Source organism: Musca domestica, unplaced genomic scaffold, assembly GCF_030504385.1.
Source record: "Musca domestica strain aabys unplaced genomic scaffold, Musca_domestica.polishedcontigs.V.1.1 75, whole genome shotgun sequence".
NCBI lineage: Eukaryota > Metazoa > Arthropoda > Insecta > Diptera > Muscidae > Musca > Musca domestica.
In genome coordinates this window covers 3025322-3146592 of record NW_026712393.1, presented here as the reverse complement: position 1 = coordinate 3146592, position 121271 = coordinate 3025322, and the positions used below count along the sequence as shown (strand labels likewise).

The following is a 121271-nucleotide window of genomic DNA, read 5'->3' as shown; positions in this document are numbered from 1 at the left end:
TCGAATGAAACATATATATGGGATCCATAGCTATATCTGTGTCGATTTTCACCAAATTTGCAGTACTTGTTTCTAGAATGAATTCAGTCGGAATTGCCAAAATTCAGTTCATTTGGGCTGATATTAGCCATTTGGTGCACAATAACCCTGATATCGGATAAAGATATACATGGGAGCTAAGTCCGAATCTGAACCGATCTTGACAAAATTTTAGACACTTATTTCTGAACCGTATCTTATATCTGATATCTAGTGTCTTTCTTGTGGAGTGCATATTACGAATGTGAGGGACTTAAACACCAAATCGGTTGTAACATATATATGGAAGCTATAGCTGTATCTGAACCGATTTTCTCCAAATTTTATGTACTTGCTTCTAGCTAAATTTGGTCGGATGAACCAAACTTCAATTGATTTGGGCTGATATTAGTCATTTGCTGCACAATTAATCCGAAATCGGTTGAAGGTATATGAGGGAGCTACAATTTCAATAGGGTTCGTCCTTGGGCCAAAAAAATATTGTTTGAAAAATGTTATCTCAATCCGATAATAAATGCGACCTGCATCGACTCAGAAATGAATGAAAATCCTGAAGAGTAACTATGGGTCTACCTCGCTTCCTTCTCCATATTGCAAAAAAAGGGTGTAAAAATGTCATTGCCAAACTTTAGTACCTTGGTACTTTTATTGCCCTTTCCGAAAAAGGACCATATTTTCATATAGACCACATAATAATTCAAATATTTTGCAAAATTTTCCTAAGGAATTGGCTGTAATTTGGATTTCTCAAAATGTCAAAATTGAGGCAAATTTTAATATTTATACATATCTCCCACATGAAGCTAGGTATACCCAAAATATAAATAGCGATTCTCGCAATGATTTTTTCCAGGTTTTGAAATCTCTAATACTTTTTTTAGTAAAACCACTTTTTTAATCGGTAGCACCGTGCAGTTAAAAAATATTTTCCAAAAAAACACACACGATGAGTTTTGAATACCAGTTTATTTTTTATTTTTTTTTTTTTTTTTTTTGAAATTTATTGTATTTTAGACACACACACACTTAGAAAATAGAAAAAATATATCAAAAGAATTCCCCATAACAAATTTCAGGCATGCAATCGAACGTAGCATGTCAAAGCAACCAAAATATTTCCAAAAAAAAAAATTCTTATCTCCAAACAGATGTTTTCAATTAAAACAACAACAACAACAACAAAAACAACCATAGAATTTCTATTCATTTTCAATTTGACACATACTTTTCACATTGTTCACTTTGTTGCTTTTGCAATTTGCTATTTTTTGTTGTTGGGGGTGGCGTGGCGGCTGGCGATGTCACGCTTGTTGCTGTTGTCACTGGCGATGATGGCGATCTTTTATGCAAAATAGGTGGGGTCTTCTCAGCGACCTCTGTCCCGTTTTCATTTATTTTTAATAATTTCCTGATATTGTCATCACCCACGACGGAGACACAGTTATCCGTACAATCGACACTGCCCTTATCCTTTAGAGCCCACAGGGCATTCAAAATTTGCACCGCAATCAAAACCGTAAAGGTAAAACCGACGGTGACCAAATCGAAATAAGTCACATTCACCAAACCGTAAAGCATTTTATTGTCGTTGCGTTTCTTTGACGTTATCTTTGAAAATGGATTATTATTTTTTTATTCTTTTATTTCAATTTTTTTTTATAAAAATTCTATTCAATATTAATTTTATCAAATCATATTATCATTTCTATTGTCGCTGGCATTTAAAATAATTTTATGATATTTTGCCATTAACAACAATTTTTATTATATTCTCTCTATTTTTTGCAATTTGAATATTTGATTATCAACAGAATTTTTGTTATCTTTTTTTCTATTAATTTTTTAACACCCGCGCCATATTATATCTGTCAACCGGAATCGCGCTCAATATCAACTGAACTAAACCCCAAACGATCAAGCATTTGATTTAGCAAAGCTTTTTCTGTCCCGGCAAAGCACACACAAACCAAACATTGCTGTGTTGTTTGTTTTGAAAATGATGAGAAATGGGGGAGAGAGAGAGAGAGAGAGAGAGAGAGAGAGCAAGAGAAACAAACAATATGGGAGAAAGGGTTGCCAAGAAATCTATAGACATTTTGGTAACTTTTTATAAATAAATATGAATTTAGAGAACTATTTAAAGACAAGCGGTTCTATGGTATAAAAAAACATGGACCTATTTTGAAAAGGAGGAAAAAAAGCCCCAAAAGGGACTAAATGCATTAGTTTGCATAAATGTATTTAGTGAGCATATAAAGCTATATCTTGGGACATTTGGAATTGAGGTTACAGTTGGATTGAAGCAGTGAAATAAGCTTGGAAAATTGACCTATTTGGAAAAAAGATCCAAAAAGCCACGAAACGCTTTGTCTTTGTATTTAGTGATCAGATAAAGCTATACATTCGGAAATTTGAAATTCGAGTTACAGATGGATGGAGGCAGTGTGATACGTCCGAATTTTTTGGAAATTCGTACTAAAATGGTACAAAAATGCTGTGGTAAGTTTTGTTTAGCGAACGAAACAGATTTCGATTTTTTTTTTAAATTAGATAGCAAGAGAAGCATAAAATATGAGAGAGGAGTGTTAAGAGATCCATAGATATTTTTGGGTAATTTTTTATAAATATATATAAAATTTCAGAACTTACAGGGTGAGATAAAATAAAACACCATAATTTTTGAATTTTTTTAAATTTTATTGAATGAAAGCAAAAAATGTCGGAAATAGCATCAAATTTTAGAATAAGTTTAGATTTGTTCGAATTGGTCACCTTTGGCACAAATTATAGCCTTCAAACGTCCATTGAAACCGTCACACGCTGCCCGAATGTTGCTCTGCGGTATTTTGTCCCATTCCCGGCGAAGCTCTTGATTGAGGTGATCGACACTTTCGTATTTTTAAGTGTCAACCTTTCTTTCCAAAATACTCCAGACACAATAGTCCAACGGATTGGTATCCGGAGATTTTGGTGGCCATTGTGTGCTGGAAATGAAGCGAGGAACCTTGTTTTGTACCAAATCTTGGGTGGCGCGTGCTGGATGCGATGGTGCTGAGTCCTGTTGGAATGACCAAGGTCTGAGGCCAAAATGTTTGTGTGCCCAAGGCTTTAATATGCCCTCCAGAATATTTTCGCGATAATATTCGGCATTTATTCTGATGCCACGGTCGATTAATACGAGCGGAAAAGGACCATCGGCTGTAATGGCGGTCCACACCATCACCATGGCCGGGGCTTCAGTTTTGGTGGCCAACCGAAGGTGCACATTTTCAGCCGACCTCTTGGCAAATAAACACGATCATTCTGTCTCTTTACAAACTGCTGGACAACGAAGACTAGGTATTCTATGTTGGATAGAAGAAAAGGTTTTCTATGTGAGATAGAAGAGGAGGTCTTTAATTCCAATGGACCTCAACTGGAATATTAAAACAAAAACAAGTAAAAAGGCTGTAAGTTCGACCAGGCTGAACTTTGAATACCCTCCACCATTTGGAACGAATTTGGTAATTTTCAAAAAAATAAAATTCGTTAAAAATTCTGTTAAAATCGTAAAAATACTGAATGTAGCCGTTATATTAGGGTCTATACGACGACGTGGACCTTCATCGTCAAAATATCAAATTAGGGAGGTACTATTATATGGAGGCTATACGATGACGTGGACAATTTTCTGTCATAGGCTGTAGTATCCATTACGAACATGAAATAACAAATTTGAAACAATTCCGGTAAATAATGTCGCTAAAATCATCAAAATACCGAATATCGGAAGGTACCTCTATATATGGGCTATACGGAGACGTGGACTTGTACAGACAATTTTCTGTCTTAGGCTGTAGTATCCATTTCGAACTTCAAATAGCAAATTTGAAACATTTCCGGTGAATAATGTCGCTGAAATCACCAAAATACCGAAAAAAGGGAGGTACCTCTATATATGGGCTATACGAAGACGTGGACCTACATGGCCAATTTTCAATACCAAAAGTTCTGCAGACATAATATACATTGGAGTAAAATTTTATCAACCTATTTCAATTCGTTCGGAAGCTAGAGTGATTTCCACAGACGGGCGGACATCGCTAAATCGATATAGAATTTTATGCTGACCAAGAATATATAGACTTACAAACAGAATGTCAAACCGAATATACCCTCCATACTATGGTGGAGGGTATAAAAAATTAAAAAAAAAATCGGAACTTCCACGCCTTATTTTACTTGCTCTCGATCTAGATTCCTTCAATATCTTGCAGAAAACTTTCAATGGCACCCACTGTGTCATTAAAAGCTTTGGCAATTACACTTGACACACACTGAGACTTTGTATCGCAATGATATCACTGATAAAAATCTATTATCAACTATTTCTGTGGTTGATATCATTGAATGGGAATAGCAACTACAACATTTATATAAATGAATGAATGAGGGCGATATCCTGGTCGACTATTAAATACTAGTTTCTCAACATGCCGACATTTGACAACTCTTCTAACACTTTTCAACGCCAATGATAGCAAATCAATTAACACGTCGTTAGAGTGGTGGGGAAGGGGGGCTGCGGTTCGTTTATTCATTCATTAAAATTCATTTCACATTCAAACACCCATTGAAATGATTTTGAAATAAAAAAAACAAAACAAAATCCCAAGCACCCACAAAATTCCCAATGGCTGATTGCTTTAATTACAAATCAAATAAGAAATGAATAAAAAATAAATAAACACATTTTCAAAATCATATAAAATTTCAAATATATTGAAAAAAATGCAAGCAGCCAGCCAGGCAGACTGATATCGTTTGGGGATCAGAGCGAGCAGCGGCTTTCGCGCCAAGCTAAAAATTCACATAAAATAATGATGATGATAATGATGCTCCAAGTCTGGTGGCGATCAATTCTGAGTGCCCCATTGCTATTCGCACTTGTAGATTTTAATTGAGGCACTCTCAACCTCCTCCCCTCCATGAAACTGACCTCTCCTCAATATTTTGTGTGTTTCATTTGCACATGGCCAGTCGAACGCATATCTATAGCGTTGTCATCCAACAGACAACCCGACAGACATGCAAACAGCCATTTATATATTTATTTACGTACATTGCATTGCTTGTAATTTCGTATTTGTTAAACAATTTTTATAAAGAAATAAACATTTTCATTTATTTTTATAATTTTGCCATGCGGTCTCAAAAAGAAATGATGTCACATTGTCGCCAATCTGTTGAGACATTGACCGAGAGCATGAATGAGCAAATGGATGGATGGATAAATGGAGGGGAGTGCATGCTTTGGTATTCAAATAGAAAACATTGCAGAAAAGAAAAATCATTTTACCGTTTTCTTTTGTTTTTTATTTTTTTTTTAACAATTTTTCACCTTGAATAATTTTGAATTTTTCTACGTAATCCCGATGTGTTGCAGATCTTTGAATACCATTGCTGATCTAATTTGATAAATTTTTTATTGGCTGTGTTGAAATGATTGCAAATTAATTATACACCTTGTTAAACATTTACAGCAATTCCGTTATGGTTCCAATAAATTAATTAAAATTTTTATCAGGAGATAGCTGATCGCTGGCCAATGACTCACTTATTTTCAACACCGGAGCAATAACAATTGAATTGGGCGCAATAAGGCGCTCTGTTTCAGAAACTTTAAGAAACGACTAATTTATCATTTTTTTTCGATTTCATATAGGGAAAATCGGTTATTGTAGTAAAAACTTTTACCTTCTTGCAGTTCTGGAACAGACCAATAGTTGTCTGGGCCGCAGCATGGGGGATCCATGTCGAAATCCTATAACCTTTGAACGAATGCAAATATTTTCATAACTTTTGTTTTGTTGGTAACACAATTAGCTTTCCGCTGAATTAAATTTGGTTCAATAGTTGCAGAGGAATTTGAGGTCAAAGTTCATTTTTTTATACCCTCTACCATAGTATGAAGGGTATATTAGGTTTGTCATTCCGTTTGTAACATTAGACCCCGCAAAGTATATATATTCTTGATCAGGATAAAATTCTATGTCGATTTTCGTCGATTTATGCCGATCGTCCGTCCGCCTTTGGAAATCACTCTAGTCTCCCAACGAAGGGACGTAGGTTGACACAATTTTATTCAGATATGTGTTAGGCTTGCAGGACTTTTGGTATTGATAATAGCCTATACATATCCACGTTTTGGTATAGCATACCTAAAACTGTGACTTCAGAAAATCTGTATTTTTATGATTTTAGCGACATTATTCACCGGAATTTTTTCAAATTTGGAATTTAAAGATCCTAATGGGTACCACAGCCTATGGTCGAATATTGCATATGTAGGTCCAGGTTTTCGTATAGGTCCCACATAAGGGTGCCTGCCTTTATTCGGCATTGTGATGATTGTAGAATTATTTATAGTTTCGTATTTGAAGTTCCCAATAGGTACTACAGTATGTTACTGAAAATTGCGTTTACAGGTCCACATTTTCGTATAGGTCCCATCTAAAGGTACCTCCAGATATTTGGTATTCTGACGATTGTAGCGACATTATTCACCGGAATTGCTTTTAGTTTCGCACTTGAAGTTTCTAATTAAAACCACAGTCTATGACCGAAAATTGCTCAGGCAGGTCCAGGTCTTTCGTATAGGTCCCATATAACGGATCCTCCACATATTCTGTATTTTAACGATTTTAGCAACATTATTTTCCAAAATAATTTCAAATTTCGTATTTGAAGTTCTTAATGGGTACCACAGCGTATGATCGAAAATTTCATATACCTACGTCTTTGTGTAGCTCTTTTATCAAGGTACCTCCATATATTCGGTATTTTATGATCTTGGCGACATTATTCACCAGAATTGTTTTAAATTTCGTATCTGAAGTTCATAATGGGTACCACACCCTTAACTAAAATTTGAGTTTACCGGTCCACATATTCGTATAAGTCCCATATAAGGGTACCTCCAGATATTTGGTATTCTGATGATTTTAGCGACATTGTTTACCGGAATTGCTTCTAGTATCGCACTTGAAGCTTCTAATAAAAACCACAGTCTATGACCGAAAATTGCATATGCAGGTCCAGGTCTTTCGTATAGGTCCCACATATGGGTACCTCCCTATATTCGGCATTGTGACGATTTTAGCGATATTATTCATCAAAATGGTATCAAATCTCGTATTTGAAGTTCATAATGGGCACCATAGCCTACGACCGAAAATTCCATACGTAGATGGCGGTCTTTGTGTTGGCTCTACATAAAGGTACCTTCCTATATTCGGTATTTCAACGACTTTACCCACAAAATTCACCAGAATTATATATAATCTCGTATTTGAATTTCATAATGGATACTTCAATCCAAGACAGAAAATTGTCTATGCAGGTCCACGACTTCGTATAACCCACATATAACGGTAACTCCCTATATTAGTTATTTTAATGATTTTAGCGGCATTATTCACCAGAATTGTATCAAATTTCATATATGAAGTTCCTAATGGGTACTACCATTTGTGACATAAAATTCCCTGTGCAGGTCCACATCTTCGTATAGGTCATTAAAATACCCTGTATTTGGTATTTTAATGATTACTAGGACATTATTCACTGGAATTGTTTCAAATTTGGATTTTGGAGTTCCTAATGGATACTTCATTCTGTGACAGAAAAATTGTCTTTTGTAGGCCTAGGTCTTCGTAGAGGTCCCATATAAAGGTACCTCCCTATATTCGGTGTTTTTTATAATTTTAGAGGCATTTTTCATCAGAATTCTATCAAATTTCGTATTTGATATTCCTTATAATCACAACAGGCTATGGCGTCAGGTCCACGTCTACGTATAGCTCCCATACAACGGTTTCATTTAAGCAGTATTTTTCGACTTTTTTTTTTTTGTAAATTTCCTTCCATATTATGGAGGGCAATAATAGCCTAGATTAATGAAAATAAAAAGGAAGACAAGCTCTCACAGTTTATTCTCGAAACTATACAAAAACATTAGGTTCGACCGTGCTGAACTTTTAATACTATTTAATAATATAAAAGTACCTGAAATTAAACGTGTTCCACTTAAAACTATGCCAGTAAGACCATTTGGATAATGCTGTTAAGGTTTTCAAAAAACCGCAAAGTGGGTGAGGCCATTATATGAGGGCCATACCAAAACGGGAACCTCTATAGACCATTTTATACTTCTAGGACTGTAATCTACCAAATCTTCTAAATACCAAATTTGAAACAATTCCGTGGGTAAATGTGACTAGGATTTTAAAAACTGCAAATACCATTTTTCAGACAAATCCGTTGAAAAATGTGGCAAAATTCATTAAAATATTGAATATTAGGAGGTACCGTTATATCTATAGAGGCTATACAAAACCGTGGACCTAAACATACAATGTTTCGCCACCGGAGCTAGAACCTATTACAAACTAAAAATGTGAATTTTTGAACAAATCCGTAACAAAAAGTAATTAAAACCATCACAATACCGAATATCGAGTGGTACCGTTATATGGAGCTAAACGAAAATGTGGACCTACATGTACAATGTTCCACCACCGGAAGTGAAACCGATTACGAACTACAAATACCATTTTCAGACAAATCATCTCATTAAAATACTGAATATCGAAAGGTACTCTTATATGGGGGTGTACGAAAACATAGATCTAGATATTCAATTTTCTGCAACCGGAGCTAGAACCCATTACGAACTACAAATGCCAATTTTTGGACAAATCGTTGGAAAAATGTTACAAAGATCGTTAAAATACCATATATCGGGAGGTACCGTTATATGGGGGCTATCCCAAAACGTGGACCGATATATCTCATAGTCAATACCAACCATCCTACACAACAATACAAACTACTGTGCCAAATTTCAAAACTCTACGTCAAATATTGTGGGCTGTATTGTGATTTCGATTGGACGAACATTGTTAAAGCGACTTAGAATTTTATGCTGATCATGAATATATTTTTTTAAGGGGTCTGGACGAATATTTAAAGATTTTACAAACGGATTGATAAATTTAATATACCTTCCTTTCCAAGGTGGTGGGTATATAAATAAGCAATATTTTAAATCAAATCCAACAATAGTTCGGCTATTTGCTTCAACTCTAATGACCTCATAAAGGATTGCTCTTAGCAAAGGAAGAATGAACGTTATAATATGTCCACAAAAAATCAATCAATAAGGTAAAATAAATGATCCCTATCGTAAATTTTGATTAACCCTACACCCATGCCTTTTTCTTCTGTGCGTTCAAAGCCCTCTTCATTCATCAGCTTTATAAAACTAACTAAGGTCGTTCACCCTCAAGCTAATATTAGATGCAATATATAATTGAATATAATCGTTTGTGGTTGTTTGGCGTTATCGGAATAATAAATCTTATTAACCCATGCGTTATTTGCTTTCGATTTTACGCATGACTGGAAGTGGTGTCGTCGCTGCGATTGGACTAGTAAATTCCTTTTTAGGCGTTTCAGAGTAGTTCTAGAGATTTTTCCGCAAAAGGATCTCTTTATATAAATTAGAAGACAGAATTTATCAAATACTTTGTTATGGTATTACCTTATGCGGTACTGTGGTGGTTATCCAGCTAATTCAATTGCTGATGGTCGGTGCTCACCCTGACACCAACAGTCCAGGGGACCTAACAAGAAAAAACAAGTAAAAAAGCTCCACATGAATACCCTCCGCCATTTTGAAAGAATTTGGAAATTTTCAAAAAAATAAAATACGTTAAAAATTCTGTTAAAATACCAATTGTAGCCGTCATATTAGAGTCTAAATGACGACGTGGACCTGCATGGACAACTTTTGTCATAAGCTATTAAAATATTCAAATGCGAAACTTGAAAAAAAAAAAACAAGTAAAAAAGCTGTTAGTTCGGCCGGGCCGAACTTTGAATACCCTTCACCTCTTGGTACAAATTTGACAATTTTCAAAAAATAAAATCCGTTAAAAATTCCTTTCAAATCTTAAAAATACCGAATGTAGCCGTGTATTAGGGTGTATACGACGACGTGGACCTGCATAGGTAACTTTTGTCACAAGCTATTACAATATTCAATAGCGAAACTTGAAAAAAAAATCTGTTTATAATGTAGCTAAAATCATAAAAATACCGAATATAGGGAGGTACCATGGAGGTTATGTAACGTAGACCTGCACAGACAATTTTCTGACTTAGGCTGTAGTAACCATTACGAACTTCAAATACCAAATTTGAAGCAATTCCGGTGAAAAATGTCGCTAAATTCATCAAAATACCGAGCATCGGGAGGACGTGGAGCTGCACACAAAATTTTCTGTCATAGGCTGTAGTATCCATTACGAACATCAAATACCAAATTTGAAACAATTCCAGTGAATAATGTTGCTAAAATAATCAAAATACCGAATATTGGGGGGTACCGCCATATGGGGGCTATACGAAGACGTGGACCTGCACAGATAATCGTCTGTCATAGGCTGTAGTATCCATTACAAACTTCAAATACGAAATTTGAAACAATTTCGGGAAATAATGTCGCTAAAATTATCAAAATACCGAATATCGGTGGGTACCGTTATATGGGGGCTATAGGAAGACGTGGACCTACACATATGCTGTAGTATCCATTCGAACTTCAAATACTAAATTTTAAATAATTCTGGTGAAAAATATCGCTAAATTCATTACAATACCGAATATCAAGAGGACGTGGACCTGCACAGACAATTTTCTGTTATAGGCTGTAGTATCCATTACGAACATCAAATACCAAATTTAAAACACTTCCAGTGAATAATGTCGCTAAAATCATCAAAATATCGAATATCGGGAGGTACCGTTACATGAGGGCTATACCAAAAGGTGGACGTACATGACCCATTTTCAATACCAAAAGCCCTGCAGACATAATATACATTTGAGTAAAATTTTATCAACCTAATTCTTTTCGTTCAGAAGCTAGAGGGATTTCCACAGACGGACGGACATCGCTAAATCGACATAGCATTTTATGCTGATCAAGAATATATAGACTTTGTGGAGTCTAAAATGTATATTTCGAGGTGTTACAAACGGAATGACAAACTTAATATACCCTCCATACCATGCTGGAGGGTATAATAAATTAGAATGCATTCCCCCCAGATGTATTATAACTTCGTCTGCATATCAGACTAATTCAAATCCCTCATGTTTTTAAGTCCTAAATAGTCTATTGACATAGACAAATGAAAATATAGACAACGAAATGCTCTCACCGTTTATCTTCGAAAAAAAATCGAATCAGCAGATCCCGTCTATATCGTTTCAGGGGTTTGAGTGAGAATATTGAAGTCACTCAATTCTAAAACGTTAAAAAATAGCAAAAACTGTAGGATATTTGTCAGTTAAAAATTGTTCCACAGTAAAAGAAATGCGAAAAGTACGTGATGACATCGAAAAATTCGGGATTAATCAAGTGAAGTTCTTAAAAAACGATAAAATGTGTTTTCGAAGTCGAGTGGGCTAAATGCGTAAATCCGCATATTGACTCTGCAAAACATGATGAGAGCCACCGGAATAAAAAGTCAAAACTAAGTTTTCTTCATTTGGCTATGTGTTATGCCACGATAACGTGACAATGCCATCAACACCATCTCGTGGGAATGGAATAAACTAAATACGCTTCATGGTCTCAATTTTAATGTCGCCATCTATTGGTAGCTTTTTTATCAACAACAACAGTTTTTATCGCCAACCGTAACAGTATCTGTTAGACTAACATGTTCCTTAATAACAACCAAAGTTAGTGCTGTTAGCACTACAGTATTGGTCAAATTTGAGCAACATTTTCAAAATAAACCAGTAAGGAAATGTCAAAAGTCGGGTGGGGCCGACTAAATGAGACCCTAAACCACTATGTGTATTTAGTAAAGCTCCCGTAACAAAAAAAATTATATTGGAAATTTATATAAAGTAGACCATACCAACTCTGAACCAAATAACATTGGTACATAGTGCACGACACGACTTCGATAAGAATTCTATTAAAACATATTTATTGGAGGAAAAGATCTACCGGACCGAGTTTCAGCAAATAGTAAAATTCAGTTGAATATGAAAAAATCTAATCAATTTGGGCTAACATTACATACAGGATGAGATGAAAAACTGCAACCAACTCATTATATTGTTTACAAGCGTTCAAAAGCATTTTGATGGGAATTTTACAGAAAAGAAGTAATTCGTAATGGAATTCAAGCGTGATAGTGTAATTTATTTATATTTGGCTGGAAAACCACAAGCGGCTATCGTTAGAGCACTCCAGCATTTAAATGTGAATAAATATTTTGTGTCTCGTGCCATCGCTCGTTACTGTGATACTGGTTGCGTAGCCCGACCTCAAGGAAGTGGACGGAAGAAAACAGAACATCAGCAGACATTGTTCGAAAAGTAAAGAAGCGACTTGATCGACACCCCCGTCGCAGTGGCCGAAAAATGGCTCGTGAGCTGAATATGTTGCAATATTCCATTCGGCAAATATTGAAGAATAAGCTCGGGGTAAAGCCATTGAAATTCCAAAAATGAAAGAACTTAAAAGAGCTAAAGACTTGCTTCGCTTCGCCGAAAGTGGTGAACTGCCGAATTTGGGTTTCTCCGATGGGGAAAACATTTGTTGTCCAGCAGTTTGCAAACAAACAAAAAGATCGTGTTTACTTGCCAAAGAGGTCAGCTAAAAATGTACACCTTCGGTTGGCCACCAGAACTCAAGCGCCGGTCATGGTGATGGTGTGGGCCGCCATAACAGGCGATGGTCGCTCTCCGCTCGTATTAATCGACCATGGCATCAGAATAAATGCCGAATATTATCGCGAAAATATTCTGGAGGGTGTATTAAAGCCTTGGACACACAAACATTTTGGCCGCAGACCTTGGACATTCCAACAGGACTCAGCGCCATCGCACTCAACACGCGCCACCCAAGAATGGCTACAACTGTTTGTTGTTCCTCGCTTCATTTCCAGCGCACAATGACCACCAAAATCTCCGGATACCAATCCTTTGGACTATCTCTGTCTGGAGTATTTTGGAAAGCAAAGTTGGCACTAAAAAATACCAAAGTGTCGATCACCTCAAGCAACCGCTTCGCCGGGAATGGGCCAAAATACCGCAGAGCAACATTCGAGCAGCGTGTGACGGTTTCATTGGCCGTTTGAAGGCCAAAGGTGACCAATTCGAACCAATCTAAACTTATTCTAAAATTTGATGCTATTTCCGACATTGTTTTCAGTAAATAAAATTTAAAAAAAAAAATATGAAAAAATTAATGCGTTTAACTTTGTTGCAATTTTTTTAACTCACCCTGTATATATTGGAACTCGATTTACTCCGAATTTGATGTACTTGCTGCTAGACTGAATTCGGTCGGATGTGCCAAAGTTCAGGTCATTTGGGCTTATATTCGCCATTTGGTGCACAATTAACCCGAAATCGGTTGAATATATATATGGGAGATATATATAAATTTGAACCGATTCTCACCAATTTTAATAGGGTTCGCCCTTGGACCAAACAGTTATTGTTTGGAAAATTTCATCTAAATCGGATAATAAATGCGACCTGCATTTTGTTCACAAAAATACATGGCCGGCCGACGGACGAACGAACAGACGCACTGACATTCATACATCGACTCAGAAAGTGATTCTGTGAATACCCATAAAAGACTCTATCTCGGCTCCTTCTCCATGTTAAAAACAAACGCACAAAGACATAATATCCTTACCACTTTTGTAGTGCAGGGCGAGCAAAATTCCCTTAAAATCCCGTTCACGATAAGGGGAAACTTTTCTCGAAGTTACCACATTCCCCGTGAACAAATTGAGGATTGTGATTAGGGAACTCATTCCGAGAGGGTGTTTATTTTCGCGATAAGGGTGATATAAGATAAGATAAGACCGACCAAATGTGATAATTGATTTATCGATAATATTTGAGGCGAAAAAGGGTCCGGCGCGCTCATCCTTTTTAGAACTTTATACAAAAACTTCCATATTTTACAATTTGTTAAGGAGGGACGGTATTAAGGTGGGAATACATAAAGCGCTTCTTTGGCTGGCTTAAGTCATCGGTTGGCTTCTTCGTAGAGGAACAAAGGAGTTTTAAGATTAGTTCAATTTTGATTTTTAGTTAAATTTTGGCCCTAGGTTCCTTTGTTAATTTCCGAAGAAGCCAGCCCATGACTTAAATCAGCCAAATAAGCGCTTTATGTATTCCCACCTTTAGTTGGTCAAACCCAAAGAAAAAAAAACACATTTCCAAGAAAGTTCATTTATTTCAGATCACTAATAAAGTTCTGTCCCATAAGTGATAATGAGTAAGTGTATCTAATACAAAGTTTACAGTTTACCGGATTTATTAAGTCCGATGTACTTATATTGCCAATTACATGGCATGAATGCCAAATACATCCCCGCAAAGGATTTTAATCCAGCAGAAACCCTCTAATGTAAACCTTCTGTAACATTTAAGTATTACTAATACCACTATCAGTGCTAAAGCGATTTGAATCGCGGAATAATGATAGATTAGCAGCACGTCTTTGCCGCCTATGCACCACCTCTGGATTGTGTAATTCCTGTAGGCGGACCTTCTCCTCCACCGCATAGGCATTGATGGTGTCACGTATTAAATCCTGCCATTGTCTCACCAAAGCTGGGTCGCCAACAAATTCACACTCTTGTTGCTTCAGGCGATCATAGTACAAAGTAAAGGATTTATTTTGCATGGTCATGCCCAAATGTTCACGGGGATAACGACCACGAAATACCAACTGTTTGCGCTTAACTTCCGTATAGATAATGCATTTTTCATAGATGAAAAGTTTCGAACGATAGTTACGCTTCAGTGTGAAATCGTGACAGCTGAACTCGGCCACATCGCGAAATTTACCCTGATAGAAAATGTTGAACTGTGAAACGAGAAAAAAGTTTGAGATGCTAAATCTGGTAAGGTATTGCAATGTAAAAAATCAAACCTCATGTGTTTCACTAATACAATCCACATCGTTGATAACCTCCGATTTGTTGATGGCATTCAGGAGAATCTGTAAACGTCTATCCAAACGGCAACACGAATCGATGAGGGGTTTCATGGGATATTTATCGAATAGTTTCTGAAAAATAAAAAAGGAAATGAAACAAATTGCAGGGAATAACTTGTTAGGGACAGTCCAGAGAGTGGCGCCCAAGCAGCCTTCTAAATGTCCACTTTTTGCCTTTTTTTTATATTTAACATGGAAATGCTATATTTTTTGTTGCGCTACTTACCTTTATAAATTCCTTGAGCATCAGCGAGTACCTTGGAACACGTTGTATTGGTTGTAGCAGGAAACTATTGATACCCAAATTATCCTCACATTTCGCTTGCATTGTCTGTGGCAGAGGGAAATTATTTAAATATCTTGTCTAATACAAGTTTTTTTCTTGTCATTTCATACCTTGAAGAACTTCTTATTTTCATTACACAATTCCAGAGATCTCTGATTGTTCATGGCATACAGGACGTAGGCATAAAAATAGTCTTCCTGAAATTTTGAGAAAAGAAGTTAGAATTAAAGGAAATACTTTTGACGCATAGGTAACAGTTTGTTTTGGCCGTATTTTTTGGTTCTGGTAGTTTCAAAGGAATATCCTTCAAAACAGGCTTGTTGATCTACAATCTCTCTCGCTCTCTCTTATATCTCTGTGCTTCTCTCTATAGATCAAGAAGGTCTTACTTGCCTGGATGGAGATTTTGTTTTTCACCGGATGGTGATTAGGATGACCGAGTTTACAACATCTAGCAAGAATTGAATATTTTATTATGCCACCGCGCCGGTAAGACCTTCGCCCTCTTATGTGGATGGTCAATGGGTGTCATAAGAAGGCACCCTGTTGCAGTTCTAAGGACAGCGTTCTGCCAGCACTGAATGCTATTCCATTTCGTAGCACATATGTTGGTGGACCACACCTGAGCTGCATGGTATATCACATACCAGCTTATTGGGTTGTAAGTGGTCAACAAGGTTTCTTTATCAGCTCCCCAAGTACTGCCGGCCAGAGACTTGAGAACCTTATTTCTATTTCAAATTTGACGTGGATGACTTAAGGAGGCTATCGAATGTGACCCCTAAGACCTTGGGGTATTTAGTGGTCGGAAAGTGTGGCCATCGATTTCGTGGCGGATATTTTCAAAATCCCCGCAACGGAAAAGACGTTAAAATGAACTAAGTAAAGATTCAACCTTTCGCAGATGCCACCAAGGACAGTTCCGGACGCGTACCTTATTAACTAAAAGCTGTCTGGTGGGCGTGAAATGCCAGAAAGGTTAAACAGTTCCGGAGATATCACCCCACCTTGGGAAACCACCTGTTTCCCTTCGACTTCTTAATTCTGAATTGATAAATCAAGTGACACCATAAGTGTTCTGTCTGAGTCCTCTTCTGGCACTTGTGGAAACGTCGTGCAAAGCTGTTATTATGCTATACAATTTCCGGAGTTCGTATAGATGATCAGCTACTGGAAAACACTCTCTTATGCTGGGGAGAAGTAATGCCTTTAACACCTTTGCTACTGCCGATAAACGTTATATCGATCAGCACGAATCACTTTTGTTGGCATCCTTCCCTGGTTTCTGTAGCGGACCACCCTGTCCATTTTCCAGGCATTGATAAGTATTAGCGGCTAACGACAAGTTTAGTAAGGTACTCAACTTATGGCTTATCCAGTTGCATCACCATCACCATGGAGATTCCGTCCGAACCAAGAGCTTTGGATGCGCTTTACTATTCTGATGACATGTGCAACATCTTCCAACGTAAATTGTGATGGTACCTCCTCCGCTGGGAGAGATCCTAAATGGCTCAGAATCCTTCTCTTAGCCCTGCAAATCTCTGGGTGTTCTATGAATTGCCGGTTGAAATATATCGTACATCTCTTCGGATTTGTTACTTCCACTCCGTAAAATGAGACAGATGTTCGATCATCCTTTTTTCTAGGTTCAAAAGCAACTTAACCATTGTCCGCAATTTACTCGATCCGGTACTGATATTGCAGATTATCTACACACATTTTCCGCTTATGTTCGCAAATTAACCTGTTTACCTCCAGAGTAGTTTCCTAACTCCAGAATTATTAGGGTTTGTACGACGAAGCTCATCTCACTCATTTGCTATTCCCGCTGCTGTCTTATTTCAGGTATTCGACCAACGGATATAATACCTATTTGCTACCTGGACATGGTATTGGTAGTTCCAGAAGCGGTAATTGGTATATTCTCTGAATTCTTGCCAATTGGCTTTTCCATAGTTAAGGAAAGTGCGGCATTCGGAGTCTCTGAAGTGGGGTGGTCTGTTGATGGCGACGATTATGGGGAGGCGGTCTGAACCTAATGGAATGATGGATTACCAGGTTACGCCATATGTCAAACTGGTTTAGTGGGCCTTTATCGCCAAAATGCAGATAAATCGGCAAAAATGAAGGGCTAAGTACATAACAAGCTTGAAGTCATGGCTAGGCATATTAATGTCAAATTATAATGGAAAACGACGGCAGGATTTTGGTGCGGCTCTGTAATCCTTTTATGAAATGTCACAAAATATGCCCAGCCATGACTTCAAGCTCTTTATGTATTTCCAGCCTGACAGCTCTGCTTGTCGTTATTGTCGCTGTCCGAAGCCAATTTCTCTCTGTTCTAAGTTTAACAATGCCTATCAAAAGATCATATTCGAAAGATTTTATACTTTCTCTTTGCTTTGCTATCAACCTCAACCGAAAGTCCCGAGTAAGGTAGTTACGCAAACTCTTTAGCCTAACCTCCTGGCCATCCTATCCCAAAAAATTAGGTGACTTGCCACCTTAAGAAATTATAATTCTCCCCACGCCCAAAATAGACGACATTATATCCAACTTACCTCAATATAACGTTGAAACTGATCAAATAATTGTTTGATATTGTTGCGATTTCTCAACAGCATTGGCAGGAAAATATCTCTATGGAATTCGGCAATCTGTTCAATATTTCCAAAGAGGACATATTTTTTACCCTTCATTCCTCTGGGAAGATCACGTTGTTCGAATACATTGCCATAGTTTTTCAAACCTTTCCAGATACTTTCGACATAGGACTCCTCGGTTTTGATTAATTCCTCTAATATGGGTTGTATGTGTTCCATACCCTTCGCACAGAATTCCGCAGATGGTAATACCTCAATGGGCCTGAAGATTTCAGAAAATCGGAAATAAAAGTTTTCCATGGAAAAAAGAAGGAATGATTTGCTTACCCTAGCTCAGGTTTAAGGGAATGGTATTTGTCGGCAGGCGGATCCATAGTTTGATATGTACCATTTTTAATGATAACCAGGGACTTTGTTTTGCTGAAATTGGAAAATGTCATTAAATTAATGCATTAATGGTTGTGACAATCGAGCATAGAATTAAACACAGAAATTCAACTCCAGCATTCCAAAAATATAGAATGGCTGTTGTTGAACTGGGATAATTTTTAAAGACATAAAACGTCTTTTTTCAGTGGGTATTTGCAATGCACTAAATATTTATTCCTTAAAAACTACTCACGATAATATGACTTAACCCAACTTAACATTAAGTGTAAAAGGGAGAGATATGTACCTTTTATTGCAAAAACAGATTCACTTATCAATGAACGTTCTTGGTAGGGGAAAAATTTTAAAAAATTAAATTGATTAACGAAAAATATGTTAAGTAAAGCACCCTTCTTTCCCTGTGGTATTTTTAAAAGATCCTAACTTCGTTGTCTAGCCAACTTCAATTTCCAGGCAGAATTCTATTCATATGTCATCTTCTTTCTGTATCCGATGATGTGAGATTTCTCTGGCAGCGCCATCTTACAGACCTTGAACAGGTTATCGTTCCAGTGCTCATAATTTTACTGCCACTCGAGCCTTCCTTTTTCTAGCTGCAACATTTCCACTAAGTATCATCGTCTTCCTGAAAACTTATTTTTATTTGATCATATCATGGCTCCAGCACCGAAGATAATCATCCTTTTTGGTCTTCATCTCCTTGGCATGCAGTTCATCCCTGAGTTATGTCGTTTTCAGTTTCGCCATTAAGATAACGATTTGCTTATTTAGTTACTTGGATTCTTTAGTGGTTGGAAATTTCGGCAATATTCGAGCCTATATACTCCAGCTTGCATTTTTCTAGCTGCACCACTTCCACTAGCCATCAGGATCTGCCTGACAACTTGTGCTTCCTTCATCCTATCATAACTCAAGGCTCGTATATGACAATCCTTTTTCGTCATTATCTCTTTGGCATATAGTTCATCCCTGATTTCTGTTCTTTTCCATTTCCCCATAAGTATGACATTTGGCTTCTTTTGCCACTTGGATTCTAGAATGGTTGACAATAGTTATTTTAAGCTTTCAGGACTTGATTCTGTTTCTTCCTCGAGTGCTTCAACTTTAGTAATTGGGTCTTCTACTCCAACTCTTTCGTATTGTTTATCCTTGATTTCTTCCCATTTCTGTCATGAGTATAACATTTTGCTTATTTTCCCACATGAATTCTTGAGTGGTCAAGTCTTCTTGCACCTCAAGTACTTCCACTTCAGTAATGTGGCCTTCTACTCCAACTCTTTCGTTTTTGTTGATATTTTCTTCTACATTCGAAGTGAACTCAACGCGTTCTGTTTGACATTAACTTTTTTGTGTCACTCCAGCCTGCCTTTTTCAAGCCGCTCCACATCCACTAGGCATCTTCATCTTCCTAAAAACTTGTGCCCCCAGTATCATAGATGGCTAACCTTTCGTCTTCATCTCTTTATCGTATAATGCATGATTTATGTCCTTTCCGATTCGCCATTTATATGACATTTTGATTCTTTTGCCACACGGATTCTTAAGTGGTTAAGAATTGTTCAGAACATGATTCTGTTTCTTCCTCAAGTACTTCAACTTCTGTAATGGTGTCTTCTACTGCAACTCTTTCGTCTTTGCGATATTTTCCTTTTTCCCCATCACTTTCTGTTTCAGCTGCACGTCGTGCTCTCTTTGAGCTAGACAAATACTCATTATGTTGTCATACTACTGCCTTTAATGTTTTCCCATGCGTTCCGCCTCCTGGTTCACCGATAGGGTATTCTTGACATTTTTTATTAGATTCGTGACATGTTTAAAGGTATCTTCCTTTCCATTTTTTTCCTTTATATCGCCATCCATTTTTCTTATGTCCGCTATCGGTGCTTCGCGCTCCATCCGCTTGTTGTCCAATTCGGATGTTATGTCGACAACTTGTTTCTTCAAGTCAAGGACTTCGTTTTTGTTCTCTACATTTAGAGAAAGACCTTAAAGGTGTATGTACATAAAGTGCGTTTTGTACTTGTTAAAGTCATCGGCTGGCTTCTTCGTAAAATAAAAAAATATCCGTTGACTTATTTCAACTTCTGGCCCATAATTTAATCTTGCTCGCTCTAAGCTCCTCTGTTCTTTCGCAAAAAAGCAACCCAATGTCAGTCACAAAAGCGTTTTGTGTATTCTCACCGTAACATTTTTCGAGTATCACCTCGCCGTTGCATTCTGCTGCCTTCCTCTGATAACAGTCTGGACTTGTTTGGAAGCATCCCTAATCGTATTTGTACATCCCTTGCCGCGTCCAAAACTTTTTCTGTTGTGAACTTAAATACTTCGTCTATAGCTTCTTTCGTCTTTAATATACCCATTGTTTCCATAATAATTTCCATTTTCATAATTTTTGATGCAGTCTCATTCTGACGTTTACAAACTTCCTTTCCTCGAGGACAATGCCAGCCGTAAGCAGCAGTGCAATTCACTTTAATTTTAAAGGCAAATTCTTCAGCATTTAAAACTAAGTTTTAACTCACTTCGTTTACGGTCACCGATCCGATCCGACTCGAAGGGCCTGAGATCCATTTCAAAGGCTTAAATCTTATGGAGAGGGCATAAACACGCATAGTTATCTCATATGTGCAAGCAAACGTGATGCACTTGCTTATAAGTTTGCAGTTTAGGTTACGTTTCGTAATCTAACTCACATTTTCTTATCTTATTTAATGTGGACTGCATTTAAAATATCCCTGTAAAGTCTCTCTCTTCTACACTGGGTAGCCGCGGTATTTTCTTTTATTATAAAAGCATGTTACTTATCCATGCCCTGATGTTTTTGCATCTTATTTTTTGGTCGCAAATGTTCTTCAGAAAAAACTCACCTTGAATCATCATCAATGTCTTGCTTCCTTTCAACATATTTCGCTCCTATACTTTGATCATCTCTGCTTTGTTGTCTGTTGAAAAATAAAAAGAAAACTTGTCACTTCTACGGACTTCTAAAAAATGTGTTTCCACAACCTGGTAATATGCCTGCGCTTGGGTCTTTTACCGACTTCAGATAACAACTCATCCGTTACAGTTTTCGTTTGCAACTCGCTGATGGAATCCCTTTTGCTAACTACCATAGGAACTTCCTTGCGGGAAGAAATTTTATTTGTAAACATTACAGGACTTGCGAAATCATTCTGCTGAAAATCATCGTCATCTTCTCCATAAGGCTGAGATTGGTCTTCGAAGGAAACTCTTTGCTTGCTATTAAAAAGAACACCGACATTTTTGAAGATTGTATTTAAGAGAATATTTTGTACTAGCCCTACCTTGCAAAATCCTTTCTCCTGGCTTCCAATTCAGTTGTATTCTCTTTATCTGCTCTCATCTGATCTCTGCTGGGTTGGCAACTGAAAACAAAATTATTATTAAAGTAAAATTATTTGAATTATTATAATTTCAATATTTTACCTTGCAATGGTTTTGGGCCTTTTCCTTCGCCTAATTTCCTTCCTCCGTTCCAAATGTTCGGGGAGATCCTTCTCCTTCTTTGTAATTTTTAGTTCTGTTGGTAGCGTTTTAATAATTTGCTCTGCTTGCTGTTCTGTGGCTTTACTTGAAGTTGTATCGATCACTGAAACTGTATCGACTGGACTGGAAAATAAAATATTTTTAAGACATTGCTAAATTAAAATTTCTGTACCTACAGTCTACAGTAAACATCGCTAACAATTCCCTTTTTCAATATTTTCCCTATTCTCTTACCTCGTTATTAGATCTACTTCCTTTCTTTCAGATTCTTCCTCCTTTGGTAAATTGTCGAGTTTCTTCTCAGCACTCTGCAGTTCTTTATTTGTTTGCAAGTTGTCAGTTTTTTTCTCTTCACTTTCCGACTCATCATCTAAGCCCATAAATTTAATGAAAGCCGGCGTCAGGAATCTTTTGTTACGAACTTCCTCAGGTACCTTTGGTACAGATATGGGGAATAGGAAACTTTTTTGAGTTGCATTTCCGTCGTTCTTCCCATAAATTGAATTTTGCAATCCATTATTCAAATCCAATTGATCACCAGTACTGAAAAAGCGAAAATTTAAGCAATTAATTGAAATGCAGCATTCTAATAATCAAATGTAAAGGTCCGTCGAGCTGAAATATTAAGTTTTTAAATATTCATTTTTTTCGCATTGAAACCAACCTTAATTACACCATTTTGAACTTAGATCATATAAGAATTTAAAAGTCGAACAAAATATATCCCATAATCCATAATCGAGATCGTTATATTTTTTCATCAATAAAAACTCTCCAATAAATTACGCTGTTACCCTAAATAACTTTAAACATAACGGATCAATTTTTCATAAATTAATGGTTTAGTATAGGATTCTCAAAACTTTCATGAAAGAGAAGCTATAAATGCGAGTGTATCACACATATGCAGATGAAATATTCGTCGCTGCGGCCGGAACACATATTTGGAACTACTCTCCTACATTCAAGCGAAAAAATACTTATATGGCAGCTCCAGACAAGGCCTTGCAATTGGAGGGCAACAAATTCGCAATTCAGAGCAGATAAAATATCTAAATATTGCATACCAACTTTGAATTTGTTAGGTAAAGTCATGGTTATTTATTAGATCTACCATCGTGCTATAAATGCTACTGGTGGACTGACATGGCTTTTAAAGAAAAGATTACTTATCTACAAACAGATAGTAAGGTTGGTAATTCCATATGCCTTCCCTATTTAATTTGGGATCTATTTCTACCAAGTAGAAAGTCCCCGCTAATTCTTAGGTCCTGTATCTCGCAATTAGAGAGGCAACAAATTCAAATTTCAGAGCAGATAAAATATTTGGGTGTTACATTGCATAGCAACTTTGAATTTGTTAGGTAAGGTCAAGGGCATTTATTGAGTCTACCATCGTGGACTGACTGTCAAGGTAAGATTTCTTATCTACAAACAGATAATAAGTTTACTTGTTCCATATGCCTTCCCTATATGATTAGGGATCTCTTCCCACCAATTACCAAGACTCCGTTAACAGGCTGATTATTTGTTCCATATGCCTCCCCTATATGATTTGGGATCTCTTCCCACCAAATAGAGAAGCTCCGCTGATACACTAGTTCTCAGATCCTATTTAGACGTAATGCGAAACCAGGGATGAGATGAAACCTGTCGTTTACCTGACAATACCTAATAGTATAAGAATTCATCGACTTTGGTCAAATAAATAAATTTCTTAATGCAAGCGCTCTAAATTTCCCCAAACAGAGCTGCATCCGTAAGTAAGTGAGAAAAAGCCTGGTGCACGGCACAGACGTGTGAAGGCAAAATCGGCCCAATTATAGGCCACCGAGTAGATAACTAAAGATGAATGATAAAGGTATTCTCTACAGAGAGAAGCTTCTCTCCTATCGTCAAAGGTTTGGGATGCTCGAGTTAGAACCTGTCTATAAGGTGTCGCAATAACCGGTGTATGATCCATCTGTATATATTGTAAATAGTAGCTTATTCATAAATTAAATAGTTATAAGTAAAATTAACATTAGAAACTAAGTAGATTGAACAACAGATTTAAATGGCTTTAAAATATTTAATAATAAAACGATGGGGGCTGCAGTTTTTATCACCTTTTTATGAAATCATTATAACTATAAATATAGGTATAGTGTGAACTCAGTAAAGTTTAAACGTAAGATAACATAAAAGGTTTTTTTGACTTACTAAAGTCATCGCCTGGCTTCTTCGTAATAGAATAAAAAGCTTTTGGTTAACAAGTATAAATTATGGGTAGAAATTGAACCAAGACAAACTAAAAATCCTTTATTCTTTTACCAAGAATTCAGTCGATGACTTAAGCCAGTAAAAATAGGCTTTTATGAACTTGTACCTTGAGCTTTATTCAATAAAGCATTGTAAGAGAGCTTAAACATTTCCTGAATGCCCCCAAAAAGGTAACATATAAAAAATTAATTTCACATACGACTCTGACATAGAGGGTTCGAATATATATTCACCTTTTGTATTTTGGATCCGATGCATTCGTCAGTATCACATTTTCTGGCTCTTGGTTTATAACTTGTTCTTTCTTCGGTGTTGTTGGGGTCAATGGTTTATTATATTGATCAGCATCCGACAAATTGTCAACTTCCTGACTGGTAGAATTTCTAACTTCGCCATTACTAGTAGAAAATTCAAACAGTGGTGGATGTGTGTAATTATTTCCAATCAAAGGCAATGCAATTGGATCCGACGAAATTGTTGGCAATTGGTTTTGATTCTTAAAACCATCTTTAATTTCGGCGGAACTGCAAATTTTGAAACAAGAAAAAGAAGAATATGATTAATATCGTATGATAAAAACTTTAATATATTTTCTGTATTTTAAAATTTGTTTTCCTTTTTGTATTTCCCTGAGCTCCAGCTGGTGCATAGGCATATATTGACATGCTTCGTCCAAACTTTAATAGTGCCGTGTCAAAAAAAGGCCATATAAGAGGCTCCGCTGACAGGCTGATCCTTAGGTCCTGTATGAGCCAAATTTCGCAATTCGAGGGCAACCAAATCCGCAATTCAGAGCCGATTAAATATTTGGGCTTTATATTACATAGCAACTTTGAATTTGTTAGACATATTGACTATATTCATAGGAAAGTCAAGGGTTTTTTTGGGCCTACCAGCGTGCTATAAGTGATACTTATGGGCTGACTGTTAAGGAAAGATTATTTATCTACAAACAGATAATAAGGTTACTAATTCCATATGCCTTCCCTATATTTTTTGAGATTTCTTCCCACCAAATGTCTTTCCTATATAGTTTCGGATATCTTCCCTCCAAATGGAGGTGCTCTTAGGCCCTGTTTTGTGCTAACCCGAAGGATGGCACTTACCTGTGAACTGGATAGTGTATGAATCTATTTATTCGGGATCAAATGTATGAGCTGGTACCCCTATATTTACAGTTTTTTGTCCTAACGTCGTGTTTTTTGAATAACTATGGCAGTTGATATTTTATTAGTATCAAACTCATTGAAAGCCTCTGTGATTGATTGGATTTCCGGCTGGAGATCCGCTCTTTAGTCCGATAGACGAAGGAATATTTTTAATTTAGATCTTTTATAAACGGATTTTCTTTTCCGTGTTATTCCCAAACTTTCAACCTTCCGTGAAGCAGTAAAGGTGAGAATACATAAAACGCTTTTTTGACTGGCTTAAGTTATCGGCTGGCCTCTTCGGAAAAGAACAAAGGAGCATAGGACCAAAATCGAACAGATACAACCCAAGACTCCTTTTTTTCCTCTAGGAAGAAGTCGGCCGATGACTTAAGTCAACCAAAAAAAAGCGTTATATGTATTCTCACCTTTGCTTCGAAATGGCATACTCCGGACCACTTACTTGGAAATCCCACAGTAGCCAGGCTTATATTTCATATAGTAACTCTAAGGAGAAATTGTTTGTGGCTCACTATGGGAAAATGGTCAAGGATGCAACTTTATGGTGTTCATTTTTGGAAAGAGCATCGAAAATACTTGTAGACCCTAAGGCCTCTAGTCATTTGCTCTACCAGATAATATTATTTTACATAATTTTTTAATGCACCAGCTATCCTGTGGAAAACTTGGGAGTGAACTAGCTACAAGAGGGTTCGATTGGTATTTTTCCCCCATACTCATTTCAGGCAATCGATTTGCAGAACTGTTTCGGTCTTTCATCAGGGTTTCCCTCGACTTCAACCTGATCAAGCATAGTCCACCATCTTTCGGGATACAGCATCTACGGGATCAGTACTTCGGACAATGCAACTAAATTTTTTTTTCTAGTATTCTGTTCTCCCCTACAGTCAAAACTTGTAGATGAATTTTGAAGCGACTTTTTCTAAAACAAATCTTTTACCACGAAACTATTTTTTTAATTTAACTCACCCCAGATATTTAATTGAATCTATTTCTCTTATTAGCTTCCTGGTGAAATCCCTTTCATTTCCGTAGTAATTTGGAGAACTAGGTATTTGGGTTTCTCTACGAAAAAAAAAAAATAATAAGAAATTTATAACCTATCGTCTTATATAAAATTAAGGACACTTACTTGGCCTGCTCTTCCGTTTTCATACTATTGACCCCAATATTGGGTTCAACACAATCACTCTGATAAGTATCGTTCAATTTATTGGACAAATATTTTTCTGCACTATCATTAGATTCCTCAGCTGTATCTGGTTTTATTGTGGTTTCTTCCGCCCCAGATTCTTGTTGTTTTTCCTCTGATTCAGATTCCTGTTTTTTTTCTTCTCGGGTCTTAATTTCCTCGCGATTTTCAAAATTTCCATTTGTCTGAGAATTTTGATCCATTGTGGTATACATTTTACTAAATCATGGAAATAATAGGTCTTTAATTAAAAACAGATCTCATACCTCCCTTAATCTAATGGAGGGTTACTCTGGGTCAACTTACTTCAGAAATCCTATTGATTTGGTTTTTGTTGTCAAGTTTTCCACTTCAGTATTAAGTTCCACAGTATTATCCAATGTGTATGAAGAGTCAACAACTTCAGCGTCAGTCCTGCCATTACCAATGTCCTCAGTTTTGGGTTCTCCAACAGAAGTCTCTTTGTTTTCCAATTCATAAGAAGAACCTTGATTTTCGAAAACATTAACATTTTTCTTCGATTTTCCTTGATACGTATTCAAACATAGCGTTGAATTCCAATTGTGCCTGCCAATCTTCACCCCATTCTCCGGCTCTCTCCCCTCCTCCGAATTAAGATAAAATGTCGAAGTTGATTTCTCAGATGACTTCGTTGGACCAATTTCCCATTTTGAAATAAATTTTCGCAGATTTGTTCCCCTTTCAATTCCTTTGCCTCTGGCTGCCGTAAAACTTATCCAAACATCCGATTTTAATTTCTTTTCAAAGAGAATAAGTTTTTCCTTAACACCCAAGAGAGAGGGTTCCGGTGTTTTAGGTGTCACACAACCCCCTTGAGAAGTTTGATCAAGCATGGGAGAGCTGGTTGATAGATTTTTGTCGTCCATAGATAGAGGTTTTAATGGCATTTCTGATTTCTCTTCCATAAATGGATCTTTGGATATATCCATTGTGGAGGAGGACACATCTCGTGTTTCCTTGGAGCCAATGTTGTTGATATAAAATTCCGATTTTGAATGATTATCGTTTAAGACACTCCAACGACGTTGTTCATATTTGGCAAAGGTACGATTGCGTTGGAAATTTTTACGACTGTTAATGTCGTCCATCGCGAGCGCAAGCTATTGGTGTCTCGGGTTCTGAAAATGAAAAAAAAATCATTTAAGATATTATGGAGAAAAACGTAGGCTCCTCATATTTTTATGGGAACACAATTTTGATATGAATGTTTGTCAATATTCATGTTAGAATTGGAAAGGTAATCTTGCACCGAAAACATCGAGTTTCTCTCGTAGTACATGTGTCACCCATCGATATAGTGAGTCGCTTACTAAAGTAGTTCAAAAATTATTGCAGGATTCAATGCCACCAACTAATTTATATTAAAACTCGGATTTTGAAAATGATTTTCAGGATTCAATGCCACCAACTAAGATCAAAAAATCGGATTTTCTCGGATAATAAAGCTACGCAAAAAAATAAATCATACGCAAAAATCCCCAAAACTTGTTATTTAAGCCGTTCAACGGTGCAAACTGTAATAAAAAGTTATAATTAAAGCGGTAGGCCAAACAAAATGTTAGCAGTATTCTCAAGAAAGATCCAAAAATAAAGCCTACCAAAATTGCGAAACATGTGGAGAAATGTTCAGAAAGATAGTACATCCGAGAACTTTAAGAAATGTGCTACATAAAAATGGATTTAGAAGAAGAATAGCACGTAAGAAACCGCTAACTTCGGAAAAACCCCAAAAACTTCGCCTCGAGTTTGCCGAATTACATATAGTCAAAGAAATTGATTATTGGATTCGCATTCTATTTACCGACGAAAATAACTTCAACATTTTCGGAAGTGATGGTCAATGAAAAGTTTGGAGAAAATCCAACACAGCACTAGATCCCAAAAGTATGATACCTACAGTTAAACACGGTGGTGGTAGTGTAATGGGTTTTATAGAAAACACTATAGACCGATATTTATATACGAGAATACTATAAAATATTTAATCCATCTTTCGATAATTTGCGTCTCGGAACTCAATGGATCTTCCAGCAAGACAATGATCCGAAACATACAACTCACGTAGTCCGAAACTGGGTTCTTTATTATGCTCCAAGACAACTTAATTTATCTCGCCAGTCGCCGGACCTCAATTCCATGTTTGAGATATTTTAGAAAAAAAAAAAAAAAAAAAAAAACAGGTGAGAAAGCTGAATGTTCGGCCGGTTCGAACTTTGCATACCCTCCACCATTTGGAACGAATTTAGCAATTAACAAGTAAAAAAGCAGTAAGTTCGGCCGGGCCGAACTTTGAATACCCTCCACCATTTGGAACGAATTAGAAAATTTTCAAAAAAAATAAAATCCATTAAAAATTCTTTTAAAATCTTTAAAATATCTAATATAGGAAGGTGCCGATATATGGGGGAATATACGATATTGTGGACCTATAAAGACAAATCTATGTCTGCGTGTAAAGTACTCACAAGGAACTCCTTGTGTGGATTTCGGATAATTCCATTGGAAAAAGTGGCTAAAATCATCAAAATACCGAATATAGGGGAGTACCGTTATATGGGGGATATACGATATTGTGGACCTATATAGACAATTCCGTTTCAGGGGTAAAGTGCTCACAAAGAACTCCGTGTGTGGATTTTCAGAAAATACGATTGGTAAAAGTGGATAAAATCATCAAAATACCGAATATCGCGGGGTATCGTTATATGGGAGCTATACGTTATGGTTAACCTATATAGAGAATTCTCTGTCGAGGGGAAAATGCTCACAAAGAACCCCTTGTGACCATTCCGTTGAAAAATATGGCTAAAAACATCAAAATACCGAATATCGGGGGTACCGTTATATGAGGGCTATACGATATCGTGGACCTACATAGATAATTCTCTGCCGAGGTATAAAGTACCCACAAGGAACTCCTTGTGTGGATTTTCAGACAATTCCGATGACAAATGTGGATAAAATCATAAAAATACCGAATATCGGGGGATACAGTTATATGGAGGATATACGATATCGTGGACCTATATAGACAATTCTTTTTGAGGGGGTAATATGTCCACAAGAGACTCCTTTTGTGGAATTTCAGACAATTCCATTGAAAAATGTGGCTAAAATCATCAAAATACCGAATATCGTAGGGTAACGTTATATGGGGGCTATACGATATTGTGGACCTATATAGATAATTCTCTGCCGAGGTATAAAGTACCCACAAGGAACTACTTGTGTGGATTTTCAGACAATTCCATTGAAAAATGTGGCTAAAATCATCAAAATACCGAATATCGGGGGTACCGTTACATGGGGGCTATACGATATAGCCCATCTTCGAACTTGACTTGCCTGCAGACAAAAGAGTGATCTGTGCAAAATTTTAGCTTCCTATCTTAATTCGTTTAGACTGTAGCATGATTACAACAGACGGACAGGCGGACGGACAGGGCTAAATCGTCTTAGAATTTTACGCTGATCAAGAATATATATACTTTGTTGGGTCTAAAATGATTATTTCGATGAGTTACAAACGGAATGACGCACTTAATATACCCTCCATACTTTTTTTGGTGGAGGGTATAAAGAAAGCAAAATCCATTAAAAGTTCTGTTAAAATCTTAAAAAACCGAATGTAGCCGTTATATTAGCGTCTATATGACGACGGGGACCTGCATATGCATCTTTTGTCATAAGCCATTACAATATTCAAATGTGAAAATTGAAAAAAAAAAAAAACAAGTAAAAAAGCTGTAAGCTCGGGCCGAACTTTAAATACCCTCCACCTTTTGGAACGAATTCGTTAAAAATTTTTAAATTAAAATCTTAAAAGTACCGCATAGACCCTATATACGACGACATGGACCTTCATAGGTAACTTATGTCATAAGCCATCACAATATTCAAATGCGAAACTTAAAAAAAATCGGTGAATAAAGTAGTTAAAACCATCAAAATACCGAATATAGGGAGGTACCGTTATATGGGGGCTATACGAAGACCTGGACCTGCATAGACAATTTTCTGTCATAGGCTCTAGTATTCATTACGAACTTCAAATACCAAATTTGAAACAATTGCGGTAAATAATGTCGATAAAATCGTCAAAATACTGAATATCGGGAGGTACCGTTATATGGGAGCTATACCAAAAAATGGATCTACATGGCCCAGTTTCAGTACCAAAAGTCCTGCAGACATTATGTATTTGAGTAAAAGTTTATCAATCTACTTCAACTCGTTCGGAAGCTAGAGTTATTTCCACAGACGAACGGACGGACGGACATCGCTAAATCGTCATAGAATTTTATGCTGGTCAAGAATATATGTACTTTGTGGGGTCTAAAATGAATATTTCGAGGTGTTACAATATAATATAATATATCCTCCATACTATGGTGGAGAGTATAATAATCGGATGCTTATTTCGCATTTTATGAGCGTTTTGTTATTCAAAATGTTAACCATTGTGGGGGAGGTACAAGAAGGAGTGACCTGATCTTGTCCATTCTCGCACCCAATCTCAGATTATTGTTCTCCTCCTATGCGATAAATTATTTTCTATGAAAATGTTGACATTTTGTGGGGGAGATACCAGAAAGAGTGGACCGATATTGCCCATCTTCGAACTCGATCGAAGTTTGACAAAAATAATACGTTGTACCAAGTTTGGACTAAATCGGATACCCCCTTCGAGAGTTATCGTGCGCATCAGCCTGCCACACAGACGGACGGACGGACATCGCCAGATCGACTCCAAATGTCCTGAAACGGATTTGGTCCAAAAAGACCTAAAGTCTTGAACCATTATTTCAACTAGTCACGTTTTGACCTATCAAATGATATATACCCACTCTAACCATATGGCTGAGGGTAAAAAAACGCTAATACTGAATAATGGGATAAAATTCATGTTCTATATATATAGCTTGATTTGAAGAACTTCGAACGTTTCAGCCCCGACCGTTTTGATTGTTATTTCAAACGCAAAAAAACACTAACATTTTTGGGATAGACATCCCCCATCGATACAAGACATTATTTTATTGATGAAAATTAAACAAAAAAACCACCTTAATTAACGATGACAGTACAATAACTACAACAATAACGATAGATAAAGGCACGTCAATTGTTCAAAAAACAAAAAAAAAAAAAACGAAATATAAATATGTAATCGTTTCAATAATCTATTCGTTATATATCTACTTCTTATCGTCTTTTTACTGTTGTGTTGATATTTAGATTTCGAAAATTGTTTTCTTCGCACTGTATTCTTGCCGTCAGGAAAAATTACGAAATAGAATGTTTAAGTCTCCTTGGATTCCGTAGGAGTTGAAAATGGGAAAGAGTAATTTTTGGCCGTAAAGTAGTTCCAGGTTGGAAGTGAGGAGAAAGTAAGGGTTAAGAAATAATTTCATGGCCACAATGGACATGGTTTTCCAATCTGCCTTTAGAGACTACAAATCGCCTTCAATGGTCTGTCGTCATCATGCTTTCTAACTTGATATTTTTTTCCAAAATCAGGAGGGAAGACATTTTCCATCGAATTCAATTGAAATACATTTATCAAAAACTAATTTGTTTACAAAAGGCAGACAACTACACAAAACATATTGCAAAGTTCCGGCAAACTCCACGCACACCCAAGTGAAGAATAAATAATTAAGCTGGTTTCTACACTTTTATAATTTTTTTTATATACAACCGTTTATCTCACTTATCTTTGGGCGGGGGGTCTATCTACCCCTTCCCCTTTCTTCCACACATGACACATTTTATTAATGTCCCAATTTGGCAGTTATTCAAATACAAATATTCTTGGAAAACAATTAACTTTTTTTTTTCAATGTTAAATATAAATACTATTATTTCATAATCACTTTTATTGACACATATCGTGCTTTTAATAACTACAAGAGATTATTATTATTTTCTTCTTCTTTTTGTTAACGAAATATAGATTTATAAACCAATCGGACGTACATAAATTAAATTTTTGCAGCGATTTTTTTTTTATTTTGGCGACGTTTGTTCGCCAACGTCGCAACACAGCTGTAAATATTGGAGCAAACACAAAAAAAAATCGACTGAACGCGAACTTCTTTATCGATCGAATTCTTCAATGCAACTAATCAAAAGGTAAAAAGAATTCCATTGAGTTTAGTCGCCCTTTCCGCCCGCTGAAACACCTAAATTTTCGCCAATATTCCATATCAATTTATTTATTTCGTTATCTTGGTCAATGTTATTGGCTATTTTGATGTTGATTGTATATGGCAAGCGGCAAGTACCCTACATGTGGTCATGTTTTTATATCCTCCATCATTGTATGTGCAGGTGCACTTCTTCGCATAGCCCCCATATGACGGTACTCATCTATATTCGGAATTTTGATGATTTTAGCGAATTTATTCACCGGAATTATTTCAAATTTGGTGTATAAAGTTCGTAATTCGGATACTACAACCTAAGACAGAAAATTGTCTGTGCAGATCAACTTCTTCGAATAACCCTTATATAACGGTAGCTCCCGAGATTCGGTATTTTAGTGTTTTTAGCGACATTATTCACCGGAATTATTTCAAATTTGGCGTTTGAAGCTCGTAATGGGTACTACAGCCTAGGACAGAAAATTCTTTGTGCAGGTTCATGTCTTCGTGTAGTGGCCATATAATATTAGCTCTATATATTCGGTATTTTGATGATTTTAGCTAAATTGTTCACCGATTTTTTTTTAAATTTCGAATTTGAATATTGTAATGGCTTTTGGCAAAAGTTGCCTACGCAAGTCCACGTCAACGTATAGACCCTAATATAAAGGCTATATTCGGTATTTTTAATATTTTAATAGGTTTTTTTTTTTTTTTTTTTTTTTTTTTTTTTTTTTTTTTGTAGATTGCCAAATTTGTTCCAAACGGTCCCGAAAATTTTCAAAAAGAAAACTCCTGACAAAAAAAAAGAATAATCCGATTATTTTCCCAAATTGCAAATCCTAATATTTCCATCACTCCATCAAGTGACTCCCCCACAGAGGATCAACTTTTTATAACTCTTATAAATGTGATGTACGAGTCCGATTGTCTTTACATTAACACATCACAATATTTTTACTAACACAAGGTCTGGTGTGAAGATGGAATATGTCTGTCCAATACTTCTGGTACCTCCCCCTAAAAAGGTCAACATTTTGAAACATGTAAAACGCGAATTTAACATCCGATTCCATTCAGACGTGGCACATCTCAATAGTTCTATGAACACTAGATCTGATTATACAGATCCGGTTCTCTTCATATTTTACACATCTACAGGGTGATTTAAAAAAAAATGCAACAAAGTCAAACGCCACAATTTTTAATATTTTTTTAAATGTTATTGAATGAAAGCAAAAAATGTCGGAAATAGCATCAAATTTTAGAATAAATTTAGATTTGTTCGAATTGATCACCTTTGGCACGAATTATAGCCTTCAAAAGGCCAATGAAACCGTCTCACACTGCCCAAATTTTGTTCTGCGGTATTTTTGGCCCATTCCCGGAGAAGCGCTTGCTCGAGGTGATCGACACTTTGGTATTTTTTAATACTCCAGACACAAAAGTTCAACGGATTGGTATCCGGAGATTTTGGTGACCATTGTGCGCAGGAAATGAAGCGAGGAACCTCATTTTGTAACCAGTCTTGGGTGGCGCGTGCTGAGTGCGATGCTGAGTCCTGTCGGAATGTCCAAGGTCTGCGTCTGAAATGTTTGCGTGCCCAGGGCGTTAATACATCCTCCAGAATATTTTCGCAATAACATTCGGCATTTATTCTGATGCCACATCGATTAATACGAGCGGAGAGCAACCATCAGCTGTTATGGCGGCCCACACTATCACCATGACCGGCGCTTGAGTTCTGATAGCCAACCGAAGGTGCACATTTTCAGCTGACCTCTTTGGAAAGTAAACACGATCATTTTGGTAGTTTACCACTTTCGACCAAGCGAAGAAACTTTTAGCACTTTTGAGTCTATTTTCTTTCTGTTGCGGTGAAAGTTCTTGCACTTTTTAGAAATTCAATGGCTTTATCCCGAGCTCATTTTTCAATATTTGCCGAATGGAATATTGCGATATGTGCAGCTCACGAGCCATTTTTCGGCCACTGCGACGCGGGTTTCGATTACGTCGCTTCTTTTCTTTTCGAACCATTTCTGCTGATATTACTGTTTTCTTCCGTCCACTTCCTTGATGTAGGGCTATGCTACCAGTATCACGGTAACGAGCAATGGTACGAGACATAAAAGATTTATTCAGATTTAAATGCTGGAGTACTCTAACGATAGCCACTTGTGGTTTTCCACCTAAATATAAAGAAATCACACTATCACGCTTGAATCCCATCACGAATAATTTTTTTCTGGAAAGTTCTCACAAGTGCTTTTGTACGCTTGTAAACAATATAAAGAGCTGCCACTGGAATAATTTTTAACAGGAGTTAGGTGAGTACGTTTTGCTGGGCATTTGACAGATTTGCAATGCATTATGTGGCTGGAACACAGCAGATCATCTTCGGAAGGCCCAGGAATCGGTCACGAAGCCTGCCAAAGAAGCAGCGACAAACAAGAGTACTTGGATTCTTCTCTAATCTGGTTCTGCTTTTTACTCCAAGTTCAAAAATGATGCTAAGCTGAAGATTGGTCCACAGCGACACAGGAGTTAGGTGAGTACGTTTCGCTGGGCATTTGACAGACTTGCAATGCATTATGTGGCTGGGCAGGTGTTCTGCGCACTGCTGTCAATTCGAACCGAAATGAGAATTTAGGCTGCTGTACCATCCACATATTTGGTGCAACCGATATGTGGATGGTGCAGCAGCCTAAGTTCTCGTTTGGGCCAGATTAGAGAAGAATCCAAGTACTCTTGTTTGTCGCTGCTTCTTTCGCAGGCTTCGTGACCGATTCCTGGACCTTCCGAAGATGATCTGCTGTGTTCGTTCTAATATCATCTCTAATCCGGCTCTGCTTCTAACTCCAAGTACAAAAAGGAAACGACATGTATTGCTTGGGTCCATAGGGTCACGGGAGTTAGATAAGTGGGTTAGCCAGGGCATTTGAAGAGGTGCCAGTTCGACGCACTGCTGTCAATTCCAGCCGAATACGAATTCAGGCTGCTGCATCATTCAGATCTCAGTTGTTTAACTGCAATGGGAGGATGATGATCTCCGAGTATGGTATTCACTCTGTATTCTGCTATAACTTTGTAAGGTACTTGCATTCTGCTGATGGCATAGTCTTCCTCTTTTAGGTCTCGCGCTGTTGTGATCTTCAAAAGATCGCGATCTTCTCCGTCGCCGGTTTATAGATCAGTGAGAGAAAATAGTTTTTTAGCTATCTCCAGGCAATTTTTTAATCAGTACGGGATTCCTTACAGAACCCTCGGTCTTTGTAAGCGATTTCTGAGAGTTCCGAACATAAGCTGCTATGTTCGTTCTGATATTTTCCCTAATCTAGCTCTGCTTCTAACTCCAAGTTCAAAAAGAAAGTGGCCTGTATTGATTGGGTCCACAGCGACAAAGGAGTTAGGTGAGTACGTTTGGCAGGTGGCTTTAAATGTTCCTCTGGAATGCTCTTATATAAATATCGGTTCATAGTGGTTTCTGTAAAAACTAAATCCCCCATCATACTGCCACCATCGTTTTTAACTAGGTAGGTATCATATTTTGGAATCTAGTATTGTGTTGGATTTTCTACCAATTTTTGATCAACCATCACCATCAATTGGAGCCCAATTGAGAATTGAGGCTGCTGCACCATCTAGATCTCAGTTGTGCTAAAACTACTCTGGTTTGTCGCGGCAACGCTCGTTCTTAAAGTGCAATGGGAGGGGGATAATTTCCGACTATAGTATTCAATTTGTGTTCTGCTATAACTGCTGTGACCGCGTCAGAGTGAATGCTATTCAGCCCTGCTTGATATGCCTGTTGATCTAGAGGCTCTCTCTTTTATCTCTGTACCTCTCTCACTCCTTCTCTACATCATGAAGGTCTTTGTTGGTAGACACCAAGGTATTCCTAAGGTGAGAATACATAAAACGTTTTTTTGACTGGCTTAAGTCATCGCCTGGCTTCTTTGGAAAAGAACAAAGGAGCGTAGGACTAAAATCGAACCAAGTCAACCTAAAACTCCTTTTTCTCTACGAAAAAGCCATCAGATGAATAAAGCCAGTCAAGAAAGTGTTTTATGTATTCTCTACTTTAGATTTTCCTTCTTCTTGAGTGGCTGTTAGCTGTTCGCTCTATAGAAGACCTAATTCTCTATCCACCCCGTTTACCAAGCTTTGATTTCTGGGTATCTTTCAGTCAGATGAACTTGATGGTAATGCCTGTGCTCCAAAGAAGTGAGTGTTTGTTGTAGGGATACGTAAGTCGACTTTTGATTAATTCATTTTTAGTGTCGAAAAGAGAAAGTGTTGATTTTCAGAGCATTTGTCAGTTTGTTTCTTGAAGTTGAACTTCTCCCAAAATTATATTACCCTACAAGGCCTACAGGTATTTTTTAACTTTCCCATGAAGTTTTAAAAAATATCGCATTTTTGTTTCTGTAATTATCTGATTCTACATCCATCACAGATGTATTTTCTTTATTATATTTCATTAAATATTACATCGTTGTTTTAATTATTCTTTAAAAAAATGGAATATTTGGCATTTGGTTGATTCCCAACTTCATTTGTGACGTTCGTACATAAGTTAAATAACAAAAAAAATTACTACATAGACAAACATGGCTAACTAGAGCTTAAAAACTAGAATACTCAAAAAAAATGAATATAAAATAACAATAACAATCAATGGCTATTAAAATTATTCACATAATAAAAAAAAAAAAACAAAATACTAATCCGTCATTTAGTACTCAGCAATGTCTTTGATTGAGCGGCGTTTTGTTTCTGCAGGAATAACAGAACATTAAATACAATTAATTTCCTTCCCACCAAAGCTATTTGCGGCAGAAATCTTCTCAAATATTTTGGGGAACAAAAAAACTTCCCCCTTACGTCGTTGCATACCATGTGGCACGACTTGACGAACTCTCATCAGTTTCCGGTTTTGGTAATATCCACATATTACCAATACCACTGTCCGTACTAAAACGATTCGAATCACGAAACAGCGATAAATTTGCCGGTTTGGGATGCATATGATCTTCACCGTGTTCCAGAGCACGCATCTCCTTGAATTTCTTACGTTCCTCCTCCGCATAGGAGCTAACCATTTCACGTATCAAATCCAACCACTGTTCAACGAGGGCAGCATCAGCCATAAAATCACATTCCTGTTTCTTACGATGTTCATAGTAGAGGGTAAATTGTTTGGTCTTTGCCGTAATGCCTATGTGTTCACACGGATAACGGCCATGGAATATCAATTGTTTACCCTTGATTTCGGTATAGATAATACATTTGTCGAAAATGAACACCTTGCCACGATAGGTGCGTTTCAGTGTGTGATCGGCAATATTGAATTCACTAACTTTACGGAATTTACCCTGATAGAAGGTGTTGAACTGGCAAAAAGAAAAAAAAATATTATTTAGGAATATTGAAGAAACAAAATGTTTCAAATCTTACCTCATGCGTCTCACTTAAACAGACAATATCGTTAATGACCTCCGATTCATTTGTGGTAGTTAGCAGAGTTCTTAATCTTTTCTCCAAACGGCAACAGGATTCAATAACTGGCTTCATAATATAGTCACGATTTTTAAACAGGGTCTAAAATAAAAAAAAAAATGAGATGAGATTAGAAAAAAGTTAGCGACATGACATTATCAGAAAACAAATAAGGGACCAAAGAACGGCCTGAAGTTAAAAAATCAGCTGAAAGTTTTTTTTATAGAAAATCATCTGAAAGACTTCTAATAAAAGGGCAGCTTAAAGTGGAAGCAGATAAAGAGCTTTTTTGACTGGCATAAAAATAACAAATGATCCTAGGGCCAAAATCGAACTAAGTCAACCTACAACTTATTGGTTTCTCTACGAAGAAGCCAGCCCATGACTTAAGCAAGTGACTGCTATGTATTCTCACCTTAAAAGTGCTCTTATAAGAGTGCAACTGCCCGAAAGCATTATGAAATACAATTCTGTGGAAATAAATTTATTTGCGGAACAAGTTCTAACCAATAGTATCAAATGAAGTTGGTCTTATGTTTGGAGAAAAGCCTATTCTTTGAAATAATTCTTAAGGTGAAAATACATAAAAAGCTTTTTGACTGACTCAAGTCATCGGCTGGCTTCTTCGTAGAGGAACAAAGGAGTTTTAGGTTGACTTAGTTCGATTTTGGCCCTAGGATCCTTTGTTCTTTTTATGCCAGTCAAAAAAGCTCATTATCTGCTTCCACTTCAAGCTGCACTTTTATTAGAAGTCTTTCAGATTATTTTCTATGAAGGTAACAAGTGTCAAGTGCGCGAAACCCAAACCCACTCACTTGTATCAAGTCCAGAATATTGAGGTGCGTCAGAGTGGTGCTATAGCCTTCTTAGAACTTTAGAAGATCTCGCGCTTAACTCTATGCAACCCTTGGGTTCCCATAACTTATACTTCGAGTTTTAACCTCCGAGGTGTTCCTAACCCAATGACCTGTAACGAGATTAATTCCACTAGTCTTCCACGCAAAATCACTTATCCAAATCGCCATTGAATCCAGCAAAAAAGACGCCCAACTGGAAATACTTATCTAGATTTTCTTGGAGGTTATATATTCGGGAGTGCTTAACCAGGTCTCCCCTAACACGCTCCATGACTAATAGCTCGTGTTTTGACCTCCCAGGTGTTCCTAACCCAATGACCTGTAATCCCACTAATCTTCCACACAAAATCACTTATCCAAGTCTCCATTGAATTCAGCAAAAAAGACGCCAAACTGGAAATACTTATCTAGATTTTCTTGGAGGTTATATATTCGGGAGTACTTAACCAGGTCTCCCCTAACACGCTCCATGACACGCTCCATAGCTCGTGTTTTGACCTCCGAGGTGTTCCTAACCCATGATCTGGGGCGAGATTAATCCCACTAGCCTTCCACGCAGAATCACTTATCCAAGTCTCCAGCAAATAAGATGCCCAACTGGAAGTACTTATCTAGATTTTCTTCGAGGTTATATATTCGGGAGAACTTAACCTGGTCTCCCCTAACACGCGCCACAACTAATACCTCGTGTTTTGACATCCGAGGTGTTCCTAACCCAATGGCCTATGACGAGATTAATCCCACTAGTCTTCCACGCAAAATCACTTATACAAGTCTCTATTGAATCCAGTAAAAAAGACGCCCAACTGGAAATACTTATCTAGATTTTCTTGGAGGTTATACATTCGGGAGTACTTAACCAGGTCTCCCCTAACACGCTCCATGACTAATAGCTCGTGTTTTGACCTCCGAGGTGTTCCTAACTCATGACCTGGGACGAGATTAATCCCACTAGCCTTCCACGCAGAATCACTTATGCAAGTCTCCTTTGAATCCAGCAAAGAAGACAACCAACTGGAAGTACTTATCTTGATTTTCTTGGAGGTTATATATTCGGGAGTACTTAACCAGGTCTCCCCTAACACGCTCCATGACTAATAGCTCGTGTGTTGACCTCCCAGGTGTTCCTAACCCAATGACCTGGGACGAGATTAATCCCACTAGCCTTCCACGCAGAATCACTTATCCAAGTCTCCAGCAAATAAGACGCCCAACTGGAAGTACTTATCTAGATCTTCTTAGAGGTTATATATTCGGGAGTACTTAACCAAGTCCCACTTAACACGTCCTATAACTAATACCTCGTGTTTTGACCTCCGAGGTGTTCCTAACCCATGACCTGGGTCGAGATTAATCCCACTAGCCTTCCACGCAGAATCACTTATCCAAGTCTCCAGCAAATAAGACGCCCAACTGGAAGTACTTATCTAGATTTTCCTAGAGGTTATATATTCGGGAGTACTTAACCAGGTCTCCCCTAACACGCCCCACAACTAATACCTCGAGTTTTGACCTCCGAGGTTTTCCTAACCCAATGACCTGTAACGAGATTAATTCCACTAGTCTTCAAAAATCACTTATCCAAATCTCCATTGAATCCAGCAAAAAAGACGCCCAACTGGAAATACTTATCTCGATTTTCTTGGAGGTTATATATTCGGAAGTACTTAACCAAGTCCCACTTAACACGTCCCATAACTATTAGCTTGTGTTTTGACCTCCGAGTGTTCCTAAACCAATGGCCTAGGATGAGATTAATGCCACTAGCCTTCAACGCAGGATCACTTATCCGGTCCTCCATTGAATCCAGCAAGAAAGACGCCCAAATAGAAGTATTTATCTAGGTCTTCTTGGATGTTATATATTCAGGAGTACTTAACCAGGTGTCCCCTAACACGCCCCATAACACGAGCTATTGTGTTTTGACTTCCGAAGTGTTTCTAACCCAATAGCCTAGGACATGATTAATCCCACTAGCGTTCCAGGCAGAATCACTTATCCAAGTCTCCATTGAATTCAGCAAAAAAGACGCCCAACTGGAAATACTTATCTAGATTTTCTTGGAGGTTATATATTCGGGAGTACATAACCAAGTCCCACTTAACACGTCCTATAACTAATAGCTTTTGTTTTGACCTCCGAGTGTTCCTAAACCAATGGCCAAGGATGAGATTAATGCCACTAGTCTTCCACTCAGAATCACTTATCCGGTCCTCCATTGAATCCAGCAAGAAAGACGCCCAACTAGAAGTACTTATCTAGGTCTTTTGGGAGGTTATATTTTCGGGAGTACTTAGCCAGGTCTCTCCTAACAAGCCGATGACATCGCCGACGCACCTGTTGAAGCCATACGGTATACTTAGCCAGGTCACCGCGAAAATTGGAAACCCATTTGCAGGTCTTATTTATAGACTTGAAATAAAACTGTCACCTAATATTATTAAACCATTCCAAATAAAACCATTGAAACTAGAAGTTCTTATCTAGGTCTTCTTGGAGGTTATATATTTGGAAGGACTTAGCCAAGTCTCGCAACACGCGAGGGCTTCACAGACGCACTTGTTGAAGCCTTACGGTGTACTTAGCCTGGTCACCGCGAAAATTTGAAACCCGCTTGCAGTTCTTATTTATAGACTAATATAATCAAACAATTCCAAATAAAATCATGGAAAATTTGTTTAAATCCCTAAAGGTGTGGGTACATAAGCAGCTTGAAGTCTTCGCATGGCATATTTTGTGACATATCATAAAGCAGTGCTAGAGCCGCACTCAAATTCTGCCGTCGTTTCCCCTTATTATTTGAAATTAATATGTCTAGACATGAAGCCAAGCTGCTTATGTACCCTCACCTTAATAATTTATGTTATCACTCTCTCGATTACTTGTATAAATTTCTATTTCAGATCCTGGCCATCCGTGAGCTTATCGCAGCAACCAAGGGGAACTTGTTTCGTTACATCGTATAGAAAAACATCTGGAAGTTTCCGATAGAAATACAAGCTGAAAGTCCTCGTACAGATGACTAGCTACATATATTCTTATAGAAAACCAGCTGAAGGTTTCCTTATAGATGGCCACATAAAGGACTTCTTATAAAAGGCCAGCTAAAGGTTTTCTTATAGAAAACCAGCTTAAAGGCCTGATTTATATACTTACCGTTATAAATTGTGTCAGCAGCAGAGGATATCGAGCCATCCTCTGAATGGGTTGTACTAGAAAACTGTTAATGCCCAACTTATCATCCAATTCTGTTTGGATCAGCTACAAAAAAAAAAAAAAATTAAAAATATTTAATTGCATAATTTTGCTAAGGAATCCCAAGGACCACCTACCTTAAAATAATTCTTATAAGTATCACATAGTTTCAAGGAACGTTGTTTGTTCATGGTATATAAAACATAACCGTAAAAACAGTGTTGCTGAAATTCAAAGAAAAAAATTTATGTTTTTTATTAAAATTCGATTGAGAATTATTATGAAATATATAAAATTTACGTGCCACTTAAGGCTCTAACAGACGCCATGTGTCTTACCAAGGTACTGTCAAATTTTCCATGTGCGAAAGTTATATGCATCGTGTGATACATAGAAAAAATTTCGTTATAAAATATAATTATAACAATGTAAACCATGGTAGAATTATAAAGGTAAACTCATTTCTAATAAGCATAACCAGCTCAGAAATTTAAATCTACAACTGAATATTCAGGGTGAGATAAAAACTGTTTTTTTAATTTTATTGAACGAAAGCAAATAATGCCGGAATAGCATCAAGTTTTAGAATAAGTTTAAATTTTGTTCGAATTGGTCACCTTTGGCACGAATTAAGGCCTGCAAACGGCCAATGATACCGTCACACGTTGCCCGAATGTTGTTCTGCGGTAGTTTGGCCCATTTCCGGCGAAGCGCTTGCTTGAGGTGATCGACACTTTGGTATTTTTTAGTGTCAACCTTGCGTTCCAAAATACTCCAGACACATTAGTCCAAAGGATTGGTATCCGGAGATTTTGGTGGCAATTGTTCGCTGGCAATGAAGCGAAGAACCTCATTTTGTAACCATTCTTGGGTGGCGCGTGCTGAATGCGATGGTGGTGAGTCCTGTTAGAATATCCAAGGTCTGCGGCCAAAATGTTTGCGTGCCCAACCAAGGCTTTAATACACCCTCCACAATATTTTTGCGATAATATTCGACATTTATTCTGATGCCACGGTCGATTAATACGATCGGAGAGTGACCATCGGTTGTTATGGCGGCCCACACAATCACCATGGCTTGAGTTTGTGTTCTGGTGGCCAACCGAAGGTGCACATTTTCAGCTGTACTCTTTGGCAAGTAAACACGATCATTTTGTTTGTTTACAAACTGCTGGACAACGAATGTTTTCTCATCGGAGAAAACCAAATTCGGCAGCTCACCACTTTCGGCCAAGCGAAGCAACTCTTTAGCTCTTTTGAGTCTATTTTTTTTCTGTTGCGGTGTAAGTTCTTGCACTTTTTGGAATTTCAATGGCCATACCTCGAGCTCATTTTTCAATATTTGATGAATGTATTTCGATATGTTCAGCTCACGATCTATTTTTCGACCACTGCGACGCGGGCTTCGATCAAATCGCTTCTTTACTTTTCGAACCATTTCTGCTGATGTTGCTGTTTTCTTCCGCCCACTTGTTTGACGTCGGGCGACGCTACCGGTATCACGGAAACAAGCGATGGAACGATTTATTCACATTTAAATGCTGGAGTGCTCTAACAATAGCCACTTGTGGTTTTCCAGCCAAATATAAAGAAATCACACTATCACGCTTGAATTCCATCACGAATAACTTTTATTCTGGAAAATTCTCACCAAAATGCCGTTGCATGCTTGTAAACAAAATAATGAGCTGTTACTGGAATAATTTTAACAGCTGTCGGACGAGTGACTTAGAAATGACAGCAGTCTGAAGTTGGTTGCAGTTTTTTCATCTCACCCTGTATAACAGGTTTCCATCTCTGATTTTTCGACAATGCATAAATTTAAAAAAATATTATCTTGTGCAAGTCTATCACGTGTGTGTTATATGATGTCGGAAATTATGAATCGCAAGTAAAATATTAAGACCAAATTACGCAGGCATAAACAAAGTGAAATGTAAAACACATTCCGCCTGATAGTGCCTTTAATAATGTCCAACACATGACTACATTAACCATTTTGCATGTCAACTCACCTCTATATACTGTTGGAACTCATCAAATAATCTCTTCAAATCATGTTTATTGCGATGCAACATTGGCAGGAATTCATCGCGATGAAATTCGGCCAGCTGTTCAACATTACCGAATAGCACATATTTTTTACCACGCAAACCCATGGGCAAATCTTTACGTTCAAACATATTGCCATAGTTATTGATGCCCATCCACAGGTTCTCAACATAGGTTTCTTCGGTTTTGATCAGCTCATCGAGTATCGGTTGTATGCAACCATAACCCTTATCACGCATTTCAATTTGTTCCTCATCTTCGGGATCACTAAAAGGTTGGAAATAATTTTTTAACTAAATATTCAATAAAATCCCATGGAAATACTCACCATATCACCTGCCTTAAGGATGTGTATTTCTCGCCGCGCAAACGTACCGTCTGTGAGCCGCCAATTTCTGTTAGAGGTCGCGATCGATAGTTTCTGCAATGATACACAAGAAGTTAATCAAAAGAAAAAAATAATACACAAAATAAAGAGGTTTATATAAGTAACTTATTTGAAAATACATTTTCAAATTAACTACAAGTGGGTCCGGATCAATAAATCGTCCTGCAAATTTTTAGAGAACTAAGAAATAAAATTGGCATTGATGAAAAATTAATTACAAGTTTTTATACCAGCCTTTCGACCATGGCATGTGAATATTCTATTAACGCCGACTAATTTAAACAATTTACTGAGAAAATACTATTTTCCTGGATTTATATCCTTGGTTCTACATACCTCCAAACATATAAAAAATATTAGTTCATGGTTCTGCTCATAGCATAGCATAGCATTGCTCATAGGAATCTTGTCTGAGGACGCCATGGTTTCCAGAAATTAGGACTATAGTCAAATGAGTCGTGAAGAAGCAATGTGGGATCTTTTCAACAGGTTGCTATTTTCTTCTGATCCGACAATATCGAATTTGTCTCGTAGTATATCTCTCAATCATGGATATAGTGAGTCGCTATCTGAAGAAGTCCTTAAATTTTTGCAGCATTCTTATGCTACCAACTAATTTAGATCAAACCCCGGACTCTGAAAGTGATTAGTATCAAAGAAGTAATGTTAAAAGGGAAAAAATGTGGCGGAAGTACCAGATAAAATTGTCCGATCTCTACCATCTTCATAACAGATCTTGTCTTGATAGATATATTGACATTTGCCAAGTCTGAGTGGAATCGGATGTTAATTTCGCGCTTTATGAACTGCATGGATATTCAACATTTTCACCCTTTTTTAAGGGAGGTACCAGAAGAAGTGGACCGATATATCCCATCTTCACAACAGATCTTGGGTTAGTAGAAATAATGGGATGTGTGAAATATAAAGAAAACTGGATGCTTATTTCGGATTTAATAATCGTTTTGGTTATTCGAAGCGTTGACCCTCTGTGGGGGAAGTACCAGAAGAAATGGTCCGATCTCTACCATCTTTATAACAGATGTTGGGTTGGTGGAAATATTGAGATGTAGAAAGTCTGAATGGAATCGGATGTTAATCTTATGAGCTTCACAGATATTCAAAAAATGTAACCTTTGTGGGGGAGGTACCAGAAGGAGTGGACCTGTATATTCCATTTTATAAAAGTTACAATTATTCAAAATTTAGACCTTTTGTGGGGGATATTGTCCATTTTCGCACCTGACCTACAACTGATTCAAATATTAAGATTTGCAAAATTGGAGCAAAATCGGATAATCTCTTCTCTCTCTGTGCAGTAAAATATTTTCTTTGAAAATTTTTAGGTACCTGAATTAGTGGACCGATATTGTTCATCTCCGAACTCGACCTATGTATGATAATAATATTGCGATGTACCATGTTTGGACCAAATCGGATGCTCCCTTCGAGAGTCATCATGCGTACCAGCCGGCAGACGGACGGACATCGCTAGATCGACTCTAAATGTCCTGAAACAGATTTTGTCCAAAGAGACCTATGATCCAAAACCGTTATTTCGTTATTGAAAATGAGATATATCGGTCCACGTTTTGGCATAGTCCCATATAACGGTACCACCCGATATTCGGTATTTTGATGATTTTTACCACATTTTTTCAAGGATTTGTCTGAAATTGGTATTTTTTGGTCATAATGGGTCCTAGTTTGTGCGGCGACGGTCCACGTTTTTGTATAGCCTTATATAGCGGTACCTCCCGACGAATGTCTAAAAATTGGTATTTGTGGGTCATAATTGGTTCAAGTGTTTTCTTTACCCTAAGGTGGAGGGTATTAAAAATTCGGCCCGGCGGAACTTAATGTTTTTTTACTTGTTTGGACTGACTTTGGTCATCGGCTGGCTTCTTCGTAAAAGAACAAAGGAGTCGTAGGTTGACTTAGTTCGATTTTGGCCCATAGTACAAGTATAACTGTTCGCCCTACAAGTCTTTGTTTGTTTACGGAGAAGCCAGCCGCTGACTAAAGCCAATCAAAAAAAAAAAAACATTTTATGTTTGCTCACCTTAATTCTTAGTTTTTTTTTTTTAATAAAGATTCGTGCAGAATGATCTGCGAAGATTTTAATGTTTTTACACAACTTTGTGCAAGAATTGTTGTAACATTTGTTGGTTGTTGTTGTTTTCACAAAACGTCCGTTAGAAGAATTTACTAAATGTTTGTTTACTTATTGTCTCAATCAGCTGTTTCCTAGTTTTCTCGTAATACCATGTTCCCATTGGTATTTAAATTACGTTCTTGATGTTGCTTTTACGAAATGACCGTTTTTGCTATTGTTTCAATCAGCTGTTTCCTAGATTGCTCGTAATACCATGTTCCCATTGGTATTTGAACTGCATTCACTCTGAAAATGTATTCATACGACACAATTCATATATTCCAACACTGATATGAAGGATTTAAAAACAAAATTATATTTTATAAATCGCAATGTTTTAATTAATTTCGATAAGGACCCTTAAAAATTAATCATGGTAGAAGATTATAGGTAGATGCATAAACGCTTGGGAACATTGATATGTCAAAATTTTTAAAATGTTTTATCAAAAATAAGTAGATTTAAAAATGTTTTTTTTTTATACGAGGCAAATCGGAGGTTGTTTTTAATAATTTTTCATTCGACATTTTCAATTTTAAAATCGGTTTGACAGTTCATTGTCCCAGCAGCTGTGTCAATGAAACTACCCGTATTCTTCTACCATGGTCCGCTAGAAGAATTTACTAAATGTTCGTTTTCTTATTGTCTCAATCAGCTGTTTCCTAGTTTCCTAGTAATACCATGTTCCCATTGGCATTTGAACCACGTTCTGAATGTTGCTTTTACGAAATGGCCGATAGAAGCATGTTTCAATGAGCTATTTCCTAGATTGCTCGTAATACCATGTTCCTATTGGCATTTGAACTGCATTCACTCTGAAAATGTATTCATACGACAAAATTCATATATTCCAGTGCATGAAATATGCACTGATATGAAGGATTTAAAAAAAAAAAACAATTACATTTTATAAATCGCAATTTTTTAATTAATTTCGATAAGGTCCATTAAAAATTAAGTCTGGAATCATGGTAGAAGAATATAGGTAGATGCATCAACGCTTGGAAACATTGATATGTCAAAAATTTTGAAATGTATTTTCAAAAATAAGTTGACTTTTATACGTTTTCAAATACGACATCAACCAGAGGTTGTTATGATATGCATTTTTCAACAATTTTTAAAAATTTTAATAAATTTTCATTTAAAAATTTCAATTTTAAAATTGTTTTGACAGTTCATTGTCCCAGCAGCTGTGTCGATGTGACTACCTGTATTCTTGTACCATGGCTGGAATATAATTTTTGGTTGTTCAGAGAATGTTGCAAAGTGAAAAATGTAATAACATCTTTCGCTCGGAATATTCTGTGAAAATTGTTATGTTCGAAAAGCGAATAAAATGAAAGAATCACGTGCCATGTGAACTTGGTTTCATGTGAGTCGTTTGACTTAATATTTCGCAACAATTGTTGCAAAATTTTATGGGAGATTGTCTTTACAAAACGTCTGGTAAAAGAGAACGAATTGTGAGAGAAATTAAAAGAGCTAAGAGCTGAGAACTTTTCTAGATGTTTGTTTTGTTATTGCCTCAGTCAGCTGTTTCATAGATTGCTGTAGTAGAGTGGCCAGATTTTAATAATGTTGGCTTTTTTACTTTTTCCAATATTTTCGTACTTTTGTAAAGGATTGTTCTGAATAAATCTTGAAGTAAAGAGACTTATACTTTAAGAGAATTTATTTGAAGTTTAAGTTTATATGTGAAAGTACTATAAGTCTTAACCTTTAACTTCTGAGGTGACATATTTTATAACGTGGTGGTAAATTTTACCCCTCTAAATATTACAGAAAAAAACTTTATTAAAAATTTTATTTGATAATAATTTGTTTTTTAAAAGTAAGCTTGTATATTTTAAATTACAATAAGTAAAAAAAAAAACATTTTTTTATGTAAACTAAATTTTTATTCATTGTAATAGAATAGAGAATTTAAAGAAAATGTGAAGGGAGGGTAAAATTTACCACCACCTCAGAAGTTAAAGGTTAAAAAAATTATAAAATTTTTAATTGTCAAATTTAGGGGGTTTTCATGATTCCACGATGTCTAACCACTTATTTCAACCACTTATTCCATATAATATACATTTACAAAACTCTCCACTTTCATTCTTATCACAGCCACAAATGCGTTGAAAATCGTGATTCATACAAAACCAATATAAAATAATAATAATATTAATAGAATAGAAATGGGGAAGTAATTTTCTATTTGCCGAGAAGCAAGAACAACAACAATTCATTCAATAATAAATCGTAACTCTTATCTATAGTTTTTTTTGTAGATATTCCGAAATGGGGGTTTACCCTTCTTTATCTAAGATAATAGCAATTTTAACGATTAATCAATAAAATTAATAACTAAAACCCCCGGCAAAATAGCGCAAATAAAACGCGACATTTTTTATAGAATGACTGATGGAACGCTTTTGTAAAATATAGGTTCATGTGAGGGGAAAATTGCAGAGAAAAGTGTTCCAGATTTTTAAGGTTTTTTTGTTTTCATAATTTGTATAAAAATATAAAGACCATGGTAGACCTAAGAAGGTAAAGTTATGTAATCATATGTTTACAATTTTTTCAAAACTATACCTTTGACAAAATGTAATTGTCAAAAGATATATTCATAAATCCTATAATCCTAAGAGGAAAAAACTGCAACCAACTTCCAACTGCTGTCATTTCTAAGCCACTCGTCCGACAGCTGTTAAAATTTTTCCTGTGGAAGCTCATTATATTGTTTACAAGCGTACAAAAGTATTTTGGTGAGAATTTTCCAGAAAAAAAGTTATTCATGATGGAATTCATGCGTGATAGTGTGATTTCTTTATATTTGGCTGGAAAACCACAAGTGGCTATCGTTAGAGCACTCCAGCATTTAAATGTGAATAAATATTTTGTGTCTCATACTATCGCTCGTTACCGCGATACTAGTAGCGTAGCCCGATGTCAAGGAAGAGGACGGAAGAAAACAGCAACATCAGCAGAAATGGTTCGAAAAGTAAAGAAGCGACTTGATCGAAACCCGCGTCGCAGTGTGCCCGAAAAATGGCTCGAGAGCTGAACATATCGTAATATTCCATTCGGCAAATATTGAAAAATGAGTTCGAGGTAAAGCCATTGAGATTCCAAAAAGTGCAAGAACTTACACCGCACCGGAAAGAAATGGGCTTCGCTTTGCCGAAAGTGGTGATCTGCCGAATTTGGTGGTTTTCTCCGATGAGAAAACATTCATTGGCCAGCAGTTTGTAAATAAACAAAATGATCGTGTTTACTTGCCAAAGAGGTCAGCTGAAAATGGGAACCTTCGGTTGGCCACCACAACTCAAATGCCGGCCATGGTGATGGTGTGGGCCGCCATAACAGCCGATGATCGCTCTCCGCTAGCATTAATCAACCGTGGCATCAGAATAAATGCCGAATATTATTGCGAAAATATTCTGGAGGGTGTATTTAAGCCTTGGGCACGCAAACATTTTGGCCGCAAACCTTGGACATTCCAACAGGACTCAGCACCATCGCACCCAGCACGCGCCACCCAAGAATGGAATTACCACTAAAATCTCCCGATACCAATCCGTTGGACTATTGTGTCTGGAGTATTTTGGAAAGCAAGGTTGACACTAAAATATACCAAAGTGTCGATCACCTCAAGCAAACGCTTCGCCGGTAATGGGCCAAAATACCGCAGAGCAACATTCGGACAGCGTCTGACGGGTTTATTGGCCGTTTGAAGGCCATAATTCGTGCCAAAGGTGACCAATTCGAACAAATCTTAACTTATTTTAAAATTTGATGCTACTTCTGACAATTTTTGCTTTCATTCAATAAAATTAAAAATACGACCCCGTCCAGTTTTTGACATTTTCTTACTGTATTTCTTTGTTTTTGTAGGTCACTTGACCCCCACATTTAGCTATTTTTTCACAAAATTATAATTCATTCCTTTCTTACCTGGGAAAATCTTTGGTTTTTTCTTTAACCAGCACTTCATCACTCTTATTTGTGTTATTCTTCTGCACGGAGGCCTCCTCCTCCTCCACCTTACTTCCGCTTGGCTCATGACTGTTCGAATGCGTTAAGAATGGTGCCAAAAATGTTTTATTTGTGGCTTCTGCTATTGGTGGTGAATTCTCTTGCAGAGATTTGCGATTTTCCGACCCATCACCGGCCGGACATTCTTCCGCTACCTCATCCTCGATGGCATCGACTTCATCTTCGGTGTGTTCCTCATCGATACTATGATGAAACGAGGAATGATGTTTGATGTTTTGACTATCCAAGTTCATGACCAGAACCCGACCCGGCGGTGCCACGTAATATGAACCGGAATTTGAGGATGTGGAGGAAGAATTTAATGTGGGCGCTGACACCTTATGCCACACCGGCTGGGCCCGTTCGCTGCTGAGCAATGATTGTGTCGATTTGGAATTAAATTTGGATGTTTTCAAGTTATCGCTGGCATGGAATTTTTCGAAGAGAATACGTTTCTGTTGAACGCCCAACCAGGCCGGATCGGGTGTTACTGGCGTTGTCGCAGCCGAAGAGTGATGCTGATTTTCAGGCGTTGGCATTTCGGGGGAATCACCCTCCAAAGGGGATGTATTTGTTGCCTCTAGACTTGTGGTGAACTCATACGAACGAAGTTTTCTCATTGGTTTGCTGGGTTTGTGGTTGGCAGAGCTTTCTGTTGCATCTGAATTGACAGAGTATACCATGTTGAGAGAACTGGAACTGGTGGAGGTGGTGGTGGCGGTTGAGGGTGTTGCAGGTTGTGAGGAGTTTTCGGAGGTATTGTCTTCTATACTGATTTCATGTAGCAAGCGCGGTTCAATGGAACTGTGACTTTCGGTACTCTGACGTCGGCGATTTGAACCGCGTTTATTAAAGTTACGATTGCTTAGATTTCGTTCACGACGAAATGGCCGAGGGCTGTCAATGTCAGACATGGTGTTAGCCGGGAATCAAATGGGAGGGGTGTCTTGGCAGGGTCTAGAAGTGTGTGGGCTGTAAGAAAAGGAAAAAAATATATTTTAATATGAAATAATAAATGAAAAGGCCATGGTAGAATAATGAAGGTAGATTCATGTGATTGTTTACGTTTTTTAAAAAATATATATGAACAGGGTGATAAAAACAAGCAACAAAGTCAAACGCCATAATTTTTAAATTTGTTTTTTATTTTTATTGAATGGAAGCAAAAAATGTCGGAAACAGCATCAAATTTAGAATAAGTTTAGATTTGTTCGAATTGGTCACTTTTGGCACGAATTATGGCCTTCAAACGGCCAATGAAACCGTCACACGCTGTCCGAATGTTGCTCTGCGGTATTTTGGCCCATTCCCCGGCGAAGCGCTTGGTTGAGGTGATCGACACTTTGTATTTTTTAGTGCCAACCTTGCTTTTCAAAATACTCCAGACACAATAGTCCAAGGGATTGGTATCCGGAGTTTTTGGTAGCCACTGTGCGCTGGAAATGAAGCGAGGAAAATCATTTTTTCACCATTCTTGGGTGGGGCATGCTGAGTGCGATGTTGCTAAATCCTGTTGGAATGTCCAAGGTCTACGGCCAAAATGTTTGCGTGCCCAAGACATCCAATACACCCTCCAGAATATTTTCGAGATAATATTCGGCATTTATTCTGATGCCACGGTCGATTAATACGAGCGGAAAGGGACCATCGGCTGTAATGGCGGCCCACACCATCACCATGGCCGGCGCTTGAGTTCTCGTGGCCAACCGAAGGTACACATTTTCAGCTGACCTCTTTGGCAAGTAAACACGATCATTTGTTTGTTTACAAACTGCTGGACAACGAATGTTTTCTCATCGGAGAAACGCAAATTCGGCAGTTAACCACTTTCGGCAGTTCACCACTTTCGGCCAATCGAACCAACTCTCTACCTCTTTTGAGTCTATTTTCTTTCTGTTGCGGTGTAAGTTCTTGCACTTTTTGGAATTTCAATAGCTTTACCCCGAGCGCATTTTTCAACATATGCCGAAAGGAATATTGCGATATGTTCAGCTCACGAGCCATTTTTCGGGCACACTGTGACGCGGGTTTCGATCAAGTCGCTTCTTTACTTTTCGAACCATTTCTGCTGATGTTGCTGTTTTCTTCCGTCCACTTCCTTGACGTAGGGCTACGCTACCAGTATCACGGTAACGAGCGATGGTACGAGACATAAAAGATTTATTCACATTTAAATGCTGGAGTGCTCTGACGATAGCCTCTTGTGGTTTCCCAGCCAAATAGAAAGAAATCACACTGTCACGCTTGAAATCCATCAAGAATATCTTTTTTGTCTGGAAAATTCTCACCAAAATGGTTTGGTACGTTTGTAAACAATTTAATGAGCTGTCACTGGAATAACTTTAACAGCTGTCGAACGAGTGGTTTAGAAATGACAGCAGTCTGAAGTTGGTTGCAGTTTTTTCATCTTACCCTGTATACACTTTATGGGGTCTACGATCAATATTTAGGGATGTAATATACCCCCCTCTCCAAGGTGGAGGGTATAAAAAAGTCATGTAATTTTTTCAAAATCATCAAGAATCCATCCCACCCGTTTATACTTGATTTAAATAAGGCGACCTTCTTAATTCCACATTATGTGACGCAGGCTTATTAAAAGCTTTAACATTTTAAGTTACAAAGTTCATTCTGACTGCTCTCTGTCGCTCTGAGTAATACCTCTGTGCGTCAACAGTTCTTAACTTAGAAAATATTTTACAAAACAATGAAAGCATTTGTTTACAGCTGTTCTAAGGTAAACTATTTTTAAAACAAACATCTCAGGCTACTCAAAACTGGAATCATGGTATTAACTATTTTTTTTTTTTTTTTTCGTTACATTTGATGACAAATATAATTTTTTTCGGGTGAGATTTCAAATTAGGAAACAGAGTAAAGGTGAGAATATATGAAACGCTTTTTTGACTGGCCCAAGTCATCGGTTGGCTTCTTCGTAGAGGAATAAAGGAGTTATAGGTTGACCTAGTTCGATTTTGGCCCTATGCTCCTTTTGTTCTTTTCCGATGACTTAAGCCAGTCAAAAAAGCGTTTTATAATAATTTGCAACAGAATGCAAAAGAAAATGCCAAAAAATAATAAATCTAGAAACAAACGATCACCCATGGCGATCCGATGGAATATGCATTATATTTGTTACATCATTTGTAAACAAATGTTAACTGAGCGGTAAAGGTGAAACTACATGAAACGCTTGTTTGATTTGCCCAAGTCATCGATTGGCTTCTTCGTAGAGGAATAAAGGAGTTATAGGTTGACCTAGTTCGATTTTGGCCCTATGCTCCTTTTGTTCTTTTCCGATGACTTAAGCCAGTCAAAAAAGCGTTTTATAATAATTTGCAACAGAATGCAAAAGAAAATGCCAAAAAATAATAAATCTAGAAACAAACGATCACCCATGGCGATCCGATGGAATATGCATTATATTTGTTACATCATTTGTAAACAAATATTAACTGAGCGGTCTTATTTCGAACAACATAAGATGACCTACTTCACTTGGTTCATTTCAGTGAATCGATTGAATTGAAATGAAGCGCTCATAATACAATGTTCCTATTAGCATTTAAATTACGTTCTCTATTAAAATCCATTCACACCATACGATTCATAATTCTTAGATCTAAGTTCATATTAATTTGAACGGAAATGTATGAAATCCGAACTAGAATGAAAAGAAGAAATAATTGTTAATTTTTTTTTTTTTTTTTTTTTTTTTTTTTTGAAAAATGTCTTTATTCCAAAAAATTGATTTTCTCTTCGTCCATGGAATGAGGGTATATTAAACCTATAGATCAGTTTTAAAAACCTCTAAATATCCCATAAAGTATATATAGGGTGAGATGAAAAAACTGCAACCAACTTCAAACTGCTGTCATTTCTAAGCCACTCATCCGACAGCTGTTAACATTATTCCAGTGACAGCTCATTATATTTTTTACAAGCGTACAAAAGCATTTTGGTGAGAATTTTCCAGAAAAAAATTTATTCGTGATGGAATTCAAGCGTGATAGTGTGATTTCTTTATATTTGGCTGGAAAACCACAAGTGGCTATCGTTAGAGCACTCCGGCATTTAAATGTGAATATATCTCTTGTGTCTCGTAAGATCGCTCGCTGCCGTGATACTGGTAGCGTAGCCCAACGTCAAGGAAGTGGACGGAAGAAAACAGCAACATCAGCAGAAATGGTTCGAAAAGTAAAGAAGCGACGTGATTGAAACCCGCGTCGCAATGACCGAAAAATGGCTCGTGAGTTGAACATATCAGAATATTCTATTCGGCAAATATTAAAAATGAGCTAGAGGTAAAGCCATTGAAATTCCAAAAATTGCAAGAACCGCAACAGAAAGAAAATAGACTCAAAAGAGCTAAAGAGTTGCTTCACTTGGCCGAAAGAGGTGAACTGCCGAATTTGGTTTTCTCCGATGAGAAAACATTCGTTGTCCAGCAGTTCGTAAACAAACAAAATGATCGCGTGTACTTGCCAAAGAGGTCAGCCGAAAATGTGCACCTTCGGTTGGCCACCAGTACTCAAGTGCCGGCCATGTCGTGGGCCGCCATAACAGCCGATCAGAATAAATGCCGAATATTTTCGCGAAAATATTCTGGAGGGTGTATCAAAACCTTCGGCACGCAAACATTTTGGCCGCAGACATTGGACATTCCAAGAGGGCTCAGCACCATTGCACTCAGCACACGACCCAAGAATGGTTACAAAATGAGGTTACTCGCTTTAGCGCTCAGCGCTCAATGGCCACCAAAATCTCCAGATACCAAACCGTTGGACTATTGTGTCTGGAGTATTTTGGAAAGCAATGTTGGCACTAAAAAATACCAAAGTGTCGATCGCCTCAAGAAAGCGCTTTGCCGGGAATGGGCCAAGATACCGCAGAGCAACATTCGGGCAGAGTGTGACAGTTTCATTGGGCTTTTGAAGGCCATAATTCGTGGCAAAGGTGGCCAATTCGAACAAATCTAAACTTATTCTAAAATTTTATGCTATTTCCGACATTTTTTGCTTATTCAATAACAATTAAAAAAATTTTAAAAATTATGGCTTTTGACTTTTTGTAGTTCTTTTATCTCACCCTGTATATCTACGAACCCCTTCTGATACCTCATCCACAAAGGGTCACTTTTATCCGTCATAACTTGCGAAACATGACCCATTTCTTTGGTGCCTGGTCCATAGAGGGTCAAGAATTTGAATAATCATAACAGAAATCAAAATATTTTTAAATAATCGAAAATTGGCTGAGGGTAGACATCTTTCGGCTAAACCGATTGATATTTTTATATCCTCCATCATAGTATGGAGGGTATACTAAGTTTGCCTTTCCGTTTGTAACACCTCGAAATATACATTTTTGGCCCCACAAAGTCTATATATTCTCGATTAGCATAAAATTCTATGTCGATTTCCGTCTGTGGAAATCACTCTAGCTTCCGAACGAAATTCGGTATTTTCATGATTTTAGCGATATTATTTGCCGTAATTATTTCAAATTTGGTATTTAAAGTTCGTTATGGGTACTACAGCCTATTACGGAAAATTGTCCGTGCAGGTCCACGCCTTCGTATAGCCCCCATATGAAGGTACTTTCCGATATTCGGTGTTTTGATGATTTTAGCGGCATTATTCATCAGAATCGTTTCAAATTTGATATTTAAAGTTCGTAATAGATACCACAGCCTATGACAGAAAATTGTCCGTGCAGATCCATGCCTTCGTATAGCCTCCATATAACGGCACCTCCAGATATTCGGTGTTTTTATGATTTTAGCGTCAAATTTGGTATTTGACGTTCGTAATGGGTGCTACAGCATATGACAGAAAATTGTTTGTGCAGGTCCACGCCTTCGTATAGCCCCCATATGAAGGTACTTTCCGATATTCGATGTTTTCATGATTTTAGCGACATTATTCACCGGAATTGTTGCAAATTTGGTATTTGACGTTCGTAATGGGTGCTACAGCATATGACAGAAAATTGTTTGTGCAGGTCCACGTATTCGTATAGCCCCCATATAACAGCACCTCCCTATATTCGATATTTTCATGATTTTTAGCGACATTATTTACCGGAATTATTTCAAATTTGGTATTTGAAGTTCGAAACAGATATTACAGACTAAGACAAAAAATTGTCTGTGCAGGTCCACGTCTTCGTATAGACCCCATATAACTGTACCTCCCGATATTCGATGTGTTAAAGATTTTAGCGTCATTATTCACCGGAATTGTTGCAAATTTGGTATTTGATGTTGGTAATGAATACTACAGCCTATTACAGAAAATTGTCCGTGCAGATCCACGCCTTCGTATAGCCTCCATATAACGGCACCTCCAGATATTCGGTATTTTCATGATTTTTGCGACATTATTTACCGTAATTATTTCAAAATTGGTATTTGAAGTTCGAAATAGATATTACAGCCTAAGATAAAAAATTGTCTGTGCAGGTCCACGTCTTCGTATAGACCCCATATAGACCCCATATAACGACATTATTTACCGAAATTGTTGCAAATTTGGCATTTGAAGTTCGTAATGGGTGCTACAGCCTAAGATACATACAATATGTCTATGCAGGTCTACGTCTTCGTATAGCCCCCATATAACGGCACCTCCCTATATTCGATATTTTCATGATTTTAGCGACATTATTTACCGTAATTATTTCAAATTTGGTATTTGAAGTTCGTAATGGGTGCTACCGCCTATGACAAAAATTTCGTAAGCAGATCCGCGTCTACGTATAGTCTCCATATAACAGTTTTAATTAAAGTGGCAATTTCCGGGAGTTTTTTTTTTTTTTTTTTTTTTTTTCTTTGAAAAATTTCAAGTTCCTTCCAAATGGGGGAGGGTATTAAAAGTTCGGCCCGGCCGAAGTTAGCTGTTTTTTTTTACTTGTTTTAATACAAAATGATTCACATTTACGTGGTGTTAAGATTTTTTACAATTTTCCATTTTTTTTTTTTTTTGCTTCTGATAAATTTCCACAAAGTGTTTAATCAGCATTTGAATTAAATTCTTTTTTTGTTATTTTATGTGATACTTGAAAATACAACATATTTTCAACGGAAGCACGTTTAAGATAGCTGACATTTCCTCAAAAGTGAAATATTTTATATGTCGACACATATATCCGTTATTGTGATATTTTACACTTAATATTCAAAATCGTATTTTGTTCTGACTCACTTGCCTTTGTGCAAAAAGTAAACAAACTAGAATTTCTATTATTGTGTGTTTTCAAACAAATAATAAATGGCTTTATTATTATTTATTTTATTTCAAATCCATGCTTCTCTTATTTTATTTTTTTTTTTAGAAATTTTGACATCACACTTCACTTGACGAGACTACACGCTATAATTATTCGAATATTCATTTCCCAAAAGGAATTTCGTTTTGATCGTTAAAATTGTATGCGTTAATTTTTTTTTTTTTTTTTTTTTTTTTTTTTTGGTTTTATATCGAAAAAAAATTTGTCACATTTGCTAATGAGCAAAGTTTAATTTCGCACGACTCGATCGCTTTTTATGTTCGCTTGTCGAAAGAATTTCTCTTTTGAAAAAGCAGAACCGTTTAGAACAGCGTACCTTACCGCACGAAATTGTCGACAATACTAATTAAAAATTTGTTCTGTTGTTAACACATCCGCGAGCTAACTAAAATTTCTCACAATTCTCCTAATTAAACACATGGTGTATGTCTGTATGTGTGTATGTAGCTGTTATCGCTGTGATGGCCAACGGAGTGTTTGAAGAGACTACGAGGGAGGGCATCGCACAATGGAAGAGAAACAAATTAAACAAAATCACGAAACAGTGGCGTGTACAATTCTAGCACAACTAAATGTAATGTGTGGGGGAGTTCTAATGTCTTGTTTACACCGAATATGTTTTCATAAAATATATTACTTAGAGAACTCCATGATTATAGCGACATTATTCACCGTAATTTTTTATTATTCGGTATTTTGATGATATTAGCAACATTATTCACCGGAATTGTTTCAAACCTCTTATTTAAAGTTCGGAATCGTTACTACAGTCTTTGATAAAAAATTACTTATGCAGCACCACGTCTTTGTATAGTCCCTACACTCAAAGGTTTTCGTTTGAGCGGTATTTTTATACCCTCCACCATACTATGGAGGATATATTAACTTTTTCATTCCGTTTGTAACTCCTCGAAATATTCATGTCAAACCCAACAAATTATATATATTCTTGATCAGCGTAAAGTTCTAAGACGATTTAGTCATGTCCGTCTGTCTGCCCGTCTTCACGCTATCTTTCGAAAGAATTGAGATAGAAGGCTAAAATTTTGCACACATGTTTATTCTGCCAGTTCGTAATGGTCCATGTAGGTCCACGTTTTCATATAGCCCCATATAACGGTACCTCCCGATATTCGGTATTTTGATGATTTTAGCGACATTATTCACCGGAATTGTTTCAAATTTGGTGTTTGAAGTTCGAAATGGTTACTACAGCCTAAGACAGAAAATTGTCTATGCAGGTCCAGGTCTTCGTTATAGGCCCCGTATATCAGTACCTCCTTATATTGGGTATGTTGACGATTTTAGGTGCAATACCCACCGAAATAGTTTGAGATGTCGTATTTGAAGTTCGTAATGGATGCTACAGCCTGTGACAGAAAATTGTCTATGCTGTTCCAGGTCTTCGCACAGCTCCGATATAACGGTACCTCCCTATATACGATATTTTGTTGATTTTATCTACATTATTCACCGTTTATTTCAAGTTTCGAATTTGAATATGGTAATGGCTTATGACAAACAATCCACGTCGTATAGACCTCAATATAACGGCTATATTCGGTATTTTAAAAATTTTAACAGAATTTTGTAAGGATTTTATTTTTTGAAAATTCGTTCCAAATAGTGAAGGGTATTCAAAGTTCGTCCCAGTCGAACTTACTGCTTTTTAACTTGTTTCTTTTCATACCCTACACCACATAGTGGTAAGGGTATTATGTATTTGTGCACTTGTTTGTAACATGGAAGATAGATAGACCTATAGTTATTTATGAAAATCTTCACAGAATCACTTTCTGAGTCGATTTATGCATGTTAGTCCGTCTGTGCAGGTATTTTTTGTGAACAAAATGCAGGTCGCATTTATTAACCGATTGAGATGAAAATTTCCATATAATATTTATGTGGTCCAAAGACAAACCCTATTGAAATTGGTGAGAGTCGGTTCAAATTTAGATATAGCTTCCATATATATCTTCAACCGATTTCGGGTTCCTTGTGCACTAAATGGTCAATATCAGTCCAATTGACCTGAATTTGAGCGCATCCAACTGAATTCCATATAATATAACTCCAATATACAGGGAGAGATAAAAAAGCAACAAAGTCAAACGCCATAATTTTTACATATTTTTGTTTTCAAATTTTATTGAATGAAAGCAAAAAATGTCGGAAATAGCATCGAATTTTAGAATATGTTTAGATTTGTCTGAATTATGGCCTTCAAACGGCCAATCAAACCGTTGATCTACGGTGCCCGAATGTTGCTCTACGGTATTTTGGTCCATTCCCAGCGAAGCGCTTGCTTGAGGTGATTGACACTATGGTATTTTTTAGTGCCAACCTTGCTTTAAAACATACTCCAGACACAATAGTGAGATGTTGATGGCCATTGTGCGCTGTAAATGAAGCAAGGAACCTCATGCTACTGAATCCTGTTGGAATGTCCAATGTCTCCGGCAAAAAAGGTTTGCGTGCCCAAGGCTTTAATACCCCCTCCAGAATATTTTCGCCATAATATTCAGCATTTATTCTGATGCCACTGTCGATTAATACGAGCGGAGATCGACCATCGGCTATTATAGCGGCCCACACCATCACCATGGCCGCTTGATTTCTGGTGGCCAACCGAAGGTGCACATTTTCAGCCTTTTTCGACCTCTTTAGCAAGTCAACACGATCATTTTGTTTGCTTACAAACTGCTGGACCACGAATGTTTTCTCATCGGAGACGAAGAAAACCAAATTCTACAGTTCACCAGTTTAGCTATTTTGAGTCTATTTTCTTTCAGTTGCGGTGTAAGTTCTTGCACTTTTTAGAATTTCAGTGGCATTACCCCGAGCTCATTTTTTCAATATTTGCCGAATGGAATATTGCGACGCTTCTTTACTTTTCAAACAATTTCTGCTGATGTTACTGTTTTTTTCCGTCCACTTCCTTGACGTCGAGTTACGCTACCAGTATCACGATGACGAGCGATGGTACGAGACACAAAAAATTTATTCACATTTAAATGCTGGAGTGCTCTAACGATAGCCACTTGTGGTTTTCCAGAAATCACACTATCACGCTTGAGTTCCATCACGAATAACATTCTTTCTGGAAAATTCTCACCAAAATGCTTTTGTACGCTTGTAAACAATATAATGAGCTGTCACTGGAATAATTTTAACAGCTGTCGGACGAGTGGCTTAGAAATGACAGCAGTCTGAAGTTGGTTACAGTTTTTTCATCTCACCTGTATTATTGTTATATCCCAACAACAGAGGTAGGTGTTTACATGGTTACCATATTTTCTCTCTGTCTTTTTCCATGTTTATACTTCAATATCTTTGCTCACTGTGATTCCAGGGATACTTAGTTAGACTTTTGACATTGGAAATTTTTAAAATACCTTAACACACAAATCTTTCTCTGAGAGTACGGTAGTGGTATTCTCTTTTTTTAAGAAAGCTGTAAAAAGTAAACAGACAGCATTCTGGCAGCATTCTTCAGCATAAAATTCTATGTCGATTAAGCGATGTCCGTCCGTCTGTGGAAATCACTCTAGCTTCCGAACGAAGTGAATTAGATTGATAAAATTTTACTCAAATGTATGTTATGTCTGCAGGACTTTTGGTATTGAAAATCGGTCATGTAGGTCCATGTTTTGGTATAGCCTCCATATAACGGTACCTCCCAATATTCGGTATTTTGATGAGTTTAGCGACACTATTCACCGGAATTGTTTCAAATTTGGTATTTAAAGTTCGTAATGGATACTACAGTCTGAGACAGAAACTTGTCTGTGCAAGTCCACGTCTACGTATACCCCCCAAATAACGGTACCTCCCAATATTCGGTATTTTGATGATTTTTGCGACATTATTCATCGGAATTGTTTCAAATTTGATATTTAAAGTTCGTAATGGATACTGCAGCCTATGACTGAAAATTGTCTCTGCAGGTCCACGTCATCGTATAGCCCCCATATAACGGTGCCTCCCAATATTCGGTATTTTGATGATTAACCGATTTGTTTTTAACTTTCGCATTTGAATATTGTAATGGCTTATGACAAATGTTTCCTATGCAGGTCCATGTCGTCGTATAGACCCTAATATAACAGCTACATCCGGTATTTTTAAGATTTTAAGAGAATTTTTAACGGATTTTATTGTTTTTAGAATTACCAAATTCGTTCCAAATGATGGAGGGTTCTGCAAAAAAAAAACCATTTCAAAAAAATGTTTTTTTTTTCGAGTGTTGACCCAAAAAGTTAGTTGATCACAAGAAGGAATTCATTGCTGTGAAAAAGCCTCTCAAATTTCATGATGCCCTTTATTTGTAAAAATAAACGAAACCTACAGCTATGTAGGGTATTAAATTGTCAACTACAAGTCTTCAACATCCTGCTGCTTCACACTCTCTTCTTGTTACTCTTTCTTTTTTTCGCCAGCCAAGACCTGCAAACGCACCGCTCAAGGTAGATGTACTAGGTAATCGCATCAGGCCAGCTGACGGCACCATTAAATGTCAAAACAAATTGTTGTAATGAAGAATTCGCCCTAAATGAATGCAACAACAAATTTGTTTATGTTGTCTTCCCTAAAAGTACCTTTTTATAATATTTCAAATAATTTAAGAGTAAGTTAAGAGTGAAACCAGTAAAAAATTAAAAGAACATGAAGGAAGGAGGTTAGAAGTGCAGCTTTAAGAATTAAGTTAGCCTCAACATCTAAGATTCCCAAAGCACATCACGGGAAGTAGTGCAAGAATTAGACTCTTGTCATTTGCAGTTCCGGAAAACTTTCGGTTTAAACCAGTAAAATATAGTCATTATAAGTTTCTTTGTTTAAAAAAATATCGCAATACTACAATTAATACTAATTTTACTCTTATTTGTTTTACAATAAAAACTTTTTTTGCGACGTTCGTTTACGACGAGAGGGACACAAAATAAAATGTAAACAAACACCTCGTTTCTGATTGGTTGAAACAAATTTGCCGCAACTTTTAAATGTCATGGCGAATCTATGTTTTTCGCCTTAGATGCCAATTTTGACATTTGAGGGGACCACAAAAGTTGCTTTGTTGTAGCAATTCGCCGATGCGGTTACCTGTTAGATCTACCTTGGCACCGCTTTTGTATAAAAATCCGTTTATCATTGCCATGCTCTCATTATTATTTTTTTATTCCACACCAGACTCTAATAAATGTCAACAAAAGCAGCACCAACAACCACAACATGGTGTAGTTAAATACATATGTGTGATTAACTATTTGTTATCTTGCGACAGAAAATGGGTGCTATTTTTGTTAGGTAAACATATCTATAGTAGGTGGCTTTCAATGACAGTACAAAAAGAACGAAATCTCTCAAAATTTTTTTCTCTTGCGATACTCCTTTAACACGGATTGTCTTTTTTTTGCAATATATTCTCACTTTAAAAATCATTTTTTTTTTTGCTCATTCAGTCCGCCGTATTGTTTTATTATTTAAGTTTACGTTTTTGTATTATTTATCTATTTTCATTTTTTTTCTGAAGTGCTTTTTTGCTGTCGTAGATATTCTGTTATTTTTTTTTAATGGCGTTTATAGTAACAGTGATATCGCACAATGACTCACAAGGAAAAAAGCTTATCATTTTTTTTTTATAAAAATAATTTCATTGAAAAATTTATTATATTAAATCGAATGATTGTAATTGAATTCAAATCAGAAATACGTTTTGAATTTCATTACAATCAAACAATCAAGGTTGGAAACTTAACACTCCCTCTCGTTTTGATGTGAAATATAAATCCAGTCATGTCATGTCAAATAAGGGAAAATCAATCTTTATTTTTTTGATGAACTGAAAAATTGATGAAAATATACCATATATTTAGTTAAAATTGTTAAATTATATATGTAATCGGTTTATTAAATCAGACAGATGTTAGGTGCGAAACAAATGTCTTATGTCGTCAAAGGCAAATTACAGAGGCCAACGCCAAAGGCGTCACAATTCCTTTAGCGGCATTGACATTCCTTTGTAATTTGACATTCACAAAACAAGAAAATGAAGTGAAGCTCTAACTGTGTTTTTACCTTAAGAAAGAGAGAGAGAGAGAGAGATGAAAATATTTTTATATAAAAGTATTTGAATTCAAACGAGTTCCATTTTAAACTACAATACCAGTAAGACCGTTTGGATAATGCTGTTAAACTTTCAAAACACCACAAAGTGGGTGAGGCCGTAGAATGGGGGGCCATACCAAAACGGGAACCTGAATAGACAATTTTATACTTCAAGGACTGTCATCTGCCAAATGTAATACCAAATTTAAAACAATTTCGTGGGTAAATGTGACTAGGATTATCAAAATACCGAATATCGGTGGGTATCGTCATATGTGGGCTGTGGGAAACTTTGCGCCTAAAAATGCATTGTTCTGCCGCCGGTGCTAGAAACTATTAAGAAAATCAAATACCAACCTTTAGGCAAATTCTTCGAAAAAATATTGTAAAAAGCATCAAAATACCGAATATCGGGAGGTACCATTATATGGGGCCTGTACTAAAACGTGGTACAGGTGGTATAGCTCGCTACCAGAGCTAGAATAATGGGAACTGCAAATATCAATTTTCAGACAAATCCGTAGAAAAACGTTTCGAAAATCATCCAAATACCGAATATCGGGAGGTGACGTAATATGGCGGCTATACCAAAATGTGGACCCATATGTCTCATATTCAATACCAACCATTCTAGATACAATACAAATTGTTCTGCCAAATTTCAAGCTCTACGTCAAACAATGTGATCGTGACAGACGGATATCATTAAATCGTCTTAGAATTTTATGCCGATCATAAATATACAGGGTGACATTAAAAAAACTGCAACAAAGTCAAATGCCATGATTTTTACATTTCTTTCTTAAATTTTATTGAATGAAAGCAGAAAATGTCGAAAATAGCATCAAATTTTGGAATAAGTTTAGATTTGGTCACATGTGGCACGAATTATGGCCTTCAAACGGTCAATGCAACCACAGTCACACGCTGCCCGAATGTTGCTCTGCGGTATTTTGGTCCATTCCCGGCGAAGCGAATGCTTGAGGTGATCGACACTTTGGTGCTTTAGTGCCAACCTTGCTTCCCAAAATTCTCCAGACACCATAGTCCAACGGATTGGTATCCGCAGATTTTGGCGGCCATTGAGCGCTGGAAATAAAGCGAAGAACCTCATTTTGTAACCATTCTTGGGTGGCGCGTGCTGATGGTGCTGAGTCCTTTTGGAATGTTCAAGGTCTGCGGCCAAAATGTTTGCGTGCCCAAGGCTTTAATAAACCCTCCAGAATGTTTTCACGATAATATTCGGCATTGATTCTCATGCCACGGTCGATTAATACGAGCGGAGAGCGAGCATCGGCTGTTATGGCGGCCCACGCCATCACCATGGCCGGCGCTTCAGTTCTGGTGGCCAACCGAAGGTGCACATTTTCAGCTGACCTCTTTGGCAAGTAAACGCGATCATTTTGTTTGTTTACAAACTGCTGGACAACGAATGTTATCTCATCGGAAAAAACACAAATTCGGCAGTTCACCACTTTCGGTCAAGCGAAGCAAGTCTTTAGCTCTTTTGAGTCTATTTTCTTTCAGCTTAGGTGTAAGTTCTTGCACTTTTCGGAATTTCAATGGCTTTACCCCAAGCTCATTTTTCAGTAATTGCCGAATGGAATATTGCGATATGTTCAGCTCACGAGCCATTTTTCAGCCACAGCGACGCGGGTTTCGATCAAGTCGCTTCTTTACTTTTCGAACCATTTCTGCTGACATTGCTGTTTTCTTCCGTCCACTTCCTTGACTTCGGGCTACGCTACCAGTATCACGGTAACGAGCGATGGTATGAGACATAAAAGATTTATTCAGATTTAAATGCTGGAGTGCTCTAACGATGGCCACTTATGGTTTTCCAGCCAAATATAAATGAATCACACTATCACGCTTGAATTCCGTTATGACTACCTTTTTTTCTGGAAAATTCTCACCAAAATGCTTTTGTACGCTTGTTAAGAATATAATGAGCTATCACTGGAATAATTTTAACAGCTGTCGAAAGAGTGACTTAAGGTGGAAATACATAAAGCGCTTATTTGGCTGGCTTAAGTCATCTGCTGGCTTCTTCGGAAATGAACAAAGGAGCCTAGGGCCATTAAGAAATAAGTCAACCTAAATCTCCTTTGTTCCTTTACGAAGAAGCCATCCGATGACTTAAACCAGCCAAATATGCGATTTATGTATTCTCACCCTTAGAAATGAGAGCAGTCTAAAGTTGGATACAGTTTTTATACCCTACACCACATAGTGGTAAGGGTATTATGTCTTTGTGCATTTGTTTGTAACATGGAGAAGGAAACGAGATAGACCCATAGTTACTTTTGAGAACCTTCATAGAATCACTTTCTGAGTCGATTTATGCATGTCAGTCCGTCTGTCCGTCCGTCCGTCCGTCTGTCCATGTATTCTTGTGAACAAAATGCAGGTCGCATTTATTATCCGATTGAGATGAAATTTTCCAAACAATATTTTTTTGGCCCAAGGACGAACCCTATTGAAATTGGTGAGAATCGGATCAAATTTAGATATAGCTCCCATATATATCTTCATCCGATTTCGGGTTAAATGTGCACCAAATGTCCACTATCAGTCCAAATCACCTGAATTTTGGCACACCCAACCGAGTTCGGCCTAGAAGCAAGTATATCAAATTTGGAGAAAATCGGTTCAGATATAGCTATAGCTCCCATATATATCTTTCATCCGATTTCGGGTTAAATGTGCACCAAATGTCCACTATCAGTCCAAATCACCTGAATTTTTGCACACCCAACCGAGTTCGGCCTAGAAGCAAGTATATCAAATTTGGAGAAAATCGGTTCAGATATAGCTATAGCTCCCATATATATCTTTCATCCGATTTGATCTTTAAGCCCCTCACATTCTTACTATGCACTCCACAACCGTGATATTTGGTACCAGGTATTAGATGGAGGACAGAAATAGCTGTTTTAAATTTTATCGAAATCGGTTCAGATTTGGATATAGCTCCCATATATATCTTCATCCGATTTCGGGTTAAATGTGCACCAAATGTCCACTATCAGTCCAAATCACCTGAATTTTGGCACACCCAACCGAGTTCGGCCTAGAAGCAAGTATATCAAATTTGGAGAAAATCGGTTCAGATATAGCTATAGCTCCCATATATATCTTTCATCCGATTTGATCTTTAAGTCCCTCACATTCCTACTATGCACTCTACAGTCGTGATATTTGGTACCAGGTATTAGATGGAGCACAGAAATAGCTGTTTTAAATTTTATCGAAATCGGTTCAGATTTGGATATAGCTCCCATATATATCTTCATCCGATTTCGGGTTAATTGATCAGCAAATGGCCAATATCAGCCCAAATGGCCCGAATTTTTGGACATGTGACCGAGATTAGCCTTAAAGAAAATACAACAAATTTGGAGAAAATCGGTTCAGAAACAGCTATAGCTCCCATATATATCTTCATCCGATTTCGGGTTAAATGTGCAGCAAATGTCCACTATCAGTCCAAATTACCTGAATTTTGGCACACCCAACCGAGTTCGGCCTAGAAGCAAGTGTATCTAATTTGAAGAAAATCGGTTCAGATATAGCTATAGCTCCCATATATATCTTTCATCCGATTTGGTGTTTAAGCCTCTCACATTCGTAATATGCACTCCACAAGAATGATATTTGGTACCAGATATAAGATACAGCCCAGAAATAGCTGTTTGTAATTTTATCGAAATCGGTTCAGATTTGGATATAGCTCCCATATATATCTTTATCCGATTTCGGGTTAATTGTGCACCAAATGGCCTATATAAGTCCAAATGGACTGAATTTTAGTACATCGGACCAAATTCAGCCAAGAAGCAAGTATATCAAATTTAGTGAAAATCGGTTCAGATATAGATATAGCAACCATATATGTGTTTCATCCGATTTAGTGTTTTAGTCCCATACATTGGTGATATTCACTCCACTACCGTGATATTTGGTACCAGGTATTAGATGGAGCACAGGAATAGTTGTTTTAAATTTTATCGAAATCGGTTTAGATTTGGATATAGCTCCCATATATATCTTCATCCGATTTCGGGTTAAATGTGCACTAAATGGTCAATATCAGCCCAAATCACCTGAATTTTCGTACATAAGACCGAATTCAGTCTAGAAGCTAATACGTAAAATTTGGAGAAACCCAGTTCAGAGATAGCTATAGTTCATAAAATGCACGATAGAATTGGATAGATTTTGATTTTGTACCAAATATCTAATAGAGCTCTGAAATGCCCTGTATAAACCTTTTTACGAGAGCTCTACTAAATATGCATAGTGGTGTAGGGTATCATATAGTCGGCCCCGCCCGACTTTTGAGCTTTCCTTACTGGTTTCATCTCACGCTGTATACAACGAACGATCAAAATGTTGGTTTTCGATTTGTCAATTATTGATCTAGTTCATACGCTCATTTTAATGAATCGTACAATCGAACTAATTGCTTCGTAACCTAGTTCGTTTATGATGCCTAACACTGCCTTTACACGGTGCAATTTTTAGCTGGCATTTTTATCAATTCTCTTTTAAAATTTCTGCGTAAATCTTTGCGCCTTTACACGGTGGCATTTTACGATAATAGTGCTTGGCATTTTTTCTGACATTTTATTTTATTCAGTATTTCGTATAGAGCTAATTGTTTGTAACAGATATTTATAAAGAAGTGATTTAAAATTAAATGTGTGAATCTAAAGAAGAAATGATGGAAAAAGTTATTGAGGTGTTAAATATAGCATTATTAACTTTTATGTTAACTTTCTTTTTTTTACTTTTTAATACTTCCAATTAATTTTCATATAATTCACTATACAATTCATTCACTAAAAACATCACCACAATAAAAGAAACACATCAAAAATTACAATAAAGAAACGATATGAAATGTCAAAATCATAAAAAATTCAGAAGAAGCAAAAAGAGAAATGCAAAGAAAATGGCATGTAACCCTGTGCGGTGGCTTATCGTGCCATTTTTTCTTCTATCCTTGTCTCTCTACACCTTTTACCAACAAAAAAAAATGGCATGGTTAAAAAATGTCACCGTGTAAAGGCAGTGTTATTGACACTGGACATGGTAAAATAATACAGGTAGTATTAACCGATTTTGAATGTCAAACCAATTTTAAAGATTTTTTTTAATTATTTAAAAATGCATATCATAACAACCTCCGATTTGTGTAGTATAAGAAAACGTAAAAATTTACTTATTTTTGACAAAACATTTTAAAAATGTTGACATATCATTGTTCCCAAGCGTTGATGCATCTTCCTGTATTCTCCCACTTGGCTTAAATGTGGGAATACATAAAACGTTTTTTTGACTGGCTTAAGGAATCGGCTGGCTTCTTTGTAAAAGAACAAAGGAGAGTAGGGTAAGCAAGTATCAATTATGGACCGTAATCGAACTAAGTCAACCTGAAACTCCTTTGTTCCTCTACGAAGAAGCCAATCAGAAAAAAGCGTTTTATGTATTCTCACCTTAAGTCTTAAGTCGGCTGGCTTCTTCGTAGAAGAACAAAGAACCTTTAGGTTGACGTATTACAATTCCGGCCCAAAATATATCCTTTTTTGCCCTAAACTCCTTTGTTCTTTTACGAAGAACTTCTTCCATGTGTTCTCAACTTTATTAATTTCCCAGCGAAAATTTTGAATATATTAATTGAACTATTTACTTTTTACAAAACAAACACATTTTTTAAAAATCTTAATTCAAGCCATTTGTTGATAAAATTTTAATCTTCTTTTACATGTTGCCATAAGTGGGAGACTTTCTGTCAGAAGATATTATTTACTTTGGCACTTTGTTTTTTGGATAAAAATAACTTCCTTATTGTGAAGAACAAACATTATCTTTTTCGCTTCATTTTTATTTTTTTCTTTCTTTTTTTTCAAGCTGATGTGATTTTCTTTTTTTAATCTCTTTGTCCACAAGTAGCTCGAAGCGATTATCAATGCAAGTCAGTCTGCACATTTTGGAAAGATAAAAATTATATTTATTGTTGATTAAGACAAAAATATCTCTGTTTCCATAAAAACAAAAAGTATTACCGGAATGCGATTGTTGACCAAAAAAGAAACCACGCATTGAATTTTCTCAAAAGCCTTTCAAAAAATTTATTCGAAAGAACTTCATTTATATGCCAATTAGAGGATGACACAATTGGAGACTTAAATACATATTTAGTGGGTAATTAGGAATAAATTTCTCTTTAAAAAAAAAATTTTTATTTAAATTATTTTTCTACTTGTAATGAAAAAAATTGTATTTTTTAGTTATTTCCTGTCGACTGAAGCGCCACTCTTGTTGTCGTGCCTCTTATCTCCTACGATATCAGTTTAGTGATAAAATATTAAAAATGGAGGAGCTCTCATTTCTATTTGCACACATTACTGGCAGTAGATTTGTTCTGTCGGCTATTTTTTTTATTAATGTTCATTATTTTTTTAGAATTTTTTTCTGTTTTTATTTTAGTCCTCTACATTACAAGCAATTTTCTCTTGCTATTTTTAATTTATTGTTGGTGTTTTTAGTATGTTAGTACATCCCGAAAGACTGCTAATTAAGCAGTTTTGTTGTAAATTGAAATATCCAGACCTCTGACAATGGCTGACACGGCAACAAACACTAGATAGACAATGTGAATTTTCAAATTCTCAGTTTATTTAACACGGCTTTTGTTTTTTTGTATTTTTAAGTAACACAAGTTCGACTCTAACACATATCGACTCTATTCAAAGTGATAATGATCTCTTGTAGATAAAAGATATCAACAAAATACACCAATTATGTGTGTAAAATATATTTCAATACTAATTTAACCCAACAAACTGTGAGTTCGAGAAACTAAAGATCGATTTAAAGACAAGGCTAGAACGAATGAAGAAGGAAGTCCCTCGCCTGACAAAGCTACCCGCTGGTCTTTGCTCTCTCAAGGTCGTGTTTGTCTGCAGGCAGGTCAAGTTCGAAGATATCGTATAGCCCCCATTTAACGGTACCCAGATATTCTAACTTTTGATGATTTTAGCCACATTTTTCAATGAAATTATCTGAAAATTCACACAGTTCTTTGTGAGTTATTACCACCTAAGAGAGAACTGTACACACGCATAGCTATCTCACATGTGGCAAGCAAACATGCTGCACTTGGTTATCAGTCTGAGTAAAGATTGCATCCCATAATCTAACTTCACCATAACACATGCAGCAATTGAAAATTCTGTATTATTTATTTCTAACTCGAAGGTCTGCTCACCACATTTTCTTATCTTATTTAATGTGGACTGTATTAAGAAGATCCCTGTTTAACAAATCCCTCTTATCTACACTAGGTAGCCCCGCTATTCTCTTTTATTATAAAAACATGGGTATATATAGTTTGGAACAGCTACTACAAATTACTTATGCAGGACAACGTCTTCGTATAGCCCCTATATAACGGATTTCATTTGAGCGGTATTTTCCGACGGAATTTTTTTTGAAAAATTTCAAGTTTCTTCCAAGTGGTGGAAGGTATAAAAAGTTCGTGCCGGCCGAACTTAGCTGATTTTTTACTTGTTTATTATACCATGGTTTTTAAGATTATAGACCTTATTTTCATACAAAAGAACAAAAACCAAAGACCGAAATATCGCAAGGTCTAAATGTAGACTTTTAATTTGGCTACGTATACTTAGCTCGGAGTCTTTTTGGTCTCCATAATAAAACTTTGCAGGAGCAAAGACGAAGATGCTCTTTTTTTTGGTGGGTGGCTAGACGACCTCTCCATATCTAGTCTCCATATCCACTCTTCTTCAAAGTGGGAAAATCGGCAATTGGCGAGAATGAACAGGTGAAAAATGCAGCGGGAAAGACAATCCAACCAACAAAGAGTACAGAGTCGTACTCCCACGAAGCCTGATTGCAGGAATACCAATAATTAGGATCATACTGATTAATCTCCATAGGAGTAGGATGACAAAAAGCTGTCTGATAGAGAAAATAATAATATAAGATTCACATTGGTTTAATACAGAAACCTTAGGTGAGAATACATAAAACGCTTTTATGACTGGCTAAGTTATCGGCTGGCTTCTTCGTAGAGGAACAAAGGAGTTTCAGGTTGACATAGGTCGATTTTGAGCCTACGCTCCTTTGCTCTTTTCCGAAGAAGCTAGCCGATGACTTAAGTCAGTTAAAACTGCTAATAGACGATAAGGATTTTACGTATGTGCTGTCACTTTTATTGTACATGTGTATTTCCGTGTGTATGCCAAAATTGTCATTTAACATATGATTCATAATTCTTGCTACAGTGGTTTCTATTTACCTGCATCAACATTGGCTGCGCATTGGCCTTTGCAGACCAAAAAGCTTTTTTTATGCCATTTTTTTCTGAATCCCTTTATTTGAATTGTATTTAAGTGCCCAATCGATAGCTGCACATTGGACATTCCTGCCTCGAAAATTTGGTAATTTTTTTTAATTTGGTTACAAAAGTTGTATTTATCTGCACAAGGAAATTTTTTGCAAACTCAAAAAGACACTAAAAACTACCAATTCGTTTTTGTTTTTGTATTCGCAAAAACAATAACAACACAAGAAAAGAGCATGCATTAAAAACATATTCTCGCTTCCTCTCCCACACTAAATGATGGTTATGCTGGATAAAACACCACTGATGCTCAAATACATATGTTGTGAACTTGTCTCTCTGAGTTTGTCTATCCATTGCTTAACTACTTTTGATGAGCTAAAAGAGAACACTCTTTTGTTTGAAGTTTCGATGACGCTAACGGTGAGCATTGCTTGTCTAGACAATTCATGAGAAAACTTACTTTGTTGTTGTTGTTTCAGCTTTGTTGTGCACGAATAGAAAATTAAAGATACCTGCACTTTTTGTGCACGTAAGTAAAATTAAAGATACCTGCTTCATTGTGCAGATAAATGCAATGAAGCTACCTGCATTTTGGGCATTGCTGCACAAGATGCCGTGCAATTTTTGATTGTGCAGGTAAGCAAAAATTTCCTTTGGTTTCATTGTGATTATATTGTATTTTATAAAAAATTATATTTTGGGAATGAATTTTTACAACATATTTAATTTTAAATATTTTCCACAAGAAACAAACAACACTTTTGATAAAATTACATTTTCCGATGAAAATAGGGCTCATTGTGATCGAAAAAGTAAAACTGAAATGTCGTTTATGTATCACACGATGTGTGCAACTTCTACATATAAAAAATATGTAAAATCATTATCGCCCGATAGCAGTTTAAAAAATATTCTATGACCAGTAAAATACTTGTTCACCATGGTAGAAGAATACAGGTAGTCGCATCGATGCAGATGTTGGGACAATGAACTGTCAAACCAATTTTCGAATTGCAAGTTTTGAACAAAAAATTATTCAATTTTGAAAAAATTCTTAAAAAATACATATACATATGATAACAACTTCAAAGAACCTGGAGTCGTACAGGAAAACCTATACAAATCTATGTGCTAATTTTAGAAGATATATTTAATTTTTTTATACCCTCCACCATAGTATAGAGGGTATAGTAAGTTTGTCATTCCGTTTGTAACACCTCGAAATACACATTGTAGACCCCACAAAGTATATGTATTCTTGATCAGTATAAAATTCCATGTCGATTTTGCTATGTCCGTCCGTCTGTGGAAATCACTCTATCTTCCGAACGAATTGAAATAGATTGATACAATTTTGCTCAAATGTATGTTATGTCTGCAGGACTTTTGGTATTGAAAATGTACCATAACGGTACCGCCCGATATTCGGTATTTTGATGATTTTAGCGAATTTATTCACCGGAATTGTTTCAAATTTGGTATTGGAAGTTTATAATGGATACTACAGCCTAAGACAGAAAATTGTCTGTGCAGGTCCGCATTTGAACATTGTAATGGCTTATGACAAATGTTACCTACGCAGGTTCATGTCGTCGATCCTAATATAATAGACCCTAATATAAAAGCTAAATTCGGTATTTTTAAGATTTTAACAGAAGTTTTAACGGATTTTATTGTTTTTGAATATTTCCAAATTCGTTCCAAATGGTGGAGGTATTCTTTTTTACTTGTTTTTTTTTACATATCAAAGTTCCCAAGCGTTGATGCATCTACCTGTATTCTTCTACCATGATTCTCACCTTAGCGACTCATAACCCTTGCAGAGTTCGAGAAGAAGCTTTAATAAATGGGCTACATAGCTTGACAGTCTCAGAAGAGCACTCCTTTAAGGTTTAAAATAACGCGACCACCAGCGAACCCCATTATTTTTTACAAGACCATACAAATTCGGACATTATTAACAATTTTATTCTTTTATGTGATATTACTGACACAATTTGTAATATTTTTATCTATCATTTAAACAAACATTACGAGTCATTTCATATACACGCTCTATTTACTTTCCAAAATGACATTTCACAAATATGACATTTTTATTTACATTATAGACTTTGTATGACATTTTGTATATCTTCCTCGGGTTTTATTCCACATACCACTTTCACATTTTAGTACTGATCGAATTAGAATTTTATTAGAAAAAAAAACCCCTTTTATGATAATACTTTTCTAATATGGCCAAAGTTGATTTTTAATGCCACTAATGAATCACCACAAATCAGCAATATTTAATCCCCTTAGCGTGCTCGACGATGATAAGGCCATAAAAATATTTCATATCACTGCACATTTCTTTACTATTAAATTACACTCGACCAATAAATTAAAAAACAAACCCTCTTCTTGCGTTTGACATTGAATCGGAGACAACAACAACACAAAGAAACACACTCACATTATGTTTTGTTTGACTTTTTTCTAAACAGGAGAAATTTGATGCTCTCTGTTGTTGTTTTGTTGTCTGTGTTATAACACCTGATCTCTCTCTTTACGGCTGCTGGTTTTGTTTTTTTATGTATTTTCATCTAGAATTATCTGAACAGCAGCGTTATCTGATCATTTACTGCCATTCATTCATTCACCTCACGTCATATGCAAATATTTGAACTTGTTTTTGTGTTTAGTGCGTGCGTGTGTTCGCGTTTATCTTGTAACGGATATTAACGTTTTGTGACGTATGCCATTAAACCGACTACCGAGTGCCAGAAACTATGGAGCAAAGTATGCGAGTACTACTACTAGCCACCACCGTAAACGAACGAGAACTCATTACTGTGCTCGATCGCAAAACAACATCGACCTCCATGAATTTTGTTGTAGACTGCTTCTTCTTCTAATTTTGTTTACCCCTACCAGACGGAAAAGAGCTTAACTAGTTTTTCGATTGATTAGATACCATGGTAGAAAAATACAGGTAGTCCCATCGACAAAACTGCTGATACAATATCAACTGTCAAACTAATTTGGAAATTGAAAATTTTGAATGAAAAATTATTGAAATTTGTAAAAATTGTTGAAAAACCAAAACATTTCATTTACAGATAAAAATATTGGTGTGGGCAAAATTACAGGTAAATGGAACATTTATATCCAATTTTATGCGAAATCATAAATTCCGTATTCATCTCAGGTTTTTGGTTCAGAGAAATATTCAGATATAGTTATAAAAAATCGCTGACTTGTTTCGCAAGTTATGACAGATATAAGTATTGAAAATTGTGACCCTTTGTGGGTGAGGTGCCAGTAGTGCGATTCTCTAACTCATTTTTCGAGTTACCGACAAAAATCGGTAAAATTTAAATCCGCATAATTTCGGTAATTAACGACAATTTTCATCAAGTTACCGACCAAAATGATGTAGTCGCTGAGTCCTACCAATAGCAACAATGTTGTCAACTTTAATTTGGACTTTTCATTCATAATTTTGCGTTTTTATTCTACCGATATTTGTCGGTAACTCAAAAATGCGTCAGAGAATCCCACCACAGATCTTGCGTTAGCAAAAATATTTGTGTGTGTGAAATTTTAAGAGTTGGATGTTTATTCCGTTTTCTTTGAGTGTTTTGTTTTTCAAAAATCTTGAGCCCTATGTGTGAGAGGTACTAGAAGAAATGGATGGGACAAGACAGAGTCAAGATATGGCAACCTTGTGAAAATACCTCTGTTGTTATGATATCGTAACAACATAGTTAGCAATGTTATGCGATTTAAACCGCTTAGGCAATATGCAATTAATTTGAAAAGTCTATGGAATAGAATTTTGAAATCCAATTTTAGGACTTTTCAAACTTTTGTTTGTCATTTTTTTCTATAAATGTGTTTTTTATATTAACATGGTCCTGTCAGGAACTGTTATGTGGATAGTATAGACACAAACCATTTGCTCAGAATGCATTTTGTGTAGTCTTTACCATTTTAGGTCTTTGGAAATGGTCCGATCTCTAGCATCTTTTTAACAGATCTTGTGTTGATGCAAATTTTGAGATGTACCAATTCTGGAGTGGATTCGGATGTTATTTTCGCGTTTTATGACTTTCGTGGATATTCAAAATGTTGACCTTCTGTGGGAGAGGTACCAGAAGGAGTGGACCGATTTATCCTATTTTCACACCAGAACTTGGGTTAATAAAAACATTGTGATGTGTGTAATTTGAAGAGAACCGGTTCCTCATTACGGATTTTGTAATCGTTTTGGTTTTTCAAAACTTTGACCCTTTGTCAGAATATCAGAATCAGAAGAAATGGTCAGATCCATACCATCTTCATAATAGATCTTGAGTTTATAGAAATATGGAGATGTGCGAAGTCTGAATGGTATTGGGTGTTAATTTCGCGTTTTATGAGCTCCATGGTTATTCAAAATTTTAACCATTTGTGGGGGAGGTACCAGAAGGGATAGTCCGATCTATACCATCTTTATAACAGATCTTGAGTTGATAGAAATATGGAGATGTTCGAAGTCTAAATGGAATTGGGTGTTAATTTCGCGTTTTATGAGCTTCATGGTTATTCAAAATTTTGACCCTTTGTGGGGGAGGTACCAGAAGAAGTGGACCGATATTTCCCATATTCTCAGTAGATCTTAAGTTAGTAGAAATAATGGGATATGTGAAATCTGACGAGAACCAAATGCATATTTCGGATTTTATAATGGTTTTTGTTATTCAAAATTTTAACCATTTTTGGGGGAGGTACCGGAAGGAGTACACCGACATATTCCATATTCACACTAGACTTTGGGTTAATAAAAATATTGTGACTTGTGAAATTTGATGATAATCGGACTCTTACATCGCATTTTAAAAGAGTTATAATTATTAAAATGTTTGACCCTTTGTGTGAAAAGTACTTGATGGAGTAGACCGATGTTGTCCATTTTCGCACCTGACATAGCTCTCATACAAATATTAGGATTCGCAAAGTTGAAGCAAAAAACCAAAAAAAAATACTTTCATTGAAAATTTCCACATTTTGTAAGGGAGGTACCAGAAGGAGTGGGCCGATATTGCCCATCTCCGATCTCGATCTAAGTTTGACAGTGATATTACGATGTACCAAGTTTAGACCAAATCGGATACTCCCTTCGAGAGTTATTGTGGGCAGCAACCAGCCAGACAGATATACGGACGGACATCGCTAGATCGACACCAAATATCATGAAACAGATTTGGTCCAAAGAGACCTGGGGTCTAAAACCGTTATTTCGATGAGCCATATGGCTGAGGTCATAAAAAATTGAAAATTTCCTGTTACGTCTTTTGGGGTTCACTCGACCCCGAAAATTGCAATCCCGGATTTCTACAATATTTCAACGAAATGGCAACCACATCGATACGTCAATGAACCTAAACAAACAAAACAATGCATATAACAATTGTAACTAGAAGTGAGTGAGAGAGTACAATTAATAACGTCACAATTACATTTTATAGCTTTTCTTGTGATGCCATTAAAATTATTATATGTAAACGCTCTATTAGTTTGATACTCTGCTGTGATCCACAATCAGCTGATCATCTAGACGAGTTGTCAAAACAATTATTCTAATTGGAATCTCAGTACTATGCATGGTAGAAGAATACAGGTAGTCGCATCGACACAGATGCTGGGACAATGAACTGTCAAACTAAATTTGAAATTGAAAATTTTGAATAAAAAATTATTCAGATTCGAAAAAATTGTTGAAAAACGAATATCATAACAATCTCCGATTGGTGTCGTATTAGAAAACATGTCAAAATCTACTTATTTTTGAAAAAGCATTTCAAAATTTTTGACATATCAATGTTCCCAAGCGTTGATGCATCTACCTGTATTTTTCTACCATGGTACTATGGTACAATAATACCGTACTGTAGTATCCAATACACTGTGCGCTCCACTCAAATTCTCGTTAGGGCATTCACAATTCGTCTCGACTAAATTGATCGCCAATTTAACGTGTTTTTATACCCTCCACCATACTATGGAGGGTATATTAACTTTGTCATTCCGTTTGTAACTCCTTGAAATACTCATATCAGACCTAACAAAGTATATATATTCTTGATCAGCGTAAAATTCTAAGTCGATTTAGCGATGTCCGTCTGTCTGTCTGTCTGTCCGTCTGTCTGTCTGTCTGTCCGTCTGTCTGTCTGTTGTAATCACGCTATCTTTCGAATGAATTGAGATAGGTGGCTAAAATTTTGCACACATGTTTATTTTTCCAGTAGGCAGGTTAAGTTCGTAAATGGGCCATGTAGGTCCACGTTTTCATATAGCCCCCATATAACGGTACCTCCCTATATTCGGTATTTTGATGATTTTAGCGACATTATTCACGGGAATTGTTTCAACTTTGGTATTAGAAGTTCAAAATGGATACTACACCCTAAGACGGAAAATTATCCGTGCAGGTCCACGTCTTCGTATAGCCCCCATATAACGGTACCTCCCGATATTCGGTATTTTGATGAATTTAGCGACATTATTTGCCGGAATTGTTTCAAATTTGGTATTTGAAGTTCAAAATGGATACTACACCCTAAGACAGAAAATTGTCTGTGCAGGTCCACGTATTCATATAGCCCCCATATAACGGTACCTCCCTATATTCGGTATTTTGATGATTTTAGCGACACTATTCACCGGAATTGTTTTAAAATTGGTATTTGAAGTTCGTTATGGGAACTACAGTCTGTGACAGAAAATTGTCTGTGCGGGTCCAGGTCTTCGTATAGCTCCCATATAACGGTACCTCCCTATATTCGGTATTTTGATGATTTTAGCTACATTATTCACCGTTTATTTCAAGTTTCGAATTTGAATATGGTAATGGCTTATGACAAACAATGCCTATGTATGTCCACGTCGTATAGACCCCAAAATAACGGCTATATTCGGTATTTTTAAAATTTTAACAGAATTTTTTAAGGATTTTATTTTTTGAAAATTTCCAAATTCGTTGCAAATGGTGGAGGGTATTAAAAGTTCGGCCCGGCCGAACTTACTGCTTTTTAACTTGTTTGTACTACGACTGTTAATACTGTCATCGACTTTTTTTGCTGCCGCTGCTTTGTTACCCTCTAATACCTTTAAACAAAAACCGAGATAACTTTATTCCCCTAAGGTTTTTGTTGTTGGTTTGTTTTTGTTCCAAAGTATTGTTGTGGTTTTGAATTGTGAGTTTTGTTCTATTGTTCTGCTGTCGATATTTTAGCGTTTTTTTTTTTTTTTTTGGTTTTTTGTTGCAGCTTCAAAACAACGACAACCAGCATCACCTGTATTTACCATATTTGTTGTTGTTGAATTTTGTATTATTTTTTTTTTTTTTTTAATTTCACATCATCCAACTCTTTAGCTCACTGCAACTCAGAATAAAATTCATTTTTTATTTCGTCATCCTACCCACAAAAGATCGTAGTCTATCGTCATTAGATTCGGCAAAACGTTCGACTGTGAGCATAGCAAAATTTGTGATGTCTTTTTCACGAGCTATGGATTTTATTTAGCGGAAAATTATTTACAAGTTTTGCTATGCAATTTTGGAAAGATCTAATAGTTTTTGTTTTCTTTTTTTCTAAACGAGACTTCGTTGTAGGCAATTAGCTGAGTAGTTTGTCTGTAGCCAATAAGTCATGTGTCTTTAGTGTTTTGTTCTAAACTTGGGAGGACGTAATAAATGCAATTTGCACAATGGGATGAAATGCGACAGTGGGGCATAAGACAAATTGTTCTGTTATAAAATGTAAAAAAAATACAAAAATCGAAAAAAAATGAAAAACCAGTAGATTATTATTGCAAGTTCTGGAACAGAGCAAATCTAGTGATGGAAAATTGATAGTTGGAGTAAGAAAACAGATTAAAGGCAATAAATTAATAGTCCGTTAATGGTATTTTCTAGGATCCTAACAAATCAAAACACCCTAGAAAATTATTTCTCGTAAAATTCCACTATAGGTCTCAAAATGCATCAACACTCTAAATCTTTTCTAAACGTCAGAAATTTATAAATATTAAAAAGAAAACACATTTTAGAACAATATTCAAATACGGAACTTCAAAATCCTGTGAATAATATAGCCAAAATCATCAAAATACCGATATACAGGGTGAGATAAAGAGACTGCAACCAACTTCAGACTGCTGTCATTTCGAAGCAACTGTTAAAATTATTCCAGTGTCAGCTCATTATATTGTTTACAAGCGTACAAAAGCATTTTGATGAGAAATTCCCAGAAAAAAACGTTATTCGTGGTGGAATTCAAAGGTGATAGTGTGATTTCTTTATATTTAGCTGGAGAACCACAAGTGGCAATCGTTAGAGCACTCCAGCATTTAAACGTGAACAAATCTTTTGTGTCTCGTACCATTGCCGTAATACTGATAGCGTAGCCCGACGTCATGGAAGTGGACGGAAGAAAACAGCAACATCAGCAGAAATGGTTCGATAAGTCAAGAAGCGACTTGATCGAAACCCACGTCGCAGTGGCCGAAAAATGGCTCGTGAGCTGAACATATCGCAATATTCCATTCGGCAAATATTGAAAGATGAGCTCAGGGTAAAGCCATCGAAATTCCAAAAAGTGCAAGAACTTACACCGAAACAGAAAGAAAATAGACTCAAAAGAGCTAAAGAATTGCTTCGCTTGGCCGAACTGCCGAATTTGGTTTTCTCCGATAAGAAAACATTCTTTGTCCAGCAGTTTGTAAACAAACAAATGATCGTGTGTACTTGCCAAAGAGGTCAGCTGAAAATGTGCACTGTCGGTTGGCCACCAGAACTCAAGAGCCGGTCATGGTGATGGTGTGGGTCGCCATAAAAGCCGATGGTCGCTCTCCGCTTATATTAATCGACCGTAGCATGAGAATAAATTCCGAATATTTTCGTGAAAATATTCTCTAGGGTGTATTAAAGTCTTGGGTACACAAGCATTTTGGCCGTAGACCTTAGACATTCCAACAGGACTCAGCACGCGCCGCCCAAGAATTGTTACAAAATGAGGTTTCTCGCTTCAATTCCAGCGCACGATGGCCACCAAAATCTCCGGATACCAATCCGTTGAACTATTTTATCTGGAGTATTTTGGAAAGCAAGGTTGGCACTAAAAAATACCAAAGTGTGATCACCTCAAGCAAGCTCTTCGCCGGGTATGGGCAAAATACCGCAGTGCAACATTCGGGCAGTGTGTGACGATTTTATTGGCCGTTTGTAGGCCATCATTCGTGCCCAAGGTGAACAATTCGAACAAATCTAAACTTATTCTAAAATTTGATGCTATTTCCCACATTTTTTGGTTTCATTCAAAAAAATTTTAAAAAATGTAAAAATTATGGCTTTTGACTTTATTGCAGTTTTTTTATCTCACCCTATATATAGTCAATATAGACCCATATATAGTCAATTTTCTGTCACAGGCTGTAGTACCCATTAGGAACTTCAAATACAAAATTTACAACAATTCCGGTGAATAATCTCGGTAAAATCATCAAAATGTGGAAGGCGTGGGCAATTTTTTGTCGTAGGCTATTGTACCCATTACGAACTCCAAATACGAAATTTGAAACAATTTCAGTTAATAATTATCCTAAAATCATCACGATACCGAATGTCGGGGGGTACCGTTGTAGGGGGGGCTATATGATATCGTTAACCTATATAGACAATATTCTTCCAGGGTAAAGTACTCAGAGGGAACTCCTTGTGTGGATTTGCAGACAATTCCATTCACAAATTTGGCTACAATCATCAAAATGTCGAATATCGGGGTACCGTTATATGGGGGCTATATGATATTGTGGAGCAACAGACAAAAGACTAATCTGTGCAAAATTTTAGCTTCCTATCATAATTCGTTTTGACTCTAAAGTGATTACAACAGACAGACCCTCGGACAAGGTCTTAGAATTTTACGCTGATCAAGAATAAATATACTCCGTTATATCTAAAATTATTATTTCGCTGAGTTACAAACGGAATGCCGAACTTAATACACCCTCCATACTATAAATGGTGAAGGGTATAAAAAGTGAATTTTTTACGTTGTTGTCTGTTGATTTTATGCCTTTCAAAACTGATTAAAAATCTTCCATATACAAATCTTCCAATGCAAACTTTAAAGAACGTCTTTCGAAAACATTTGCAACTTTAGAGAGTACTGCAATTCTAACGCCGTACCAATGCTATACACAGAGATTTCGTTAGTATGTAGATTCCACACCAGATTTAAAATATATCCGGTCGAGAGCAGATCTATTTTTATACCCTCAGTCATATGGCTAAAGAGGGTATATATAATTTGATACGGTGAAAACGTGCCTGGTCGAAATAACGGTTATAGACCCTAGGTCTCTTTGGACCACATCCGTTTCAGGACATTTGAAGTCGATCTAGCAATGTCCGTTTGGCTGGTGCGCACTATAACTCTGGAAAGTGTATCCAATTTGGTCCAAACTTGGTACATCGCAATATTTTTGTCAAACATAGATCGAGTTCGAAGATGGGCAATATCGATCCACTCATCCCCGAAAAAGGTCGAAGTTTTCAAAAAATATATTTTCTGCACAGAAAGAGAAACGATTATCCGATTTTCCTCCAACTTTGCAGATCCCAATATTGGCGTCAGTGCTAGGTCAGGTGCGAAATTGGACAATATCAGTCCTCTTTTTCAAGTACCTCCCCCACAAAGGCTCAAAATTTACAAAATTTTTCAAATTACAACACTTACAAAATGTGATGTATTAAGATGGAATATATCAGTCCACTCCTTCTGGTACCTCCCCCACAAATGGTCGAAATTTTGAATATTCATTAAGCTCAAAAATGCGACATAAACATACGATTTCATTTAGAAGTGGCACATCTCAATATTTCTATTAACACAGGATCTGTTATAAAGTTGGTAGAGATCGGACCATTCCTCCTGGTACCTCTCACACAAAAGGTCAAAGTTTTGAATAACCGAAACGTTTATAAAATCCGAAATAAGCCTCAGGTTCTCTTTATATTTTAGACATTATTGGCAACAAGTGGTTTTCATTTATGTGATATTTTTGTTCATTTCTAAAATGAGTCCATAAGGGCGAAAGATCATTTCATTCATCTTTCCTGGATGTTCTGTAAATAATATGTTCCTAAGTGTTCAATCTTTCAATTCCATGGCAAATCTGGTTAATGTTATTAATGCGCCCCCCGCAATTTAAGTTTCTTCCAATCAATGATTTTGAAAATATTTTGTTTTTATTTTTCAAAACAACAAGTACATACACAAAATTGGCAGAAGTCGGGCACACTTAGAAACAAATTGTAATCAGCTGGGAGCTCTACCTTACCTTATTACTGTACCATGATAAAACGCAAAATTAATATCTAATTCCATTTAGACTTGGCACATCTCAATATTTTCATCAACACAAAATCTCTTATAAAGATCAGACCATTTGTTCTGGTACCTCCCCCATACGGCTCAAGATTTTGAGAAACCAGACTCTAGTCAAATTTCATAAATACCGTATTTATTTTGGTCCGATATGAAATGGACAATATTGGCTCATTCCTTCAGAACCCACTCCATAAAGGATCAAGAGTTTGAATAATCATAACAGATGTTTAAATATGTTTAAATAATCGAACATTGGTTGAGGGTATACGTCTGTTGGCAGAACCGACTGATACTTTTTAACTTGTTGTATTGTAAATCTGGTTGAGTAAATCCGGATTAAGGAATAAATCATGATGTTGTGACTTAATCCGGAATAATTTAGTGTCTAAGCGTGATTGCAGTCTATTTGACTAAGTACTTAAGGTCGCTCCCTCTCGTGGAAAAATATCGATGAAAATGAAAAATATTAATATTAGATTTGTGATAACAGTGGTCCACATATTTCTGTACCTTCCTTACCAAAAAAAAAATTGGTAGTCATAACTTTCATAGACATCGAAATGATTCTGCTTCTTCTAAACTTCACACATAGCATTATTTCCACTAAAATTAGATTCTATGTTAAGATGGGATATGTAGATTCACTCTTTATTCCTTCTACCCTCCAAAGGGTATACATAAATTAGTGACTGTAGGCTGAGCTTATTCGTCGAGAAGCCGACTTATTATTCTCCATATTGAAAAAAAATCCCAAAATTAGTTCAAACATATTTGTAACTCCTATAAAATTCAAATCACACATTGCTCCCATATATAGTACCCAATATAACAGTTAACTTGACTGAAAGCAAAACTTGTGTCGACTTTGTTTACACGCTTCGAGTTCGATTTTGGTCGCAACACCTAAATAAGAATTAGCCCACAGTGTGACATTGTCAATGAATTGTTTTCGTAGTTGTAGTTTACTTTTTTTCCAATTTGCTCGCTTGCCAGGCTGCTTGCTAATGTTGTCACACAATTCCATTTAATATCAGACAATAAGTATTATTTAGCAAAAAAAAAAAGAAAAACTGCGAATATATAAATACGCTACAACTAGAAAAGGCGTTGAGCTACTACTCTTAATTAGGTAGTACACTCGAGAAAAAACTACAAATCAAATGGGGAGATAATTCATTTGAAAAGAAAATATGAATAGATATGTAATGACGAAAAGCCATGCTTACAATTCAACGGATTTATAACCCATTCAGACAAACCTTTTTAAGTCGACTAAAATTCTAAATCCCACTTCTTTGGACTAGTTAAAAATGATATACTCGTAAAATGTTAATCACACATCACATTTATGCGCTTTTTATTTAAGTTTATTTTAACAATTTAAAAAGTATCCGTCGGTTTTGCCGACAGATGTGTACCCTCAGCCAATGTTCGAAGATTTAAATATATTTTGACTTTAGAAGGAATGGGCCAATATTGTCCATTTCGTATCGGACCTATATAAATATTGCGACGAGTAAGGGTTGTGGGGGAGGTAGCAAAATAAATGGTTCGATGTCTTCCATCTTTATAACAGATCTTATGATGATAGAAATATTGAGATATGCCAAGTCAAAATGGAATCGGATGTAAATTTCTTGTTTTATAAGCTTAGTACATTCAAAATTTTGACCCTTTGTGGGGGATGTTCCAAAAGAAGTGGACCGATACATTCCATCTTCACAACAGATCTTGTGGTAGTAGAAATAATGCAATTCCTGAAATATGAAGAGAACCGAATGCTTATTTTAGATTTTATGATCGTTTTGGTTATTAAAAACTTTGACCCTTTGTGGGGGAGGTACCAGAGGGAATAGTACGATTTATTCCATCTTTATAACAGATCTTATGTTGGTAGAAATATTGAGATGTACCAAGTCCGAATGGAATCGGATGTTAATTTTGCGTTTTATAAGCTTCATGGATATTCAAAATTTTGACCCTTTGTGGGGGAGGTACCAGCAGGAGTGAACCGATGTTGCCCATCTTCACACCTGACCTTGGATTAATAAAAATATTGTGATGTGTGTAATTTGAAGAGAACTGGATGCTTATTTCGGATTTTATGATCGTTTTGGTTATTCGAAACTTTGACCCTTTGTGGGCGACGTACCAGAATAAATGACAGATCTTGTGTTTATGGAAATGTTGAGATGTGCTAAGTCTGAGTGGAATCGGATGTTAATTTTTTGTTTTATTAGCTTCACGAATATTCAAAATTATGACCCTTTGTGGGGTAGGTACCTGAAAGAGTGGACCGATATATCCCATCTTTTCACCAGGGTTAATAAAAGTATTGTGATGTGTGTAATTTGAAGAGAACCGGATGCATGTTTCGGATTAAATAATCGTTTTGGTTATTCGAAACTTTGACCCTTTGTGGGGGAGGTACCAGAATAAATGATCCAACCTCTACCATCTTTATAACAGGCCTTGGAAATGAGTCTGAGTGGAATCGGATGTTAATTTCTTGTTCATGAATATTCAAAATTTTGACGCTTTGTTGGGTCTTTACCCAAGACCCAGACCTTGGGTTAATAAAAATACTGTGATGTGTGTAATTTGAAGATAATCGGACTCTTACATCACATTTTATGAAAGTATAATTATTCAAAATATTGACCCTTTGTTGGGGGGGGGGGGGGTACTTGATGGAGTGGACCGATATTGTCCATTTTCTCACCTGACCTAGCACTGATGAATATATTAGGATTTGCAAGGTTAAAGCAACATCGGACTATCCTTTCTCTTTCTGTGCAAGAAAATATTTTTTTGAAAATTTCGACCTTTTGTGGAGTGAATCCATATTGCCCATCTCCGAACTCGATCTAAATATGAGAATACATAAAACACTTTTTTGTCTAGCTCAAGTCATCGGCTGGCTTCTTTGTAGAGGAGTAAAGCAAAGACATAGAAGTGAACATAGTCGTTTCCGAAAATTTGCATATTGCCTTAGCGGTTTAAATCAGATAACATTGGTAACTATGTTGTTATGATATCGTAACAACAGAGGTATTTTCACAGGGTTACCATATCTTGACTCTGTCTTGTCCCATCTTTACACTTCTATGTCTTTGAGTAAAGTAGTTTTAGGTTGACTTAGTTCGATTTTGGCCCTAAGTTCCTTTTTTCATTTCCGAAGAAGCAATTTTTAGACAAATCTTTGGAAAAATGTGGAAAATATCATCAAAATACCTTATACCGGGAGGTACCGTTATATGGGGGCTGTATAAAAACGTGGAGCAAAATAGACAATGTTCCGCCACCGTAGCTAGGGTCTATATGGGTCCACTTACTAACTACTAACTAGAAATACCAATTTTTGGAAAAATTCGTGGAAAAATGTGGCAAAAAACATCAAAACACATAATATCGGGAATTACCGACAGGGTGAGATGAAAAAACTGCAACCAATAGCTCAATATATTGTCTATAAGCGTACAAAAGCATTTTGGTGAGAATTTTCCAGAAAAAAATTATTCGTGATGGAATTCAAGTATAATATATTTCCGATGACTTAAGCCCGTCAAAAATGCGTTTTATGTATTCTCACCTTAAGTTTGATAATGATTTCACGATGTACGATGTAAGGTTGGACGAAATCGGATACTTCCTTCGAGAGATATCCCGAGCACCAGCCAGAGAGACACACTGACGGACATTGCTATATCGACTTCAAATCCAAATTTGATCCAAAGAGACCTAGGATCTAAAACCGTTATTTCGATGTGGCACGTTTTGGCTGTATCAAATGATTAGACCCTCTTTAGTCACATGGTAGTCTGTGAATGTCTGACAGAACTTGGATAATTTTTAAGGACTTTTTTGTGATAATGCATTTACATAACAATATTTGCACATACATGGAAATATTCGCTGGCTCCTTGAATCTTACCCACAGTTCCCTGAATGACCGTATGAGGGTATTGTGTAAACGGGACCTTTGTGAACTCAAATTCCCAAATCCACTATTTACGCGTCAAATAAATGTTTTAAAATATTTAAAAAGAAAGAAGTAAATTTTTATAAGTTTTCTCATACGACAGCAATCGGATGTTGTTATGTTATGTATTTTTCAAAAATTTTTACAAATTTAAAACATTTTTTCATTCAAAACTTTCAATTTCAAAATTTGTTTTGACAGTTCATAGTCCTAGCAGCTTTGTCGATGCGACTGCCTGTATTTTTCACCATCTACACTTTCAAAACACTCCCCTCCTTCATTTATGTCCAATTCCCTTGCAAACTAACCTGTTGTCTCTGAAATGTAATACAAAGCCTCCATACAAAGCTCTGCACATGATGTTGTTTGAATTAAGATAAGACTCTGCTCTGTCACTGATAAGATTGTGTTGACTGACTAACTGTCAACATTGTGTTGCTAAGTTTTAGTAAATGTGCTAAATAATATTTAACATTCGTCTTGTCCAGTTGCCTTCCCACACAGCAGGAAATGTTTACAACGAATTCACTATTTGGGGTTGGGCTAATTTAATGGGGAGTTTCATGTTATGATGACAGTATTCTATTGAAATTGATAATAGATTTTGACATACTTTTGGCGGTTATGTGAAAACACACGTGCTCAAGTAAATGGAAATTTTAATATTTTTTTATTGACTAGCTTCATCATTTCGAAAGGGCACTTGAGGAACATAATAACTATTGCCCTGTTCCACAACTTTATGAAATCGAATCGAAAATTTAAGAAAACAAGTAAAAAAGCTATAAGTTCGGGGCGAACTTTGAATACCCTCCACCATTTGGAACGAATTTGGCAATTCTCAAAAACAATAGAATCTGTTAAAAATGCTGTTAAAATATTAAAAATACCGAATTTAGCCGTATATTAGGGTCTATACGTCGACATGGGCCAGCATAGGGAACTTATGTCATAAACCATTACAATATTCAAATGCGAAACTTGAATAAAAAATTGGTGAATAACGTAGCTAAAATTATCAATATAGGGAGGTACTATTATATGGGGGCTATACAAAAATGTGGACCTGCACAGACACTTTTCTGTCATAGGCTACAGTATTTGTTGCGAACTTCAAATACCAAATTTGAAACAATTCCGGTGAATAATGTCGCAAAAATCAACAAAGTACCAGTAGGGCATGTCCCAGTAGTCGGCACTTTTTATTTTTAAGCCCAAATAAATGAAACTATTATAAATAAATGTATTTTGTTTACTTCAAATAGATTGTCAGCTATCTTTGTGCACAATTTCGCTAAGAAAAGATGAATTTTTCTAATAAATAAATAATTTGTCTGTAAAGGTCCTCAACAATTCATATTCTTAAGAAAAGTACAATAAAGACGTCGAATCAGTTTAACTAAACAAAAATATTATATTTTAATGAATTAATTTATTGTTATTATTAATTATTCTTACAAAAAAATTGGTATGCCGACTGTTGGAACATGGCATACCGACAATTGGCAAGTGGTGCCGATTACTGGCAAAAAAGCATGGTTTTTATAAAACTACAAATTTATGAAATTTAATAAAAAGTTATTAAAACTTTATTTATTATTACAAAAACTGTACACAATTTCGAATCTGAATAAATTAACTTTGTAATAATTGAAATGTTCCACTCAGAATGGTGAGCGATTAAAAACGCTAAAATCCTTAAAGTGCCGACTACTGGTACACTTACCTTATCGGGAGGTACCGTTATATGGGGACTATACAAAGACGTGGACCTGCACAGAAAATTTTTCTGTCATAGGCTACAGTATTTGTTGCGAACTTCAATTACCAAATTTGAAACAATTCCGGTGAATAATGTCGCTAAAATCAACAAAGTACCGAATATCGGGATGTACCGTTATATGGGCACTATACGAAGACGTGGACCTGCACAGACACTTTTCTGTCATAGGCTGGTATCCATTACTAACTTCAAATACCAAATTTGAAACATTTCCGGTGAATAATGTCGCTAAAATCATCAAAGTACCGAATATCGGGATGTACCGTTATATGGGGGCTATACAAAGACTTGGACCTACAGGGCCCATTTTCTGTCGTAGGCTGTAGTATCTATTAGGAACTTCAAATACCAATTTCGAAACAATTCCGGTAAATAATGTCGCTAAAATCATAAAAATTCCGCATATCGGAAGGTACTGTTATATGGGGCTATAGAAAGACGTGGACCTGCACTGACAATTTTCTGCCTTATGCTGTAGTATGCATTACGAATATGGCCCATTTTCAATACCAAAAGTCCTGCAGACATATTACACATTTGAGTAAATTTTTATCAACTTACGTCATTTCGTTCGGAAGCTAGAGTGAATTCCACAGACGGATCAAATAAATTGGTTTTTGTACTATAATTATGTATTACAATTCAATTCAACAAGCGCCATCTATATTCAAGTTGTGATATCATGTTCTAAATGGTTGTGACATTTGCTTAATATTGTGGTTTTTAGTACAAACCGAGAGCTTTTTGCAATGGCTGCACTATTATTTTTAACTATTTACACCAGATGGCGCTAGGATATTTATATTTTAATCTAGGTGACCTCATTTCAAGTAAACTCTGCCTTTTTTATAATTTGCTTTTGACAGTTTATTTAGGTTTTCGACTGTCGAAAAGTTGTAAACGTCGAAAAAGACAAAATGTAAAATGTAGACAAAGTAGAAAACGTCATTTACATCTAATACATTGTAATATACCGCATAACAATACATCCCAATTTGGTTGATAAACGCTTAGATCGAATTATGGCCAACTCGCTGATCGTAATGGGGGAGGTATCCCTGTGTAATCCTTCCAAATCTGGCAAAGTTACATCAGAGAGCTTAAAACCTATAGTGCCATTCTCTAACTCAAACCCCAAAATTTTTATATAAAAATAAGTTAAAGTTGACAACATTGATACCTATCGGTAGGTCTTACCCACTACTTTGATTTCGTCGCTAACTTACCGATAAATTTCGTTAATTTCCGAAATTATAGGCATTTTTATTAAACCATCCTTTATCGGTAATTCAAAAAATTAGTTAGAGAATCGCACTACTGAGGCTGGATTTTTGTTCTATGAAAAAATGAAATGAAAAATATTGGTCAGGAGACTCATTATTTGGTAGTGATACTTTTTGCTTTACCGAGAAAATTGTCCAAGACCTTTTTCATATTTATATTTGGCATTTTCTTGTAAATTGTCAAATGGGAAAGTTGTAAACTAGCCTTCGTACAAATAACTTCAAAATTGTACTATTAATATATCCTCAGCCATATGACTACAGAGGGTATATATTATTTGATACAGTCAAAACGTGCCTCATCGAAATAATAGTTTTAGACCCTACCTCTCTTTGATCTATATCTGTTTCAGCACATTTGGAGTCGATCTAGCGATGTCCGTCCGTCCGTCTGTCTGTCTGGCTGGTGTGCACCACTACTCTCGAAGGGAGTATACGATTTGGACCAAACTTAGTACATCGTAATATTATTATCAAACTTAGATCGAGTTCGGAGATGGGCAATATCGGTCCACTCCTTCTGATAACTCCCCCACAAAAGGTAAACATTTTCAAAAAAAGTAGTTTACTGCACAGGAAGAGAAAGGATAATCCAAATTTGGTCCAACTTTGAAAACCCTAATATATGCATCATTGCTAGGTCATGAGAGAAAATGGACACTATCGGTTCACTCCATAAACAAAGAATCAAAATTTTGAATAGTTTTAACTCATAAAAATGTGATCGAAGAGTCCAATTGTCTTCAAATTACACACATCACAATATTTTTACCAACCCAAGGTCTGGTGTGGTGATGGCAACTATCGGTCCACTCCTTCTGGTACCTCCCCCACAAAGAGTCAATATTTTGAGTATCCATGAAGCTCATAAAACGCGATTATATCAACAAAAGATCTGTTATAAAGATGGAAGAGATCGGACCATTCCTTCTGGTGCCTCCCACACAAAGGGTCAAAATTTTGAATAATATCCGAATAATCCGAAATAAGCATGCGGTTCTCTTTATATTTCACACATCCCATTATTTCTACTAAAATAATCAGAGCACCGAATATCGGGAGGTGCCGTTATATGGGAGCTATACGTGGACCTGCACGGACAATTTTCTGGCATAGACTGTAATATCCATTACGAACTTCAAATACCAAATTTGAAACATTTCCGGTGAATAATGTCGCTTAAATCACCAAAATACCGAAAATAGGGAGGTACCATTATATGAGGGCTATACCAAAACGTGGATCTACATGCCCATCTTCAATACCAAAAGTCCTACAGACATAATATACAATTGAGAAAATTTTATCAACCAACTTAATTTCGTTCGGAAGCTAGAATGATTTCCACCGACGGTCAGACGGACGCACATAGCTAAATCGAAATAGAATTTTATGCTGATCAAGAATATATATACTTTGTGGGGTATAAAATGTATATTTCGAGGTGATACAAAGGGAATGACAAACTTAATATTCCCTCCATACTATGGTGGAGGGTATAATAATGGTCGTTAATTAATTTGATAATCCCACCACAATTCTCCTAAATCTATCCCATCCAAATGACAACCCTAATGATTAATTACCCAATGTAAAACAATGGCAAATCTATTGTTGTTGTTGTTGTTAATAAATTTCTCTTCCGAAATAACCTTAAATGGAAATCGACAACAAATAATTACAACTGTAATTACATTTGGAGAAAAATTTCATTGCGATATGAACCAACCAGCCAGTCAACCATTCGACTGGCTGGACACTGACCATAAATGTTTTCTTTAATTAGCCCACATATCTATGCAACCGATTTGCTCTCGCCCTGCTGATCATACTCAAGTAAACACACATAGAAGTTATCTTGGATTTCGTTGAATCATTCATTCATGATGGTTGGCTGGCAGCAGCATGCTGGCCTGCCTGCCTTGTTCTTCAGCACATTTCTTGTTCGGCCCAAATGCACGGATGCATAAATTCAAGTAGGAAGAAGAAAAATGAATATTTAATTAAGCCAGCAACGTCTTTCCATCTTTCGTTTCGTTCGCCTTTCGGCTTATCAATTTATGACTAATGACCGCGTAAAAAAATCTATTTGCAGATTTCTGAGCTTAGCTTTGGTTCTGGCATCAAGCGGTTGCCGCCCATCAAATCCGTATAATTGTTGAATGGTTCAAATCAACCGGCATTATGATGTGAAAATTGTCTTAAAGAAATAATTACTTAAATTACATGGCATTTGAAAATGATGATGATGGTGGTGGTGGTCGTGGAGGTAGGTAGGTTAGTAGCAGTCCAGCGATTTAGCTTATTGGGATGAATGCAAAAACGTTTTATTCTCTGATAATTACGAATTGTAAAACTTGATGGATTTTTTTTCTAATTTCCTTGGATTTGTAAATTTGAGCATTTGAGTTTCAGATTAAAGGTGAGAATACAAAAAACGCCTTTCTGACTGGCTTAAATCGTCGGCTGGCTTCTATCGGGACCGACGATAAAATTTGGCAAAGGCTCTATAAGATATCTGGTACCAAATACAGGGTTGCCATATTCGACGGACCTTTTGGGCCTTTTGGGCCCATTCCAATTGACGAGGCTTGTCCGCAGGCAACATTCTTTGCGTCAATTGAATTTTGTACGTGAACAAATACAAATCAACGCGAATAATCCGTTGTAAAGTGGACCGAGCCATGCCCAACTGCTGAGAACGGCGTTTTTGGGATGTTCTTGGGGACCTCTCAACACTGGCTCGTACGGCAGCGATATTCTCGGCCGATCGCCTTTGTTCGACTTTTATATGGCCTCTTCGGATTAGAAAGATCCTTACCAGTCGAAAATTTTTCGTATAAACGCTTAATGGTGTTCTTAGAAGGCGTACTTCTCACATTTTTTAATGTTTTAAAAGCACGCTGAGTTTTCACAATTGACTTCTTCTGTTGAATGTAAATTTCAACTATTTCAGAGCGCTCGCGTGGCATGTATTGGTTCATGGTAAAAATCTGCTTGGACTGACGCTTCAAACGCGGTATGTCATTAAGCGATGTGACATCTCTGTCAAAAGTTATGGCGTTGCCAGATGGGTTCGTCGAATATGGGCTACCCTGTATCATTGTTGTCGAATTGATATTACGAATGTGAGGGACTTAAACACCAAATCGGATGAAACATATATATGGGAGTTATAGCTATATCTGAACCGATTTTCTCTAAATTTGATGTACCTGCTTCGGTCGGATGTACTAACATTCAGGACTTTCGACTTATATTGGTCATTTTGTGCACTATTAACCCGAAATCGGTTGAAGATATATATGGGAGCTATATTTCCAAATCTGAACCTATCTTGATAAATTTTGACAGAGGTATTTATGGGCTGTATCTGATATCTGGTACCAAATATCATTGTTATGGAATGCTTATTACGCATGTGAGAGACTTAAAAAACAAATCGGATGAAACATATATATATGAGAGCTATAGCTATGTCTGATCAGATTTTCACTAAATTTGATGTACTTGCTTCTAGACTAAATTCGACTGAATGTGCCAAAATTCAGGTCATTTGGACTTATATTGGCCATTCGGTGAACAATTAACTCGAAATCGGAATATATAATGGAGATACAAAAAAAACTGCAACAACGTCAAATGCCATAATGTTTACATTTTTTTTAAAATTTTATTAAATGAAAGCAAAAAATGTCGGAAATAGCATCAAATTTTAGAATAAGTTTATATTTGTTCCAATTGTTCACCTTGGGCACGAATGATGGCCTACAAACGGCCAATAAAATCGTCACACGCTGCCCGAATGTTGCTCTGCGGTATTTTGGCCCATTCCCGGCGAAGCGCTTGCTTGAGGTGATCGACACTTTAGTATTTTTTAGTGCCAACCTTGTTTTCCAAAATACTCCAGAGAGAATAGACGTTTGGTATCCGAAGTTTTTGGTAGCCATTGTGCGCTGGAAATGAAGCGAGAAACCTCAGTTTGAAACCATTCTTGGGTGGCGCGTGCTGGGTGCGATGGTGTTGAGACCTGTTGGAATTTCCAAGGTCTGCGGCCAAACTGTTTACGTGCCCAAGGCTTTACTACACCCTCCAGATAATATTCGACATTTAATTAATACGAGCGTTGATTAATACGAGCGGAGGGCGACCATCGGCTGTTATGGCGGCCCACACCATCACCATGGTCAGCGCTTAAGTTCTGGTGGCCAACCGAAGGTGCACATTTTCAGCTGACCTCTTTGCCAAGTAAACACGATAATTTTGTTAAGTTCTTGCACTTTTTGGAATTTCAATGGCTTTACCCCGAGCTCACTTTCCAATATTTGTCGAATTGAATATTGCGATATGTTCAGCTCACGAGCCATTTTTCGGCCACTGCGACGCGGGTTTTGATCAAGCCGCCTCTTTACTTTTCGAACCATTTCCACTTCCTTGACGTCGAGCTACGTCGCTACCAGTATCACGGTAACGAGCGATGGTACGAAACACAAAAGATTTATTCACATTTAAATGCTGGAGTGTTCTAACGATAGTCACTTGTGGTTTTCCTGCCAAATATAAAGAAATCACACTATCATGCTTGAATTCCATTACGAATAATTTTTTTCTGGAAAATTCTCACCAAAATGCTTTTGTACGCTTGTAAACAATATAATGATTTGTCAGTGGAATAATTTTAACAGCTGTCGGACGAGTGGCTTAGAAATGACAGCAGTCAGAAGTTGGTTACAGTTTTTTCATCTCACCCTGTATGTCAGAAATTTTAAAATGTTATTTTTTTAATTAAGTAGATTTATATATGTTTTCCTACACGACGCCAACCGGTGGTTGTTATAGTATGCATTTTTCAACAATTTTTACAAATTTGAATAACTTTTCATTCAAAAATTTTAATTTTAAAATTGGTTTGACAGTTCATTGTATCAGCAGCTGTGCCGATGCGACTACCTGTATTCTTCTACTATGGTACGTGCATACCATGGTAGAAGAATACAGGTAGATGCATCAACGATTGGGAACATTGATACGTCAAATTTTTTTTAATATTTTGTCAAAATTAAGTATATTTTTATATGTTTTCTTATCTGACGACACTCGGAGGTTATTATGATATGTATTTCTGAACAAGTTTTATAAACTTCAATAATTTTTCATTCAAAATTGTCAATTTCAAAATTAGTTTGACAGTTCATTGTCCCAGCAGCTGTGTCGACGCGACTAACAGTATTCTTCTACCATGGTACATACGCACTTTTTCAATCACAGCGAGCCCTATTTTCAACCTTAAATATATATTGGCAACCATGGTATAATTAAGAAGGTAACCTAATTTCAAATAAGCATAGCATAGCATAGCAGCATTTAATTTTTTTCTAATATACACTACCAAAATTAAAATTAACTATATATCTGGTTCCCGTCTGGAGTTAAAGATATACATTTCGACAATAAAATGTTGTAAAATGTGTAATTCGAAAAAAATATAAGCATATGATTGCACGAGGTTACCTTCTTAATTAAACCACGTTCCGATCCCCAAAAAGCGTTTTTTTTTTATTTCAATTTAATATTTGTTTATGTAATTGAGATGTCGCTTGGAATTAAACAAATTGCCTTTGTTTAATTATTTATTCTCTAATGACTGTTGTTTGAATTAAGGTGAAATATGGGTAATATGATTTGTTCGTCAGTTTTGCAACTGTCAACGTGCATATGTAATCTGAAGTATCCAATTTCCAATTGTCATCACTCATTATTTCTTAATAAATTTGTTAATAATTGTTTTTTCAATGATTGTTACTGTTATGGGTAATTTAGGGCTTTGATGTTTTTTTTTAATTCATGGCATCGTCGTAGTGGCCTAAGCGCCACCACCTCGACGAGAGAAGATTTTGTGGTTATTTCACGTTCTTACTGAACGTTATTCAATCTTGGCTATGCAACCGCAAATTTGTTACAGAGTTGTGGTATTTTCTCACATGTGGTTTTTTCCGAATTAGGTCTTTGGGCTGTCCGGAATAGATTTACAAAATGGGCTAATTTAATGACTTAAATTTGTTCGAATGAGAATTGTAATTTAATAATATGCATTAAAAGTTTTATTATTTTGGGTAACAAATTGTCACTTTTATGCCATTCATCATAGTTTGAAGAGGATATATTAAGTTTATCATTTCGTTGAACTCGTCGAAATGACTGGCATAGTTATTTTCAAATGTGAGAAGCAGCCGATTATTTTTGCCAAGCGAAAAAAAAAACTTCAAAAATATATTTTTCAACTACACTTCTCCCAGGCCGCCGACAAAACAGAAAGCACGGCTCCGTCGATTGTTATATACCTAATGAGCAGCCAAAGAAAAAATCGTTCCGCTTCATTACCTGAATTCGAACGTCAAATTGATGACCAAAATAAAGTAGGAGCTAAGGCTGGAAATACATAAGCGCATATTTGGCTGGCTAAAGTCATCGGCTGGCTTCTTCGTAGATGAACAAAGGAGTTTTAGGTTGACTTAGTTCGATTTTGGCCCTAGGCTCCTTTGTTCATTTCCGAAGAAGCCAACCGATGACTTTAGCCAGCCAAATATGCGCTTTATGTATTTCCAACTTAAGTCCTAACTACAGCTATAGTGCTACCAACCTAAACTTAGCCTTTTTATACCCTCCGACTTGAAAACATTCGTAAATATTCGTCGTAGATCCCATAAAGTATATATATTCATGATCAGCATAAAATTCTAAGTCGATCTAACGATGCCCGGTTCTATCTGTCCGTCTGTCTGCTGAAATCACCATTCAGATATTTGGCAGAACAATTGTAGTTGTGTCTAGGATGGTTGGTATTGGAAATGAGATATATCGGTCCAAGTTTTGATATAGCCGCCAAATAACGTTACCTCCCGATATTCGGTATTTTGATGATTTCTAGCTCCAGTGGGGGTTCTAGCTCCGGTGGAGGTGGCTATACCATGTTTTGGAATAGCCCCATATAACGGTACCTCCCGGTATCCGATATTTTGAGCCAAATATTTCTCTTAACCAGGGAGTAGATTCTTGTTCTATGAAAATATGAAATGAAGAATATTTCCTTTATAAAATTTTTCATTTGATATTTCATTCCTTTATAAAAGTTTTCATTTCACAGAACAAGAATTGAGGCCCAGAAACATGGTGCAATAAAAAGGTATGGTAGAGCTACCAGCTGATTACAATTTTTTTTTCTAAGTGTGCCCGACTTATGCCAATTTTGTGTATGTACATATTTATTGTTTTGAAAAATAAAAATAAAATAATTTCAAAATCAATGAATGGAAGAAGCATGGTAGAAGAATATAGGTAGAAGCATCGGCTCAGCTGCTGGGACAATGAACTGTCAAACCAATTTTGAAATTGAAAATGTTGAATGAAAAATTATTTAAATTTGCAAAAATTTTTGAAAAACGCGAATTATAATAACCTGCCAGTGACGTTGTATAAAAAAACATATAAAAATCGACTTTTATTTGAAAAAACATTTAAAGTTTTTGACATATTAATGCTCCCTAGCGTTGATGCATCTACCTGTATTTTTCTGCAATGGGAAGAAGCTTAAATTGCTGGCGCTCACTAATGAAATTAACCAGATTTGCCATGGAATTGAAAGATAGAAAACTTAGGATCATATTTTTGAGATAATATCCAGTAATTTCATTATTCTTTCGAGCTATTTGACTCATTTTAAAAATGAACAAAAAATATCAAATAAATGAAAACAACTTGTTGGATATAATTTTGAATTATTCTGACAGGAAGCGGGCATAGCCTCAGGGCTGTATTTATGTAGTTTTACGAAGTTGTTATACCTCCTTATTGTACCATGCCCAGAAACACGATATGAATGTGTAATTTATTGAAATTTATGATTTCGTAAAAAAATGGATATAAATGTTCGATTTAATACAAGTTTTGCACATTCCAATATTTTTGTCTATATTATATGAAGTATTAAAATGGAATACTTCGGTCCGCTATATCTGTTACCTCACACGTATTTCCACATTTTCCAAAAATTTGCACATATTTCATATAGTAGTCGATATAGTCCAAATCTGGCACGTTGTAAAATTTTTATCAGTCTTAGGTCAGATACGAATTGGCCAACTGTTTCGGAACCTCCCCCCAATAAAATGTCAGCAGTTTGAATAATCATAACTCAAGGCTGGGGGTATAAATCTGTCGGCAACACCAACTAATATTATTTTATTTGTTTTATATATTTTTACACAACAAACAAACAAACAAACAACACTCTTGATTCAATTATTTTTTCCGATGAAAATAGGGATCGCTGTGATCGAAAAATTTCGTCTGTACTATGGTAGAAGAATACAGGTAGTCGCTTCGACACAGCTGCTGGGACAATGAACTGTCAAACCGAATTTGGAATTGAAAAAAAAAAAAAACTACTGATAGAGCCCTATGATTTTAATGGTTTGGACGTTATGGCTCCAATAGCAGGTTCACTATCCTTGTGGAATGTTTCTAATAGTTAAGCCTGAGTTATTGCTACTCTAGTTCTGAAATTCTGTAATTGCTCGAATCTTCGCCTGAACACCGGCTTATGGAGTTGATATGCTAATTCCGAGGAGACACAAATATTCTGCCTTGAGGCGTGAAATGACAAAATACATGGTCGGAGCTAAATGTCATATTTTATGATGAACGCCCTTATCTAAAGATACATTTAACGCATTTTTGAATGGCTTAAGTAATGGACTGGCTTCTTCGGAAAAGAACAAAGGAGCCTAGGGCCAAAATCAAGTCAAAAGTCAAGTCACCCCTTTGTCACCCCTTTGTTTCTCATCGACAAAGCTGCTGGGACAATGGATTTTCAAACCAATTTTGGAATTGAAATTTTTGAATGAAAAATTATAGAAATTTGTTCAAAAATACATACCATAACAACTTCGGATTTGCGTCGTATATGGTTGCATATAAAAATCTACTTATTTTTAAAAAAAGAAAACATTTTAAAAATGTGGACATAACAATGTTCCTAAGCGCTGATGCATCTACCTATATTCTTCGATTATACGAAGTAGCCAGCCAATTATTTAAGCCAGTCAGAAATGTCTTTTATTTACTCTATCCTTAAGGACGTTTTTTAAAACATAAGAAAATTGTTATCGTATGATTGCATAAGATTACCTTTCTGATTCTACCATGGATGCGACATTAGGTGTGTCTGGTTACTTTCCCTGCAGGAATTGTCCAGCAACATCTTTCTTTGAGAGTAAGGTAGTTTTATTCTCTTTTGCAAGGAAATTGCGAAAAGTAAACAGACGGTATTCCTGCACAAGCTTGCAACTAATCAGCTGATTTGTCAAAACAAACCAATTTGTCCCCCTTTAAAAGAATTAAACGAAAGGAACCACCACCAATTTCACAAGTTTTATAAATAAAAAGGATATTGGCAATAAAATAAAAATATGAGCAATAAAAGGAAGATAGATTTGAATCCTTTAAACCTGTTGCTAATGGCATTTGTCTAAAAATGTTGGAAATAGTCTTATTTTCTTATTACATATTAATATTTATGTTTTTCACATTTTGTAAAGTTGTTTTCCAAAAACAAATAGTCTTGTTAATTCCAAAACAATATTTTCAAATTAAAAGCACAAAAAGAAATAAGTAAACAATAGAAAACATCTGATTAAATGTCGATGAATGAGAAGAAGAAGAGTTGCAAGAGATTGCAGGAAGAAATTTTTCCAGCAAGAATTTGCAAACTCTCACTGAAAGAACTGTCAAAATGTCTCTCTCCAACCGCTCTCTTTTGCAGAACTTTTGGGTTAACAGACGACTTCCAGTAACAATTTGTAACAATTGTTACAAACTTTAGGGTAACCAGACACACCTATTGTAGTATTTTTGTCGAGTTCTGTAAAGTATTTTTTATAACACGGGACATATGGAAGGTTGTTTTTTAGATTTTAAATTTTGCCATTTATTTATATCAGATTGCCAGGTTATACATTATATACTTAATGTCTTCAGTATCAAATAGATTACTAAATAAACATTCTGCTTTGCCAATGTAGGAGACTACGATAATATATGGAAGGATGTTAAATCTTTTGTTGGAAGAGTAAATAGTTTTAATGGTATTTAAATAAATCATGTAAGCTTTCCTCCATTCAACAACTTTAAAAAATATAAACACTTTTTTTAAATATGAAAAACAAAAGTATGAAAACAAAAATATTTATTTTACCCTGCAAACAACTCATTAAATTCAATTACCCAAAATCCAAAAAGGTATTTGAAATCAATAGCATTTATTAATTTTAAATAGATCAATCGATCATCTGCAACCGAACGCCAAAAGACGTCACACAAATGAACCGACGACAAACCGACAGACAGACAAACGCAATATTTGCGATCTCATTATCTTGGGTAAATAATCGAACAGATTTTGATCTCAAAAACAAAGCAGGCGAAGAACAAGACAAATCCATCGAAAAGAGTCGAAAAAAAGTAAAACATCAAAGTTAAAATTAGTTGGACTTGTGCTACATAACACACCAACGCCATCGCTAACTGAAACGAACGAGCGAACGAACGAGTGATCGTTGTAAAGACGAGGAGACATGAGAGAAATCGATTCAATCGATTTCGAATAACTCACCGAACTCTCTAATAGCGACAGACATTCGCTTTGAGGTGTAAAGTGTGTGCAACGTGTTGACTATTGAGTAAGGTTGGAGGTGAAATGGAATCGTTGGGAGGATCATGAGATTCTTAAATATGTTATAGGAAATTCAACAAAATGTATGTAGATAATTTATATTTGGCATTTATATTTATGACTACCGTGACTACTTGCATAACTATTCAATTATTTATATCCCCATCCGCAGGTATGCCTAACAATTGTTTAATTTACTTTATAATTATAATTAAAATTTATTTAAATAGCATATCTTAGCCGATTAGTCTCCATTAAGCGACCAAATGAGCACAAAAAAGAGCAGTGTGTAGCGTAGGTTTGGCACGAGCATTTCAAAGCAGGGATGGGAGATTTTCCCTATTGCTTAAAATCTAATGAAGTTTTAAGTGCGAAAGCAGCGTTGGATAATATTAGTATAATTGTAGAAGAATACAGGTAGATGCATCAACTCTTGGGAACATTGATATGTCAAAAAATTTTAAATGTTTTTAAAAAAATGTAAATTTGTATATTCCCTATACGACACCATTCGGAGTTTGACATAATATTATTTTTTTACACAATACTTATCAAAATTGAATCATTTTTCATTCAAAAATTTCAATACCACAATTAGTTTGACAGTTCATTGCCCAGCAGCTGTGTCGATGCAACTAGCTTTATCCTTCTACCATGATTAGTATGTAGATTCTGTACCAGATTTAAAAAAATATCCAATCTGGAAAGATATATTTTTGTATGGTAATTTATTATAACCAATGAATTCCAAGGATAAATCCAATTGTGTATACGTCATATCCTAAGTCCAGTGGTTTTCATTTAAAGTTTACTGGATGTAGTAATTGCCAATTCCTTTGCATATACGCCAAATAAATCCTCATAAGGGAGGTTAACCCGAGAAAAAGCTCTAATGAAAACATACTATATTACAGGTCTTTTTATCTCATAATTATTTAATTTTGATATATCCATGATACAATAAGGAGGTAGAACAGCTTCGTAAAACTACAGAAATACAGATTAATTCCTTTTTTTCATATTTTTACTCATTTTTAAAATGAGTTAAATAGCGCGAAAAATGAATGAAATGCCTGGATTTTCTGTCAAAAATATGATCCAGACTGTTCAATCTTTCATTTCATCGCTAAACCGGTTAATAGCTTTACATGTCTTCCAATCTTTGGTTTTGAAAATATTTTTTTTTATTTTTCAAAACAATAAATACATACATAAAATTGACAGAAGTCGGGTACACTTAGAAAAAAATTTAATCAGCTGTTAGCTCTACCCATGGTAGAAGAATACAGGTAGTCGCATCGACACAGCTGCTGGGACAATGAACTGTCAAACTAAATTTGAAATTGAAAATTTTTAATGAAAAGTTATTCAAATTCGTAAAAATTGTTGAAAAAGGAATATCATAATAATCTTCGATTGTCTTTGTGTAAGAAAACATATACAAATCTACTTATTTTTGAAAAAACAGTTCAAAATTTTTGACATATCAATGTTCCTAAGCGTTGATGCATCTACCTGTATTTTTCTACCATGGCTCTACCTTACCTTTTTATTGTACCATGGATATATCAATAAAAGTATATGAAAAAACTGCAACCAACTTCAGACTGCTGTCATTTCTAAGCCAGCTGTCCGATTCCAGTAACAGCTCATTATATTGTTAACAATCGTGCAAAAGCATTATGGTGATAATTTTCCAGAAAAAATATTCGTGATTGAATTCAAGCGTGATAGTTTGATCGTGATTTCTATCGTTAGACCACTCCAGCATTTAAATGTGAATAAATCTTTTGTGTCTCATACCATCGCTCGTTACCGTGATACTGGTAGCGTAGCTATGATGATGGTGTGGACCGCCATAACAGCCAAAGGTCGCTCTCCGCTCGTATTAATCGACCGTGGCATCAGAATAAATGCCGAACATTATCGCGAAAATAATCTGGAGGGTGTATTAAAGCCTTGGGCACGCAAACATTTTGGCTTCAGACCTTGGACATTCCAACAGGACTCAGCACCATCGCACTCAGCACGCGCCACCCAAGAATGGTTACAAAATGAGGTTCCTTGCTTCATTTCCAGCGCACAATAGACACCAAAATCTCTAGATACCAATCCGTTGGACTATTGTGTCTGGAGTATTTTGGAAAGCAAGGTTGGCACTAACAAATACCTAAGTGTCGATCACCTCATGCAAGCGCTTCGCCGGGAATGAGCCAAAATACCGCAGAGCAACATTCGGACAGCATGTGACGGTTTCATTGGCCGCAGGCCATAATACGTGCCAAAGGTGTCCAATTCGAACAAATCTAAACTTATTCTAAAATTTGATGCTATCTCCGACATTTTTTGCTTTCATTCAATAAAGTTTAAAAAAAAGCGTTTGACTTTGTTACGTTACACCTATTATGGGGCTAAAACGATGCCAATTTTCCCTCTTTTCCTATATTTTTGCGGATTTTCCTACGTTTATTTGCTTTTACTTTAAACGAACCTACAGATCCCTACAAATTCTAAAGAGTTGCATTTTCGCTCTAATAAAATTCGTAGCTGGCAAACATTGGCATTTTGGATATGAGCCCTCCACTTTTCGCGTCCGGTTCTCTTTTTTATTTTCCAGAAGCAAACTAGGACTTTGGAGAATTGCTGCAGGTTTTTTAAAGATAAAATAAATTTCCAGGTCATAAGCAAAAGATTTTTACTCCGCTCCATACCCTGCAAGATTCTACTAGTTTTGCACTTTTTTCGATATCATAGAGGAAGAATCGGTTATCGTAGTAAAAACTTTACGTTCTGAAATACAATTTTACTTTCATATCCACCTGGCTGTGAAGGTTTTCAGACAATCAAACTTCAGACAGATTTTTACTCTGTTCCATAACCTGCCAGAATCTTCTAATTTTGCATTTTTTGTCAATAGCATAAAGGAAAATTAGTTATTGTAGTAAAAACGTTACGTTCTGAAATACAACTTTGCTCTCAACTACTACTCAACAACTATCCACCTGGCCCTGCAGTTTTTTTTTCAGACATTCCAACTTCCCATTCATGGCATTATGAACCTTTTGCGAGTACACGGCAATTGTGTTTATCTACTCACTTGAATGCAGCAACAACGCCCATAACTCACCACAAACGAAGATACGATGCGGCAAATACACCACCATACGTTGTTGTACTGGCAAGGTTCGGCTCGTATATAAACCTTAAGTTGAACATAACGCCAATGTAGTCTGCTCAGTTACACTCAAAGGTTCAGCTGTGTAACAGGCTTCAGAGGCATAAAAATACGAACTCAACGAAATCGGTAGTGAACTAGAACTTAAATATTTGAATTTTTAAATTAATTTTTTGTAAAGGTAAGAATTGAAAAGAAATTTTGAGAAAAAAAAACTGAAACAATTAAATGAACTCGAAATAAAAAAAAAAAATATTAAATAATTGTGAAATGTGAAAGATGAATAGAAATAATGTGCACAAAGAATATTTATGAAATTTCATATTGAAACAATTTCAAAATCACAGTGACAATTTTTTTCGAAATGTGATGTAATCGATGAAAAGTGGATATATTTCGAAAACATTAAATGACAATGAACATAAATCGATGAAAGGAAAGACATTAACAAAAACTTTATTTGCCAGCGAAAGTTTATTTCTTTTCAAAATTATTTTATTTTCTTTTATTGAATTTTATTTGTAACCTAAAAAGAAATGTTAGAATACACCCAACAACAATTACAAGAAAAAAAAGTAATGTAAATCAATTGAACGACAACAACAACTTGATAAAAATAGAATGGAATTTCGAAAAATTCGATTCGATTGCCCGAATTTCAAACGTAATCAATGCAGCGGTATTATCTGATTACAAAATTTCGTAATGCGGCACATTTGTCGATCAGTGACGATCAATCGGTGCAGGTTCGTGGATCTTTTTGATAATGAATTTTATTTAGCCAACAGAAAAAAAACAAAACGCGAATATTTACAACGATTTTGTATTAAATAATTGTTTTTGTTTCAAGATTACGATTATAAATTACGCTTGTTTTTAGTAGTACATCATAACACATTTGTGCGAACTCTGTGTTATAGTAAGCGATAAGAACGTGGCTTGCTTCAAACTAAAAAAGGTAAATAAAACTATTTGAATTTCGTTATGATAACGTGGAAGTTCTGTGCAAAAATAGATTTTCTCAAAGTTTAAAAATGGGGAATCCTTGACCCGATTTTTATAGAATTTCGTTGGCGTTTGGGGATTTTTCGACAAAAGTTAAGACGTTGTTGTGTAATTTACATTATTTTAAGGTGCAAGTACATAAAAAGCTTGAAGTCATGGCTAGGCATATTAAAGTCAAATTATAATGGAAAACGACGGCAGGATTTTAGTGCGTCTCTATAATCGCTTTATAAAATGTCACAAAATATGCCTAGCCATGACCTCAAGCTTCTTATGTACTTGCACCCTTAGTTTGATTTTTTGTTCATTTTTTTGGGAATAATGGTCTAATGATCTATGATCTGGAATTGAATTCCAATTACATCCGTTACTTTCGATACTTCTACATTATTACATGTCAAATTAAACAAATCAAAGCGCCACACAAGCATAATAAATCCACTAGATTTAAACTATCAATTCCATTTCTATACGCAAAAATAAATCGACTGGCTTTACTGGATGGATAGGTGAAATCCACATTTTTGATTTTTCTGATACAATGCGGAGAATATTCAATTTCAGTAAAGGTAAGAATACATAAAACGCTTTTTTTTGACTAGCTTAAGTCATCGACTGGGTTGTTGGTAGAGGAGCTCATTTTGATCGAATGCTCATTGTGTACAGGGTGAGATCAAAAACCTGTAATAAAGTCAAACGCCATAATTTTTACATTTAATTGAATGGAAGCAAAAAATATCGGAAATAGCATAACATTTTGGAATAAGTTTAGATTTGTTCGAATTGGTCACCTTTGGCACGAATTATGGCCTTCAAACGGCCAATGAAACCGTCAAACGCTGCCCGAATGTTGCTCTGCGATATTTTGGTCCATTCCCGGCGAAGCGCTTGCTTTAGGTGATCGACACTTTCGTATTTTTTAGTGCCAACCTTGCTTTCCAAAACACTCCAGACACAATAGTCCAACGGATTGGTATCCGGAGATTTTGATGGCCAATGTGCGCGGGGAATGAAGCGTGGAATCTTATTTTGTTGTCATTCTTGGGTGGCGCGTGCTGAGTGCGATGGTGCTGAGTCCTGTTGGAATGTCCAAGGCTTTAATACACCCTCCAGAACATTTTAATATTAATATTCGGCGTTTATTCTAATGCCACGGTCGATTAATATGAGCGGAGAGCGACCATCGGCTGTTATGGCGGCCCACACCATCACCATGGCCGACGCTTGAGTTCTAGTGGCCAACCGAATCTTAACATTTTCAGCTGAATAAACTCGATAATTTTCTTTGTTTACAAACTGTTGGACAAAGAATGTTCTCTCATCGGAGAAAACCAAATTCGGCAGTTCACCACATTCGGCCAAGCGAAGCAACTCTTTAGCACTTTTGAGTCTATTTTCTTTCTGTCGCGGTGTAAGTTCTAGCACTTCTTGGAATTTCAATGAATTTAGCCCGAGCTCATTTTTCAATATTTGTCGAATGGAATATTGCGATGTGTTCAGCGCACGAGCCATTTTTCGGCCACTGCAATGCGGGTTTCGATCTTTATTCTATGTTTACGTTAGAACTTTTTGCAGGGTTAACCTACTTCAAGAGGATTTATTTGAAGTATAAGTAATGGATATGACAATTTTAATCCAAATCCTGTGTGTTAACCCATTTATATGTAAACGTACTGTTACTTTACTTTTCGAACCATTTCTGCTGATGTTGCTGTTTTCTTCCGACCGCTTCCTTGACGTCGGGCTACGCTACCAGTATCACGGTAACGGGCGATGGTACGAGACACAAAAGATTTATTCACATTTAAATGCTGGAGTGCTCTAACGATAGCCACATGGGGTTTTCCGGCCAAAAATAAAGAAATCACACTATCACGCTTAAATAACTTTTTTTGGAAAAATTCTCACCAAAATGCTTTTGTTCGCTTGTAAACAAAATAATGAGCTTTCACTGGAATAATTTTAACAGCTGTCGGACGAGTGGCTTAGAAATGCAGCAGTCTGAAATTAGTTGCAGTTTTTTCATCTCACCCTGTATGCCAAATACAGCACAGAAATACCTTTCCCAAATTTTGTAGTGATCGGTTCAGATTTAAATATTGCTCCCGTATGTATTTTCGCCCGATTTGCCGATTTATTGTGGACCAAATTGAGCCTAGAAACCTAGAAGTGTGTCAAATTTGGTGAAAATCGGTTCAGATATAGCTGTAGCTCCCATATATACTGCTCCACTAAATATGTAATGGGGCGTAGGAAATCATAAAGTCGGAACCGACCGACTCTTGGACTTCGTTTACTGTTTTTTTTAGTTCTAAGGCATTTGAACGAAATTACGTGAATTACGCACTTAAATGAAAAGAAGAAATAATTGTATCTCAAAGAGTTTTTACATCGGTATTTCCACAGCATTTTTAGATGGACAAGTTTCTCACATGTAGGCCTTTATTTTTAAATGCCTTTTTTATTATTCAGATATATAAGGAATGACACATATGTCACTGTTATTCGGAGAAGAGAAAATGGAGGATAAAGTAGTAGATATTTAATAATTACGGGTCAAACAGCGAATAAAGACCGAGTTTCGTGCTATGTGAACATAGTATAAATATGTTGATGAAAGTTATGTTTCAATACCTGGGGCCGGATTCTTGTTCTATGAAAATATGAAATGAAAAATATTTCCTTTATAATATTTTTCATTTCACATTTTTATAGAAAAAGATTTGAGGCCCTGTAGTGGAATTCTCTAACTAACTTTTTGAGTTACCGACAAAAGTCCGTAACACTAAAATGCTTATAATTTCTGTAATTTACGAAAATTTTCGGAAAGTTAGCGACGAAATCCAATAGATATCAATGTTTTCAACTTTAACTTCTTTTTTATATCAAAATTTTGGGTCTCAAGGTTACCGAATTTTGTCGGTAACTTAAAAAATGCGTTAGAGAATAACATTACTGCTCTGTTCCAGAATACATGTACTTTGATATTTTGTCTGTTCCAGAACTGCAAGAATGTAAAAGTTTTTACTACGATAACAAATTTTCCCTTTATGATATCGAAAAAATTGCAAAACTAGTAGATTTTTGCATGTTCTGGAGCACAGCAATAGTAACATATTCTACTTTTTTTATAATATTTCATCTTAATACAGAAAAAACTTGTAACACTTACTGAAAATGAAGCATAAAAATATGAGGTTCTCTTTTTCTACTTTTTCAAGACAAATTTGGCCGTGTTGCCAACTTCTTGTCGGTTTGCCAACTTCTGATTGGCTGATTTATTGATTTTAAAGGATTGCTATACAATTTTAACATTTTTACTAGATTCTTTGTTCGTTCCCCTACTTTCTGGCAAAGCAGTTCTCTCTGAGAGATTTTACTAATTCTCACCTTTAGTTGTATTACCCTTAAGAAAAGTATGGGAACACAACAGGTGTTTAATTGAAATGTAAAAAGCAGTTATTAAACAAAAAAAAAAAATCGTACAATAAAAATATGAGTCCCTGTTTTATATAAATCAATTTAATTAGGAGTATAACTATATACCCTACTATGATATGTGTGTTGAATAATAAAATTTCAATCTCCACATCATTTCATTTATGTCATTTTCTCGTTAAATTTCTGAGGTATTTATATACTTCTTCACCCTCTACCTCTCTCATTAACAATTACCTGTTGATTACTTCCCATGTCATAGAAGAGATAGAGAGGGAGAGAGAGGGCTGATAGTTCATCATTGACTTATTTGGCCACGACAAAGGCACAAAATGTCAATTCTTTAACCTTGATTAGATTTAATTGGATGGTTGTCTGTCTGTCTGTCTACAAATGAAATTAAAGAAAGGCAAAGAATTGAATTTAAATACAATGAAATTTGCATAAATTGCATTCAAACACACACACTCACACAATTCTACTAAATTTAATAGTTGGAACTAAAAATAAATTAAACAATTAATTGAAATAAATTCGAAAAAGGTATGGACTTCTCTTAACAAAACTGCAAACAAATGCATGACGAAATTGTTTTTTTTTTTTTTTTTTGCAGTGCAACAAGCAATGGGAGACTATTTCGTCGATTAGTTTGAGTGAGGGGATGTAGGTAAACAACAATTCGATGCAATTTGAGGTTTCAAAATAAGAAAAGCTCCAATATTAGAAAAAAAACAAGAACAATTGATTTATTTGAATACTAACAACAAAAAAAAAACAAACGTTTAATTTCGATTTGACTCAGTGGGCAAATGGCCAAATAGATGCATCAAATGTTGACAATCAATAAATAAAGCGCCACGATCTCTATTTGTTGGATGATAATCACGATGATGATGATGTTATATTAATGTGATAAACCACAATCGAAGATAAACCCATGAAAGCCCTTGTAAATGATAACAACTAGACAAATCTATAAATTTAAAGGAAGACCAAATTAAAAACAATTATCAGTTGTTGTCTTTTCCAGATCCTGCAAGAATCTAGAAGTTTTGGTTTTTTCCGATACCATAAAGGGAAAACCGAAATATTCTACTTCATCTAATATAGATAAAAATATTGTCATGGGCAAATTTTAAAGGAAATCGAACATTTATACTCAATTTTATACGAATTCATAAATTCCGATGAATTACATTATTCATATCAGATTTCTGGCTAAGAGAAATGTTTAGATATAGCAAGTTATGACAGCTATTAGTATTGGAAATTGTGATCCTTTGTGGGTGATGTACTAGAAGGGGTTAGCAGATATCTGTCATCTTCATAACAGATTTTGCGTTAACAAAAATGTTTGGATGTGGGAAATTTGAAGAGAGCCGGATGATTATTTCGCGTTTTATGAGCGTTTTGTTTTTCAAAATTTTGAACCCTTTATAAGGGAAGTAACAGAAGGAATGTGCCGAAATGTACCATTTTCACACAGATCTTGTGTTAGTAAAATAAAAGCATGTGTGAATATTAAGAGAGCGGGATGATTGTTTCAGATTTTATGATTCAAAATTTTGACCCTTTTGTGGGGGATGTACCAAAAGGAGTGGAGCGATGAACTCCATTTTCACAGTAAATATTGTGTTAGTAGAAATAATGGGATGTGTGTAACATGAAGAGAACCGGATGCTTATTTCGGATTTTATCCTTTTGTTTAATCAAAATTTTAACCCTTTGTGGGGGAGGTACCAGAAGGAATGGTTCGATCTCTACCATCTTTATAACAGATCTTTTGTTGATGGAAATATTGAGATATGCCAAGTCTTAATGGAATCTAATGTTAATTTCGCGTCTTATGAGCTTCATATATATTCAAAATTTTAACCCTTTGTGGGGGAGGTACAAGAAAGAGTGGACCGATATATTCTGTTGATGTGTGTAGTTTGAAGACAATCGGACTCTTACATAACAAGAGTTACAATTATTCAAAATTTTGACCCTTTGTGGGAAAGGTAGTTGATGCAGTGGAACGATATTGTCCATTTTTGACCTGACCTAGCACTGATGTAAATACTAGGATTTGCAAAGTTGACCAAAACGGATTACCCTTTCTTTTTCTGTGCAGAAAAACATTTTTTTCAAATTTCGAGGTACCAGAAGTATTGGACCGATATTGCCCATCTTCGAACTCGATTTAAGTTTTATAATAATATTCGGATACTCTTGAGAGTTATCGTGCACACCAGACAGACAGAAAGATGGACGGACGGACATCGCTAGATCGACTCCAAATGTCCTGAAACGGATTTGGTCCAAAAAGACCTAGGGTCTAAAATCGTTATTTCGTTGAGGCACGTTTCGGCCGTATCAAATGATATATAACCTCCATGATAAAATCACACAAGTAGGCGCATCAACACAGCTGCTGATACAATGAGCTGTCAAACCAATTTTGGAATTGAAATTTTTAAATGAAAAAAAAAAAACGAAAACCTCCGATTGGCGTTGTATAATAAAAGCTTTTAAGATCTATTTATTTTTGGAGTGAGTGAGTGTCGATGCATCTACCAAGAATTATGAGCCATATGTAAAATGTAAAATTTGACATACCAACGGAAATACACATGGATAATAAAAGTGACAGCACATATGTAAAACCCTCTAGGTCAAATTACATAAAAAGCTTTTTTGACTGGCTTAAGTCATCGGCTGACTTCTTCGTAGAGAAACAAAGGAGTTTTAGGTTGACTTAGTTCGATTTCGGCCATAGACATCTTTATCGTGTGATAGCATCTTAAAACTACCAAAATCTGAATGAAAGAAGATTATTGTTTACCTCTCAGTTATTTTATTGTTAGTTCATTTTTCTTGGTTCCTTGAATTTTGAATTGTTAGGGTACAAGTACATAAAAAGCTTGAAGTCATGGCTAGGCATATTAATGTCAAATTATAATGGAAAACGACGGCAGGATTTTAGAGCGGCTCTGTAATCCCTTTATGAAATGTCACAAAATATGCCTAGCCATGACTTCAAGCTTCTTATGTACTTATACCTTTAGCCTTTCTAGCCAATGTTTGATGATTAAATACAACTCTGATTCAAGACAATTTATCATGTGTCAGTAGAATTTTCGAATTTTTCAAATAATCCATAATACTTGACGTTACCTCTGTTGCGAATTTTTTATGCATTTCTCCTCGTTTTTTCCGTTTGAATACAGCCAAGTGCTGTAAGGTCGATGAAATTTACACAAAATAATCCGATGCGTTCAGTTGCCTTCAATTGATTTTTTCTTGTTTTGTTTCTAACTGGTTTTCTTATTTTGACCGTTTTTTTTGTTGTTGTTGTTGTTTTCTTGAGTCGGCCGGCCGGCAGGTCGGGCGATCGCCCTACCGGCTTTTTGGCCTCCAGTCAGTAATAGCTGCCGGTAACCGGTTTGCTGTTGTCAACCCACCTAAAAAGCTTACTTTTTTGTTGGCATTGTAAGTACTACCCACTTTTGGTAAGTTCATTCTCAATTCATCCTCTTCTGCTGTTGTCCCGATGCTTCCGTTGCTTCTGCTTGAATTGTCTTTTCGTTTAGGAGATTCTTATCTTATAGAAATATTTGCAACGTTAATTGGCTTGATTCGTGCTCGTTGCATACAGCGCCCGAATGGTGGTATGCAACAATGGTGGTGGCATGAAGATGTAGGTATGCTCTCCACGACAAGAAGAAACCCCAACAATCATCCAGAGACATTCAAAAATAACTGCAAATAGTGATTCATGTGTGCATGCAATTTCCAAGCAACAGCAACAGTTTGCCGCATCTGTCTGGGTACAGTTTTCATGACAACGCCCTTCAGTTGCCATCTGTATTTGGAATTTCACTTCCAATTTATTCATAAATAACTGTGTTCACCTTTTTGTGGAGCACACCGAGTGACGTAAATTGCATGTGTAGTTAATGGGTCTTCACTGTCATAAGTAAATCGGAAACCGTTTTCGTCTCGACGCTATTTTCACAGGAATTTCTGTGGGTGCAGTAAAAGCAAAAACCCATGCAAAAGTAATACTCGACGAAGAAGACCAACAAGGTTTCTTTGAATCGGATCATGAGACAACTTTATGCACGTAAATGTGCAGTCAAATCCATTCAACCGTTGGAAAATGAAAGTAGGAGTTAAACGTCATTAAAAACAATTTCCATTATACTAAGTCTTCTGAAGCTAATGTCGCCAGAATAGACAGAGCTTTGCTGCGTTTGCTGCTTTTGGGGCGTAGTTTAATTAAATGTTAAGACATCTCATGGTAGAAGAATAAAGGTAAATGTATCAACGCTTGGGATAATTGATATGTCAAAATTTTTAAAATGTTTTATCAAAAATAAGTAGATTTTTAGATATTTCCTTATATGACGCAAATCGGAGGTTGTTATAATAAGCATTTTTCAAAAATTTTTACAAATTTAAATATTTTTTCATTCAACATTTTCAATTCCAAAACCAGTTTGACAGTTCATTGTCCCAGCAGCTGTGTCGATGCGACTACCTGAATTCTTCTACCATGAGACATATTTCGTCTTATAGCATGTTTACATTAGGGCTTTTTGCCAGCTTAACACTCTTTATGAGTACCGTATTCAAGCGCGGTAGTGTGATTTCTTTATATTTGGCTGGAAAACCACAAGTGGCTATCGTTAGAGTACTCCAGCATTTAAATGTGAATAAATCTTTCTTGTCTCGTACCATCGCTCGTTACCATAATACTGGTAGCGTTTCCCGACGTCAAGGAAGTGGACGGGGATTGTTTGAAATTTCATATTTGAGGTTCCTAATAGGTACTACAGTCTGGAACAGAAAATTGACTATGGAGCTCCAAGTCTTCGCATAGGCCCCACATATCAGTACCTCCCTATATTCGGTATTTTGACGATTTTAGGAACAATATTCACCGAAATTGTTTCATATTTCCTATTTGAAGTTCCTAATAGTTACTACAGCCTGTGACAGAAAGTTGTCTATGCAAGTCCAGGTCTTCATATCGCCCCCCATATATCGGTACCTCCCTAATGCTGTATTTGGATAATTTTAGCTACATTATTCCCCGGATTTTTTCAAGACTCGTATTTGGGTATTGTAATGACCTATGGCAAAAGTTGCCTGGGCAGGTACACGTCTTCGAATAGACCCCAATATAACGGCAATATTCTGTATTTTTTAACATTTTAACAGAATTTTAACGGATTTTATTTATTTATTTATTTATTTTTTTTTGAGAATTGCCAAAATTCGTTCAAAATGGCGGAGAGTATTAAAAATTACTGTTTTTTTACTTGTCAAATGTTATAATATGGATACACGCATTTTTTTGAACATTTTTACAAATTTAAGTAATTTTTTATTCAACATTTCAATTCCGAAATTGGTTTGACAGTTCATCGTTCCAGCAACTGTGTCGATGCGACTACCTGTATTCTTCTACCATAGTAAGAATTCTTCAAAAGTGAAACAATCGATTCTCACATGGTAGAAGAATACAGGTAGATGCACCAACGCTATTGATATGTCAAAAAATTGTAAATGTCTTTTCAAATATGAGTAGATTTTTATATGTTTTCTTAGACGACGTCATTTCTGAGGTTTTTATAATACGAGTTTTTCAACAATTTTTGCAAATTTAAATAATTTTCCATTTAACATTTTCAATTCCGAAATTGGTTTGACTGTTCATTGTCTCAGCAGCTGTCTCGATGCGTCTACCTATATTGTTCTACCATGGTCAAAATTGAAAACGGAAGATAGATGGACCTCGAAAACCTTCATTATGTTCGTCAAAGAGCTTTCCAGTCATTGGACATTTTTTTAATGTTGTTTCGTCCGTTTGTTTGGTCTTTAAAAAATGAAAGTCCATTGTTTACAACTACAAGGAAATTATATTATTTTACATCGTGACGTTTCGGGTATATTACCGCTAATTACTTTATACCTACAGTACTGTAAAATATCATGTGCGTCCATTGATCAATAACATAAGATGCTATCTTAAAGACCATGACAATATGTTTTTTTTATCTTATCAATAAAAAGCGTAATGATTTCCAAATTGAGATGGCTACATACCTATTAAAATGAACTCATTTATCAAAAGTATTTTTATAACACCTTTTGACCTAATTATGATAACAAGTGGATTAAAAACAAGAACCCCTCAGAGAAAAGTGTATTTCAAAATTTGGCAAAAAATAGAAGGCCCTGATATTGAAAAGATTTTTTTTTTAAATAAACATAAATTAAAAATATCTCTCTTTGATTGTTTTTCATTTAAGACATAAAACATGGCCGATGAAGCACCAGCTGCACCACCCGCCGAAGGTGAGGCACCAGCAGCACCCGCCGAAGGCGAGGCACCACCACCAGCTGAAGGCGAAGCCCCACCAGCTGAACCCGTTAAGAACACCTACACTCTATTCTATTTCAATGTCAAAGCCTTGGCCGAACCATTGCGTTATCTCTTCGCCTATGGTGGCATTGAATACGAGGATGTTCGTGTAACTCGCGATGAGTGGCCAGCATTGAAGCCAAGTAAGTTTCGCAGATTTTGTTCCATTTTGATGCAATTGAATTTTTCCTACGTCCGTTAATTTTTATAGCCATGCCCATGGGTCAAATGCCCGTTTTGGAAGTTAACGGCAAGCGTGTTCATCAGAGCATTTCAATGGCCCGTTTCTTGGCGAAAACTGTGGGCTTGTGCGGTGCCACACCCTGGGAAGATCTACAAGTTGATATTGTTGTCGATACCATCAATGATTTCCGTCTAAGTAGCGAACAATGTGTGCAGTTGCATGTCTATGTTGTTTGATTAATCTTTGTATTTTAATATATAGAAATTGCAGTCGTTTCCTACGAACCCGAGGATGAAATCAAGGAGAAGAAATTGGTCACCCTTAACAATGAAGTCATTCCATTCTATTTGGAGAAATTGGAACAAACCGTCAAGGATAACGATGGTCATTTGGCATTGAACAAGGTGAGTGATCAGTAGAAAAAAAAATGTTTTTTATTTCAAGTTTTTAATTAAAGAAAAGAACACCATATTATCTAGAGCATACCTTTAGGCGCATGATACAATTTTAATTGTACTGATGGGCAAGGAGCTAGATTTTTATTTTTCTTCTTAAATAAACACTCCATTTATCAGTATCACAAAATTTGTTAGGTAAATGGTGAAAAGGAAACGATTTTCAAAGGATGTTTTTAGATGGAACAACTTCTACAAGTGTTTAAAATATAGTATTTCTTTTGCAGATATTCCTTAGATAGAACAACTTTTCAGGTCTTCTATAGGAAGGTCTTCTTCTGCAGTTGTTCCATTAATAGACCGACAGCTTAATGTGACCTAGGTTCAATTTAGTCTCTTGTGGTGTAGGGTATACAATTTTCACATTTTGTGCATTTCAGATTTGGATACAGCTCCCATATTTCTTTGTCCGATATGCCATTTATTGTGCACCGAACATACAATATTAGCCCAAATAGGATGGAATTTGGTACTTACAACCAAATTGAGCCTAGAAATAAGTATATCAAATTTGGTGAAAATCGGATCAGATATAGCTATAGCTCCCATATAGATTGTTTATCCGATTTTTAAATTTGTCCTCCTCAACCGTTATATGCACTCCGTAACAACGATATTCGGGGAAATATATCAAATACAGCTCAGAAATGAAGATTGGTTCAGTTTTGGATATAGTTCCATATACAGGGTGAGATAAAAAACTGCAAAAAGTCAAACGCCATAATTTTTACATTTTTTTTTAATTTTATTGAATAAAAGCAAAAAATTTTGGAAATAGCATCAAATTTTAGAATAAGTTTACATTTTTACGAATTAGTCAACTTTGGCACGAATTATGGCTTTCAAACGGTCAATGTTTGCGTGCCTAAGGCTTTAATACACCCTCCAGAATATTTTCGCGATAATATTCGGCATTTATTCTAATGCCACGGTCGATTAATACGAGCGGACCATCGGCTGCTATGGCGGCCCACACCATTACCATGGCCGGAGCTTGAGTTCTGGTGGCCAGCCGAAGGTGCACATTTTCAGCTGACCTCTTTGGCAAGTAAACACACACGATCATTTTGTTTGTTTACAAATTGCTGCACAACGAATGTTTTCTCATCGGAGAAAACCAAATTCGGCAGTGCACCACTTTCGGCCTTTTTGGAATTTCAATGGCTTTACTCCGAGCTCATTTTTCAATATATGTCGAATGGAATATTGCGATATGTTCAGCTCACGAGCCATTTTTCGGCCACTGCGACGTGGGTTTCGAGTCGCTTGTTTACTTTTCGAGTCGTTTCTGCTGATGTTGCTGTTTTTTTCCGTCCACTTCCTTGACGTCGGATCACGCTACCAGTATCACGGTAACAAGCGATGGTTCGAGACACGAATGACCTATTCATATTAAAATCCCGGAGTGCTCTAACGATAACCACTTGTGGTTTTCCAGCCAAATATAAAGAAATCACACTATCACGCTTGAATTTCATTCCATTTCTGTTTTTTTTTTTTTTTTTTTTTTTTTTTGCAAAATTCTCACCAAAATGCCTTTGTACGCTTGTAAACAATATAATAAGCCGTCACTGGAATAATTTTAACAGCTGTCGGACGAATGGTTTAGAAATGACAGCAGTCTGAAGTTGGTTGCAGTTTTTTCATTTCACCCTCTATATCTTTACCTGATTTCAAGTTAAATATGCACCAAACGGGTATTATCAGGCATGTCACAGAAGTTTTACGAAATCGATTTATTTCACCTTTTCCAAATCGTTACGATTTGCTTTTGCTTCTTCAGCACTCGTACGTTTTGGCTAAACCGAAAAAAAATCATTTCACATTTTTGAAATAAAAATATGGTAACTCCATGCAAAAAAAGTCGTAAACAAATTATTGACAATTAAAAAAAGAGTTTAAATTGTTTTTTATAATATAAACACCAAAAGTAAAAATGCCAGGGGCTTCAATACTTGCTGTAATGGATGAAGAAATAAATCAGCGGTCTACTGAAAAAATTCGTCGCCGGACATTGAGGAACGCATCAGATCCTTTATCTCACTCAAATGCAGAGTAAGGATCCACCATTTTTAGTCCATTGTGTAAAATAATGTAAAGTTAAGAACGAGTCGTATTTGCTTTTTCCTGTTCTAAAGCATATTTAAGAGTTTCAAGTTCAACTATTTTGAGTTTCATTTCGTTCCGTTCACGCATTCTCTTTTGCATTTCAATATTATGTAACTGCTCTTCCACATACTTTTTTTCCAGGATGTTACAAAGTCTGTCCAACTTTTCAGTTTGTTTTTTCATTTCCTTACTGTTATCTTCTAGAATTTTACAAATTTTTTCCAAGTTTTGTAAATGAGAATTTTCCTCAACTAAAAGCGCATTTAGATCTTGCTTTGAGGGAGTTCTTGCCCGGGGTCTTTTTACTTCAGGCGTGGGTTTTGCTTTTGTTAGGCTGCCCGACACTTGTCTTATTGCTGTAGATGGCGGAGAACACGATAAGCTTTTATTTCTAAGTCGTTTTTGAATAGGTGTTCGCGAACGGTTTTCTTCCAATGTTGGTGTTCTTGGATCAATTGCCAATGTAGAAACATTTTTAAAAGCAGCTGGAATGCATGATCTTGGTCTATCTTTTTTATTTAAAATCGAAGTGGTCTGCTTTGAAGTTTAGGGTGAAAAATTAAGATCTTCGTTTTCAGATTCACTTAAAACTAATTGACTTGTTTTTCGAGTTCTTGGAATATGTGTAGATGATGACGAATCAAAGTTTTTTTTCAGAATAACTGAGGTCTAATCCACTTACAAAATCCGCAAAGCTTACTGCACCACCAACTCCATCGACACTTTTATACAATCCGCAAATTCTGATTAAACTGTTCTCGTGTTCACTGAAAACATATTGATTGATATCACCACCACCAGTTCCTCGCAAGTCCTTTTTATTATTTTTCATCATGGATTAGAAAAATAATAGATTTTTGTAAAATAAATTCCAAAAACATGTTCATTCTAAGAGAATTTGGTTAATACAATATTTTCTGTAAAATGTATGTGTCTTCTGTTTATTTTTTACGTTAAAATCACTAAACATTTCAATTTCACCCTGCTTTTTGAAAGTGATATCAAAACGCAAAATTTTTGCGTTTTCCGTTTTTTAGAGAAGCTAAAACCGTTTTCGTTTTCACTCTTGAACGATTTTACATTCTGTGACATGCCTGCATAAGACCGAATTGAAAAGACATTAATGCCTCAACAAATTTAGTAGAAATCGATTCTGAGAATTATTTTTGTTTCTTTTTTCTATAAGAAATATTGCATGAATTCTGTGAGCAGATGATCTACAGAGTTTCTACAAACAGGAGACCCATATATGTACATGGGGAGTAGTACAACACAATAATTTATATTATAACATGATACAATTAAGAGGTACAACGCCATCGTAAAACTGAAGAAATATAGCCCTGAGGCTATGCCCGCTTCCTGTCAAATTTGCATGCAACAACTAGTTTTCATCTATTCAATATTATTCCTCTTTTTTTAAAATCAGTTAAATGCCTGGATTTTCTTTCAAAAATATGATCTAGACGGTTCTATCTGTCAATTCCATGGTAAAACTGGCGAATAGCTTAAATGCGCGTCTCTCAATTTATGCGTCTTCCAATCATTAATTTTGAAAATATTCGGTTTTAATTTTTCAAAACAATAAATACATACACAAAATTAGCAGAAGTCGGGCACACTTAGAAAAAATTGTAATCAGCTGGTAGCTCTACCTTACCTTTTTATTGTACCATGATATTATAATACAATTACTATTAAACAAAAATGAATTACAGAATCTGTACAAAAAATCCCTTTCATCCTCAAATATTCCTTTTCGCAAACCAACTGATTTGAATTCATGTTTATAAATATTGCAAATTTTTATTCACAATTGTGTTTTCAATTTTGTAACTAATTAAAAAATATATATTTTTTTCGATTTTAGTTAACCTGGGCCGATGTCTACTTTGCCGGCATTTTGGATTACATGAACTACATGGTGAAGCGTGATATTTTGGAACAATACCCAGCATTGCGTGGCGTCGTCGATAGTGTCAATGCCTTGGAACCCATTAAGGCCTGGATTGAAAAGAGACCACAAACTGAAGTCTAAACAAAATTTCAATTTCTCTTGCAAACACACCAACGCCAACACCAACGGGGATATAGCAAAAGAAAAACAAAAACATTTATATGAAAAACCAACACTAACTAAAAATCAAAACAACACCAACAACAATATACAATTTAACATCAACAACAACAACTGTATTGTTTTACACTTAACACTTTGTTCCTTTCTTTTTTTGTAATAATAATAATAAAATAATATGAAGCATACATCATAAAGATAACAATAATAATTACATATATATTATTAATAATAAACAAAACTATATAAAAAACTAACAACATTTTTGTTTAACCACTTTTTGTTTTGTTTTTATTTTATCTTTTTTACTTATTTTGTAATTTTTTTCTTTAATGGCATGGACTATTAAAGCATTATACATAGTATCCACACACACAAATACTACATATTTGTCAATATAGTAGGTGATTTCCATTTATGGGGCTAATGGAAATCACAACTGGCTATGTTTTTGTATCTGTTCTCCATGTTAAATGTGGATCTTAACCAAAACCCAATTCTGACCCATTGGCTATGGCATAATGCTTAACGATTTTCGCTACTTTTATGCGAAATCC

The 121271-nt window shown here is 36.1% G+C and overlaps 4 protein-coding genes across 14 annotated transcripts; 1 reads left to right on the top strand and 3 right to left on the bottom strand.

Moving 5' to 3' along the window:
- Window positions 1–14419: 14419 nt before the first annotated feature.
- LOC101888908 (triple functional domain protein) lies at window positions 14420–25030 on the bottom strand. The gene is made up of 13 exons (XM_059130450.1): window positions 25005–25030; window positions 24415–24705; window positions 22154–22462; window positions 21860–22042; window positions 21718–21798; window positions 21419–21652; window positions 21280–21354; window positions 18350–18442; window positions 17981–18284; window positions 15527–15613; window positions 15357–15461; window positions 15065–15202; window positions 14420–14998 (listed from the first exon to the last, which is right to left on the bottom strand). The coding sequence occupies exons 1-13, from the start codon at window positions 25028–25030 to the stop codon at window positions 14555–14557; spliced, it is 2370 nt and encodes a 789-aa protein (XP_058986433.1). The 3' UTR covers window positions 14420–14554.
- A 1273-nt stretch (window positions 25031–26303) lies between these two features.
- Window positions 26304–32675, bottom strand: LOC131806396 (uncharacterized). The gene is made up of 4 exons (XM_059130456.1): window positions 32543–32675; window positions 26849–27681; window positions 26483–26761; window positions 26304–26415 (listed from the first exon to the last, which is right to left on the bottom strand). Exons 2-4 carry the CDS (start codon window positions 27649–27651, stop codon window positions 26316–26318), a joined length of 1182 nt encoding a protein of 393 aa, XP_058986439.1. The 5' UTR covers window positions 27652–27681; window positions 32543–32675; the 3' UTR covers window positions 26304–26315.
- Window positions 32676–37125: 4450 nt separating this feature from the next.
- On the bottom strand, window positions 37126–75498 carry LOC101889088 (kalirin). Of its 7 annotated transcripts, none has more exons than XM_059130429.1 (8): window positions 75115–75498; window positions 50804–51856; window positions 44641–44733; window positions 44276–44579; window positions 42398–42484; window positions 42222–42326; window positions 38167–38310; window positions 37126–38102 (listed from the first exon to the last, which is right to left on the bottom strand). In XM_059130429.1, the coding sequence occupies exons 2-8, from the start codon at window positions 51796–51798 to the stop codon at window positions 37590–37592; spliced, it is 2241 nt and encodes a 746-aa protein (XP_058986412.1). In that variant the 5' UTR covers window positions 51799–51856; window positions 75115–75498; the 3' UTR covers window positions 37126–37589. The 7 variants fall into 7 exon arrangements, with proteins under 7 accessions (XP_058986412.1, XP_058986417.1, XP_058986420.1 ...); XM_059130434.1 differs by having other exon boundaries at window positions 75302–75498; XM_059130437.1 differs by having other exon boundaries at window positions 75307–75498.
- Window positions 75499–105056: 29558 nt separating this feature from the next.
- On the top strand, window positions 105057–120974 carry GST (glutathione S-transferase). Of its 5 annotated transcripts, none has more exons than XM_059130423.1 (5): window positions 105057–105212; window positions 115777–116032; window positions 116101–116268; window positions 116335–116477; window positions 120508–120974. In XM_059130423.1, exons 2-5 carry the CDS (start codon window positions 115786–115788, stop codon window positions 120673–120675), a joined length of 726 nt encoding a protein of 241 aa, XP_058986406.1. In that variant the 5' UTR covers window positions 105057–105212; window positions 115777–115785; the 3' UTR covers window positions 120676–120974.
- The last annotated feature ends 297 nt before the right edge of the window (window positions 120975–121271 follow it).

What these genes read in the sequence shown, in the direction of transcription:
- LOC101888908 (XM_059130450.1), bottom strand. Translation starts at nt 25,030, where the DNA reads ATGTCTAACAAATTCAAAGTTGCTAT. An exon ending in GACATTGATGATGATTCAAG is followed by an intron (nt 18,443 to 21,279) that starts GTGAGTTTTTTC and finishes TTCCAATTTCAG; the next exon opens with CAAAACAAAGTCCCTGGTTA. An exon ending in TCCCTTAAACCTGAGCTAGG is followed by an intron (nt 18,285 to 18,349) that starts GTAAGCAAATCA and finishes TGAAATCTTCAG; the next exon opens with GCCCATTGAGGTATTACCAT.
- LOC131806396 (XM_059130456.1), bottom strand. Translation starts at nt 27,651, where the DNA reads ATGGACGACATTAACAGTCGTAAAAATTTCCAACGCAATCGTACCTTT. An exon ending in AAATCAATAGGATTTCTGAA is followed by an intron (nt 26,762 to 26,848) that starts GTAAGTTGACCC and finishes TCCATGATTTAG; the next exon opens with TAAAATGTATACCACAATGG. An exon ending in AAAACGGAAGAGCAGGCCAA is followed by an intron (nt 26,416 to 26,482) that starts GTAAGTGTCCTT and finishes TTTTTTTCGTAG; the next exon opens with AGAAACCCAAATACCTAGTT.
- LOC101889088 (XM_059130429.1), bottom strand. Translation starts at nt 51,798, where the DNA reads ATGTCTGACATTGACAGCCCTCGGCCATTTCGTCGTGAACGAAATCTA. An exon ending in AAAACCAAAGATTTTCCCAG is followed by an intron (nt 44,734 to 50,803) that starts GTAAGAAAGGAA and finishes GTATCATTGCAG; the next exon opens with AAACTATCGATCGCGACCTC. An exon ending in TGCTGACACAATTTATAACG is followed by an intron (nt 38,311 to 42,221) that starts GTAAGTATATAA and finishes TTTTTATTTTAG; the next exon opens with ACCCTGTTTAAAAATCGTGA.
- GST (XM_059130420.1), top strand. Translation starts at nt 115,786, where the DNA reads ATGGCCGATGAAGCACCAGCTGCACCACCCGCCGAAGGTGAGGCACCA. An exon ending in CCGTCTAAGTAGCGAACAAT is followed by an intron (nt 116,281 to 116,343) that starts GTGTGCAGTTGC and finishes TAGAAATTGCAG; the next exon opens with TCGTTTCCTACGAACCCGAG. An exon ending in GTCATTTGGCATTGAACAAG is followed by an intron (nt 116,478 to 120,507) that starts GTGAGTGATCAG and finishes TTTCGATTTTAG; the next exon opens with TTAACCTGGGCCGATGTCTA.